Here is a 144,179-nt window from a genome sequence, read left to right on the forward strand (position 1 = left end):
CACGTTTATTAATGGTGGATTGCTTGCTTTATCCTATACTAAAATAACCCCACGGCACATCATCTGCTTACTTCTGCAGCCAAGATGAGAGCAAGCTTTTCTGAGCTCAATGCTAAGGATTTGAAATAGACTTCTATCTTCGTTGATATCTCAAAAGACTGTTTAGTTCTCTGTAGAGTTCAACTTAGGAAAAATGTGATTCATGTGTTTAGAGTGATCATTAAAGCCTACTTAATAATTTTCTTCCCAGCTGGCATCAATCATTTGGACTGCATTTTAAAATACACATAGATCATGTTCAGATATTTGAAATGATACTGAAGATTTGCTTAAACAAATTGTAACTTTTAAAAAAAATAATTGTGGCGTTATTTGTGTGTTATTGTCACTGTCTCCATTTATATACTATATTTAATTATTTTTTAAAATCAATACTTCAAAGATAGCTCCAACTAGCTATTATGACAGTTTAGTCCCAGTAAATATCAGAGAGTTGGCTGCATTTTATATAAAAATGTCACAACAAAAGTAGGATAATAAATATATTAGCCTTCCTAATTTTGGCTTGGGGCAGTATGCAAAATAATTTGATGATTTCTTACAAGGCAAAATTTCTGGTTGGATTCCTTCTCCTCTCTCCCTCCCCCCCAAATGTATCATTAAGGAACAAAATTTATTAGCAACTTTAGATGCATGGCTGGACACATAAGCACAAACCTATCCCAGTGAGATTCCCTTCACTTGAATGGTGTTTAATATGGCATCTTGAATGTATAACTGTTATCCCCCTCCTATTAAATGAAGATATATTATCTGTATTTGTCTTAAGCATTCTGTTTTAACACTCTGCATATATATTCATTAGCACCTGGAATAAGAGTAGGTTAGCACTTTTACAATTGCTGCTTTTCCCTTATTTCCCAGGGCTGGCCTAGATACAAGAGTTCCATGTTCCTTCTCCTTTGCAATTTCAGTGTCTGTCATTCACATGTAGAAAACTCAGCTCTCTATTTAACACATTGCTGGTGAGAGATAGACGTTTACAGGGCCCCTCTGCCCTTGAGCTGTTCCATTAGTGCATGGAAAGCACCTTGCAGTCTGTGACAAGCGCAGCAGATCGGCACTAAATCAAAAATCAGTGCCAGCCAGGGATCTAAGCCACCATGAAGGTCACAGACATCAACCGCATGCCATCTCAATCCAAACAAAACACACTGGATACAGAGGGATTTTCGCAACTCACAATAGGAGGCAAACATGTCATGTTAGAATAATCCCCTCTAGTAGCGAAAAGGGTAAACTGACCTTTTTTATATAAGCACTTTGGCATCTTTAATCAAACTTTGAAAGGGAATGGTAGTAATTTGGGGGTGATTTTTTTAATGCTGCAATTGAAGCCCTGGCTATTGAGCTGCCTTTAGGATGAAGAAGTTATCTTTTTTATAAGATGGTGATCTAATATTATTATTTAGTCTTTTTTTTTTTAAAAAAAAGATCTAATATAAAAAGTGGTGCTCATATTTGATGGTCATCGACTAATATTACTAACTATCCTGTCATTTTTATAATGTTTAATTGTTAATGATTTGTGCAGTTATAGAAAATGATAATGATGATGTTAGAGAGGCAAACTAATGCATAAGCCATTCAGAAATGTGGATAGAAACTATCCTGTCTCTGGGCCCATAAAGAAGGGAACTAGGTGTGCATTTTATGAGCTCTAGGAAGTTTTGCTGGAATGCAAGAGACTGAACAGCAGGACTCCCTGGTTTTCTTGCCTTTGCATGATTCCATGCATGCACCTCCCCAAAACCCAGTGCTTTTTTGTAAGAAAAAAAGGTGCCAGAACTCACACATGTCATACAATCCGCCTTGCCTACCCTACAAGGTTCCATCCAAAAAAGGTGCCGGAACTCCGTTTTGGGTGTTCTATGACAAAAAAAGCCCTGCCAAAACCTATAGAGGCCACAGGAATATTTTCTTTGCAGGGTCTTTTCAAAAGGTATGTGCTTCTTTCCCAATGAATCAAACAGCAGAGGCTCCTTCCATGTAACAGAGGGAACCGATTTGCTTCAGTGAGCCGAGGGTGTATGGGGAAGAATAGGGGAACGTGTTCGCTTGGTGCACTAAGGGCTATTTTTAATTTTTAACCATTAGTTCCAGAGATGGAGACATCCTTTGGTTCCTCATACCAGAAGCAAAATAAAAAGACTAGCAGAAATTTGCAAGATTGTGGACAATGCAGAGAAAGAAAATTGCTCTGATTATAAACAGGTAACCAAATAAACTTCTTCCTCCTATAGGCTGCATTTTACCTCTGCTCAGAAATGTTTTTAGAGCAAAAGCAGCTTAACAACTTGCTTTTTCTTTGCGTTGCTCTTGAGGAGGTGAGCATTTCTCCTAGGAATAGCTTTCAGACATTTCTTGGATCCTCCACTTCTTTTGATCCTGCACACTGTTTTCAACAGCCAGTTTATTATTGGACAAGGGATCTGTTTCAAAATTGTGCCTAGAATTCCAAGCAGCCTCCCTAAACATGATTCTCCTCTGATGAGCTGGTGCTAAAACTTGCAGAATTTTAAGCCACCATGACCAAGGCATGACCAGGCCCAACATAGATTTTGTCTTTTGGTGGTTCAGACTGTTGCCTTTTCATTTGGATTGGACCACATCCTGGAAGGAGTTGAACGAGAATAGTTAGCATAAAGCAGCAGTTCCCCAACCTTTTTGGCAAGGGGTAGGTTTTGTGGAAGACAATTTTTCAATTTTTTTTTGGGGGGGGGAATTGTTACAATTTTGCTTGCTCGCTTACCTACCACTCACCTCAGCAGTGTGACCTGGTTTCTAACAGGTATGATATGTGACTTCTTTCTTTTTTATTCTTCATAATGCCCATAAAGAAAGAACAGACCTTCAACTGTGTTGTTGCAGATCCCATCTTGATTGTTTTGATGCTTTCCCCATGCAGATGTTCCTCAGCCCAGAATCCTATATCTTTCATAACTTTCCCAGCAAATAATTGAATTGGATAGATTCACTTGCATAGCTAAGGAAGCTTAAATATTTCATTCTCTGTGAATTTCATTGCATATTTAATCTGTATAGGTAATCCCTGTTAAGCAACTGCCTTATTTAGCAATTATCTGCAATTACAATGAAGATGAAAAAGTAACTTTATGACCTGTCTTGGGATTTGTGATCTTTGCAGGTCTGTAAAGCAAAGGAAAATTGAATTAAGATTGTAGGCAGAGTTGCAGTTTCATTTTGCAATTGCTTCACTTAACAATCAAGTGGCTGATCCCAATGTTGGTCATTAAACGAGGACAACCTGCATTCTCTGGTGAATATATAAATTAAACAAGACTGTACAGGTAGTCCTTGATTTATGACCACAATTGAGCCCAAAAATTATGTTGCTAAATGAGAAATTTGTTAAATGAGTTTTTGCCCCATTTTACGACTTTTTTTTGTCACATTTGTTAACTGAATCACTGCAATTGTTAAGTTAGTAACACGGTTGTTAAATGAATCTGGTTTCCCCATTGACTTTGTTTGTCAGAAAGTCACAAAAGGTTATCAAATGACCCCAGGACATTGCAACCGTGATAAATATGAACCAGTTGTCAAGCATCTGAATGTAAATCACAGGACCATGGAGATGCTGCAATGGTCATAATTGTGAAAAATGGTAAGTCACTTTTCTCAGTGCCGTTGTAACTTCAAATGGTCACTAAATGAACTGTTGTAAGTTGAGGACTACCTATACAGTGTGGATTTTGCACTTCTGTAAATTTTGCATTGAAGTTTTCAACTCTAAAACACGTATTAAAAAGCCTTTAAAATTTAACTTTGGGGAAAAATATAAAGCAAAACCTCTATTTTAATGGACCAGCTAGAGGGAGGGAGTGTCCATTATTCCTGATTGTCCATTAAATCGGAAATTATGTCATCAACAGCAATGTTATTATGCAAATAATATTTGTGTCATTTCATGTCAATTGCATAATGACACAAATTGATGCAAATGATATAATTATGCAAATGACCTAAATGATGTAAATACCACAAGAATTCATCTGTTGCATCCAAAATTCATTGCCTTTAGGTCTGCTAAATTGAGATTGCACTGCATTTGTAATGTCCCGCATTGGAATAAAATACATTCAGTCATGTATTGTGAGAAAATATGTATTTATCTGTATATGTATTTCTTTATTGAGATTACAATCTTTACATGCCTGTGGACAATCCATTGTTTTGTAAAACATTCCAAGTAGCAAAGCAGAATAAGCAGGATATCGTATGAAAAGAAGAAAAATCCTGTATGCCAGTACTTTGTCTTTCAGAAACATCAAGAGTGTTAAAGCAATTTTCCACAGTCTAATGCTATGAGAAATGTAGTCAAAGAAGTAAGAAGACACTGGGGCTGCCTTAAAGACCAAAAGTGACACAGCTTAAATTGTTCAGCACCCAAATATTCTGACTTAGATTGTGTTGACTTTGTAGTGCAGCTCAAAAACAAGGGAGTATCACTTTTAAGCCACCATGCCATTGGACTAATGACAGCCAGCTCTTAATGGATAAATTTAAACTGATTTAAGTTTAATCCAAATGAAGAAATAGCCATTCTGAATGCAAACTCACAGCAACTGGCATATTGGCCTTAAGTATTTATTGGGATGGAGAGCTGCATCTTCCTGATGACTCCATGAATTTAGGCCCATTCACACAAAAGCTAGAGCTAAACATCCGAGAATGGAAAGAGCTTCCTGTTCAGCTGCTGCTCCTTTTAAAAAAAATTGATCTCATTTAACAAAGACTGTGGTTAGGGATGCGGTGGCTCAGTGGGTTAGGATGCTGAGCTTGTCGATCAGTTTGGCGGGTCAAATCCCGAGTGCCGCGTAACAGAGTGAGCACCTGTTACTCGTCCCAGCTTCTGCCAACCTAGCAGTTCGAAAGCACATAAAAATGCAAGTAGAAAATTAGGGACCACTACGGTGGGAAGGTAACAGCGTTCCATGTACCTTTGGCGTCTAGTCCTGCCGGCCACATGACCACGGAGACGTCCTCGGAGCACCGGCCCCTAGAGTTGGAAACGACTAGCACACATGTGCGGGGGAACCTTTACCTTTACCTAACAAAGACTGTAAGTATTCTTGTAAGATTTTAATGCTCTGAATTATACTTTTTGTGGTCAGAGGCCTTACAGGCAGGAAGGCAAGATATATACAATGTAAATATATACTGAAATAAGAATAATTGAGTTTATCTGCCTCCCTGTCGACTCTTAAGAGGTCACGTATATGTCAGGATGCCATAATAACCCTAACTGCAATGTGGTATAATGTGTTCTGTAAACATAAGGTAAAGGTAAAGGTTCCCCCGCACATGCGTGCTAGTCGTTTCCGACTCTAGGGGCTGGTGCTCATCTCCGTTTCAAAGCCGAAGAGCCAGCGCTTGTCCGAGGACGTCTCCGTGGTCATGTAGCCGGCATGACTAGACGCCAAAGGCGCACGGAACGCTGTTACCTTCCCACCGTAGTGGTCCCTATTTTTCTACTTGCATTTTTACGTGCTTTCGAACTGCTAGGTTGGCAGAAGCTGGGACGAGTAACAGGCGCTCACTCTGTTACGCGGCACTCGGGATTCGACCCGCCAAACTGCCGACCTTCTGATCAACAAGCTCAGCATCCGACCTAACCCACTGAGCCACCGCGTCCCTTTATCTAATTTCCTTAAAAGATTAAATGTTATTGATCATGTTAGTTTATTTTTTATTTCATTATTTCATTTCTTGGATTAGTTCTGCCTCTTATATGTTTTTCTACATATTATAATCTTAGATGCTCACATTATATGGGGCAAAACCTGGTCCTGTAAAGTTGAACTACATGTTTTAAGAAGATATACCTATCAGGACACATCTCAAGAGGATTTAGCTCTGAGGGTTTAATCGCTGATATGCATCAGGCATCCTTCTACTGAACTTAAAATATGGTATGGTCCTTCTCCTTGACTGGCCAAGCAGGTTGCAGAACCTGCATATAGGATCTTAATGGCAACGCCCTTGGAGGATGCAGAGCTGAAATGGGCAAATTTGTTCAACCACGCAAGCTGAATACATATGCAATAAATACATGTGTGCAGTGCTTTTTTTGTAAAAGAAAAAGATGCTGAAACTCACACATGTCATACAACCCGCCTTGCCTACCCTACAAGGTTCCATCCAAAAAAGGTGCTGGAACTCCGTTCTGAGCATTCTATGAGAAAAAAAGCCCTGCATGTATGTCAGTCAGATTCAGTGGCTCCATTATGATGAAATGAGACATGCAAATAGGTGATGGATGCCACTTATCTGAATTTACAGTTAGCATGTTGTATGAATATACCCACAGGCAAGAAGAAAGAAAATAAGAGGCTTTTTTGTGAACTCCTTCTCCAAAAGACTGGAAACAAAACATATCATCTCAGCCCCCGCCCCCACTCCAGATGTGCTAAATCTCAATTCAAATCTAGATTCAAAATCTATCTGGCTACTTATCATCTGACAAGCTTGTGGGTGGTGCATGGAAGACCTTGGCCCATGATACAGTTTTCTTAGTACTGTAGAAATATCCACCATGCTGCCATAGAGACATAGTTGATTATAATGGCAGAGTTCCTCAGGCTATGATGCTATGCTGGTATAGTTAGTTAGCTGTATCCTGACTGCCAATTCGGACAAAATAATATGAGTCTTAAGGTATTTACCTTAAGGATACAAACATATCCTGGAAACAACTTTTTTTCTGCCAAGTGTCTGTGACAATGCCTTCCTCTCCTCCCCAGCAAGAGAGCTTCAAGCCATCCTGAACTGAACTGGTGTTAAAATTGTGTTTTCTTCCTCAGGCTCAACAGCCAGAAGCTATGTCAACTCTGTTGCTCTTTACTCCATCTGCAGCAAAAATCAGATGATTAGCAGTGGGTGGGATCAATAGGCACATATTGTCTGTACTAGGCTGGTGAGGCCATTTTCCATTTCTTGGACAACTTCATTTGCTGCCCTTCTTCTCTTCTTTAATTCTTAGTCCTTAGCAGTTTAGCACAAGACTAGATTGACAGATGAATTTCATTTCAAACTTCCTTGGAGATAGCATCCTACGTTGTACTGATCTACAGGCCTCAGGAGAGTTTGTGCAGTGTAACACATAGCAGCCCACAGTAAATCTGCCACAACATGCTTCTGCCTTGGCTAAATATCTCCTATACCTGCCCTCATTTCTCCTGCACCATTCTGTCTAAATTCACATATGTTAATCTGTAATCTGTGGCATGTTTGGTTTTGGTGTGCCATGTGAATACAACCGTGTATCTTCAGAATTTAGCTTTAGCTCAAGGAAATAAAGACATTCTTCAACAATCTACAGTTCTTAGATATATTGTTAATTCCTCGGAACAAAAATCGTGGAAAACAGTAATCACTGCAACGTTTGGACATTTTTGTAATTATAGATAGTCTAGAAATGTTTTATCCCTGTGGTAAAAAGTAAAAGCAATATAGCTTAAGAGACAACAGTTATGTTGGCATAACATGCTCACTCATGGTTAACTTATCCATATTTACTTCATTAATTTGATGTTCTGGATGTATACAACACAGAGAATGATTAAATAATTATTTTTGCTTCAATAGCCAAATACACTATTAAATAAACTATTAAATAGCAAATATTAATATTTACAATATGCAGTCTGGCTCACCTAATTTGTATTTCAGTTTGTTGTGCAAAACAGCTAGCAATAGAAAATTCTGCTTTGTGGGGCGGGGTGGTGTGTGCTGAAGGAAGAACTCAAATCTTGGGGCTTAGAAGGCTCTGTAAGTGTAGCTCCTAGTCTTATTTCCCTTCCTGAAGTAAATAATGGTCTCAGATAAAAAGGCTAATTAAGGGGAAGGATTGAGGATTAATTTCCTAAGTGAAAATACTGCTGATTCATATGGGATCCTATAAAAAGAAGGTATGTGTTCAGGATATACATTGGAATATCTAGCATAAATATTTACTTAGAATCCCACTACAGATGCCTACAATATTTCTGTGCTTTGACTGTCTAGTGTACTTTTGACCATTCATTTATTACAAAGAGATTCCATATTGTCATAGTTTGAAGCATTGATAGACCACTTCTTTCAGAGAGCTAAACAGCTCTGTCTGAGAAAAATGTAGTGAGGATGAGGGATTGTTTCTCTCATTTCACAGTTTATTTAATAAATTTATATGGTTGTCCATCTCTGGGTGGCTAACAACACATTAAAGCAACAAAAGTTAGTTTTCATTCCCCCACTTCCAACAATGACAAATATAGCAAATATTCATTGTCCTATGCCACCTGCTATGGAGAAATAAAACACACCCTTATTCTCACTTCAAACAAAATGGAATAAATTGTCTGTACATCCTTATTTCTACCCTTACCTTATTTTATGTACATTTGCTTAACTACATGCCAACTGATCCAATTCCTCCACCTTTCTCCTTGAAAGGCTTACTTGGTTGCTGAAACTTAGTAGACAGGGGTCAGGTTGCATATGGATGGCTATGCAAGCATTTATATTAATAGGAAAATGTACCTCATCTGAGTCCAATGGAGCTCTAGCTTTTTTGTGCTACTTCTTTTTCAAATATGCCACAATTAAGTTAGAAAGAGACTCAGTTCTTAAACATAGCAGACACTGTGAGATCCAGAGCTACTTCCAAATTGTAGGACAAGAAGCAATGGATGGAAACTAGTCAAGGAGAGAAGCAACCTAGAACTAAGGAGAAACTTCCTGACAGTTAGAACAATTAACCAGTGGAACAACCTGCCTCCAGAAGCTGTGAATGCTCCAACACTGGAAGTTTTTAAAAAGAGACTGGACAGCCATTTGTCTGAAATGGTATAGGGTTTCCTGCCTGAGCAAGAGGTTGCACTAGATGACCTCCAAGGTCCCTTCCAACTTTACTATTATGATTATGATTATGTGCCCTAAGTAAGTTTTCAATAGACCAAGTGAGAACTTGGCCTTTAATGGGGCTAAAAGATCTAAGGGTATATTTCACTGAGGGAAGGCAAGATCTATTATGGAAGAAGCAGAATGGCAACTTCTGGAGGGCTTAGCAACTATTCAACCTTCACCACAGAGGATGACCTCTCAAGAAAGCTGGTCCCAAGTTGTTTACGGATTTGCAATGAATCTTCCTTGATAGTTCCTTGACATCCAGCCACAGCAGTAGAAAAGGGAAAGGATTCCTGATTAAAAACTGTCTTCCAATTGCACCAGTCAATGCTTTTTTTTTCCTTCCTAAAATGGGTTGCTGAAAAAAGAAAGCTTGGGGAAATTTCTGAGTGGAATTTTCTGTGGAAAGTTTTGAGCTTGATTCTTGTTCTAGTCACAAACTCCTAAGTGGGCATATGCTCAGAAGCAGTTGTGTCTATGTTCACACAACTTCTTCAGCCAAAAAATTCCAATAACCTCTCAGCAAGCACATTCTTACTTCAAACTTCCACCCAAAGGCTAAATGTGGAGCGGTCACCATCTTAGATTTATCAGTCTGATTTCCAGGAATTTAAAATGCAGATGTTTCTGGCCTCAGACAACACAGTCAGTTTAAGATTTTGGATAAAGAGGTGTATGTTAATGGATTATGGTGGTAATGTACATTCATTAGTTATTCCTTTTAGTTTCCGGCATGTTGTATAAATCTAGACTTTATGTTCATCTTTTGCACCTCTTGATTGTCACTGAAAAATAAAAATGTATCAGGAAGTCTGAAATGTGTTCGTGCATCTTTGAAACACCAGCTCGTGATATTGTGTTCAACTGTTATAGGAAAAGTTCCAAATGATATATAGACAATGTTATGTGAAGAAAAGCAGCGAGGGCTTTTATCTGAATTTCTATGGATTTGAGACAAAAGAACAGAAGAGAATCGAGTAGCTTGTAATGCACTGCCATCTAGTGACCAATCTCCATAAAGGAGAAAACTTAAGAGAAAAACGGCGGAGACCAAAAGTTTGTCATACTTTTTTTATTCCCGCCCTCCCCCTCTTCCATTTTCCTGATTCTTCTGCTACCGGTACGTTCTGCTTCTGCTGTCAGAATTTTGTCACTTATCCATGCTGCAGCTTTTATTAAAGTGAAGCACACCTTTGAGTTACATTATTCATTTAAAATTAACTGTATTACCAGCTTCACCGAACCATTAGCGGTGAAAGCTTTTGCAAAAGAAAGGCGCGCGCCACGTGACTCTCCCTGCCTCCCCCGTCAATTAACAAACTTTTTCTGTTCATCACTCATCAATCGTCAACCAGCGAGTCTGTTCTATTTAAATACGCAGTCTTTTTTTTTCACTTAATGCATCCCATCTGTTTCTGAAATAAATTGCAATAATCCGTGTTTAATGTTAATCAATGTATTACTAAATATGCAAATTATATTAAAAGACGTGGTTTGAAAAAGCTTTCATTTGTAAATATGGGAGCTCAAAAGAAGAAGCATATCTAAAAGGCATTTAGCTACAGTAGCCTAACTTTAACACTGTGGCAGATTTATAAAGCGGTTTGCGAGTTGATCTTTTCCCCACAAGGGGATATGTAAAACTATTGCATATCAGATGTTGTTAACATCTTATGGGCTAACAGAGTAGGAGCATAGTTTTGGAGGCATCTCTTTTTATATTTAAATTAATCCTAGTCTATCTTTTACATTTTTGTTTGTTTATTATGGAAGTTCATCTCAACATCAGGATGTTCTTCAAGAGTTGATGAACCAGAATGAAAGTTGCAATTTGAGGCAAAATAATATAAGGCCATCAAAGTCTAGATTAAGATATTCTTTCAGGCAGTGGCACCATAGAAATAAGACTAAAAGAGCAGATCTCTAGGGCTCCACTCCACAGAATAATCAGAATCGGCCTGAAAGTAACTGCTTAGCTTTCGAGATTCTACAGTATTCCGGTTGAAATTGCTATCCACCAATCTTTGAATCAGCAGAAAACAATATGCATATAAAGTTTCTGTCCCCATTGCTGATCCCACTCATGTCTTCATTTCCAGAAACTGTTGGAAAGAGATTTGCTTGAGGAGAATCCCTAGTAGATTTTGGCACATCTTGAAACAATTGCCCTTTTGCAATGTTGGAATTTGGGCGAAAGCCTTACTTTAAAACTGCTATAGCTAAGGACAGCTGAAACCAAGATTAAAGCAAAGTCATGGGGATGTGGCAAAGGCTACTGCCAATGGTTACACAAAACCCTAAGTTAAAGCAATATAGACACATAGAGATAAGCCACATTTATACACAATTCAAAAAAGACAATGAAAACCTAAGAAGGAAACAAATTAACACAACTCTTCCAGTAGCCCACATTCAGATAAGCAGGGATCAACACCAGACAAACAAGTAGAAAACAATACACTAATCAAGGAGAAAATCATACCCCCATCAACACTGGCAGGGTAACCAACTGCACATCTACAGACAACAAACCCCATATTGATTTCTACTCAGTGGCGTAGCGTGGGGGGTGCAGGGGGGGCCGGCCGCACCGGGCGCAACATCTGGGGGGGCGCGCTCGCACTCGCAGCTCTCTGCCCCTGCCTGGCTCACTCTCTCTCACTGCAGTGCTGGCTGTGCGAATCCGATCCGAGCCGCCGGGTCGCCGCCCACTGTGGAGGGGGTGTGTGCCAGGCGTGCGGTGCGCTGCGGTGCGGAGAGAGAGTGAGGGACTATCAATACATGTGCTTAGGGGGTAAGGGTTTCTTTAACTAATCTAGTGGAAGAGACTCGAGTGGTAAAATCCACGGGTTAGGGGGCGCAAATTACTTGCCTTGCCCCGGGTGCTGACAACCCACGCTACGCCACTGTTTCTACTGATGATGTTATCTACTCGGTTAAAGATCAGATAACACCAAAGATTCTATAGTTCTACCCAAGTCTGCAGATATTTTCTATTGGAAGTAATGTAATTTGCCATCCAAAAAAGAGAAACACTAAGAATGCTTCTCTGTTGTCAAGTTAAGGCGCTATCCACCTGTCCTTGTAACAGCAGAAAGCGATACAGTAGTAACATAAAACATATTGTGCTCGCTACTGATTACTATCCTGCTACAGGTTAAGTACTACTTTAGTTATAATGTACAGAGCATATTAAGGGCAGAGATTTGTGGATTCCCCTGGGTTTTCTTTTGTTCAGCTTACCAAATGATCACCAGCTGACAGGAAAACATCCATTAACAAAACTGCTATATGTACCTCCAGCTGTTGCCTTGTGTTATGGGGAAGAGGAGTGGTGGTTATGAAGTATCAAGTCCCCAAACTGATCCATCCATCTGCATATAATCAATTCTTGAGTCTGTGGGCAAGTTTATCAGGAGAACAAAATACAGGAGATGGCTTTTATTAACTGAAAAAAGGGGATTTGAACTGGGCTTTTCTATATAGTTCTGTTGTATTGTTTTGGTTAAATGGTAAATTAAATCAGACTTTCAGCACATAGGGGATATATTTTCAATAACAACTTAAATATTTTTCCTGATTTTATTCATCACATTTATCTTTCTCATTCACTTTTCAAATGTCTAGGATAGACAACCTAGAGTTCTCCCAAAAAAATAATACAATTCACACAATTGATCTTTTTTCTTAGAAATAATCACTCTATTTCTCCAGAGACATAAAACTATTTTTTCTCCCTCTCCCACCAGAACAAGAAACATACAATTCTAAAAGATTTATTTAATTGGCCCTGCACAATATAACACACAAGATCAAGGAATATATTTTGATTTTCAGTCTTCAATAATGGATATTCATGGGAGCCAACAAGAATGGAAGGAGCCACTTATTTTTAAATGTATAGAAGGCATATTTATTGTTAACTAGCAAATAACCTGTTTGATTTGGTTTGTTTTCTCTAGTTACAGTGTATTTCTTTGGTGTAATACTTGATAATTACTCTTGCCATTACTCATCTTTCACATGGATACCTTTACCTGACTTTTTTTTCTAATAGAACTATGTGACACAGAGAACCCACTGCCTATGTAAGAAGAAAAATGATGAAAATGAAATGCATTTTATGTCATGACTTTCTGATGCTGTTGAGGCATTTGTCTAGGAAATTAGATAATCTCGTAAGATATAAACAAAATTAAAACTTTTTCTTTAAAAAAGGAAAAGAAAAAAAGTATTGCAAAGCTTCCAGCGTTGGGAAAGATAAAAACAGAAAGGTGTGGAAAAACATAGGCAGATGGAAAATGCAAAAACAATAAATTCTGAACAGAACATAAGTTTATATTAATCTGTAATTTAAGATAACCTGAATAGAGAAAATGCACATTTGAGATCATAAAGCTTAACTATACTCATTCCCAAAATAAAAATATTAAGCAATGTTTATAGTTCAGATTGGTTACCTATTTCTTAGAGACAAACAGATCACAGTAAAAAACTTACCTGGATCTTTGCAGGGTCTAACAGCCTTTAATTAGAGACTCCAGAGAAACATACCTTAATTTCATTCACTTGCTTTTCTCCTGGATTGTTTTATATGACAAAAGCTCCTTATCTACTGAACAGGACACATTGGGAAAATCTACTTTTATAGGTAGTTCTCTTTTAGCACCTGCCTTGTACAGCAACTTTTCAAAGTTGTGATAGTGATGAAAAAGTAACTTTATGATCCATCCTTGCATTTACGACCTTTGCAGGTCTATAAATCAAAGTAAAGCTAAAGTAAGATCATAAGTACAATTGCAGTTTAATGAACAAGTTGCTGCTCCTTTATGTTCACTAAAGAAGGATTACCTAAGGAAGTATTCTGAAGATGTTGATTGAGCCTCTGAGCATCCTTCACCCAAATATAGAAGCATCTCACCAATCTTGGTTGATCTTGAAGAAAGGCAGAACCAACATTTTCCATGACAATATGAACTGCCATAATAAAATTGCTAGATAACTGAGGCCTTCAACAATAGGAAATAATCTTATCCAGATTTCATTATATATATAGCATCACTTTAGTATTTGTGCAATAAAATTGTGCAATAAAGCTTTAGTGAATTTACATGTTTCTCATAAAATGTAAATAATCTTTAAAATCAGAGTGGAGCTTTTTACTGAAGAGTGGCTGCCAGATTTCATTGTGCTATAGGCATTAATATGCTGAATGCATTAAGAATATGATTTCTGCTCTCATGGATGGTGGAATCTTTAAAAGTAAACAGAAGAAAATATTACTCTACTACAGGGGTCTTCAAACTTGGCCCTTTTATGACTTGTGGACTTCAACTCCTAGAATTCATCAGCCAGCTTTGCGGAATTCTGGGAGAAATTATTTGAGGAATTCTGGGAGTTGAAATCCACAAGTCATAAAAGGGCCAAGCTTGAAGACCCCTGCTCTACTACTTTTGATCAAATCTGTCATGAGGAATTGGAAAGGGGAAAAAAATATGCCTAAATCAAAGTAAAAGTCCTTCAGTACAAAAACAAAAGCATAATAAACGAAGGCTCTAATGCCATCTGGGGGTTCATAGTCATATCACAGCAGCTCTGTTCTGGCAACGTGACATGTGAAGTCCTGATCCAACAACATCCCTGACAACTGAAGTGATCTGCTGTGAACTCCATTTATCAAGTGGTGTATGAATATGCAAACAGTCTCCTATTATTAATCATTGTTTTACAAGGAGCATGATGAGAAAATAAAATGGCAATCTGTTTAATTTCTCATAGCTGACTATGCGCAGTTACACCAATAAACCATTTACTAAAAAGCCCGTCTTGGAATGAGGCACTATGGATAATAGGCAAAATATTTGTGTCATCACCAAAACACTCATTAGAAATTCTGTAACGATAAATGAAAAGCTACAGCATGTCTCTTGGTTCCCATTAAGCAATCTACAACTGCTCCTTAGAATATAAACATGATGACAAAAAAGGAAACATTCAATGAACTCACAAAGACTTGTACTAGTAAAAGCTCCTTATATAGCTAGTTTGCATTAAGGGCTCTCCTAACAGTAGTGATTTTCTTTAAACACAGGGGATGTTTTAGTTCCTTATGTTGCTTTGTACAACAATGATTGTACTTGATTGTGCCTTAGCAATTGATGCGTTGCTAAGGGATGTCTACTACAAGATATCAATATTAAAAATGTAAAAGATCAAGACAGAGTACCTCTGATCATATGCCAACTTCCAAAATAAATCCCCAATGGGAGGGTGTGGGCAAGGGCAGCATGACTGTAGAACACATGCAGAGAAATCTAGCACATCAATACTAAATGTCAACTGCCCACTTCCAATTCTACCCTCTAGTCCAGATAATAAACTCTTGCTAAATTTGTTTTGAAGATAACATAAGCAGATGTGGAATATGGATAAATTCTATAAGTTTTTTTCTAAAAGCAAATCATCAACTAGCATCTGACCCTTCCTTCAAAAATTAATGCCATTGCAGAATGTATTAATAGAACTTGGAGAAGGGGATTGGGAAAAATTGAATTGTTATAAGAAGGGACTATTAATAGATGGAGAATCTTTGAGAATAATCCTTTCTTTGAAACAAAAGTTATGTTCCCTTTTATGAAATGTATTATTTTAAAAAAGTTTAAAATAGCATCCAAGAACATTTACAGATTTCATTTCTTTTGTGAAGGAAATGCATCTTAAATCACTTGTAGGAATCTGATATTTTGTCATCACCTTGCTTGCATACTGAAGTAGTGATCACTTCCTACAGATACAGATAGATGAGAGGCAATCCTATTGACTACATAGAATTTAGGAATAAAAGACATTGGTCAATGCTTATCTTTACTACTTTTCCATTTTAACTTTTGAAATCTTGACAACCCCTTTGAGATGGTAAAAAGAAAATCTGAAGAGAGAACAAATTCTGTGACTAAATGAATTGAAGATCAAGATTTCCAGAAGCAAACAGAAGGAGTGTACAAAGTAATTTGTTTGACTAAGGTTAAAGTTAGCTGTTTTATAAAACTCTGGGATTTCTTATCGACTTTTTGCTGACAGTAAGACTGAAATATTAACAACATATGAATTTGCACGAGTAAAGGATGGGTTATAAGAAGAAGAGATATTTGCACATAACAGTATAGGGGATGAAGAATTATTAAGCTTGTTTGTATCTATTGTAATGAAGATCAGAAACAAGAATTGTTTCTTTTCTGTTTAAATTTTTTCCTCTTTCTCTTTTCCCTTTTCTTTTTGCACTTTCTATTCTTGCTTTGGTTTTTTTTTGAATTTACTTTGTATTGTATTTTATTATCTTTTTTAAATAGATCAATAAAATTATTATAAAAACATTGCAATAAAATGACAGACTGTTCTGAAAGACTCAAGACAACTGCTTTGAAAACTTTCACTGGTTCTCTATGCCTTTGTATTTATCCACAGCTGCTTTGCAGATGTTTCCGGTGGAAGTGCTTGTGAACAGCTAACAGGTGACTCAAATGAGAGGCATGTGCCATTATGGCAGACATGATAGGACATCTCCAGAAGACATAGCTGGCATTCTTGCTATGTAAATGCACTCCAGGTAAACCCAGACTACAAACTTTAGTAACATTTTTTCTGGCCTTTTGATTAAAACAATAATTATTATGTATTAGGGTTACATCCCAACCTTTATTTTTACAACTTGAGGCAGCATCCATAATGGTCCATCCTATTTTTCCCACAACAACAACCCGGTGAGGTGGGTTGACCTAAGAGAGAATGATTGGCTCAAAATCATCCAGCTGGGTTCCATGACTAAGGAACGATTAGAATCATGGTCTCCCAGTTTTTAGTTCAGCACCTGAGCCACTACATGAAAGGAGCTCTCAGTTGTTTGGCTATCTTAATAAATATTATTTAATAAATACATAAAGAAGATGTTTTGTTTGGAATACTTATTTCCACAAAACAGTGAGCAAGAGTTAAAATAACATATATGGAATTCTCTTGTAGCAATAAAATAGGCAGAATCACTATTCTGTAGGCTTTCTGCTAGGTAGGACTTCTATAGCTTTTGATGCAATACCATAAACTTTTCCTGGTTCAGATTTGAAAACTGTTAAGTAGCACCTAAATAATTTAATACTGGTCTATAAACCTCACAAGGTCTATTTGTTATGCAAGTAACATGTTTAATGCAATGTCTACAGCAGGGGTGTCAAACTCAATTTCATTGAGGGCCGCATCAGCATTGCGGTTGCCCTCAGGAGGCCGGGTGGGTATGGCCAGGGTGGGCGTGGCTAGAGTGGGTATGGCCTACTGGGTGGGCGTGGCCAGCTCTACATCGTTCGCCTCAAGGGGGCCTATGGGGGCCTGGGCAGGAGTGGGACAGATCTGAGGGTCTCTGGCAGGAGGGTCTCTGGGCGAGGGCCAAGGCAGTGGGGGCCGTTCCTTCACTGTTTCCAGGATGGCTTCGTGGGCCACATGAAACCACTTTGCAGGCCGGATCCGGCCCCCGGGCCTTGTGTTTGACATGTCTGGTCTAGAGCATGAGTGTCAAACTCGTGATGTCATGTGATGTGTTGTGAGATATTATGACTTTTTTCCCATTGCCAGCAATGGGGTGGGTGCAGTTTTGGCGTGATGCATCCGGCCTGTGGGCCAACAGTTTGACACCCCTGGTCTAGAGGGAAAATTCTGTATTTCACTTGTCACTACAGAATGATCTTTCTCCATGATAACTACCTAGGATAATTACATATTTAACTATCTATGATAGGGAGCCAGAACAATTTCCATAGATTTATTAATTTTTTTACCTGCTGTATTTGTTAACAGCTCAATCTTATGACTCTGCACAATATACAATTGTAAAAACAGTTTTAAAACTGTTGTAAAAACAGAATATTATAATACAATAATATTCAATTAAAGATTAAACAAAAATATACATGCTTCAAGGAATACTCATGGACTAATTATATGGAGCAGAAAGTTAATTTTAACACCTGCTTAAATGCAAGAAAGGTAACTTGTGACACTTTCTGACATTTGAACCATGCCTGGAAATAATCTAGTTATTAGTGCATCGATGTGTGTAGACATGCAAAACAGAACCCTTCGAAGGACCACACTCCACCCTACGAATCTGGTTACTCTAAGGACAACCCTAAAGTGTTGGGATTCTTATGATTAATGGCACAAGATGAGGATGTACTAATTCTTAAACTGGACAACCCATGATCTTATCAGACTTTTCAGAATAATAAGGGCTATTCTCCATTCAATATGTGTTTGGTTCTGTAATAACCAATATAATATTATTTAATTTTAATATTATACAACCTTCATCTTTATTTTAAAAAACTGGAGACTGAACTTAGAATGGCTACCTGTTTAAGAAAAAAAGAGATGGTATTATAGTAGGCACTTGTCCAAATTTTGTGCTAGATTACAACTCCAAATAGTTGACTCTTTCCGATGTTGAGTTGGAATCCAAAAACTGCTTATCGCAGCTTCAAAATACCACATAAGTAGGACATAAATACTTGGCTGTATTCCCATTTATAGGTGAGGAGAAAACCTGCTCCTGTTGATTTTCTGCCTGTCATGCAATTGTTGAATACTGAGTGTTTTTTTAAAAAATCCCATTTATATCCCGCCCTTCTCCAAAGACTCAGGGCGGCTTACAATTTAAAGCACAAATCAATGTGCTTAGCAATAGCCTTCATTCTATGTATATGCCTGCTTATTGGGGCTTTCGCCCCCCCCAGTGGCATTATTACAAAGTCAGCTTATTGCCCCCAACAATCTGGGTCCTCATAAAAGCATTCAACCTCCCATAACTTGTGGATATTTTAACTTCAAACCTCCTGGCTCATGAATTAAGATCGACAGGATGCCAATTTGGCACGTTTAAAGAAACAGATCGATCACTCGATGTACCCATAGTACATAGAATCCCCCTGCTCAAGGCAGGAGATTAATGCATCCTGGTCAAATGGTTGTCCATTTGTCGAATCTAGTTTGGTTTAGTTTCTAGGTTGGACTAGAACAGGGGTGTCAAACTCAACTTCATTGAGGGCCGCATCAACATTGCAGTTGCCCTCAAGGGGCGGGGTGGGCATGGCCTACTGGGTGGGCGTGGCTAGAGTGCGTATGGCCTACTGGGTGGGCATGGCCAGCTCTACATCTTTCGCATCAAGGGTGCCTATGGGGGCCTGGGCAGGAGTGGGACAGATCTGAGGGTCTCTGGCAGGAGGAGGGTCTCTGGGCCAGGGCCAAGGCAGTGGGGGCCGTTCCCTCCGTTTCCAGGATGGCTTCGCGGGCCGCATGAAACCACTTCGCGGGCCGGATCTGGCCCCCGGGCCTTGTGTTTGACATGTCTGGACTAGAAGACCTCCAAGGTCCCTTCCAACTGTTATTCTGATATAACCAGTCAGGATCTAGCTTAGCATCTAGTCCAGACATGTCAAACACAAGGCCTGGGGGCCGGATCCGGCCCGCGAAGTGGTTTCATGCGGCCCGCGAAGCCATCCTGGAAACAGTGAGGGAATGGCCCCCACTGCCTTGGCCCTGGCCCAGAGACCCTCCTTCTGCCAGAGACCCTCAGATCTATCCCACTCCTGCTCAGGCCCCCATAGGCACCCTTGAGGCGAAGATGTAGAGCTGGCCACGCCCACCCAGTAGGTCATACGCACTCTGGCGACGCCCACCCAATAGGCCACACCCACCCGGCCCCCTGAGGGCAACCGCAATGCTGATGCGGCCCTCAATGAAATTGAGTTTGACACCCCTGATCTAGTCGGATCTAGTTTAGCATTCAGGAAACCTGAAGGAGTTCGGGGAAACCTTCTGATGGAAGATTCAGGACCGATTAGCCGCGGAAATATTTCCTGAACTTCCTCACGCGACTGTTGCAATTTACGTCTAACTTCACTACCAGCGGCTCCGTCGCCGACTCCCCCCCCCGCCCCTCCTTTGCAAGTACGGCGAGAGGCGAGGGACAAGCCTTCCGCGTTAAGACAGGGACGCAAGCTGCGCCTGGAAAAACTGCCGGCATTTCAACCGGAGACGCGAAGGCCGTCATCCCAGGCGCCCGGACTCCGCCTCTCGCAATGCTGCGGTGGCTGATAGGAGGGGGGCGCGAGCCGCAAGGGTTGGCCGAGGTAAAAGCCCGCGATGGGTGGTAAGGGACGTTGGTAAAGAGAGGTGCGAAACCCTTCGCTTTCCCTGGCGTGGCAAAGGGAGGCGGCGTATTTTGTTTGTTTCATTTACGTCTGGTGGACGCGGTGCTTGTATCTGTCTTTGAGGAAATCGGAGCAATGTCGAGGGCTTTTTTCCCCCCTTATGCATAGAGCAGTTACACACCCTTGAGCAGGGGTCTTTAAACTTGGCCTTTTTATGACTTGTGGACTTCAACTCCCAGAATTCCTCAGCCAGCATGCGTGGCTGAGGAATTCTGGGGGTTGAAGTCCACAAGTCATAAAAGGGCCAAGTTTGAAGACCTCTGCCCTTGAGTCTTGGCAGATGGTAGTTTTCCCCCAAGCCTTCCAAAGATGCGGCCCTTTCCAATTCCCAGAGTTCCCACCCTGCTGGGAATTAGGGAAGCTGTGTGGTTTTTTTTTTAAAGAGATCTCCATGTTGCCAAAGACGTCCGACCCCTTGGTAATTACAGAAGAACCATTATCACTGCAGCTGGTTTGCTCAAAGTAGAAGAACCGCCTCTAATTTTAATTTTTCACACCGAGTTCCTGCTTCTTTTGTGCGTTTGTCTTAGTGAATATGAAACTGAACTGCGGAGCTACTCTTTCTTCCTCTTTTAAAAGAAAGGAATAAATAAAGGAAACGGAGGTAAAAAAACAGGAAACATGGAGAGAAATGGTTGAAAGTGAATTGGGAAGAAACATGGATTTAATATGGGAAATGGATGAGTTTCAGCTTCATAGACTAAATGAACCCCCCCCCCCCTTTTCAATTGAAACGATATGAGTTTAACAGCCACTCAGAAGACTAGTTTTCTGGGCTTAGTTCAGGACCTGGTTTACTAGTTTTCCTGTCACTTAGATTACAAACGTTTTGTCAATTTCACTCTGGCTCCCAAATTGTCTAATTAGTACAGTGCTGGCAGTGCTTGGCTACAATCTGCAGGATCTGGAAGTATATAAAATGTAGAATGATATCACCTTCTCAAGAATAGGAGATTCGTGCAAAACTCACCTGTGACATAAATAGCAGAATTTTTTAAATGATTCATTTGAGACTGAACCAGCAAGCTCGCTCTCAGGTTAAATGTAATTCCCCCTTTTGTTACAGACAGCAGTGTATAGGCCAGTGATGGCGAACCTTTTAGAGACTGAGTGCCCAAACTGCAACCCCAAACCCACTTATGTATCATGGGGTGCCAGGTGGGCGTGGCCACTTGGGTGGGCATGGCTGCAGTGGTAACGGCAGACTGGGTGGGACTAAAAAGTTCAATCAATTCCAACTTTGTGAGAACATTTTTTTCCCCGCGAGAAGTTGAAATTGATTGACTGAACCTTTTTTTTTGTACATGGCGGTGGAGGCCTAAAGCGAAAAGGTTTTATAAAACCCAGCTGAAGGCCTAGGACTGGGGCGACGGCACACATGCCCACAGAGAGGGCTCTGCGTGCCACCTGTGGCACCACTGCCATTGGTTCGCTACCATGGGTATAGGCTGTTAAACAAATCAGTAGGTAGAGAGCAAGTGAGGAAGAAGTGGGTGGGAAGTCACATACAGTCTTCCTACTTCATTGTGCCTACTTTCTTTGCCAACTATCAGCAGGGCTATTTTTGGATATACAGGTAGTCCGTGACATACAAATGGTCGTTTAAGGATCATGACCATTCAAAATTCCAATGGGCTCAGAAAAGGTGCTTTCTGGTCTGTTCATCAGTTCAGCTATTTGTACTACTCAAATACCAAGGAAAATTGGTACAAAATGTATTTATTTAAAATTATTGGCTGCCTACTTTCAGTCGGCTCTGGGTGTAATACAAAACTAGCAAAAAAAGAAAGAGAAGTTAAAAGTGTAAAATCATAGAGACAGCCCAGACTGAAATAATCTGATAAACAAATGAAGACAAGCAGTGTCTCAGATACCACAGATTTTTTTAAATGCTGTATAGATGGTATACAACTCCATCAATAATATCTGAAATAAATCAGACTAATGTTGGAAATGTCACAAAACAGAACATTTTACCACATGTGGTGACATGTAAAACAACTCAAAAGTACTGGAAAGACATTCACAGTATAATGCAGAAAATTGTGATTTGAAATGAAATCATAATTTTTCCTAGTAGTAAATCTCAGGGAAAAAATCAAGAAAGATAATTTAATGAGATACATGATTATAGCAGCAAAAATAAACTAGACTCAATATTGAAAGGAAAAATACAATCCTAGCAATATCTGACTGGGAACTTAAATTTAGAAAATATGCAGCTATGCTGAAACTTAACAGGATACTTACACAATAGAAGTTTAATTAAATTTAAGAAGAATTGTTCTCATATATACAATATATTACTCAGCATGGTAAATATATTTGCTTATGGTCTGGCTTGTAAGGGGGCCTGAATGTACAAATATTGTATATTAAATAATTCAGTAGTTAGGATCAAAAGGAATAAAAATGGGCATAATCTATTGATTGAAAAATATTAAGACTAAATTGTGTGATCCTCAGTTTTATTTTTCTAGAAATCTATACAGACTATTGGTGAAGAACAAGCTCAGAATCCATATACTGAGCTTCTTGTGCTGAAAGGTCACCATGATATAGTGCGTTTTTTAGTGGCAATTGATGACTACAGGTGAGACATTACTTCTATATTCCTCATTTCACTGTAAGGATGATTTCATTTTTTTTTTTAAAAAAAGAATGTTAATATTTTGCTTTCCCAAATTGAAACCTATATGATGGACAGCTTAGTTCTTATATATAAATTGATACAAGAAATCCCTTAATTAATCCCAATTAAAAAACATCTGTTGAAGATTTTGACAGCAAGTTATGTGATTTTAATTGCCATTAGCTTTCCCCACTTTACTGAAAACAGATGTTTTAGAATGCATTATTTCACAATAACTATATACATTTTATACATTGTTTTCTTATCAGCAAACATTGGAAAGAAAGCATTTTACTCAAAACAAAAGATACCTTACTATGATTTGGGGAAATCACAGAACAGATAGAATGAACTGTACAAATTATATCAATTATATCTCTCAGACATATGACACTTTATTCCATACTTTTGAAGAGCAGGTTCTGCTAATTTGTAAGAATATTAAGCCCATGGATTCAAGTTTATTTAACTGAATAGCTAAATTTACCCATTGAAATGTAGTAGAAAGTTTTAAAGCAAATTTGACATACTAAACTAAAATCCCTTTTTGGATAATATTTATTTAAAGAGGAATAATTTATACACAAGAATATTACATCTTCCTTTAATTATAATACAATTTTATTTTCATTGTCCCTTATTCAATCATTAGACAATGTTTAACTAAAACATTATCTTATTAATTCCTTCCAAAAACATTAGCATTGTTACTTGGTTTCTGAAACAATTTTATTTAGTTTTCATAGTTCTTTGATTGCATTTTTGTCAACTGTTGTAAGCCAGGTTTCATGCTTCAGTTCTCTAGATAATTTCATCTTATTGAGAATTTTGCAGAGGGATTTTCTTGTTTTCTCTGTGGCTCAGCTAAAACCAGTGAGTGGAAAATTTTCTCAGATTGGTTTCTGAAGATACTAAATAAATCCTGTATCAACCTAACAGGCAGCTGCTTTTCACTTCTTTTCTTTTATGTTTTTGAACATGAAGAGAAGGTCATATTGATTGCAAGATCACTAAAGAAGGCTAAGCTTTAGCAAGCATCTTTCAAAAAATGGAATGAAATAAAATTGCAAGTAATACTCTAGCATTTGACATATTAAACTGGACTGAATTCGTAACACACTTTAAAAATTGCTTGTTTGACCATTTGGTGCTCCTCCAGGAAATAGACAAGATTATAGAGGATGGTGATCATGACTGGAAAAGAATCAGATGACCCATGAAACACCAACTTGGTGAAAAGAAATCCATTTGCAATATCAGATTGATCTGGCAGGAGAGAGTCGCATGAAAACCTGAGTTTCATACTTTAATTTTTTTTTAAAAAAAATCTAAAGCATTGTACTTATTGAGATCGTTATTCTTTCTAGAAGATTTTAAAAAGTATATTTGTGCTACATAATGTGATAGTAGTAATTCAATATGTAGTTTTGAAATTAAATTCAGCTTTAGAGGGTTAGTATTTCTTATCTGGATTCAGCCATTATTTTTTTAAATAACGAATACCAAAAGTGTTTTAGGTGACTATTCTGACCCTGTGATAATAAATGAATACAGAGATGCTAGAAATGGAAACCTGATTATATAAAAATGTAATACACATTTTTTATTCAATAATAAAACATCTTGTTTTGAAGATTTAGTATAGTTTCTAAGGTTCAACTAAACTTTCATCTCTCTTTGTATATAATGTACCGGTAATTACAAATGTCTTCAATATGGTGTTTTTTTCATTACTAGGTTTGCATCCGCTGGTGATGATGGAATTGTATGTCTCTGGAATGTCCAGGTTTGTTTAGGAAATTCTAAAAAATGTTTATAAAAATATCTATAGATGCAGACTGAGTGATGTTTAAATTCATGACCTGCTGGAATATAAAATTAGCTATTATTTATAATTTGTATTCCAAAGATTTCTAACAGAAGCATTATTGCAGAAGCAGAAATATAAATTTAAAAATGCATTCTGTAGGTCATAATAAAGAACCCTGGGTTTGTGAATTTACAATTGAAAAGGTGAAGATGAAACAGGCATTTAGATTATCAATATAAATATCTTTGTATATCTGTAGTGTTAGAATATTGTGCAGAAATGGCTTAATTACATGTTTTGTAATACTGTTAACAAATCAGTGGACTATTTTTTAATTTTATATGACCAGACATTTATGCAATACAGGTAGTCTTTGAGTTATGACGGCAGTAAGGACTAGGATTGAGATAGCTCAGCTATGCGATCAAAAAGCGTGACATCATGTGACTGCATTGCTTAGCAATGACAATCCATGCAGTCCCATTTGTTAACTCCAAGATCTTGGGTTGTTTACCAGGAACCAGAGAGAGTCCCAGGTATAGGCTGCTGGGGTACTGGGGGGAGGTATTGGAGGAGATTGGGGAAGGCCCTGAAAGGTCTGGCACAGGTACACACAAGTTGTGGGAGAGAGTGCAATGAGTCAATAATTGCTTATTGATAATCTGACCATAACTGTGTTTATTACTTGTGTTTCAACTTTCCTTCCTTCCCCCCCCACCATTTTGAACATTCAGCCAGGTGTTGGGATAATTAGCAAGAAAGGGGTTATTGTTTGTATTTACATTCATTAGAGAGGAAGAGATTGCAAGAGAGTAAGTAGACACAGAATAGGAAATACACATAAAAAGAAATGTGCTAGCACCAACTGTTTGCCTAGCTTGTGCATGGCTCTCTGCTCTGTGCCAGGCAAACAGCTGCTGCTAACAAATGTGTGTTCCTCACTGTGTGTCTGCTTACTCTGCCATTTCTTTCTCTCCAGTCTCTCTGTTCTGTGAGGGAGGGGGGATAAAAACAGTGGGTCAGGTACACCAGAACTTGTCTAAAAATATCGCTTAAGGCTTAAGCCATCACTCCACACTGCAAGAGGGGGGGGGGAGAAATAAAAAAACCATCAGGCACAAGACAATGTGTACTAACTGTAATAGCAAATTTGTGGCTGAGAGAGACATATGCTGCAAAGGTCCTAATGTCTTGGCCTGGGTCACAAACTTACTTTTTCAGCATCATATTTTTCAGCACCTTGGAAGTGGTTGCTGCACCAAATCTACTGTAGTACTAGATGGCGGAGTAGGTTGAAACAGATCCTTCAGCTGTTCCCTTTATGGCTGATGTCAGTTTTTACCTTGCCTTGCTGTTTATTTTGGAAGGCTGTCTGGGCTGCCTATCAGTGGCTGTTGATCCTCGGATATAATAAATATGGAGTTTTTTTTCCTACTTTTGCACACATAAATGTGCTGCTAGCTATTTCAAAAACAGAAGCATTTTTAAAGTTGATACATGGCTTAATGTAGGTTGTATTGGGTAGAATGAAAGGCATTTGACCATAGAATCAAGCTTCTTTAGAATGTTGGTTTTCTTTTTTTTCTTTTTCTTTTTAAAAAGTATTTAAAGTCTAAAGTAGAAAAAATAAATGTTGAATTCTGTCCAACTAAATTTAAGAAATCAGCAAAAAATTTAGTTGACCTCTGGGTTCTACGTATCTCTTCATTCTTTCCCATAACTAGCATAAATACAATAAACCATTTTAGTTAATATAAATACAATAAATCAAATACAATAAATAATCATTTTTTAAAAAATACCTATTTTGTATTACTAACAGAATTCAACTTTCTAGCATAAGAACTCTGATACATTTTTAGAAAAGGCAAAACGCACTTCATTATTGGACATTGAAACATGCATGGTGAAATATACAAATATTTTTCAGATTTTGCTGTAAAATAGTTACAAAGGAATTGAAAGTCATCATTCTGGGGTAGATTTTCATTCATTCATTCATTCACTTTGTATTGCTACTCATCTCACATTTATGAATCCATACAATATGGTATTGCTGAAAAAAAATCCTGCCTGAAATTTTGAGAGTTCTACCACATAATGATGATTAACCTTCCTCAGCCTACTCTTATCCAGACATGTTTTCCATCTCTTAATGTAATCTTCAGCTAGCAGGGTGAACAGATTTATAGGAATTGGCTGGGTTTTCTGGCAAATAACAGCAGGTGAGGGAAGGTTAAGCTAGATGGACCAGTTATTTGCACTGTATAGTATCGGTTCTCATTTTAAAATGAATAATATTTGAGTATTCTGATTACTTGTTTGTTTCTTCAGTTCATTTAGCACTGTTATTATGACATCAAATTTGTTTTTGTTTTCAGACTGGAGAAAAGTTATTTGAGTTACATGCACATACACAAAAAATAACAGCTCTTGCAGCTTTTCCTTTGTCAGATACCTGTGAAGAAAAATGCCATATGATTTTGACAGCAAGTGCTGACAGAACTGTAGTTGTATCCTTTACTTCTTGACCACAGAAATGCACAATTGTTCTGTGTTGCATAATAAATGGTGCTTACGGCTCAGTGTTATTACATCAAAGTTTGGGGTTTTAATGAGCAAACTGTTATAAAAGCAATAGACTCATCATTTCCATGACAAATTGATATGTGGCTAACGAGGACATTGATAAGATGCAGTTGTGAAAACCTGATTTACTCTGCACAAATCCTCATTGCATGCACAAAAAAGGCTGTTGGTCATAATAATCTTCAGGTTGAACAATAAAACTCTCAGGAAAAGATTTTGCATATTTGCACACCAGGTGTTTTGTCTTCTCTTACAGTAAGGAAATAAGTTCTACAAACGTCTTCATCATTTGTGTGGCTCAAGGAAACACTTTTTCATAGGAAATAGTTGTGGGAAATAGAATCATATCTAACTGACTCCTCCATTTTATGCCTCAATTTTTTTATTATAGATATATCAGATATTTCAGCTGCTATTCTTAGTCCTTAATGATTGAAACCAGGTTTGGGATTGTGACAATGGCAGACAAATTCACAGGGTATCTTGTTTTCATTCCACCGTAAAAGTAAGTAAAACTGAATGTGATTTTTTGTATTTAATTTTTTTAGATTTTAATCCTATGCTGTCAGTCTTAAAGCTGCAGTTGTATCAGCTACATATTTGTTACCTACCATAGTACCCAATTACAGCTAACAAATTTGCAGATTTTGGTGTTTGCCTGTGTCTAATCTTAGATATTTTGGGTTCCTTTTTAGATAGCTTGAGAGATCAGTGAACCATATATTTTCAATCTTCTTAATTAAAGCCATTGCACATTACAATAGGATGGATTCCATCACTTTGTCCATTTACAAGAATATTAATCAGTACTATAAGTAGCTTCGTATATAATCTTGGAAGCCTATGGATCTCAACCAATGTATTCTTGATTACTTCTCAAATTATATCTTTGAGATTATAGTGGAAGAGTCCTTTAAATGAACAAATACATGTTTCTATAATTTATTAGACAATTGCACAAAATGTTCACTTAACAACCACAATTGAGACCAGGATCTTGATTGTTGAATGAAGCAGTCATTAACAAGATGCTCATGTCAAGTTTCCGACGTATGGGCTTTTCAAGTGACTCTTGAGGCATTGTTTACCTTAAAAGTCCTTTATTAGCCTAATACACTGGCAAATGCTTGCTCAAAGGAAGCTGGAATCTGAAATCTCCGCCCCTTGCACAATATATTAAAACACAATTCTCCACCTTTCTAATTTTGTCATTAATCATATTCTCCAATTAATTTAAAGAATCAGTTTCCTTTCCGTTAGAAAACCCGCCAAGGTCTTCTCTAGTTAGAGATGGCCTTGAAAGGTGTAATCCTACTCGTCCCCCCTCCCAACCTTAAACTACCGTATTTTTTGGACCATAAGACGCACTTTTATCCCCCAAAAGTGGGGAAAACGAGGGTGCGTCTTATGGTCCGAAGGTGATCTGTATGGCCAGCCCCAACCTCTGCAAGTGGAAAGCAATGGAGATTGCCAGGAGCACGAATCGGCACGTGCTGAGAAACGCCGATCTCACGCTCCTGCAATCTGCCTCGCTCGGTTTCAGCTTCCCTTTCTACAAGAGAAAGCAGGCTGAAACGGAGTGAGGGAGATTGCCAGGAATGCGAATCGGCTGATCTCGTGCTGCTGCAATCTCCCTCGTTTCAGCCTGCTTTCTCTTGTAGCAAGGGAAGCTGAAACCGAGCGAGGGAGTTTGCAGGAGCGCGAGATCGGCCGATTCGCATTTCTGGCAATCTCCCTCGCTCCGTTTCAGCTTGCTTTCTGCAAGAGAAAGCCGGGCCGCCTCCGCGGGTACTGCTCTAATGAAGAGAGGGAAGAACAAAGAGGGAGGGAAGGAAGGAAGGAAGGAAGGAAGGAAGGAAGGAAGGAAGGAAGGAAGGAAGGAAGAATGGGAGAGGGAGGGAGAGAAAGAGAGAGAGAGAAGGAGAAAGAAATAGGGAGGGAGAGAAAGAGGGAGAGAGAGGAGAAAGAAAGAGAGAAATAGAGGGAGAGGGAAAGAGAGGGAGAGAAAGAAAGGGAGAGAGAAGGGAGAGAGAGAGAAGGAGAAAGAAAGAGGGAGGGAAATAGAGGGAGAGAGAGAAAGGGAGAAATAGAGGGAAAGAGAAAAATAGAGAGGGAGAGAAAGGGAGAGAGAAGGAGAAAGAAAGGGAGGGAAATAGAGGGAGAGAGAGAAAGGGAGAGATAGAGGGAAAGAGAAAAATAGGGAGAGAAAGGGAGATGGAGAGAAAGGGAGAGAGAGAGAGGAGAGAGAAAGAAAGGGAGGGGGAGAGAGGGAGAGAAAGAGAAGGAGAGAGAGAAATTAAATTAGTAACATGATTGTTAAGTGAATCTGGTTTCCCCACTAACTTTGCTTCTCAGAAGGTTGCAAAAGGCGATCACATGACCCTGGAACAATGTGACCATCATAAATATGAATCGATTGCCAAGCATCCGAATGTAAATCACATGACCCTGGGGATGCCGCAACAGTCATAAGTGTGAAAAATGGTCATAAGTCACTTTTTTCAGTGCCGTCGTAACTTTGAACAGTCACTAAGTGAATCATTGTAAGTCAAGGACTACCTGTACTTTATCATTTTTTTTCCTTTTTTGGTGGGGGGGGTCAAGTTTTTGACACCTTGCTGGGCGACTGGTGGTACTCGGACATTGCCTTGTCCTAAAAGTGGTACAATGGATGAAAAGGTTGAAAAGCCCTGTTTTAGTATACTGGTACTATTTGGTTCAGAATTTTTTTTTCTTGTTTGCCTGCTCTAAAAACTGGGTGCGTCTTATGGTCAGGTGCGTCTTATGGTCCGAAAAATACGGTAAATCTCTTAAAGCAATACACAAGTTTAACATATGAAATGGCTACTGCTTCATCTCTTGTCAAGCAACAACATTCGATGTTAGCAGCGTTGACATCTCACATGCCTGCTTTGTTTAACAACTACACCCCAGCACTACCAGTTGCAGTTGTTAAGTGATCTCCTGGATCTTTTGGATGGGTCAAAAGAGCTGGGAATTTCCTTGGACAACACTGGCTCCCTCAGCTAAGAAATGGACAAGAGCATTGTGCCCTAACATTGCCCCCTAGACAGGGGAAACCTTTACCTTTCAGAAGACACATATTCAACTGCATTTATAATTCAACATGAACTTGAAATGTTAGAGCTTCCTTCCCCCCCCTTTTTTTTCTTTTCTACTTCATAAACTGCATAAAAGACTATAAATGATTATAAATGTTACTAGGAAATTGAATGTTTTAGTTTGTAAACCTGATAATTTTATTTGAAAACATACTTGCAATTTGTAGTGTTTGACTGTTCTTCAAAGAATGGATATATGGCTTTCTGGAGGAAGTGATTTGTGTGTTTGGAACCGAAAATTAGACCTCTTGTGTAAAACAAGTCAACTAATTGATGCAGGTAAACAAATTTAAATAGATTATTAAACAGTAGAATGAAACTGTATAATGTTATAACGTTGTTGTTGTTGTTGTTGTTGTTAGCTGCGAAGTCGTGTCCGACCCATCGCGACCCCATGGACAACATTCCTTCGGGCCTTCCTGTGCTCTACCACTTTCTGGAGTCCATTTAGGCTCACGCCTACTGCTTCAGAGACTCCATCCAGCCACCTCATTCTCTGTCGTCCCCTTCTTCTCTTGCCCTCAACCTTTCCCAGCATTAGGCTCTTCTCCAGTGAGTCCTTCCTTCTCATTAGGTGGCCAAAGTATTTGAGTTTCAACTTCAGGATCTGGCCTTCTAAAGAGCAGTCAGGGTTGATCTCCTCTAGGACTGACCGGTTTGATAGCCTTGCAGTCCAAGGGACTCGCAGGAGTCTTCTCCAGCACCATAGTTCAAAGGCTTCAATTCTTTGGTGCTCAGCCTTTTTTATGGTCCAACTTTCACAGCCAGACATTGCAACTGGGAAGACCATATCCTTGACTATACGCACTTTTGTTGGCAGGGTGATGTCTCTGCTTTTTAGTGTGCTGTCTAGATTTGCCATGGCTTTCCTCCCCAGTAGCAAGTGTCTTTTAATTTCTTGGCTGCAGTCACCGTCTGCGCTGATCTTGGAGCCCAGGAAAATAAAATCTGTCACTACCTTCATTTCTTCCCCATCTATTTGCCAGGAGTTAGAACATTAATTTGGCAAAATCTCATTGATTCTAAAGATAACATATATTAAAGCTTAATGAAGGTTAAAATGGTTACTAGTAACATTTTATATGGGATATTTACATGTTGATAGATAGAGATATAGAGATAGAGATATAAACACACACACACACACACACACACACACACACACACACAATTTTAGGTTATTTAGGTTATTCAAGTTTTGAAATTTATAGTTTTTAATTTTCTCATTATTTTTATAGAATGAATTAAATATGGATCATACTGGTCTTGCCTCTCCTTCAGTATAAATTAATTTGAAAAGTGGAAATTGACAAATTATATATCTGTTTTTCATAAATTGAGAAATTTGTTTGTTTGTTTATATTTCTTGTTTCTAGAGTGCCCATCTCCTCAAATTTCAAAATTTGGAGATATAATTTAACAAGTAATTGACATATTTGATCCTTAGCTTTCGACAAGCATTTGATTTACTAGTGTATACGGAACTACAAATACACCTACTCATATCAAATTTATTGATTTCAAATAATTAACTTTAGTTTCTAAAATACAGGTAAAAAGGAACACAGCATGTTAATACCTGTTAGAATCTATTTTCTTACTGGACACATTTAGGACTTTTAAATATAACAGCAACAAAATTTTACTTGCATTTCCCATTGTTTCCCATCATTTTGTTTCTTTTCATAACCCAGTCCATTTTGCTTATCATCCTTGATTGAGACATTGTTTCTTCTTTAATTATTCTTTGAATAGCTTATTGTTTGTTTCTTTATTGTTCCTGTTTATCTGACACTGATACCTATTTACCTGGTTGTTTATTAGATATGTGATGAGATCTGACACATCAGATAGAGCTTTCCTTGACTTTGCTTGTTTGTAATTGGGAGATTTTCTCAGTGCATTTGCTAATGGCTGACTTGTTGGTATGCCCAGCATCTAGGAATTAGTTTGCATTCTTGGATCTGGCTCGGTCTAAAATTGCTACTATGTAGAAGAAACAGGTAGGAGATTGGTTGAACATATCCATAAATGTGAATTAACAGAAGACATGATGAAAATTCTTTTTAATTTCACAATGTACTGACAATTTCAAACATGGTTTGATTTGGAAACTGGACATTTTGACCATGCCATATGTAAACATGCAGCAGATTCCTACAGACTAGCACTGGGCTAAGCCTGACATACATGTCTGGACTGAGACATGTATGCTTTGGTCTGGACATGGACTACAATACAAATGTTCCAAGAATAAGTGTTTTTATATGGGAGAACAAGAAAAATCCAAGGTCGTTGGTAGTATGCAGTAGCAAAGATAAGCAGGGAAAATAAAATCCTGGGAATATTGGGAGATGGATGGACCCAATGGGATATCCACTGCCAATGCCCTTAACTTCCAGTTCGGCATGTCCAAACTGCCTTCTCATTTCCCCAGTTTTCCAAGTGCTTACCTTTCTGTACCTCCCTTTATTCTGGTGTCCTTGATTTCAAGTGCAACATAAGAAAAGTTAGGGAATGAAAGGCATTTGGCTAATTAGTACATGGACCAGCCCACAGACCATTCAAGGAAAGATAGAAGAGATGGAGAAAACAAACCAGTCTTATCTTACTATGCTTATGTGATTATTCTGGATTTTCTTTCAACTGAAGCACAAACCCACCATTTTTTTGGGGGGGTGGGGAGGGTTTGGTTTTGCTGAACCACACTATATCCAGCATAATTTGGCAGAACTGTTCAACGTAGCAATAGCAGTTAAACTTATATACCACTTCACAGTGCTTTACACCCCTCTCTAAGTGGTTTACAGAGTCAGCATATTGCCCCCAACTATCTGGGTCCTCATTTTACCCATCTCAGAAGGATGAAAGGCTGAGTCAACCTTGAGCTGGTGAGACTTGAAATGCCGAACTGCTGGCAGCCGGCAGTCAGCAGAAGTAGCCTACAGTACTGCATTCTAACCACTGTGCCACCACAGCTCTTAAATATAGTATTTGTTTCAAGTTTGAACACATTTTCTGCTTCATGCACACCTCTAGCTATATCCAGTAAGCCCTTTCAACACTAGCCATTGTCTGAAAATCTGTGGATAAAAAATCGGAACATCTTTCATGGGGTGTCTTTGTGTTTTATCTTCTACAGAAGAGCAAAACACTGGAAATCATATATCAGCTGATTTAAGTAGTCTTCTGAGAGTAGCACATACTTTTTTTGAAATAAATAAGCTAGATACTAATTTCCTATTTGTTCTACTTTCCCCCTTCTTAATAAAGATATCACTGCTATGATTGAATTGCCGAAAAATTGTGTGGCAGCAGCTATTGGCAAAGAATTGAGTAAGTATTACTTTAAATCAGAGGAATGCCAACTCTTCTGGGCTGAGCACCGCATTTGATCTTTGAATGGCTTGAGCTGAAATCCACATTTCACGTTTCAAACAGTTGATGGAGCCAGGATAAGAAATGGAGTTTAACTTAATTAAAATTTATTATAATTAAACATAGGTAAATACAGGTAAATTGATAGTTCACGAGAATGGAATAATTTTTCTTTTCTACCATTCAGATTTACATATGGTTGTACACTCCTGCTAAAAAAAAAAGTATAGAGAGTAAGGAAGATGACCTTGATGAAGATAGGAAAGCTCCAATAAGCCGTGTCCAGATAATATTCAGAAGCAGCTTGAACAGATTCCTCCTTATAAGAGGAATAGAAAGTACAACCTATTCAGACGAAGAGTGTGCTACTATAGCCAGTCTTAATAAAAATAATTTTAGCGTTCCTGTGGAGTTGATTTCTTGGTCTGGTCTAACTAGTGGGACTGACATCAATCTTGCAAGCCACTTCCAAACATCTTGATGTTCTCGACTTAAGTGTTTTACCCTGGTTAGCTTGGCAGTGTAGCTTGTATAGCTTCATGAAGTTATCTTCTTTACTCTCTACAGTCGGGAAAATCTTATTCAGCGTTTTATATGTTAAAATGTGTTTATCAATATTAGAATGATGATAGTCTTTTGTTGTACATGTAGTCCTCGAATTACAACAGTTCATTTAGTGACTGAAGTTACAATGTCACTGAAAAAAGTGACTTATGAGCGTTTTTCACGTTTATGATCGTTGCAGGATCCCCATAGTCACATAATCAAAATTCAGATGCTTGACAACTGACTCATATTTATGATCGTTGCAGTGTCCCAGGATCATGTGATCACCTTTGGCGACCTTCTGATAAGCAAAGTCAATGGGGAAGCCAGATCCACTTAACCATGTTATTAATTTAATAACTGCATTGACTCCTTAAGTGTGGCAAGGTCATAAAATGCACTTAACAAATTTCTTGCTTAGCAACAGAAATTTTGACCTCAGTTGTCATACGTTGAGGACTACTGTAGCTAACTATAGTTATGAATTATGATACAAGTGTTTAGATACCTAATTCTTTCACTGAAATCAAGGAAAGAAGCCTAGATGATTTTTGGTTTTTTAATAAATAGTGCTATTCTCCACAAGAAGTATGGCACATTGTGGTAGTTATAAGATAAGATAAATAATGTTATTAAAAAGCTATTGAATTAGAAGTTTTAATGCTTTTATTGTTTTAATGTTTTTATTGTTTTAATGGTTTTTACTCTTTTCATTGTTTTAAAATATTTTTCAGATTTTAATTGTAATAATATGTTTTTGAATTGTGAGCCACCCAGAGCTTTTTTGCTGAGATGGGTGGCTATAAAAATCAAATAAATAAATAAATCTGTGCAACATACACATAGCTTAGATTTAAAATTTCAAAATACTTTATTTTCAATTTTAAGCAAATTCTGGAGATATATTTTTGATAGTAATTACTCAACCTGGCCGTTGAAATAACTGCCTGTCTTTTTGGTATTTTTTACTTTTTTTTTAAAAAAATTCCATTTATATCCTGCCCTTCTCCGAAGACTCAGGGCGGCTTACAATCTAAGAAGCACAAATCAATGTGCTTAGCAATAATTATAGATTGCATGCATATAGTTCATTTTTATTATCCCCAAGCATCTTTGAATCAGATCTGCAGCATACTGTACCGGTAGATAATTTTGTAGCATCTCTATCATATATAATAACAGAAAACATTGTACTTTCAAACATTAAAAGGGATTCTTTCATCCCTTTCATCATCCCCAAATACTTCCTAACAATCATCCTGAGTAGACACAGAAAACAAGGGGTGGTAATGGAATGGTATATCCTGGAAAAGAGCATTATGGGCTAAAGTACAACAAACGTGTTGCTGATAGGAAGTAAAGAACAGTATTTCAGATAATATAGTTTCATATGCTTTAATAAGGTTTTTTTAACATGAATTTTGTCTTCCAAGTAATTCTAAGATTGAAAGCTTCCAGAGATGGAACCGAATGGGATGTGTCTGAAATAAAACGACTTATTGATCACCAGGATAATATTGTATCATTGGTCAGTGTCAGTGGTAAGCTTGTTTCCAGTTTTGTTATTTGTAATGATTGGTACAACGCTCATTACACATTACATATTTTCATAACTATCTTCTACTTTGCCAACTGGAGTTTACATACCTCTAATAAAGTTAGAATTTTTTGTTTTTAAATGGTCCAAATGTCTATACTAGAAATATGGGGAGGGGGCCAGGAAGGAGTAAGATGGCACATTCTTGTAGGCTGACTTGGGAAAGAAACAGAATCTTTATATTGTATAAAGATGAGTCTTTTGTGATACACTAAGAGACAACATAGAATTAGAATAACAGAGTTGGAAGGGACCTTGTAGATCATCTAGTCCAACCCCCCTCCCAAGCAGGAGACCCTACACCATTTCCGACAGATGACAGTCCAGTCTCTTCTTGAAAGCTTCCAGTGATGAAGCTCCCACAACCTCTGAAGGCAAGTTTTTCTTTTAGTTAATTGTTCTCACTGTCAGAAAATTTCTCCTTATAGTTCCACCTAGTAGAAAGTTATGATTCCCATTTTAGAGAGATGAAGGTAACAGCAAAGTAAAATATTTTAATCGTTGGTTTCAGCAGGCCATGGTTAGTTTAAATTTCATCAGTTGCCAGTCAGTAGCCTGCAGTTATTGAACATTTTACTATGTTCTCTATGACTTTACTAAAGCCCCCTTTTTGGACAGGAATATACCCTTTACAAACATTTCTCTTTATAAAACATAATATTGCCCATTTTTATCCAAGACTTTGAATAAAGAATAGATTTCTATTTATCAATATCTTTACTATATTGATATCTAGATTTGATGTTTGCGACTGGCTCTCATGCTGGTGAAATGATTGTGTGGGATTCATTGGATTGGACAATGCGAGCATATGAATGCAGTTGGGATGCATCTCTTCATGTGAACCCCCAGCAAGAAATAAAATTATCACAAAGTCAAAGTGAAATGTCAATTCAAGATTTAACTTCTGATGATGAGGTAAAAATAATTGTATAAAAGTTATGTAAATTTCATTTTTCCTTGTTAATAAATGATACCTTATTACATAATTGGATTATTTTTCAGTTGTAAATTATCCTCAACCCAACTAGAAATACTGTTAATCAGTCCTAAGCAAAGGGTCTGTGGATAAAGTAGTCTTAAGCTTGAAAATTTCCTTTTGCCATTGTAGATGAAAATCATTCATACATAAGACCATTAAATGCAGATGGATGATTTAATTTCAAAACTGAAATAGAACATACTTTAATGTATGTGGTACAATATTAGTAGTAATGAGGTACATAGGAATATGAAAAATATAATTTGTGAGTGAAATCCATATTATTGAAATGAATTCTCATTCAGAAAAAGTCAAATTCTGGGTGCTGTCTGACATTTCTGTTTAACACTTCCAGGGTTAAAATAAAGCGTTGAACATAAACGTCAGACTGCACCCAGAATTTAACTTTTTCTGAATGAGAATGAGTCAGAGGATATATGATGCAATTAGGAATACTATGCATGTTGTTTTAAATTCCACGAAGGAAGGGGAAATGTACATGCACTAAATACGTAAAAAATGATAACTTCCTTCCCAATTAGGTAAATTTTTGTATAATTCAGGGACCGCCTTGGGTGCACATGAGGAGCAAATTACTTTTTTAAAAGCCTCAAATGCTATAACACCCAGAAAATCAGCTCTACTTTGACTTGGTGCAAATCCTGCATGTGATGCTGAATACTGAATTTGAGATAATTGAATTTGCTCCATCTCCAATTCACATGTTTATGGTGGTCTGCCTTTAATATAGCTAGTCCTTGACTTACGACCACAATTGAGCCCAAAATTTCTGGGGCTAAGGAAGACATTTGTTAAGTGAGTTTTGCCCCATTTTACAACCTTCCTTGCCCCAGTTGTTAAGTAAATCACTGCACATGTTAAATTAGTAACATGGTTGTTAAGTAAATCTGGCTTCCTCAATGACTTTGCTTGTCAGAAAGTCACAAAAGGTGATTCTGTGACTCTGGGACTCTGCCACCATCATAAATATGAGTCAGTTGCCAAGTGTCTGAATTTTGATCACATGACCATGGGTATGCTGCAGTGGTCGTAAGTGTGCAAAATGGTCATAAGCCACTTTATTCAGTGCTATTGCAACTTTGAACAGTCACAAAATGAACTGTTGTAAATCGAGGATTATCTGTATATAGAACACAAAATGCTGGAAATACCAGGAGTTTTGTCTGCAATCCAAAAGAAGATTTTTTTAAAAAGAAATAGTTCTGTTTGGTTTTTAGTAGGGAGGAAGAACATTAGATTCAGAGACTATCAATTCTGTTCTTAAAGTGTGTATAGCCAAGGCTATGGTTTTCCCAGTTGCAGTGTAGGGCTGTGAAAGTTGGACCATAAGAAAAGCTGAGTGCCAAAGAATTGAAGCCTTTGAATTATGGTGTTGGAGAAGACTCCTGCAAGTCCCTTGGACTGCAAGGCGATCAAACTGGTCAGTCCTAGAGGAGATCAACCCTGACTGCTCTTTAGAAGGCCAGATCCTGAAGCTGAAACTCAAATACTTTGGCCACCTAATGAGAAGGAAGGACTCACTGGAGAAGAGCCTAATGCTGGGAAAGATTGAGGGCAATAGAAGAAGGGGACGACAGAGAATGAGGTGGTTGGATGGAGTCACTGAAGCAGTAGGCGTGAGCTTAAATGGACTCCAGAAGATGGTAGAGGACAGGAAGGCCTGGAGGAACGTTGTCCATGGGGTTGCGATGGGTTGGACACGACTTCGCAACTAACAACTGCAATTATTCATTACTTTTTATTAACTTTTATTTTGTAAATATTTTTCATTTGCAGTATTTTCTTCCTGTCTTTTGCCTTGTAAGCACGTCTTTCTACCACAACAGCAGCCATTTCTAAAACCCTTTCCCAGCATAATTTCATTGAGAGTCCTTCTTCCTATGCTCTCACCTTTGTCATGACACTGTGTAATATACTAACACTCATAAATTTACCAGCAGACACAAAATAAGACTAGGACTGGTGGCTGCTGTTGTCAGAAGACCTGGGAAACTGAAAACTTCTACACTGATTTTAATAGTCTAAATTATGCCATTTTGAGAAGACCTGTCTCTGAGTGACCGTCTGTCTGTCTGTCTCTCTGTGTGTCTGTGTGTCTAGAGAGAGAGAGAGAGAGAGAATTTGGCAGGCTTTGTCCCCCCAAAATAGCGTAACTTCCCTGCACATTTATCCCATTCTGATTAAAATACAAGCATTATAGGCACTGTTAGAAATGTATTTATTTCCTTTCATCAGTAATGGGAGGGTAGATCTTCACTTACCTGAATAAATAGCAGAATTGGGAATTAATCAAGATGAAATTTCTTCCAAAAACCCGTAAGGTAATATCTGGCTGCAGTGGTGGTTGTTTGCTCTTTGAACAGCCTGTTAGATATGACTGCTAGTTTAAGAGGTGGGACTGGCAGGACAGAATCTTAAGGTAAATAAGAAGGTATTTGCTAGTAGAAAAGGAGGGATTGGGATTAAGGGGATGTGTATGTCATAAAATTTATGAACTCATTTCTTATTTGGGAGTATTTCAAAAAGAAGGAAACAAAATAGGATACATTTTTTCTGATCTTTCCACACTCTCCCAAAGTTCAGGTATATATGTAATACTTGTGTTTGGGTCTGGCACCCTCAAAATGGATTCCTTTACTGCTAAAGCCATAGAAAATGGCCCTTTATTAAAACATACAATTTACCGTTCCAGCCTAATAAAGTTACGGTAACTCATATCTGGCATGATTCTGTAGCCTTATGTAGAATTAAAGATCTACTGCTTGACCCTTTTAGTATTTAAAGGATGTTGGTAGGTGGGAAGTAAATAAGATGCTATTTGTTCACTTGCAGATTCTTTCTACTCTTCTGTGTATCTTGAGCAAAGGGTTTGGCCTCTTTTCCAGATCAGCAGAACCTCTAATACCAGCAAACTACTTCATGCAAAACATGGCTCAAATGGGAACTTACATTGCACATCCTCTTGTATAATTGAAAATCTGAAAAATATTACAATGATTTCCATGAATGCTTCAGTTTCTCATAATGGTTTAGCATTTTTAGAGGTATTTTTATTTGTAGGTGTATTTCTGCCATGAGAATCTGGGAAAGAAAACTCATTAAATTGCAGTGAATCGTATATTTAAATAATATATTTAATAAAATAGAGTCAGTAATAAGTGTGGGTGCTCCATCACTGGAGGCTTTTAAGAAGAGATTAGACAGCCATTTGTCCAGAATAATATAGGGTCTTCTACTTGTGCACAGGTTGGACTAGAAGACCTCCAAGGTCCCTTCCAACTCTGTTATTCTGGCAAAGACCTAATAAAATAGCTTTTGTTGTTTTGAGTCCTTTGAAATTTGGTGCCCAATAAATTTCAACAATAGTAATTACAATACCTGAAAAAACTGTTTTTATGTTTCCTATTAGATGTAATTAATAGTTTTGATTATTCTATTAATATAAACTGAAGGCTAATATATTTTAATAAATATAGTAGTTATAAATCGGGGTGGTGCATCGTTCTTTCCTTCTTACATATTTGACTTAATTAGAATAATTAGAAACTTTTTACACAAAATATGTGTCTTTTGTTAAGACGTTTTACTATTTTTTCCCAGTGTGTTTTTGCTGCTGTTGGTAAAGGTATATATGTATATAACCTTCAGATGAAACGTGTGATTGCCTTCCAGAAGACTGCTCATGATTCCACTGTCCTGCATATTACCAACATTCCCAAAAGGTGCAGTTTACATTACGTATTTCATACATTTTTTACTTTCATAAAGATGATCAAGGACATGCTTAATATTTATGCATTTTCTCCCTTAAACTTTCCTTACATCGAATTCTATCATAGTCTGTGTGCAGGCAACCTAATCTTTAGCCCAAACGACCTCTTTTTAAATTTTAAGATATTTTTTTTAAAAAAATACTAACAAAGCAACAAAACTGTTGGATCTGTGAGAATCCCTAGTTTTTATCCTTTGAGTTAGCATAGCTCCACACAGGACAAGCAAAACCTTTCACAGACTTGTTTTTCCCTCCTCCATTCTGGTTTAAATTGGATTATCCTATTTGTGATGAAACCACTCGTTTTGGCCTTAATGATGTGTGTGTGTGTGTGTTTTAAAACTTGAATGGTTATAAGCTGCCTAGACCTGTTGATGAAATAGCACATTATGTAGGTAAATCAATAAAAGCAATTCTAGAGGTTTCATTACTTTTTTAAAAAGTACTGTCAGCTGATTTTGCACAGTTGTGCAAATATGCTTCTTCACAATTATTTGACTTACTCTTATAGGAAATTAATATCTTGTTCAGAAGATGGTAGTGTTCGTATGTGGGAATTACATGAAAAACAACATCTTACAGCTGAACCTGTTCCATCAGGTCTGTATACAAAAAAATAGAATTAATTGCATAAAAATGGGTTTGATTATAATTATCTACTTCAGAGTCCCATTTATAATGGTAAAATGTTCTTCTGTCCTTTTATTATTAGTATTTGTGAAAATTTTGGAAGCAAAGCAGATCCTTTTTAATTTGAATCTAGCCAATATTTTGTTTTCATTTTAGAAAAAAAAGTAAAAAGTATACATTGCTTTTAGCAGAAAAGTACACATGCTCTCTAAATGGAGCAATATCTGCCTATCCCAGGTCCTTGGTAAGGACTCAATAGGTAGACAAAAATGCCAAATCCAGTCTGAACATCTGGCTAACTGTGCAATGATCAATAAGAATAATGGCAAATATCAGGTTGTTTTAACAGAAGCTAGGTTAAATGCCTTTTCCTTACTGGCTGAAACATAAGATTTGAGGAGAATACCTTTTGCAAGAGGACTTTGCATTTGCAACAGCAATGTGGTGGAGTTAGTGAAAATTAATCTAGCCTTTACAAAAAAACCAAGTCAGGTTTTATATGATAAATCAAGGTTTATATAAAAACCAAGGTTGATATAACTATGATTACCTCAGGCTTTTGTCCTGAAGTTATGACACAACTCTTTGGAAGGCTCTGCCAGTGGCTGTTGAACTAAGGACACAGGGAGTAAATTAAAGTAGAATGGACGGATTATTTTAGCTACATTTTTATCCATTTATTGTGGCTGCATATCTTATAGCTCAAAAATGTATATTGTTTAATGTAAATAGCTGGTATTATTTATAACTGATTTCATTCAATGTTGGGTCTGTTGTTCACAATAACTGTTAGCATTTAATTATTTAGCTTATTCCAAACTATGTGATCTGAATTAGATATTTTTGTTCTTGCATATAACATAATTATGATTACATAATATTTTGAAGTGAAATTTAGTCTTCAGTCACTGTGACTGACAGCTCACCCTCTATACCAGGGGTGTCAAACTCAATTTCATTGAGGGCCGCATAAGCATTGTGGTTGCCCTAAGGGGGCCGGGTGGGTAAGGCCAGGGTGGGCGTGGCCTACTGGGTGGGCGTGGCTAGAGTGTGTGTGGCCTACTGGGTAGGCGTGGCCAGCTCTACATCGTTCGCATCAAGGGTGCCTATGGGGGCACGGGCAGAGGTGGGACAGATCTGAGGGTCTCTGGCAGAAAGGAGGGTCTCTGGGCCAGGGCCAAGGCAGTGGGGGCCGTTCCCTCACTGTTTCCAGGATGGCTTCGTGGGCCACATGAAACCACTTCGCGGGCCGGATCTGGCCCCCGGGCCTTGTGTTTGACATGTGTGCTCTATACGTAGGCAATTACAAGAATGGATGCAAATGGATGCCAAGGTATTCAACAAAGTTTTTGATTATCAGATTTTGGGTTTGAAAGAACAGAAAATGTTTGGTGGCTAGACATACAATTCCTTTTTTAAAAAACACCTTTTCTTTGTATTCCAGGTTTTTTCAATATCTGGGGATTTAGTAGGACGAACAAACAAGCAAATCACACAGCTAAAAAGGCACCAGAGAGTGCCACTATTTTTTCGCTTGACCTTACTGGGGATCTGATTGGACACTCTGCAGCTGTGCAGGTTTGTTGGATCTAGAATAGCAGATAACAGAAGTTGTTTTTGTATGGTGGCTACTTTTTAAGATAAAAAAATATCTTGGCTTTGGTGTCTCATCCTTGGGGATATTTTTTTGGCCTGAGATCATTTTATAGTTGATCCTATTCCTGCATTGGTGTGTAGGAAAAATGTAGCAAATGTTCAATAGCTGTGTATGAAATCACATATTTTGTTTTGCCATGATCGTGTTTAAAAAGTTCCATAAAAACTGTGATGGTGAAATATGCCTGCACAGTCATTTCTGTCTATGAAGATTTATTTATGAAGTGACTCTTTAAAAATAAATTCTCAAGAATTTATTTTATTTAGTGGGAATACAGGTAGTTGTCAATTTACGACCACAATTGCCAAGTGCCCAAATTGTGCAGGAGTGGTGTGATAGTCATAACTTCAAGAATAGGTCATAAATCACTTTTTCCAAGGCTGTTGTAACTTTAAACTATCTTTAAATAAATAGTTTTAATAGTCCAGAACTATAGTCAAGAACTATCTGTAAAGCGGTAGTCCTCGACTTACGATCACAATTGAGCCCAGAATTTCTGTTGTTAAGTGGGACATTTGTTAAGTGAGTTTTGCCCCATTTTACGACCTTTCTTGCCACAGTTGTTAAGTGAATTAAGTGAATCACTGCAATTGATAAGTTAGTAACCCGGTTGTTAAGTGAATCTGGCTTCCCCATTGACTTTGCTTGTCAGGTGGCAAAGGGTGATCACATGTCTCTGGGACACAGTGACAGTCATAAATATGAACCAGCTGCCAAGCATCTGAATTTTGATCACTTGATCTTGGGGAATGCTGCAAAGGTCGTAACTCTGAAAAATGGTCATAAATCATATTTTTCAGTGCTGTTATAACTTTGAATGTTCACTAAATGAACTGTTGTAAGTCGAGGACTACCTGTATATCATTTTTTTTAAATCACCTATTTAAGTCCACAGTTTCATTTTGCGGATTGATACCAATCTGTCTTCAGCTATTTGTTTATAGAGTTATACTGAAATTTGCTATATGTTTAATTCATTTGATATTCTGCTTGCCCAGAATTCTCAGATATTAATTATTACCATTTTTTGCATTTTAGTTAACTTTTGTTAAATGACTCTTTTATCACGCAGATGTAGTAGTATATTTAAAACTAAAAAAACCATACAGATTTAATCAAACTTGAAACAATAGTTTCACACAATCCTATTTACATAACATTAATATACCAAAGATAGAATAAGTATATATCGTTGTCTTTTTCACATAAAGATGTGGGCGTGCTGTTCTAATTTGATTGCATTTTGGTAATTTGGCAGTTACTTCATACGACATTTTGGATTTATTTCATAAAAAATGTGAAGGCCTATTATGATATGGGAATGTTTGTACAGTGTCTTGTACAATGAGGCTACAAACCTCATGCAATGTAATCAAGCCTTTTACTATATTTCAAATATTTTTTTAGATCTTGACCTTTATGTTTACTTTTGGAATTATCATTTTATTATTTATAGTTTGGCTGGATGTTCTGAAGATAAATCTTGAATGTGTTCATTACTATTCATTACTTCACTACTATTGCAATGAACATTTACAATTTTGTGAAAGTACTTGTTTGACTAGTTTTATTTATTAGGAATGTTTCTGACATCTGATAGTTGAGTACATTTTTTTTGATGATTTTTTAAATTGCAGATGTTCCTTTACTTTGGTGAGCATGGCCTAGCAACATGTTCTGCGGATCACCTTATTATTCTATGGAAAGATGGAGAACGACAGTCAAGTCTGCGCAGCTTAATATTATTTCATAAGTTGGAACAAATTGAAGATTTGCACTTAAGGTGTGAGATGAAGTAATGTATAAAATACAAACAGGCTGTTTATATTAAACATTTAAAATAACTGTGGGTATAATTTTATGGTTGTTTTAAAAATGTGTTTAAGGGGTGTTTTTCTTTACTGAATTCGTCAGTAAGAATTCGAGGAACCAGCACCAAATTTTGGTACACAGACCATTCTATTTAGCCCACAATGCCATAATCAGGAACATTGCCGAATGTTGGATTTTTCACTAGATAAATACACCAAGGTTCTGATGGTGCCTTGAAGCAGTTCCTTACATTTCCCTAAAGACAGCTGAAACAAAGGACCCAGCAAATATATAGTTTGCGTTCTGTCACTAGTTACTAGGTACTGATCTGCCCTTTGCCAGATCCCAGGAAAAGCAAAATTTCATTTAAGGAATAGCAGGCAGCTGGAATATGAGTATCTAATGTCCCAAAAACCTTTTTTTGACAAAATTCAGATTGTTGTACAGCCCTATTAGACACTAGATGTTAGAATAGCATATTTTCTTGCCAAGAAATAGCATTTAAGGAGAGATAATAGAAGCAATCAACTGGTATTTCATTTTGAAGACCTTGCTTTGCTCTAATTTAACATTTAACAAATACACTTATTGTGATTTTATGCCAAATGTTGAGATTCTAGCCAAGACAAGTCTTCAGTGAATTTATGATTTGTGAGTTTGAAGGATCCTCTCTGTCAGGAAGTAACAGTTTAAGATCTATGGATTTTCAAGCTATTCTTTCCCTATATGTGATCAGGGTTAAATTGAATATTAAGGCAGATTTCTATAGAGAATTGATTAGAGCTTTAGAAATATGGCAGATTTGTACAAAATAAATCTTTTAGGCAAAGAATTTTGTTGATTTGCCAGCTCAAATATTTTGAGAAAATAATGCGACCTATATTTGTTTTTCAAAGTCTATATTATTTAGGACAGTGTGTGAGCAAAAGCGTTATTGTGCAAATCAGTAGAAAAATGCTGAAATATACAGGTTCAAAGCCAGCTTTGATGAGGAATTCTGCATGTCAAAATTCTTTGCTAACAAAGAACTGCAATTAAAACAGAGTAGTGTAGGATTCTCGAAACTCAAGGTTTTTGTTATATGTGGCATATTTGCATTATTCTAGTCTTCTTTGCTTATTATTTTGTTATTGAAAAACAATCATGTAAATGCGTGAAAATAAAATTGGGCATGTATGTAAAGATTTGAATTCAATTTTTATTTCATAAGTGAGAGTAGCTCTTCAGCAGAGTTAATACAGAACACTCCCAGTGAAAGCAAAATGTGATCTTCAATTCCCCCCCCCCCCGAGAAAAAGAGCCTTTATTTCTTTTAACACGTTTCACTGTTTTGGACAATATTCCCTGTCATTTTTTTCTGAAGCAATTGGAAAAGGGAAGGATCAAACCCATTCCAAAGAATATGGCAACTAAGGCTTTATGAATAAAAGTTAATTAAAATTTAGTCAGATATAGTCTTTGATATAAATACATAATAGTGATGATGAATTCTGCAGGAAATACAAAATTTTTAAACACAGTGTAGCACTTTAATACATAGCAACCAAAGTTAGGTCCTATTACAGTTTTAACAAAAATATAGCTTTTGTACACTTCTCAGCATGGGAATTATGAGAATATACAATTTTACATAACTTAATACAAAACATTGAAAAATGTTGGCACATTCTTTAAGCTACAATCATTGTCATTTTTTCAGTTCACTTAATTTTCTCTGTACAGAAGAGAACCAGAGTCCTTTTTGATGGACAGTATACTGCTCTATATTAAATGTCAATTTTTCAAGAGCTTCTTATAAAGCACAATATAAAATATTACCGTAGTTAAGTAGAATAATGTTTGAGTAATAGCCAAGATAAGTGAAGATTGTCTAAGCTCATGAGCTTATTTAAAGAATGCTTCTATTTTAATGAAAACTAGAAATCACAGTATTGAAATAAAAACCCTCAATTTGTTAGGAATAGCTCCTATGTGATCTCAATTTAAATGAATGGCAGTTGTTTAAAAGCAGACTTATCATTCATTGTCCAGTGCAAGCCCATCACGTTTTCCACTATGTTTAAAATGAATGTAAAAATATTTGTGCTTTGGCATCTAATGTAAAAACTTCATACTTGAATGAGAAATTTACATTCAGTACATGAATCACATCATTAGGGCTACATTATTTTAGTTTTTTAAGTACATATTTTTAATATTAGAGGTTTCTGCATTTAGCATATAAGTGGCTCATGTTCTTAACACTAAGGTCTTTAGAGTAATTGTTATGGCTGCAATCCAGGACATCAAGGCACTGGGGTTTCATAGAGGGATGAGCATCCACTTCCCTTCTCTAAGAAAGAGGGTTGGAGGCCTTTGCATGGGTGTCAGTTCTGGAGATTTTCTATTAATATGGCTCATATATTACCTAATATATAAGCAGGATTTATTTTATTTACGACTCGTGTATAAAGCATCTGTCACTTTCTGCTCATAGGATCTGTCCCAGCAATTCCTCTTCTAAGCATATAGATGAAATCTGGAACTGTACAACATCATAGAGCATGACATACTGTTGCAGATGCAAATAAATGTTTTAAGATGGAGTCCTAGTTGTTCATTTTACTACCTGTCTAGACTTTCATATATGGCTGATGTTACCTATTAAAAGGCAAAGAAAAGTATGGGTTTGTTTAATTTGTGAATTTGTATCAACTACAGTTTTCTAAAAGATTAGTTAACAAGCAAAACACATACAAGGATTTCTTGTGTGTAAAAATCACAGTGTGCAGCAAGTCCTCACTGTAACAAAAGGCCAGTGATGGAGCTATCTCTGTGCATACAAACTTGCTCCTGATAATGAAATCTGCTGGGAAGCCTACATAGGGAGGAGAGTTCCACACATAGGCAGTCTTGAATCACAGTAATTATAAATGTATAAATGAGAACAAAGTCCGACAGATCAGCAATTACATTAAGAAAATTTATTCTCATTCGGCGGGTCAACACGTATGCTTTTTTGCTCTACTAATTGAAAGCAAGCAAGCAAATGGATCCTTGTAAGACTGACTAGCTATCTGAAGGTAGAACTCTGGCTCCCATGGCTGGCAGGAGGAAACCCAGAGATCCTGCAGTAGATCTTGAAAGTAGATACAATGGGAAATGAGATATCGCCATGTTTGAGACATTAGGATCTCTTTGGGTGAAGAATTCAAATGGGTTGCTCTCAGGGTCAACAAAGTGACCAGTATATAATGTAATGCATACTTGCTATGAACAAGGCTTTTGTAAAATAAACTTTAAATTAAATATTGTTTATATTTTTTTTTCAAAGAAACTACTTTTTCTTGCCTGATATTTTATGTATATAATTGATTTTGGCTAATAAATATAATTGGACAAATTATAACCCTTTTATAAAACTACCCTTAAAAGGATCTATTATTCCACAAAAAACAGGATAGCTTTTATAAACCAGTTCTTGTCTTTAAATTATCTCCTTTATTAAAAAAGCCCATAGTTTTATAGAATTTTGAACAATTTAAAATTGAGAAACAATATTTTTCTCCACATTTCCCAGTTGGTTACTTCATTGTGAAGGAAATTCTACCCTTCTTGGGTCCATACAAGTATATGGTTCACAGTGTACGTGGTAGGCTATGATCTTTCTTTTGTTCTCTTCAGCTTCCAAGATTATTCTCTGAAGGGAGACGAAGGCTCCTACACTTTGATTCGTCTAATTTTTTCCAGTGTTTGTAGTTATTTGCTAGGTGTTGCATCAGACCAGGTAGATATGCAAATGCTGAGAGATACAGAGGGATGGGGTGGGGGAAGCAATGCCATACTTATTTTAAAAGCATGAATAATTTCTGCAGTCTTTCAGCCTTTGTATGTTTAGGATCAACTGTTAGCATTATACAAAGAATAATTTTATATGCCAAGCAGTAGCACAGCCAGGTAACTTAACGCTTCTCTTCAAAGTTTTTCCTCCCCCAAGTGTACCTTACAACAGAACGTGGGATATCATTTCCAGCTTTAACTTTTTTGCACATGTTCATTAAATTTATTCCATCATGCCTCTTGACATAAATTCATTTTTAAAAGTACATGAAAATTCATATTTAAACATTTGTGAAATTTTGAGAATTCTGATTCATATAATTACATTCCAATTCATTTATGGGAAATGCAAATCCACTGAGTTAATTTCAGATTCCTCCAGCAATGAACTCTTGCTGTACATCACAGCTTTCCACATTGTCCTTGCCAATTATCAGCCTTCTCTGGCCATTGAGTATGGCCAATCCTCATTGAACTGGTTTTCACCTCGCACCTATATTATTTGGGAAACCATGCAATTCTTCCTATTTGATAGTTTCATTTTGCCTTTACAATAACTCAGTGTTTCTGCCAGATTTAAAAACAAACAGCTGTAGAGTTAAGAGTTGTAGAATTGTTAAATCCCATACAGCTGTCACTTAAATATAATCTCTCTCCAGGCTAGCCTTTTAAAAATAGTGTTAGAATAACTTTAACCAGCATGAAACTCTAAGCTTTTTTTTTCAGAAGGCCACACAATCAGTGGGAAGAATTCCCCGCTTCCCCCATATTCTCTTGCCAGAACAACTGTGTCTGGTTAGAAAACATCCTAGTCAGGCTCTAAATAGCAGAAAGGTCAAGGATATTGTTTAATGCATAAGACCTACTGGACTGCTTGGCAAAATAATAAAAAAATGCATTGCTCAAAAGGGAAGAGGAAAAATGGAAATTCTTACCATCCCAAGCATCAAACATGTCCATTATAAAGTAATCAATGAAGGATATCTGAGACTTGGGGATGCTGCAGGTATTTCGATCAAATATGGGCATCACAACGGGTAGGCCCTGCTTCTTTTCTTCATCAGTCTGTGGGGGGAATTTTTCAACTTTACAACCAGGATGAAAATTACAAAAGTAGATCAACGGTCCATTTTATAATTAATTATTGGACTAAAACTGATTTAGCAAAGAAAACGTATATAACTCAATGAACAAAACTGAGTTTGTTGGCAACTGAAAATGTAATCCTAAATGAAACTAGATCTATTGTCTTATAAGGGAAAATAATGTGGGATTGTTAAATCATTGCTTTAACCAGACAAGATAAAGATGAGATAAACACACATGTAACAGTATGTGTGCATGAAAAATGGCATTTCACTTCTTACTCTGCCTTTCTTACACACAATTCATATCTCAAGATTAAGACTAGAATTTGTTTTCTCAGCATTTAACATGTTAGGAGCTGATGCTATTGCTCTGGCATTAGAGTCTACTCTTATAAGATGATTGAGAAACAGATTGTCCATTTTAACATGATGTTAATCACCCAAAGTAAAATATGTAAGCAGGGCACCATACAAATAAGAATAAATTAAAAGCTATTGGGGAATAAGAAATAGTTGCTCAGTAACACGAATAAAATTATTACATTAAGCTTTTCATGTTAATCAGATTACTTCAGAAGCATTAGCTTTTAGAATGATAAACTAAAATGTTTTTTTTTTATTTTCTAACAATAGTAAATTCATACCTGGGCAAAATATTCTTCAGAAATTCTCCCAGCCCATTCAATACACAATTCTAGTGGACGACATGGATTTGCAACATCTGCACATTTTATCATCATGCGCTTGATCAGAATTTGGTTATCTGGAAAGTTCTTGAGACTGTTTGTGTATTCGCAATCACTACCATCATTCTGGAAAATGGATATTCATAGTATTGGTTGGCATTACTGCTCATTGTCACTATATAATATTACCATAATAGTCTGTAAATATGCAGTATAAGGAAAACTACATAGTCACTTGGTGGTTTTGGAGAATTGAACCAGTGAAGAAGTTGCTTTCTTACTTAAACTTATCAGAAGGTACAATACTTTTTTAACTGAAATAGTGTACTGCGTTTATGATTTTTCATTGCTTTGTGGGGCAATGAAATGTGTATGTTTTGTACAATCCTCAGGAAACTGATTATTGGGTAGTGTCAGAATTCAGTCTAATGAATTCAAATATTGTAAACCTCAATTTATTATGGTGACAATGAATCAACCAAAACAATGATGAGGGATTCTTGTTCAGATGTGGGTTTCTTTGGCCACTGATTTATTCTATATCTTTTTTTTTACTATACTATGAATACATCTGTGTCAAAGGTCACAACATCTTGAAGTATTTTTAATAATAAAATATTAGCTGCATACTCTACACTTATTTCATTGAACCAATTTATTTTTATATATGCATTGGCTCATAGCTGTTAAATGCTCAACAACTATAGAAAAATAAAAAATCCTATTTGAAGTTACACTGTATAAAGCTCCAAAATATAACACAATTTGCTTTGGTGATGCCTGAGCACAGTATCCCTTCAGAGCTTCATTTTGAGAGAAACTAGCCTCCATACTAGTAATTGTGAAGTGAAGAAGGCAAGTTCCTTCGTTTCACCTTACTTAAGTCTTTGACTAATTCCTATGTGCTAAAAAACCCCTCCACCATTGTTGTAACTGGTGATAAAGGTTTCAATTATACAAAGAGCAAAGTATTATAAAAACAATGTAGTAATATATTTTATAATATAATCAAAATAAAAGTATAAAAAGCCATAGATTTTCATTATACTGTATAGCAAAGCAATAGCATTTAGACTTACATACCGCCCCATAGTGCTTTACAGCATTCTTTAGACAGTTTACAAGTAAGCATTATTTGCATGTTGCCCCCAACAATCTGGGTCCTCATTTTACCAACCTTGGAAGGATGGAAGACTGAATCACCTTCAAGCCCCATCAGGATCAAACTCTAGGCTGTGGGCAGAGTTTGTCTACAATACTGCACTTTGACCACAGCCCTACCAGAACTCTTGTATTTGTACCCTTTTGGCATCTAATGCATAATAAGAACTATGCTGGCTCAGGAGTTCTGGAGTTGAAATTCACAGAACTTAAACTGGTGTAGATATAGGTGACTCCAATATGAAAAATATTGTAAAACGTATTTATTGCAAATTTTCCTCTAGCTCTTTGTATATTTTTAGAAATCTTTCCACCTGGATATTTATATTAATACAGGTATGAAAGTAACTCAAATCCATAGGAACATAAAACTATCATTTTACATGTAAATCCATGTAATGCCTTCATGACTATATGTGAACAGGTGCATACAGTATTTGAAAGAATGTAGTGTTGAAATTATTCTAAATAAAATCTTAGATCTATACACACTGCTAAATTCATACAAATTCCAATCTTCAATTAAGAGTGCTTATATTTACATATTGAGTGATGGCAGTATTCATAGAAAAGAAAGGACCAGCATAATCAAAACTCTGGTTTGCAAAAGAACTAAAAAAACATTAGGCTGAGCAATTTCAGCATTCAATGAATGCTATCTGACTGCAGAAAACTTTAAAAACCAAAGGTCAGGTTTTGCTTTGATTTTTCAATGGGGATTGGCAAGGATGGAATGGGTGAAGTGGTTGTAGACCAACTTTGATCCATTGCACAATGCAACATTTTATTGCAGCAGCTTATTTCTTAGACCAAAATGTAAACTCCTTATGTAGCAACACCTCACTGAAAACTCTTAAGAACCACAGTCAGTCAGAAAGAGATAAAAACTGCTTGGGTGAACCAATCTTCCAATTTATCCTGAGTTAAACTATTTTGTATGATCTCATGTATGGTTCGCAAAGCCTTGAAATATTATTATTAATAATTTCCACGTTACTCAGTCTTTCCATTTTAATAAACCCTTTAAATTATGAAGAAGCATGCATTACATTAATAATTCAAACTACGAACATTAAAATAACATAAAAATAAAGAAGAATATACTCAGACAAAATTATGGGCACTTATGGTTGAAAATGAAATGCAAATCACCCTTGTTCCCATTAGAAAATTGCTGTCATATGAATGAAAGATGACCAAAATTGAAAAAAGACATCTGACTGAAATGCTTTGGTTTATTCACAAAGTCTGCTGCTTACATTGGAGTTGCTTTCATCTGAGGACATGGGCTTGATGATGCTGTTCACAAACTTGTTCACGTGCTCAAAGTGCTTTGTCATTTCTGTTGCCAAGACCATGTCAATAATTGCTTGACGAAGAGCTCGATAATGATTTCTGAAAAGAGAAAGAGCAATCTGAATGGATATTGGTAAAACTGACTCCTTTTCTGATTTCCCACGTATATCGGTATCACATTGGCAAATCCATTTTTGATTATATAGGTATCTCCTTGAAGTAGAGCAGTTATGTGTTAGTATAACACGCAGTTTGACTGCACTACAAGTGGGCTTTAGCTTTTGAGCCCCATGAAAGCAGGTATGGCCAAAGCCAGCAGGCATTTGAGGTAGTCACAAACTCAAGAGTAGGCTTCCTTTGGGGTAAGGAGTAGAGGTACAGCTGCTTCATTCCACTCCCTTTTCCCATCTTGTCTTTGTCTTCCTTTTATGGGCAAACAGGCTCCTTTCTCGGTTGCCATTCTTAGTTGCGGTCCCTATTCAACTTGGTCCTAAGTCTGTCTTGTAAAATACAAGTTGTCCATTCATTTACATTCATGATTTTATTTTTAATAAAATTTATATCCTATTGGATTTTAAACGTTGCTTACTTCACAATTCTGTCAACCTACATTATATACAGGGAATATTCATACAACATTGGACTGAGTATTTGCATTTCTTTGGGTATTATGATGTTGGCATTTGGTGTTATTTTAGTTGCTTCATACAGGTAGTCCTTGACTTAAAGCTATTTCCTGTGACTATTTGAAATTACGATAGCCCTGAAGGAAAGTGACCTATGATTGTTTGTCACACCTGTGACCGTTGCAGCATCCCCATGGCCATAGGATCAAAATTCAGATGCATGGCAACTGGTTTGTATTTTTGACTGCTGCCATGTCCCAGGGTCATGTGGTGACCTTCTCTGATCCTATGACAAGCAAAGCCAATGGGGAAGCCAGACTCACTTAGCAAACATGTTACTAGCTTAACAACTGGAGTGAATCACACAACAACTGTGGCCAGAAAGATCATAAAATGGGGAAAACTCACTTAACAACTGTCTTTCTTAGCAATGGAACTTTTGGGCTCAATTGTGGTCATAAGTCGAGGACTACCTGTAAAGTAAAAATAAATTCACCATATTAATTTTCTGGAACCATAGTGCTATTGTGTTGCCTAAGTCAAAATAATAAATTATATAGGTAGTCCTTGACTTACAACAGTTCATTTAGTGACTGTACAATGTTACAATGGCACTGTGAAGTGACCTATGACCATTTTTCACACTTATGACCATTGCAGCATCCCCAGGATCACGTGATTTACATTTGGATGCTTGACATTTGACACATATTTATGACAATTGCCGTGTCCCAGGGTCATGTGATCCCTTTTGCGACCTTCTGACAAGCAAAGTCAATAGGGAAGCCAGATTCATTTAACAACTATGTTATTAATTTAACAACTGCAGTGATTCACTTAACAAATGTGGCAAGAAAAGTCATAAAATGGGGCAAAACTCATTTAACAAATTTCTCACTTAGCAACATAAATTCTGGGCTCAGTTGTGGTCGTAAGTCAAGGACTATCTGTATCCAGATAGTTCTTGACTTACAACGATTTGTTTAAAGGTAATTTAAAGTTACGACAGCCTTGGAAAAAGTGATTTATGACCTATCCTTGAAGTTAATGCTATCACACCACTCCCACACAATTTAAGCACTTGGCAACCAGCTCACACTTAGAACTGGTTGCACCATCCTGCAGTCATCCTGCAGATTATAATTTGTGACCTTCCCCGGCAGTCTCCACTGAGCAGCATCAATTGGGAAGGCCAGATTCACTTAAGGATCATGTGATTCACTTAATTATAGTGATTTCCTTAATGACTGTGGTAAAATGGTCATAAAATCAGGGTCTGGTCATGTGATGACTTGCTTAATGACCAAAATTCCAATCCGAATTGTGATTGTAAATTGAGAACTAGTATCTTTCCACAGTAGTTCGAAATATATTTTCATATTAGCACATTACATTGCAACATATTTAATGCACACTTTATGCAAACTTACAATATATTTCCAAAATGAAAAGAATCCTCATACAGATATAAATGTGAATTTCTTTTAGAATCATATTTTTCAGATTTGGATATTCTTGTGAACTGATATTCATGAATGTCAGCTATATTACATATACCAAATATTGAAAGAGACTAATTTCACACACTATGCACAGATGAAAACTATTCCCAGGCTCAAATCCAAGAAAATTTGAAGAAACTAACCTGTTAAGATTTTTAAAAATGTTGCACTTGTTGTCTTTTGTTGTCAGCTGGAAGGCCAGAGCTGTGTGATGGCTTTCTAAGACAGCAGTGTCATTGTAGAGAACAGCCAATTCACTGCCTGCGTTGCACAAAAAAGAGTTGGTCCGTCCTGGGTGATCTACGTCATGTATTGTTGCCGCTATTAATGCAGCTACTTGGTCTAAATTATCAAGGCTTCCCTAGAAGGAAAAATTAAGTCTTGTGTCAATCATCAATAGATCTGCATTCATATTTGGATTAATGTAGGCAATATATTGCTCTTCAGTAACATTTCCCTGTGGTGCTTCAATAGTTTATTTATTCTTTTTTTAAAACAAGTTTTATTGATTTTTAATATTTACTTGTACATGTATTTGTGAAACAATATGGTGGTTGGGTAATTAAAATAAGAAATAGCCATTTGTAAATAGGTCAGGTTACATCAACAGAGATGCCCTCTCTAATTCCCTTAGTGATTACACAGTCAAAATAAGCCAGTTAGTATATTTCTAGTTATAACCTAGTCAATCAACAAAATTCAAAATATATTTTCACTAATACATATCAATATCCTGTTTTTAAATTTTATCTAATTGAAATAGGATATTCTAGAATAGCCTATAGTATATAGAAAAAAGCTTAATTTTGGGTGGCCAACAATTCCCTATTGCAATAAAGAATAATTCTTTTGTCTACAAAACTTACATTGTTCATTACAAAACATTTTTATGTTTTACCATTAAAGTCTAATTTTCATCTTAGCAAATCACCAATTATTAGAAATATATATTTTTGCCTTAGCCATTCAACAATTATTAAAATGCTATCTTTTATATAAAATTCTAGATTCTATACTATAGTTCAAAAATAGCCACTGAATATTCTATAAGGCATCTTAACCATACATCAATTATTAAAATACCATCTTTTGATAAGTCATTCCAAATTCTATAATATAGTTCGGAGTTATATTTCCTTTACAAATCTAAAAATTAAATGTAAAATCAGTGATATTTTTTAGAGATTCCCCTTAATCCATAAAAAGATATTTTTATAGTCTATTTTTAGGAATCCCCAAAAAGAAACAAGTTCAGTCTTTTAAATCTAACTCTTGCCTTCCTTTTGTGCCAATCATACTTTGCTCTTGGTATCTTTAAATTCTCAAATGTATCTTCCTTTCTTCCTAGACCCCTTATTTGAATCCAGGGAGCGTATCAAAATGTCAGTTTTGCAAGGAAAATGTCCCCTTTGTAACCGTTGTATTTTTGTTTGGTAGTTCGGTTTTTGGTGGTTGATATAATATAATTGTCATTAAATCAGTCAAATCTTTTTGTTCTTCTAATTCTGTCTGGGTTAGGTAGAAAGAAGTAGCTGGTATTATGTTTGACATTTGATTAATTGAATTCTCAATATAGTGTATTTGAAGGCCTTTAGTGTCTTCACTCTTGGTGTTGCTTTCTTCAAGTGCTGTTACTTTTTGGCTTGTAAGTTTTGTAGTTGCTATTAAAGTTTGGACTTTAAGGTTTTCTGTAGGTTGCTTTTGTTGTTCTTTGAAATCTCCTATTTTAGTGTTAGTTTCCACTTCTTATATTTGGTTTTGGGTTATCTTTTCCTCATTTACAGTCAGAGTTTGATTTGGTGGCTTTAAATTGTCAGATTTTTCTTGCAGCTTGGCTTTAATTTTCTCTGTCATTGCCAAGATCGTATCCAGTATTAGTTTATAATCAAGTGGCGGGATGTATTCATCCATTTTGTTGTTGTTTACAGTTAAATCTTCCATGGAGGCTGTTTTAATAATAGTCAAAGATTTTCCACTTTCTGAAGAGTTGTATTCAGCGCCAGATGTTCCCACACTTATCTTCAAGAACAGCTCTATTATTCATTCAGCTCTCACAACAGAAAAAGGAAATTTACTTGCTGTACCAGGTTTCGCCACAAGATGTCATCAATAACATATAACATGCAATGTAAGAGGTTTTTCTTTTTCTTTTTCCAAATTAATATAGAACTTTTGTAGGATTAGTCCAATTTTTTTTCTTTAATTCACAGTTTAAAGACAGAATAGGATAGTGAGTCCCCAGCAACAAATAGAAGCTTTTTAGTAAATACAGCTGAAATTGCTTAAATTCTTTGCTGCTTTAATTGGATTTCTTTTGTGACTTTGAGGCTTTAAGATTTGTTCCCAAAGTAGATATTCGCCGTTTTCTAAAAAAATGGGGAAGGAGATTTTCAGGAAAGTCCCACAGGAAGATGATTAAGGGAATAGGAAAGGTAAAAGCTCACCCAGGTCCTCCATATTGCTTCTTAGTGCTAGGTAGTACTTTTGGCTTTCGGCAGGGAGGGGCTAAGTGATCAGCCATCTTTATGGCCGGTCTCTTCTTCGGGCCAAAGGAGATGATCCTGGATTCTAGAGGAGGGCTGTCACCCTTCTGCGATCACAGGGAAGTCCTCCTCTCGGTAATCGCCCCTCCAGGGCGATTTTTGACCCCTTTCAGGGTCCTCCAAACATTAAAGAAACAGACGGCAGGAGACAGACTGTCCCTACACATCCAGAAGCGCCGCGCGCGCAAACCGGAAGCCAATAGTTTATTTATTCTTGTAAATGCAATAGTTAAGAAAACCAGACTCAACTATATAGAATGCAGAATCGCATTCCAGAAGTATTTGGAGGGCATGGCTACAAAAAATCAAGAGGGTAGACAAAATGGTACAAATGAAGCTCCACTTCTTTTATATGTGCATCACAGAAACCTTTGGCTACAGAGCTGCCTTACTGTATCCCTAGTTGTGTTGAAAGTGCTGAACAAGATTGGATTTCCTTGTTATGCCATCTCATAGTGATTTTCTTTGTGCTTATTCAATGAAAGATTCTGAATTTATAATTTGGAAAAGGCTTCCAGTTAAGGTACTTATAGGCAAGCCTTTTATTGTGTCGTTGTGCAATCCAATTCTCAAACTTTGATTGTGGCAGGGAAAGGTCCAGTATCATTGTTCATTTGTAAGTTCCTCTTACTTTTCTCTAACTTCCATCTTTTTTTTTACCAAAGGAAATCTGTAAGGAAAGGAAAGATGGATGCCTTTTCCTCAGCATTTAACCTAAACTTAACTTCCCTTTGGTTTTCAAACCACTGCTTCTTAACTAATCTTTCTCCTTTTTTATAAAATGAATGTGTTAATAATACTTGGAACAGGAACAGATAATTATCAGCACAAGCTGTACCTTAACTCTTTCTTTGCCCAGAAAAAATGCTGTAGCATGCAAAACATCTGCTGCGTGAGTGGAGTTATGGTAAGAATTGGAAGAGTGGTAGTTCGCTTCAATCACTTGGAACCAGGCGCGCAGTGTGGCTTCTGAACAGTTTAAGAATTCACAGATGCCGAAACGGGAAAAAATTTTCAAGCCCAGGTAAACTAATGGTCTGGAACATAACAAGAAAGGAATGAAGAAACAAGGTCACTCATCACTAAACTTCTTATATTTATAGACTTTGGTTACTGATAGTAGCTATATTAGATAAATTACAGGTAGGTCTCGACTTACAACAGTTTGTTTAGTGACCATTCGAAGTTACAATGGCACTGAAAGAAGTGACTTATGACTGCTTTTCACATTTAGACAGTTGCAGCATTCCCTTGGTCACATGGTCACAATTCGGATGCTTTGGCAACTTACTCATATTTATGATCACTGCAGTGTCCCAGGGTTTTGTGATCACCTTTTGCGATCTTCTGACAAGCAAAGTTAGTAAGGAAGCCTGATTCATTTAACAACTAACTGTTATTAACTTAACAACTGCAGTGATTCACTTAACAACTGTAAAATGGACCAAACCTCACTTAACAACTGTCTAGCTATATAAATTTTGGGCTCAATTGTGGTTGTAAGTCGAGGACTACCTGTGTACCACCACTCTTGCTTCATTATAAATTGAGGTACAGGGTCCCATTCCCCCAAAGATAACCAACTAAATGACAGCTGAAGGAAATTAGAGAAGGGAGACTAAAGGAAAGAAATAAAGGCCCAAATTGCACATTATCTGAAATGTATGTTGGGTGTGTCCAATTCTTTTTCGTATGCTAGGAGTTATCCTCACAACTGCAACCATCATCTCAGCTGAAGGCTCCAGGAGCAGTTTTCATTCTGTGCCAATTTGCATCTGACAGGAAAGGAATCTTTGGAATTTCAGATGAGAGATTAGAAAAACAGCAGGTACCATATTAGCAACATACATTATTGTAATTGAAAGTACCCAAAATTCATCTTTAATGATATGTGGCTTAAAGAGAGAAGGGCAGTAAAGAAATATTCTTAAATATTTTGCAGCTAATTTCAGTTGGGAAAGAGCAGTTACAATTTCTTCATAAAATGAGAGAATATTGAGGTACAATTTAGCAAAAATAAATATGTGATTCTGTGTAGTTCCATCCCTAAAAGTCACAAGTGATAGAAACATGATATATCTTGGTTTAATTTATACATTTCAAAGAAATTGACCGTGATTAAGCACAGCAACATTGAACAGTCTGCTTAGCAGTTATTCTATCCTTTCTGATAAAAAAAAATCCATCTAAAAGGTTTATGATGAATATGACATGTTTATTATGAAACTTCTTGAAACTTACATATGAAAGGAAATAGTTATATTTTTAAAAGTACAATATAAAAAATTGAATTAAAAAGACTGGATCTGGGGAACTAAGATAGCATTAAAGGAATTTATTTTTAAGCAATTTATTTATTTGAAAATACATAGTATCAACACAGTATTTTAGGGAAGATTTCATTAAAAAAACTTCTGTATTTTAGGAAAGTTGTGAATAACAATAAATGCTATTTTGCACCACCCTAAAGTACTGTCAGCCCGGAATATCACACTGCTAACCAGACAATAAAATATTTTAACAATGATATATACATTTCTATAAAATAATAAAATGATCAGATGGAATTAAAAAGGCTATTTTTAATATATTTAAAATTTACAAACCACTTGGATCTAAATGAAGCATAGAAAAAAAAGCACATCATTTACAGGTCTTATTCTGTTGATATTTGTAATCCTGCCAGGGCTAGGTGTCTGTCATGACCCTGTCAGACCCCGTTTTGGAGGAAGAGGAGGAGGAGTTGAAACTGGTACATCTCCTGTGGAACGTCCGGCTGTTCCAGGCCCTCCAGCAGTGGGGGAAGTGATCGACTGGATGGGGAGCAGCCTGCCTTCACAAATGTGGGGAAGGATCACCTACAGACAGGCAGCAGCGATGAGGGACAACAGATCCTCTCTGACAAGGAAAAGTTGCCTCCCCCACCTGATGCATGGTCCATGGAGAGTGGAGCAGAGGGAAACTCAGAGAAGGTCTGTGAGGCTGCTCATGAGGAGGTTGCCCTGCCCGTCCTCACAGGGAACACCTGACTCACAGTGATTTAACCAGAGGCCGGGGGAGGATGTGTTCATTGGGAACAACCATTTGTCTTGACATGCATTCCCCTGAGTTTTGAAAACCTTGACTCATGGACTTTGACTCGTGTTTCAGCCTTTGGATTTGCAGACACTGACTAGTTTATGGACCTTATTTTGCAAACTCTGCACCTGGTTTGTGGACTTCGACTTTATTCCTGTTTGGGGGCTTCGTTCTGGTGACTAGTGGACCCAGCTGGTGGAACTGGGTTACATTGACTGTTGATGGTTGTTTTGTTGGAAAAAGTGAAGTGGAGGTTTATCAACACCCCTGGAGGGCCTTCTGTTGTGGTTTAGTGGTGCAATAAAAGACTTTATTGATGCCTGCATCTGCCTATGCGACCTGGGTCAGAACAGTGATGCAGCCAAAACAATTATAAATAAGCCACACAAATTTCATTTATGACAAAACTGCGACTGCCTGAAACTTCTATTTTTATCTATCTAATGAGCACAGATGTAAAGCTTGCCTTTTATTTGTAACAGCTTCCAGCTCAAAAATGTTGAAGTCCCAGCTCTCTTCATCATCCAATAAGTGTCCAATGCAGGGCGGAGCATCACTGATGATGATTGGCACTGATTGGCTCTGATTCATATCTGTACAAATGGGGAACAGGCAGGTTATGATTCTGTCAACATGTGCCCAATTGTAGAGCCATTAATAAAAAGAGAGTCTCAAGGCTAAGCTAGAGATGTTAGGAAGCTTAAACATGGAGAAGCTCCATGCCTTTGGAAAGACATGGAACACATGGATGTAAAATGGGGCTGCTGGAAAGGAGTGCCTTGCCTTCTTATATTGTTATATTCAATGTTGCATCATCTTAGCCATTTGCTGATGAAAAGAAGGTACTCTGAAAAGACACCAGGGTGAGATACGTTCTAGGCTTGGGGAGGTTCTTACACTGACCTTGCCTAATGCAATTTTGCCCTCCTTTCTTCTCCATCTTATGGAGTGGCTGAGGCCTATCAGTACTGAACACTTCAGTGCTATTATATTTCGTAAGTCATCTCAAAAGTTAGATTATGAACTTGGAAGTGTGTTTCAACATGTGAAAATATAAAATACACAGCCTCTTTGATACTTGTTCAGTGCTGCTGATACTGTTCCCAGTGTTGCTTTAGCAACAGCCAGCTAGGTACAAGTAATAACTTGTAGTTCTGGAATAGGGAATCTAAGGCCATCAGAAGATGCAAGCAGTCTATTTAATAAAACAGTAATAAAGTTTGCACATTATGATGCAAACACAGTATTTGTAGGAATATTCAGTTTTGTATACATAGGAAGTGACTTAAATATATACACGACTACACCTTTACTGGATTAAAGCTGAGAGTAGATTCTACATCATGGAAATATATGTAATAGAGAATCTGCTGGTGGGGTACAGAACTCTGAGACAGGGGCCTTTAGCTTCTTCTACATTCCTGTGTGCTTTATTCTTCCCTTTCCTAGTTCTATACATTCTTCCCAGTTCTCTTCGTCTTTGGCTTGGTGCTCCCCACTGCCCCCAAGCAAGAGTATTGTTCTCTGTTCTTGCTAAACTTGATCTTTAATGATCTATCACAAATTTGGTTTCTTCTCTATCTACATTTCAATCTTTAGTTATGTCCATTATTTTTTCTGCTCTCTATGCATGTTAAAAATAGAGTCAGAAGAGAGAGGGCAAAAAAGCTAAGATAGCAGCCAAAAGTACACAGTCAAAGTCCCACTTTTGGTTTGCTTATTTATTTGGTTTAGCAGGTGAGGGAAAAATGGCAGATTAATATACCTCTGTGAACAGATGAAATAATGCTGCAGCAAAGACCAGCAACATGACATTAAGCCCTAATCAATGGCACTTCTCCAGATAAGGAGAAGTTGGGAGATTGCCCACGTATGCTGTCAAAGTCTGCTCCTTATGAGTAGATCTACAAGTTCTGAAAAGGTTCTGCAGGCTTATTGTGAGTCTGAAGGTCAAGGGCTGCAGAAAAGACAACAAGCTCACAGCAGCAGCGAAGCCTGCAAAAACCCTCCCTTTCTTAAACACATACAAAAGACAATTATTTCAAAGTTAAAGAGGGATAGTTGATGCAGAAGAGCAATCAAGCCACCTAGTCAGTGATTCTCCATCCCAGATCAAAGATAAGACTAAAGGAACAATTTAGGATTAAAATAGAATAGAATGGAATAGAATAGAATTCTTTATTGGCCAAGTGTGATTGGACACACAAGGAATTTGTCTCTGGTGAGTAAGCTCACAGTGTATATGAAAGCAACAAATGATAACCATGATCATAATCATAAGTCATAAGATACATCACTCAGTGATAGTCATAGGATACTAAATAAAAGCAATTAACACAATCATTATAGGATACTAATAAAAGCAATCAACATAAATCATAAGGTACAAACAACAAAGTTATAGTCATATGATACTAAGGAATAGGTAATAGGAAAGATGAGAAGGATAATAGTAATACGGCCCTACTACATGGTTTGACATCCCAGGGCACAGGTCTGCAACCCGCGGCTCCGGAGCCGCATGCGGCTCTTTCAGCTGTCTCCTGCGGCTCCCAGTCCTCTGCCATGTGCAGTCCAAAAAACAAAAAAGTGGGACTAAAAAAGTTCAACCAATCAATTCAAATATGCAGGGTAGGTGCATATCTCGCCTTGTCTCCACTCTTCAGTCAAACCCTGTTCTGCACATGCACCCATGTACACGCATGCGCACGCATTTTTTGCGGCTCCCAGTTTTTCCTTTTGTGAGGGAACCGGTTCTGAGTGGCTCTTTCACTGTTTCAGGTTGCTGACCCCTGTCCCAGGGCATAGAGAGTGTTGTGGGAATTAGCTGTTTAGCAGAATGATGGCATGGGGGGGAAACTCTCCTTGTGTCTAGTTGTTCTGGTGTGCAATGCCCTATAGTGTCATTTTGAGGGAAGAAGTTGAAACAGTTTATGTCCAGGATGTGAGGGGTCTGTGGATACTTTCACAGCCCTCTTTCTTGCTCATGCAGTATACAGGTCCTCAATGGAGGGCAGGCTGGTAGCAATTTTTTTTTTTGCTGTCCTAACTATCCGTTGAAGCTTGGGCCTGTCCTGTTTGGTTGCAGTGCCAAACCAGACAGTTATAGAGGTGCAAATGACAGACTCAATAATTTCTTTGCAGAACTGTATCAGCAGCTCCTTGGGCAATCTGAGCTTTTTGAGTAGGCACAAGAAGAACCTTCTGTGTTGTGTTTTTTTGATGACATTTTTGATGGTAGGTATTCATTTTAGGTTTTGAGATATTATACAACCTGGAAACTTCAAGGTCTCTATTGTTAACACTGTATTGTCTAGTATTGTAAGAGGTGGTAGAATAGGAGGGCTTCTCCTAAAATCTACTATCATCTCTACAGTTTTGAGTGTGTTCTGTTCAAGATTGTTCCAGTTGCACCACAAGGCCAGTTGTTCAACTCCCCATCTATATGCGGGCAAATAGGAAATTATCCCATCTATAATTAAAGCCAAAAAGCTTGCCAACAGTTTAAATTAAGAAGGTTTAAAATGAACTTGTTTTGATTAAATGCTGCAAGGGTTCTTTTTTTTGAGAGAGAGGGAGAGGTGGGGGGCGGGAATCTGAAAACTTGAGACTCTGGAAGGAGAGCAGAGAAGAGCAACAAAGATGATTAGGGGCTGGAGATAAAACACATTAGGAATGGTTGCAGGAATTGGGTATACCTAATTGGTAAAAAGAAGGACTGGAGTGATACGATAGCAGTCTTTCAATATTTGAGGGGCTGCCACAAAGAAAAGGTCAATCTATTTTCCAAAGTACCAGTAGGGAGAACAAGAAGCAATGGATGGAAACTAATCAAGGAGAGAACCAATCTAGAAGTAAGGAAAAATTTCCTGACAATGAGAACAATTAACCAGTGGAAAGGCTTGCCTTCAGAAGTTGTGAATGTTCCTTCGCTGGAGGTTTTTAAGAAGAAATTGGACAGCCATTCATCCAGAATGGTATAGGAGCAGGGGGTTGGACTAGAAAACTTCCACGGTCCCTTCCAATTCTATTATTCTGTTATTTCTTGTATTACAGCAAAACAAGTTTAATGAATGTTTTCTGTTTACTGCACTGCAAATAGTTTGGGGTAATAAAAAGGGATAAACTTATCTTTCCAAATGTTGTGTGAAAACCTATCACATCTAAACTGCTTATGTGCCAAATTCAATGGACAATTAATGAAACAAATTAAGATATCAGAGTTTTGTATTTCTGATTTTTTAGTCAAAAAATTTTTTTTGCAATATTGATATGAATGAACAGAAAAAGAGAGTTTAACATACAAACTTACTTTTAGAAAATAAATACTCATTTCCTGACAGTTTTTTCAAGCCATCCTGAAATAATGAAGAAAAGAAAAGGTTTCCATACACCAAGAGAAAAAAAAGATGAAATTACATTTCAATAAATGCAATTTATTATACATATTATTGTTAAACAGCAGGATAACATTGCTAATAAATCTATAGGAATATAAATGTTAAAAATAATCATAAAAGTGGCTATATGTCTATATTAATATTCTACATAATCTGCAAAAAGATCATTGAAAATGCAGTCCTATCCAATATCTAATATGTACTGTTTTATTTCTTCAAGGTCTATCAAAGAAGGCACCGAGTTTTCAATTAAAAATGAGAAGATAACAACAAATGTCTTCTACCACACTTTCCAGCATTCATAAAAGTAAGATATGGGTTTATAGAATTTTCATCACAAATCAGCTTATGGGTTTCATGAAATGCTATTCTTACAATCAGTCCAAAAGAGGTCTCTCATGACATTCTCTTCTCCTTATGGCCAAGAATCTAGAACTGTTTCTTCTGCAATGACCACAGCTGCTTGCTTTTATAAATTTCTTTTTAGCATGTTTTCAATGGTAGACATGTACAGCAAATGAATCCTTGATGATGACAACCTGTTCATGTGAGCCTGGATACCAGCCATTGATTTTACTAGTGAAACTGATGATGTGATTTATGTCTCTTTACTCACAGTCATCAGACCTCCAACAAGATTGCTAGTATGAGGGTCATCATCTTTGTTTCCTAGCTGTGGAGAATAAAGTTCTGTTGTTCGTAAGATTTCCAACACTCTATCCAAGGCATCTGCTACAGTCACAGGACTATTCTCTTGAGCTGAATTGATTATATTAATAACCTGTAGGATTACAAATGGAAAAGAAATAATAAAGCCATTATTGCTTTCAATCCAGTGTATTTATAAAATCTGTATGCAATATTGAGTTATCATGTAAAAGAACTATGAACCGAATAAAGCAGTTGGCCTTAAAATGATTAATTCTTCAATCAATTAAATTAAAATATAATTGCTTATTTTAAAAATTCACTATACTGACTTTGTGCAAAACAACCATCCATTCATAAACAGAAACTCATAATTATACTAAATCCCAACATTTCTGTGTGACATGAATTGATATTTCAATAAATACAATAAGAATAGACGTGCTTTTTTTGTAAAGGATTATTGATGTATAAAATGACATCAGAAAGTCTTTGCCTCCTACCTTTGTAATTGGAGCTTCTATTGTCATGGAATGGATTCTTGCTATAGATGAATATTGATGATTCTGTAAACTTGGTGCTGCATTAAACAGAAAAGAATTAGGCTTTTTAAAAAGGCTATTTGAAAACCTTAAAAAGGCTCTTCTCTTATACACTGTATTATTTGAAATTAGATTGTTCCAAATAGTATGTTCTTATGTTTATATTGCATATACAGATAGTCCTCACCTATTGACTGCTGGTTCAGTGACTGTTCAAAGTTATGACAGTGTTGAAAAAAGAGATTTATGAGTGCTTCTTGAAGATGTGGCTGTTGCAGCATCCCTTTGGTCATATGATTGCAATATGGGCAACCAACACATGTTTATGATAGTTACAGCATCCTGTGGTCATGTGATTGTCATTTGCAACCTTCACTGCCAGCTTCCCAGAAGCAAAGTCAGTGAAGTCAGCAAGAATTTGCAAGTCATGGTCATGTGATAACTTGCCTTATGACCATGGGTGATTAATTTAAGAACAACAGCTGAATGTCATAGATCAGGCATGGTAACATGACATTTCACTTTGTATCTCTATTGCTCAGCAACAGAATTGTGAGCCCTAATTGTGCCTATTTTTTCCATTGTTCAAACTTATACTGCCTCTTTCTGCTATTCAACAGCCCAGTTGAGAAAAGATTATACTAAAATATTAAATTAAATGCCAATCACTTAAATCATCAATTGCATTTGCTTTTAACATAGGGCTCTGAATAATATCTCCTGCATATTTCATTTCTTACCATCACTACTTTGAGAAGTTATTGATTTAACATCAATGGATTCTTTCCTTCTGTTCTTGCATCTGAAGGACTGAGAGTCTATAAATGTTAAAGGAAAGGATTTAATAAGGAGTAGGATTTATTTTCACAGCCACTTTTTCTCCCTATATTAAAATACTGACTTTTTAAATTGCCTCCCAACTACAGATCAGAAATTTAAAAATGAACCCTTCCTCAATTAAATAGGGAAGGATAACAGAAAACAAAGAAACCAACTTCTTTAATTTCGTAGTTTCAAAGCCAATTTTTATTACTGCCTTATTATATGTTAAACTTGATTTGATTTAAAGATAATATGTTGTTAAAAAAAACCTATTAGAGAATAACCAGGAATACATTAAACTCATGAGTTTATTATTTTATAGTATCTTCTTTCCAAATAAGTGGTATTTAGCCATAATATCTATGTATATATGTATGTATGTATGCATTTATAGCATTCTTATTGTCATCCATTTCATACAAGTGATTTTACACAATTTATAGGATTAAAAACAAAAATCCGCCCCCCCATCATCACCTCCTTGACATCCAATAAACAATCAACAATAAAACATCCATACTAGCAGAGCTCATCTGCTCCCTGGCCCAATCTGAATGGCTAAAAAGATTGGGGTCATCCAAATCTTGGGGGTGAGGGAGATGCTGTTCCACAGAGCAGGTACAGCCAATGAGAAGGCATGATTCCAGTGTCCAGTGAGATGGCATAGAGGACACCCAGCACATGCCCTCTGAACTAGATCCAGAGAGGCTGGCAGAAACAACAAGAGAAGGTTTTCCTCCAAATAGCCTGGGCCTATGCCATAGAAGCATAATCTATAAATGTCAATCTCTTAATTCTATATTCTATTTTCTTGCAATATTATGTCACAATTTATTTTAATGAAACATTCTTCCACTTTTTTGCATATGTTGAAAATAATATTTTTAGTCTACTCAAACATACATGCACTGAAAAGACTAATTAGCTTAATAGAATATATAGTAGAATTTACACTAGTGGCCAAAATTGTAGAAACCTTTTGGGGAAAGTGTACAGTAGATTTTTTTTTTATTTCATTTATATCCCGCCCTTCTCCGAAGACTCAGGGCGGCTTACAAGCTTAGCAGTAGCCTTCATCCTATGTATATGCCTGCTTATTAGGGTTTTCACATACACACCCCAAGCGGCATTATTACAAAGTCAGCTTAATTGCCCCCAACAATCTGGGTCCTCATTTTACCTACCTCGGAAGGATGGAAGGCTGAGTCAACCTTGAGCCTGGTGGGATGCGAACCTGCAATAATTGCAGGCAGCTGGTGTTACTTAAGGAGGCATTAACCCACTGCTCCACCAAGGCTCAATGCCACCTTTGGTTAAGTTTCCACCATTTTTTCTTCTAATTTCTTTATAACTGTAGCCTTGTTCGCTTAATAATACTATTTTACATCGCTTTCCGGGCAACCTGTCAACTCTTTGCACCATTACTTTAATTTTATTACGTTTTACAAGCTCACTAAACAAAAGGGAAAAAAACCAACCAACTTGATAGCGATCACATAACACACTGACAAATGTCCTCCTCTCAGCTTCAGTACATGACATCAATAACTGAATCCTACTGTGATCTGATTGGCTCATTGCCAAAACAGGATGACACGTGATTGGCTCTCTAAACACTCATGCTCATTGGCTACAATCAGATGAAGGAAAGCTACCTGATATCAACCTAAGCAAGTTGTGCTTCCTTTTTCTGGTTATTTGGCTATAACTTTTCATAGAATACAGTACAGATAATTGAACAAAGTATGTTGCATTACATTCTTGATTAAACTATCTTTCCATTGATATATAATTTTATGATACTACTCCCCCAAAAAAGTGGTGCTATTAGCCATCAAACCTCAAAATTACACTTTTCCCAAAAGGTTTCCACAATTTTGGCCACTACTGTATAATAGAAGCAGTCTGCTAAAGAGTAATAGCTCCTAATATGCTATGTGAAGAGTTTAAACTACTTCCAGATTTCACGGACAAAAGTTCCACTCCAGAATCAACTGCCTCTACATAAGTGCCATAATTTATAAAGCATCCTTCAGCCTAATAGTAAGACTGGTTCTGATTCTTCAAATAATAGAAAGCTATTTTCTAACCTGATTGAAACTGGTCTCCTGCACACTTTTCATCATGATGTGTCCTGTAAGTCTTGTGTTATATGAAAAAGGAAACACAAAAGAGACATATAACCTTCCATCCTAAGAGCCAGATACAGACCTACCATACATTATTATCACCACACAAAGCTTGATTAGCAGTAAATATCCCTTAACTTTCTTAATCAGAAACAGTTGAAGGCCACCAAAAATAATTTTTCAGACAGCTGCAACTTGGAGGTGCTCAGGGAATTGACTGTCTTGTGCCAGCTTTCTTGCTGGGATGTCAAAGAGAAAGTTAAATTATTGTTGGAGGCTAAAAGTTTCCCATATCTACTGTATAGTTTGCTTATGCTTACATCATATACCATCTGTTAGAAACTTTACAAGGCTGTTATCTCTGTATAGCTACCTCCTCATTACATTGTATCTGAATGACTATAACAGTATATTTTGAAATACCATAAATTTCCATTAAAATTTTTTGTTCAAAACAGAGAAATTTGAATATCCTTATTAGCTGATAAATTTAAATATCCTCATTAGCTGATAAGACATAGGAGAGGCCTCTAAAATAAATGCATATCATCTTATCAAGCACCAAAAGTTGACTGTCACAAGATACATTTTATGATAATGTGATTTGACATTTATATTTTAAATGATATATACTTTAAGACTTTGGAAACATCCAGTTGTTAATAAGAAGGTGACAAACAATTGCACAAAGGGAAAATCCTACCTGTTTGTTGCTACTGATATCATTGCTGCAACACAGTTTTTTGATAGACACAAAATGTCGAATTTTTCTATGAATATAAAAATAAGCCACTATTATTAAATGCAGTGTTTATTGGTGACTAATTACTTGCTCTTTACTATAAAGCAAAAAATTCTAGATCCAGTTAGTTTATTTCAATGCTGTATTTATTATTTATGAGGTCATTCTATAAAATACTCATAAATTATAATTGGCACACACTAATATTGGTGTGAGGAAAAAAGGGATCAAAAACACAAGACGATCTTCCAGCAGAATCCTGTACATGTAGATCAACTAATATTAACAAAACTCTGTGTAAGGCTGCAACAGCAATTTCCATCACCTCAGTGAATGAGATAAATGGTATTTAATTTGTATAAAGTGTGTAACATGCCTGAGATAATCAAATCCTTAACTTCCAACCATCATTTTAATTTAACAAAAGGTATTGGACATTCCAGTGACGGAATTCTTTTACGTTGTCAAGTTTAATCTTTTGTAAATTCATAGATGAGCAGGGACTAGAATTCACAGTTATCATATTTCACCAGAGTACCTGGATACTTTAAATATTTAAGTTAAGTATTAAGCATTTAGAGGGACGTGGTGGCTCAGTGGGTTAGGACGCTGAGCTTGTCGATCAGAAGGTTGGCAGTTTGGCAGGTCGAATCCTGAGTGCCGCGTAACAGACTGAGCACCTGTTACTCATCCCAGCTTCTGCCAACCTAGCAGTTTGAAAGCATGTAAAAATGCAAGTAGAAAAATAGGGACCACTACGGTGGGAAGGTCACAGCGTTCTATGTTCCTTTGGCGTCTAGACATGCCGGCCACATGACCATGGAGACGTCCTCAGACAAGCACTGGCTCTTTAGCTTGAAATGGAGATGAGTACCGGCCCCTAGAGTTGGAAACGACTAGCATGCATGTGCGGGGGAACCTTTACCTTTATTAAGCATTTACTTTAATTTAAGTATTAAGTATTCTTAAGAGCAACATTTAATTTTCTTTTTACAGGAAACAAGAGAAAACTAACAAGCTACATCATGGATGGCAATATTTGTTATCTGAGTTCTGCTACTTAGACTCTAGGTCTTTTGAAGTGTCAGAGACCACCTAGCAAGATGTGAAACAGAAGAACAGAGTTAAATTATTTCAACCCCTTCATTGCAGGGTTTTAAGGGTAGAGAAAGTGATAGGAGCCCCCTACTGGACATCTACTCTGATTTCCACCTTAAATGAATGTGTGAGTGAGTGACTGAATGAAAATCCAAAGATAATATTACTCAGATTTAGTTATTTTGCCAACTTAAAAGTGCAGAAATGCAACCTATAGGATAGGGTGCTACTTAACCCTGGTTGGATTTGGAAAAAAAAGAGAAACCGTGTCAACAGACTGTGTGTAGAGACAATCTTATCACCTACAAATATGATAAATAAACAAATTTGATACACATTACTTATGGTCAATGCACTTTTTCATTAACATACTTACCCTCCTTGGCCTGTCACAGGAGTTATCTTAACATGCTGTTGGATATTATCGCCTGATTTTCTTCGCGCGTAATAAACGCCTTGCCATTCCTAAACAAGTCAAGTGAAGCCATAGTCAAAAAAGTACTCGATCTGCCTTACTAAAAGTAATAAAGTCTGTTGCAGTCCTTCTCTATATGAAACCCTCAAAGTTGCCATCTAGTCTTTCCCAGTCAGGTGGCCTTCTGATGCTTTCATGCAGCATGTCATATTCATACTCTACCACACATACAGAGAATCATAGAGATAAAAGGGGCCATGGACAGCACCAAGAACAATCTTGTGATCTGAGCTAAAGCATCCATGGCAAATAACTACCCAGTCTCTGCCTAATATTATCCAGTAAAGGAGAATCACATCACAGTGATTTTTCATATTCAGATTGTAATTAAAAAATTCTATTAAAGAATGCAAAAAGCATAGGGTAATTATTACCCACTTTTCCTCTTTTGATGCAGGTGTTGATTGTATCCAACAGATCCGCATGGTTTTTGTCACATTTTGGAAGCTCTGCAAGTTCTTTCCCTATTAACTCTCCCTTCTGATAGCCCATCATCTGTTCAAACGCTGGGTTAACATACTGTTAAAAAAATGAAATGAAGTTTATAAGCAAGTACAGAAAGCTTAAAATCAAATTTTGATAAATTTCATATTCTGTTTGCACAATCCCAAGTGTAGGAAAACCTCCTAGCAAATACCTAAACAGAGAGGCTTTGCTTTGTATTCACTCAGTGCAAATGCACCAATAGAAAAGGGTTCCAAAATAAAATACAGAAAACTTTGCATGTTACCTCCTTAGACAAATAGTATCTAAACAGAATTGCTACCTATGTGCATATATTACAGACAATGGTCATTCTTTCCTTTATTAGTTTAAAGTGACACAGATAACCACATTTTCTAAAGAGAGTTGTGCTTTTTTCCATACCTGAATGATATGATCTTCACTAGTTATTTCTATTGCTTCATGACAGTGCTCTAGTGCAGTGAATACCGAATTACAAGCCCTATAATTAATCAATAAATAGAGATTGTTAGAATGTACGACTGAATAATTCAAGATGCTATAACTGATTAATTCCTATGCATTCATGGAAATGCATCACCTTCCTCTAAAAATATACTTTTCAGAATATACTAGTTTCCTATTAAACTATGCAACATTAATGTCAATATATGAATTATATACTATTACTATTACAGAAATATAAATAGATCCCACTTCCCAAATAAATTTATAACTTTTATTTGGGGGAGGAAAGAAATCAGAAAGACATGGACTCAACACAATTTTTCCCAGATGTTTCCTCAGACATATTAAATATGCACGTTTTTATTTATTTCACAATTTGCAACTTGCATGAGAGTGAAGATTCGGTGTTCAATCTTCCTTTGCAACCTAACCCAAAGTGGCATTTGTGAGGAAAATGTTCTGATTAGGGATGTTTAGAGGGCCACATAGTAAAGCAGGAGAAGGCAACCCACAACATACAAGTTGCAGATAGTCGAAATATCTTTATGTGTCTTCCTGAGATTGTACCAACTGGCATTTGGTGCTGCTCTCAGACGCAAATATTTCTACTGATTTTTCAAATAAATACATTTACAAAAATAGGCAAATCTCTGTATAGGCTTAACACCTAAAACCATAAATTAAATACAATCCATTAAACAGCATAAAAAACATTGAGTCCCAGCCATTCTCTGCAACATTAATCTGGTGTCTACTGAGTTGTTGGTTATTTTTAAAGGGTAGTTCTAGCCATTAAGAAATTGCTTGATCTGCAGATAAAGAGGATGCATGGGCACGGAAGTACCATAGTATAGATCAGGGGTCCCCAAACCCCGGGCCGCAGCTGTGGCCTATTCAGAACTGGGTGAGAGGTGGGCCAGTGCACAAGTGGCACCCCAAAGGTTCTCTTCCCTCTTGTGTGAGTGGAGCTGTGAGTGCACGCATGTGCACTGGCACACCACTGGCGCGGCCTGGTTCCCCTCTTCCCCCCTCCCCCAGTCAGGCTGCCAAGCCGCTTGCTCCAAAAGTGGAGTGGTGAGAGCAAAGGCTGAGTGGGATGAGCATGCCCTGCTCAACTTCGCTGACTCACTGAGTCAGGACACCTGATCTGCTTTTGCAACGTCAGGCAGCCTTGGTGAGTCAGAAGGAACACAAGACGGCGTCCCCAAAGGCTTCTCTTCTCCACACCAAAAACTTTTGCAAAGGGACAAAAGGCTTCAGAGGAGTGATTTTACTCTGCTTCAGGCCTTCCGTCTCTTTGCAAAAGCTTTTGGTGCAGAGAAGCCTGAAGAAGTGCAAAACTGTGCCCCAAAGGTTTTTCTTTTCTCATGTGAGTGGAGCTGTGTGTGTGTGTGTGTGTGTGTGTGCCAGCCCACCACTCACATGGCCTGGTTCCCCTCTCTCTCTCCCCAGTGGGGCCACCAAGCTGCAAAGGTTGGGAACTGCTGGTATAGATGAGTCCTGAGAGACTCTTGGATAAAGAAAAAATCCTCATGCAAAATCTATCTGGTAAATTATTCCTGAAATACAGGCAATTAGATATTTGAGCATCAGTGGTAATAATAGAATAAGAGAGTTTGAAGGGACCTTGGAGGTCTTTTAGTTCAACTCCCTACACCATTTCAGACAAATGATTGTCCAATCTCTTCTTAACAGACTGCAGTGTTGGAGCATCCACAACTTTTGGAGGCAAGTCATTGCATTAATTGCTTGTTTGAACTTGGTTCTAGGTTGATTCTCTCCTTGATTAGTTTCCATCCTTCTTGTTCTGCCAAACCTCTGGACAGATTTATTTCAATATGATACTAGGAGTCTGCTTCTTCTACTAACCCAGGAGATGAATGGTAACAAATATGCTTACATACCGTAATTTGAACTGTGATCGCACCTCACCATGTTCTATTTGAATCAGTTCATTGTAACAAGCAATGATGCTGTTATTCTCCAAAAATCTCTGGGAAATACAAAAACAAAAAGTAGATGTCACTGCTTATAATAATTTACTTCTACAATACACTGTCTACTGATGAGTTGAACAACTTTTTGCTTGCAAAGCACTAAACTCAAGGGAATGCAATTCTAAAATGCAAACAATATCGGGAAAGTATCTAGACGTGTGTGTGTGTGTGTGTGTATTGTTTAAATGTTGGGGCAAATAGTGTGGGAAATCACATTAATGCCCATTGACATCATGTTACCTCCTTGTGCTTTAATAAGAGAGGCCAGGATCCTGTTACTAACTACATATATTGATTTTAAAACTCTTAGAATTACAATCTTTGATGCTGGCTTGCAGTTCTAGAAGTAATGCTTCTATTTGGGTGAGGTGATTATCAGACTGAGAAAGCTATACGAGGGTATAACTTCTCTCAATATAGTACAAAATACTAATAAAGATTCTGCGGCATTAGAAACTTGAATTGGAATTATTGTATATATGCAATTTTTTTGCTTATAAAATAATAAGTTGCCAGTGCAAGGTGAATGTATGCATGTGTGCCTCCAAGTTCTCTTCTGGCAACTATCTGGACAAGTCTTTACACTTTTCTTCGCAGGATTTTGGAAGTGGTTTTTCACTGCCTCCTTCCTAGGGCTAAGAAACAGGGACTGGACCAAAGTCACCCAGTTGGCTTCATGCCTAAGATGGGACTAGGACTCATGATGTTCCAGTTTCTAGCCTGGCACCTTAACTTTTATACAAAACTGTCTCTAAGGTATAACAATTTAATTGGACAAAAGTAGGATTGCATTTCCTAATAGAAATTACTAAGCACTTAACATAGATGTTTACTAATACAGAATATTTATCCATGGCACAACTCAATTGACAGGAAATGTCAAACAAGCACTGTTTTGATTAATGCATGAAATAAGAAAAGAATGCTATGTTGCTAATCTCAGGCATACAGTAGTGTATGAAAACTATAGTTTTAAGAAACTTCAAATATCATTGGCATTCCTATGTAATAAGGAAAGTAAAGACAAAAAATCATAGCCAAAATAATTATGGTTTCCTGTTATTACCGAGATTCCATTTTGGACCCATTGATGATGACGGATTTTGCCAGTGAAACTGCTTATTATAGCAATATACAATGGGAAAACCCTTCATGGATTACTGCCTTGTCGTGGCGAAGGGGCTTGCGTAATTCAATGAAGCTATGAGCTATGCCGTGCAGGGCCACCCAAGACGGACAGGTCATAGCAGAGAGTTCTGACAAAACGTGATCCACTGGAGAAGGAAATGGCAACCCAATCCAGTATCTTTGCCATGAAAACCCTATGTTGTTGTTGTTGTTGTTAGCTGCGAAGTCGTGTCCAACCCATCGCGACCCTATGGACAACATTCCTCCAGGCCTTTCTGTCCTCTACCATCTTCTGGAGTCCATTTAAGCTCACGCCTACTGCTTCAGTGACTCCATCCAGCCACCTCATTCTCTGTCGTCCCCTTCTTCTATTGCCCTCGATCTTTCCCAGCATTAGGCTTTTCTCCAGTGAGTCCTTCCTTCTCATTAGGTGGCCAAAGTATTTGAGTTTTAGCTTCAGGATCTGGCCTTCTAAAGAGCAGTCAGGATTGATCTCCTCTAGGACTGACCGGTTTGATCGCCTTGCAGTCCAAGGGACTCGCAGGAGTCTTCTCCAGCACCATAGTTCAAAGGCCTCAATTCTTTGGCGCTCAGCCTTTCTTATGGTCCAACTTTCACTGCCATACATTGCAACTGGGAAGACCATAGCCTTGACTATACGCACTTTTGTTGACAGGGTGATGTCTCTGCTTTTTAGTGTGCTGTCTAAATTTGTCATGGCTTTCCTCCCCAGGAGCAAGCGTCTTTTAATTTCTTGGCTACAGTCCCCATCTGCAGTGATCTTGGAGCCCAGGAAAATAAAATCTGTCACTACCTCCATTTCTTCCCCATCTATTTGCCAGGAATTGAGAGGGTCAGATGCCATGATCTTGGTTTTCTTAATGTTAAGTTTCAACCCAAGTTTTGCACTCTCCTTCTTCACCCGCAACAAGAGGCTCTTTAGTTCTTCTTCACTTTCTGCCATTAGAGTGGTATCATCTGCGTATCTTAGGTTGTTGATATTTCTTCCGGCAATCTTAATTCCAACTTTTGATTCATCTAGCCCTGCCTTTCTCATGATGTGCTCTGCATATAAGTTAAATAGGCAGGGCGACAGTATACAGCCTTGCCGGACTCCTTTCCCAATTTTGAACCAATCAGTGGTTCCATGTCCAGTTCTCACTGTTGCTTCTTGACCCGCATATAGGTTTCTCAAGAGACAAATAAGATGGTCTGGTACTCCCATCTCTTTAAGAACTTGCCACAGTTTGTTATGATCCACACAATCAAAGGCTTTAGCATAGTCAATGAAGCAGAAGTAGATGTTTTTCTGGAACTCCCTAGCTTTCTCCATGATCCAGCGTATGTTGGCAATTTGATCTCTAGTTCCTCTGCCTCTTCGAAATCCTGCCTGTACTTCAGTAAGTTCTCGATCCACATACTGCTGAAGTCTAGCTTGTAGGATTTTAAGCATGACTTTACTAGCATGAGAAATGAGTGCAATGGTGTGATAGTTTGAACATTCTTTGGCACTGCCTTTCTTTGGAATTGGAATGTAAACTGATCTTTTCCAATCCTGTGGCCACTGTTGAGTTTTCCAAATTTGCTGGCAAATTGAGTGTAGCACTTTTACTGCACTGTCTTTTAAGATTTTGAATAGCTCAGCTGGAATACTGTCACCTCCACTAGCTTTGTTGTTGCTCAGCTTTTCTAAGGCCCACTTCACTTCACATTCTAGGATGTCTGGCTCGAGGTCAGTGACCACCTCATTGTGATTATCAGGGACATTAAGCTCATTCTTGTATAGTTCTTCTGTGTAATTTTGCCACCTCTTCTTAATCTCTTCTGCCTCTGTTAGGTCCCTGCCATTTTGGTCCTTTATCATGCCCATTTTTGCATGAAACGTTCCTTTCATCTCTCCAATTTTCTTGAAAAGATCTCTGGTCCTCCCTATTCTATTGTTTTCTTCTATTTCTTTGCACTGTTCATTTAAGAAGGCATTCTTATCTCTTCTAGCTATTCTCTGGAATTCTGCATTCAATTGGGCATATCTATGTTTTTCTCCCTTGCCTTTCGCTTCCCTCCTTTCCTTAGCTATTTGCAAAGCTTCCTCAGACAGCCATTTTGCTTTCTTGCATTTCTTTTTCTTTGGGATGGTTTTGGTTGCTACCTGTTGTACAATGTCGCGAACCTCTGTCCATAGTTCTTCAGGCACTCTGTCTATCAGATCTAATTCCTTAAATCTATTTGTCACCTCTACTGTATATTCAACAGGGATATGATTTAATTCATACCTGAGTGGCCTAGTGCTTTTCCCTACTTTCTTCAGTTTAAGCTTAAACTTTGCAAGGAGAAGCTCATGGTCTGAGCCACAGTCAGCTCCTGGTCTTGTTTTTACTGACTGTATAGAGCTTCTCCATCTTTGGCTGCAGAGCATATAGTCAATCTGATTTCTGTGATGACCGTCTGGTGATGTCCATGTGTAAAGCCGTCTCTTGGGTTGTTGGAAAAGAGTGTTTGCTATGACCATCGTATTCTCTTGACAAAATTCTATCAGCCTGTGCCCTGCTTCATTTTGTACTCCAAGGCCAAACTTGCCTGTTATTCCGGTTATCTTTTGGCTTCCTACTTTAGCATTCCAATCCCCCATGATGATAAGGACATCATTTTTGGGTGTTAGTTCTATAAGGTGCTGTAGGGCTTCATAGAACCGGTCAATTTCATCCTCTTCAGCACTGGTGGTTGGGGCATAGACTTGGACTACTGTGATATTGAATGGTTTGCCTTGGATTCGAACTGAGATCATTCTGTCATTTTGGGGATTGTATCCCAGTATTGCTTTTCCTATTTTTTTATTGACTATGAAGGCTACTCCATTTCTTCTGAGGGATTCTTGCCCACAGTAGTATACCTGATGGTCATCTGAATTAAATTCACCCATTCCTGTCCATTTTAGTTCGCTGATACCTAAGATGTCGATGTTCAGTCTTGTCATCTCTTGTTTGACCACGTCCAGCTTTCCTTGATTCATGGATCTTACATTCCAGGTTCCTATGGAGAAAAAATCTTTACAGCATCGGACTTTCCTTTCACCACCAGACACATCCACAGCTGAGCGTCCTTTCGGCTTTGGCCCAGTCGCTTCATTCTTTCTGGCGCTACTAGTACTAGCCCTCTGCTCTTCCCCAGTAGCATATTGGACGCCTTCCGACCTGAGGGGCTCATCTTCCAGCGTCATATCGTTTTGCCTTTTGGTACTGTCCATAGGGTTTTCATGGCAAAGATACTGGAGTGGGTTGCCATTTCCTTCTCCAGTGGATCACGTTTTGTCAGAACTCTCGGCTATGACCTGTCCGTCTTGGGTGGCCCTGCACGGCATAGCTCATAGCTTCATTGAATTACGCAAGCCCCTTCGCCACGACAAGGCAGTAATCCATGAAGGGGGAAAACCCTATGGACAGTACCAAAAGGCAAAACGATATGACGCTGGAAGATGAGCCCCTCAGGTTGGAAGGCGTCCAATATGCTACTGGGGAAGAGCAGAGGGCTAGTACTAGTAGCACCAGAAAGAATGAAGCGACTGGGCCAAAGCCGAAAGGACGCTCAGCTGTGGATATGTCTGGTGGTGAAAGGAAAGTCCGATGCTGTAAAGATTTTTTCTCCATAGGAACCTGGAATGTAAGATCCATGAATCAAGGAAAGCTGGACGTGGTCAAACAAGAGATGACAAGACTGAACATCGACATCTTAGGTATCAGCGAACTAAAATGGACAGGAATGGGTGAATTTAATTCAGATGACCATCAGGTATACTACTGTGGGCAAGAATCCCTCAGAAGAAATGGAGTAGCCTTCATAGTCAATAAAAAAATAGGAAAAGCAATACTGGGATACAATCCCCAAAATGACAGAATGATCTCAGTTCGAATCCAAGGCAAACCATTCAATATCACAGTAGTCCAAGTCTATGCCCCAACCACCGGTGCTGAAGAGGATGAAATTGACCGGTTCTATGAAGCCCTACAGCACCTTATAGAACTAACACCCAGAAATGATGTCCTTATCATCATGGGGGATTGGAATGCTAAAGTAGGAAGCCAAAAGATAACTGGAATAACAGGCAAGTTTGGCCTTGGAGTACAAAATGAAGCAGGGCACAGGCTGATAGAATTTTGTCAAGAGAATACGATGGTCATAGCAAACACTCTTTTCCAACAACCCAAGAGACGGCTTTACACATGGACATCACCAGATGGTCAACACAGAAATCAGATTGACTATATGCTCTGCAGCCAAAGATGGAGAAGCTCTATACAGTCAGTAAAAACAAGACCAGGAGCTGACTGTGGCTCAGACCATGAGCTTCTTGTTGCAAAGTTTAGGCTTAAACTGAAGAAAGTAGGGAAAAGCGCTAGGCCAGTCAGGTATGAATTAAATCATATCCCTGTTGAATATACAGTAGAGGTGACAAATAGATTTAAGGAATTAGATCTGATAGACAGAGTGCCTGAAGAACTATGGACAGAGGTTTGCAACACTGTACAAGAGGTAGCAACCAAAACCATCCCAAAGAAAAAGAAATGCAAGAAAGCAAAATGGCTGTCTGAGGAAGCTTTGCAAATAGCTGAGGAAAGGAGGGAAGTGAAAGGCAAGGGAGAAAAAGAAAGATATGCCCAATTAAATGCAGAATTCCAAAGAATAGCTAGAAGAGATAAGAATGCCTTCTTAAATGAACAATGCAAAGAAATAGAAGAAAACAATAGAATAGGGAGGACCAGAGATCTTTTCAAGAAAATTGGAGAGATGAAAGGAACGTTTCATGCAAAAATGGGCATGATAAAGGACCAAAATGGCAGGGACCTAACAGAGGCAGAAGAGATTAAGAAGAGGTGGCAAAATTACACAGAAGAACTATACAAGAATGAGCTTAACGTCCCTGATAATCACAATGAGGTGGTCACTGACCTCGAGCCAGACATCCTAGAATGTGAAGTGAAGTGGGCCTTAGAAAAGCTGAGCAACAACAAAGCTAGTGGAGGTGACAGTATCCCAGCTGAGCTATTCAAAATCTTAAAAGACGATGCAGTAAAAGTGCTACACTCAATTTGCCAGCAAATTTGGAAAACTCAACAGTGGCCACAGGATTGGAAAAGATCAGTTTACATTCCAATTCCAAAGAAAGGCAGTGCCAAAGAATGTTCAAACTATCGCACCATTGCACTCATTTCTCATGCTAGTAAAGTTATGCTTAAAATTCTACAAGCTAGACTCCAGCAGTATGTGGATCGAGAACTACCAGAAGTACAGGCAGGATTTCGAAGAGGCAGAGGAACCAGAGATCAAATTGCCAACATACGCTGGATCATGGAGAAAGCTAGAGAGTTCCAGAAAAACATCTACTTCTGCTTCATTGACTATGCTAAAGCCTTTGATTGTGTGGATCATAACAAACTCTTGCAAGTCCTTAAAGAGATGGGTGTACCAGACCATCTTATTTGTCTCTTGAGAAATCTATATCCGGGCCAAGAAGCAACAGTGAGAACTGGACACAGAACCCCTGATTGGTTCAAAATTGGGAAAGGAGTCTGGCAAGGCTGTATACTGTCGCCTTGCCTATTTAACTTATATGCAGAGCACATCATGAGAAAGGCAGGGCTAGATGAATCAAAAGTTGGAATTAAGATTGCCGGAAGAAACATCAACAACCTAAGATATGCAGATGATACCACTCTAATGGCAGAAAGTGAAGAAGAACTAAAGAGCCTCTTGTTGCGTGTGAAGAAGGAGAGTGCAAAACTTGGGTTGAAACTAAACATTAAGAAAACCAAGATCATGGCATCTGGCCCTCTCAATTCCTGGCAAATAGATGGGGAAGAAATGGAGGTAGTGACAGATTTTATTTTCCTGGGCTCCAAGATCACTACAGATGGGGACTGTAGCCAAGAAATTAAAAGACGCTTGTTCCTTGGGAGGAAAGCCATGGCAAATCTAGACAGCACACTAAAAAGCAGAGATATCACCCTGTCAACAAAAGTGCGTATAGTCAAGGCTATGGTCTTCCCAGTTGCAATGTATGGCAGTGAAAGCTGGACCATAAGAAAGGCTGAGCGCCAAAGAATTGAAGCCTTTGAACTCTGGTGCTGGAGAAGACTCCTGCGAGTTCCTTGGACTGCAAGGCGATCAAACCGGTCAGTCCTAGAGGAGATCAACCCTGACTGCTCTTTAGAAGGCCAGATCCTGAAGCTAAAACTCAAATACTTTGGCCACCTAATGAGAAGGAAGGACTCACTGGAGAAGAGCCTAATGCTGGGAAAGATTGAGGGCAATAGAAGAAGGGGACGACAGAGAATGAGGTGGCTGGATGGAGTCACTGAAGCAGTAGGCGTGAGCTTAGATGGACTCCAGAAGATGGTAGAGGACAGGAAGGCCTGGAGGAACATTGTCCATAGGGTCGCGATGGGTCGGACACGACTTCGCAACTAACAACAACAACAACAATGGGAAAAAAGGCTTCTTTTAAGAGGACACATAACTTTGATGGCAATCTCAATGAATAATACTATTTCTGATGTGACTTGCCCTAAATAAGAACAAACAGTCACAGAGTCAATATACAAACCTTTGAAGAAATTTCAGAGGAACACAATGAAAGAAATGTAACATTAAAAGTGTATCACATATTCTTTATTTCTGTTTTGACTTGAAAAATATCTATGTTCATGTCATAACTGTAGCCTCCACCAACCACTCTATATAATACTCTCCCCTTTCGACGAGAGGAGCGGCACTTAAATCTAATAAAAAAATAAAATAGGCATGCACAAATGATAGCTGCACCTCAGGAACAGTATTGTTTAAAAGTAAGCAATGTCATAATTAATAGAAATAATATCTATATAAATAGGATTTGAAGCTGTTGGATTTGCAACAATTGTTCATGCCTTTGTGGCATCACAACTTGAGTATTGTAATACGCTCTTGATAAAGATACTCTTGAAATATGTCTGGAAAATGGCTGCTGCAAATTATGGCAGTTAGGCTACTAACCATGTCCAATACTAAGTAAGCTATGCCCATGATGAAAAGCCTACACGGACTGCAATTATTTCCAGGCATAATTTCAGGATTTGTGTTAACTTTAAATGCTCAGTACACCTTGCAATGTGTGATCATCTGAAGGACTGTATCTCTTAGCACAGATGCCAAAATCTTCAGGAGATGCATTTGAAATGCTTTTAGCCACCAAATTGACAGGTACAGTACGCCCGAAAGGACATCCTAATGAGAATGGGCAAGGTTTTATTAGTCCAAAGAAAAGAGACATTGCAACAAAAGACAGGGGAGAATGCAGTCTAACTATATATAGAATCTCCATTTATCAAGTCCACCAGCAATTTCCCTTCCTAAAATATAAGTGGATAAATGATACATGAAAAGAAACTCAAGATCCTGCAGGTCAGGTGAAATTATAATCCATCCTTCCACTCTGTGAAAGAGGAGAAGAAATAGATATAAGAATACTGCAAGTGAAAGATTCGCTCTGCAAATGGTATCAATGGAAGATATTTTCTTTCTGGCATATGGCGTGAGTTATCCAGGTGATGAGTTTGCTGGCATGAAATGGGTTGCATTTCATAAGGACAGATAAATATGTGTTTGCCAGAACAAGCTCAAAGCTTGATTAGAGTTGAAACAAAATCCTGAAATAAGGACCTTGGATGAACATTTGTATATTGTAGAATGTGGGAGTGTTTGTGAAACTAAGCTTTTAAAACCATTTTGTGGAAGAAGCCAGAAAGAACATTGACCTACAAAGTTCATTGGCCCATACAGTGCATAACCTCTATGAGTATGAGTTCATTTTGTTTATTTCCCATACTCTGATCTAAAAATCAGAGTATGGAAAATAAACAAGATGAGCTTGAGTTCTCCATTCAGAAATTCACGTGTGATTCATTAGGTATAACAGAAATCTAATGGCATAATTCCGATTGTTAAAATATAGCAACCAAAGGATGCAATTCGTTGAAAAGTAAAATTAGAAAACATTATGTTGTATGTTAAACAGTATCTATTTTTGCTTAGAAATCCAAACTAATGGACTTAGTAATGTTGTAGAGATCAGCTTAGCTTGGTAAATATAAATGAAGGAACAAATAAAACACTGTCTTTGGTGTCTACTATACCCAACATTAAGAAACTAAACATTAAGAAAACCAAGATCATGGCATACGGCCCTCTCAATTCCTGGCAAATAGATGGGGAAGAAGTGGAGGTAGTGACAGATTTTATTTTCCTGGGCTCCAAGTTCACTGCAGATGGGGACTGTAGCCAAGAAATTAAAAGACGCTTGTTCCTTGGGAGGAAAGCCATGGCAAATCTAGACAGCACACTAAAAAGCAGAGACATCACCCTGTCAACAAAAGTGCGTATATTCAAGGCTATGGTCTTCCCAGTTGCAATGTATGGCAGTGAAAGCTGGACCATAAAAAAGGCTGAGCGCCAAAGAATTGAAGCCTTTGAACTCTGGTGCTGGAGAAGACTCCTGCGAGTCCCTTGGACTGCAAGGCGATCAAACCGGTCAGTCCTAGAAGAGATCAGCCCTGACTGCTCTTTAGAAGGCCAGATACTGAAGCTTAAACTCAAATACTTTGGCCACCTAATGAGAAGGAAGGACTCACTGGAGAAGAGCCTAATGCTGGGAAAGATTGAGGGCAACAGAAGAAGGGCACGACAGAGAATGAGGTGGCTGGATGGAGTCACTGAAGCAGTAGGCGTGAGCTTAAATGGACTCCAGAAGATGGTAGAGGACAGGAAGGCCTGGAGGAACGTTGTCCATAGGGTCACGATGGGTCGGACACGACTTCGCAACTAACAAATACCCAACACATTCAAGCAAAAGATGAACATTTATTAATTTATTGACCATATGCAAAAAAGGTAAAGAATTACAGATTGCAGAATTAGATAACAAAAATACTGTTATGTTTTATTAATTGATAAGTGTGATATTTTTAATTTACTTTTCTATTTATGATATGAACATTACTTATAAAGTATTATGTTTAGAAGGAAAGAAGGATATTTATCAGATAGGGAAGGAGGGAGTCTCAGTTTCTTTCCTCCTTGACAAACAACAGTTCAGGTTAATCACTGAGGCGTAATTCAATAATTATGTTAACGTCCATTCTTCGTTATGCTTATCTTTTTTCCTGCTGCTTATGAAATATACTGCACAGGCAAATGATGGCAGGGGACTTTGTCTGAACAAGTTGGTTATCCTTGTTGCTACTCTGATGACAAGTGTACAAACATGCAAGGAAGATAAGAAAGAAATTTCAGTTGGTAGGGAACAGCGTATATGATTCATGCCAGTGGAGGATGAGATGGTTCTCAGCAGGGGTAAGCAACCTTGTGGGTTCAGTGGACAGACATAGAATGTTAGAGCCTATACACATTTTCATCAAATGTTTAGGTGGGATGGCCAGCCACAAAATATCAGTTTGCTACATGCAATTGTTTCTTCACCCTACATTTTAGTTAACTGAGTACATTGACCCTTCCTATCGGATCCAAAAGCATTGGGTGCTAGAGATTCGGGGGAGGGGGTTTCTTTTACACCAGGCACTTTCCCTTTTTGAGGAAATAAAAGTCAGTTTTATATTACTTTTTACTTAGAGTCATTTGGGATTCCAGTAGATAATGTGTTGTCTACCCCTGATTTCATACGAGTTTACCTCTATACAGTGCTTTTTTTGTAAAAGAAAAAGGTGCCGGAACTCACACATGTCATACAACCTGTCTTGCCTACCCTACAAGGTTCCATCCAAAAAAGGTGCCAGAACTCCGTTCTGGGTGTTCTATGACAAAAAAGCCCTGCCTCTATACTATAGCATTGTGTTACAGAGTTTTAGTAGCTCCCACAGCGAGGGTCTTCTCAGGGTACCGCCGGTTAAAGATTGCCGGTGGACAACACCCAGGGATAGGGCCTTCTCAGTGGGTGCGCCTGCCCTTTGGAACCAGCTGCCAGTGGAGCTGAGGACTGCCCCCGACCTCCGTTCATTCCGCCGGGACCTGAAGACCTGGCTCTTCGAGCTCTCTGGCCCAGGCTGAGAATTTTAATTTTAATTTTAATTTTAATTTTAACTGGGGTTTTATTTGTTCAGGGATGGATATAATTTTTTAAACTGTTTTTAACTTTTGTATTTTTTGTTTTAATCACCCTGTAAACCGCCCTGAGTCCTTCGGGAAAGGGCGGTATATAAATATAATAAATAAATAAATAAATAAATAAATAAATAAATAAATAAATAAATAAATAATGATCCCATTCAGAGTAAAAGCCCCTCAACACACACACACACACACACACACACACACACACACAGACACACACACCGTCACAATTCCTTTTTTTTTTCTTCTCTCTCTCCCTTAGGTTGTCCTATAGGCTTTCACAACACCTCCTGATGCTCTCTTCAGTTATCTTGAGCTGAAGTTTCTTCACTTCTTCTTATCCTACTGGGAAATTTCCTAAGTCTTAGTTTCTTTTCTATTTCCCTTTCACTATATTAGCTCTTTTCCAGATAGCTCGTAAATGTGTCTGATGAATAATGATGGCTGGTGGCTGGAGAGAATGTTTCCTGCTGAAGCATTCTCAGAAAAAAAAATCCAATTCAGAGAGAAAAATAGTGGTGTATGTAATAAGACATAAATGTCATCAGAGTAGTTTGTACACATAAGTATGTGAGGGGAGAGGTCAACAAATATATCAGTAAGTATAGTTTTAAATTACATCATATGGAGCCAATAAATCCAATATTTTTGCAGGACCATATGGTATACTACAAAAACAGGAAGATACATATGCTAAAAAGATGGAACTAAAAGTTAGAACGGAGACTGATTTTTAAAAGTAACATCAATTGCTTAAAGGCTAGCTAAAGCTTTGTTGTTTCAGAAAAAAAAACAGAATGTAAGCTTAACGGAACAAACCTCACCTATCAAGATGTTCCAAAAACAGATAACTAAGTAAAATAGTACATTTTCAAGAATGAAATTGAGCAAGATATCTGAGGTTTAAATCATTTAGTGGTAATCCTCAACTTACAACCATTATTTTAGCTACTATTCCAAGTTACAATACTGATTTTTTAAAAAGTGACTTATGATTTGTCCTCTCCCATTTACAACTGTTGCAGCATCCCTAAGGTCACATGATCAAAATTTGGATGCTTGGCAACTAGCATGTATTTATGATAGTGGCAGCATCCCAGGGACATGTCATTGCCATTTGCAACCCTCCCAGCAGTGTTCTAACAAACTAAGTCAAGCCAGATTTGCTTAATGACCATGTGATTCACTTAAAACACCAGTGATTCATTTAATAACCATGGCAAAAAGGTAATAAAATTGGGCACAAGTCACTTAATAACTGCCTTGTTTAGTAACAGAAGCTGTGATGCTAAATCAATGATTCCTCATGTGGCATATTTTTTAAAAATATTCTTTTTTTAAAAAAATTCCCCAAAAACTGCCTCTTTTACACAGTCCAACAAACTGCTAGGAAAGATATGATCCTCCTTCTTAACCCTACCACCCAGCCTTGTTTTCTCTTTACATAGTGATTGTGAAGGCAAAATGCCAAACAATTCCTTGGTTTCTTTTCCAATCAGCAATCAGTGGCTTTTCTTGGTCTCTTTTACAGGAAATCATGCCCAGGCTTGTAGAATTGTATTTGTCAGTATCTTTTCACCTCCTTACATCTAGCCAGCAATAATACATCTATAACTTAGCTGTTTATTTATGAACTAAAATGTGGAGGAGCTGAAGGAGCCACAGTTGTCACATGCAACAAATGCTTGCATGGCAACATGAGTGTCATGTTGACATGAAGGTTGATAAACCAATTGTTATTAGCCTAAGCAATCTACAATAACTTTAACATACCCTATTAAATCCTGCATGGAGAAGTGGGAGAACAGAAGCTTCTTCCTGACCTGCAGATCTACAGAAATACAAAATATATTATCAGTCAATAGAGTCAATGTATATGGTTGCTAAGAGTTGACACCAACTTGATGGCACAGTATCAATCGTTCAAGGGACTGAAAAATCCTTTTTGTGGCTGTATTTTTTTTGGGGGGGTTAAGGTCTCTATGGACTACAGAAGGAATAACAGAACTGTAGTAACATCATCAGAGAGAACAAGATTGAAATGTTTGTTTTTTCTTTCCTTGATATTTTTAAAAAAATCAGAATAGGTGTGTCAGGCCTTTGTTGTTGTTTTTTTAACCCTACATTTGCTGCCAAATTTTGCAAAAATCATTCTGAGAAGCTCTGGAGGCCGCAGGAAAAAACATGGGACATGGAGAGACACCTTTCCTTATTGCCAAAGAAACAGTCATGTTGAACTCACAAATAATAAATCATGATGGATGTATTTACTATTGTTCTTTCAGCTTCCCAACTATTGTGAATTTTATAGAATTTGGTCTTTTTATGTGTTACTAAAAATTCAATGAAGCTGTAGTTTGCATGGTGTTTGATGGTAAAACTCGATGGTGCAGTGGTTAGAATGTAGTACTGCAGGCTACTTCTGCTGACTGCCAGCTGCCAGCAGTTCAGCAGCTTGAGTCTCACTGGCTCAAGGTTGACTTAGCCTTTCATCCTTCCAGGGTTAGTAAAATAAGGACCCAGATTGTTGGGGGCAATATGCTGACTCTGTGAACTGCTTAGGGCTATAAAGCACTGTGAAGTGGTATATAAGTCTAAGTGCTATTGCTATTGCTAAAAGATTTTAACTCATCTCTTACTGTCAGAAACTTTGCTGCAAGAGTGAGCTTTAGCTTCATTTGCTCTGATCTCAGTTCATGTGCAAGTCTCCTTCCAGGAGCAATCATGACACGTCCTACTTGTTTCTGAATGAAATTTCAGTCATGTAAAGATTTATATGTTAAAAGAATCTTCTGATGGTGCGGATCATTTTCTAGGCTAAGAAAAAATTGAATTTCAATGACACATTGAGAATGGCAGTCCAGAAAGTATTACCTTTGGCTAGAACAAAGCTAGGTTTTATTATATTTACATTTAATTAAAATCAAATTTAATTATATTTGAGAGCTACATCTTCTTCTGTCTCATTAACCACTGCAATATTGGTGGTCTTCAGTGGACACCATAGGTTTTACAGAGCTGTATGCAGCTGTGAGGCCTCAGCTGAGCCTCTGACATTTACTAAAATGTTCATGACAAACTGCTACTTATTCCTTTCAATATAGCATTTTATTATAATGTTCTACTAAAACTGTCTATTGTGAAAATGGGAGCTTAAATCAATCACAAAACGCTACACCTTAGTCCACAATACCATGAATTTGGATGCAAAGATACTTTATTCACTATATAACTATAACCATTAAAAAAGTATATAAATAAGCATACGTCCCCAAATACTTACATTTGCAAGGTAACAGCTATTATCACAGTATGTTCAGCAGGTTTTGTAGCACGAATTGACCTGGAATGAAGAAATTTCAGGCCATATTTGATTAAACAATTTTATTAACAAAAATTTACCAACCACATATTAAGATGGGATGCATAATTATTTGAATGTCATTCTCTCTCTCTCCCTCTCTCTTTACACAGTGTAAAGAGAGCAAGCAAATCAGATGTTATTTTACCTGTCTCATTGTTCTATTTTATGAAAGGCCAGACCTAGGTTGCTAAAAAAAAAAGCCAGATGAAAATAAATTTTCTGCTAAATTGAAACAAATTCTTGACAAACAAGATTGGATCACATAGAACCAATATACTAAAAGCATGTCTGCAGTTATACAGGCTAATAAGAAGAGAGTCCTTATTAAACTTATATTTTGAATTCTAAATAAATGATATTGGCTGAAACTCTCCCTTATTAGAACTTTAGAAGGATATTGTCTCAGAAGTAATTGAACTAAAACATTATATGGACCTTATGGATGGTGGTCAGCAGTCAGAGAGCGAATATGCAGTTTTGGTTTCTACAAAGCTGGCAAGATCAAGGTTCTACCACAGCTCATGCTGACTGATTATTCATTTATCCCACTCAGCTTATAATAACAAAACAGTGATTTTTGTGACAAGATCCTAAATATGGACCACGTGTCCTTTCCCAAGAAAAGCAATATCAGCCTCATTTTCATCATTCTTCTGCTGTACCCTGAAAAGCTTGAGTGTCAAGATTTTTTACACATGTACCTAATGCTGAAGATACGAGTTTTAGATAGAGCTTAGACACAGTGTTAAAGCAAAACATCTATTGTATCTTTTGCAGTATATGAAGTGGAACAACAAATTACATGTTTGTGCATACTTCAGAATCTATTTTCTAAATTAGAATCTGGAAAAATAGTTAATTGTGCTCCTCTATGCCAGTCCAGCTGACTGTTGCCAATCAGAGTCCCAAAGCATTTTTCCTAGCCAGATTTGACATATTACCTTCAGTTATTAAATATTATAAGATCCACTGTTTTGAACTTTTTTGCCACTATGGTTCTCGTGCAACAGAGGATGTAGGCACTGTCTTATTTTGCAATTTTTACAGAGATGTATGAACCATATATTGAGCTTAGATGGACTCCAGAAGATGGTAGAGGACAGGAAGGCCTGGAGGAACATTGTCCATAGGGTCGCGATGGGTCGGACACGACTTCGCAACTAACAACAACAACATGAACCATATTAAACATGGACCTTCTAAAAGACTTTTCTGGCATAGACGATGAAATATAGATCTCATTCCTCTTATCCCATTGTCAGATCAATATTACATATTTCACAGACGAATTGTGTTTAGCAGTCATGAAAATACACTGTTGGATTTGCCATAGCATAGCAGAATAACTACCAAATATTTGAAACTATTCAGATTACTAATGATGCCAGTGCTATAAATAACATGTGTGGAGATCCAGGGTCCAGAGATAAAAACCTGAATCCCCTTATCTTTTATCAACAGATTAATGTAATTTTTCTCTCTCCCCATAAGTGAATTATTTCTGGTTTTGATTTTACTCTCATGTTTAATTTTCTATGTTACTTTTGTTGCATTTGCATATGTTTCATCCATCTGGTCAGCGATCATCAATAAAATGTACTTTTCTTGTTTATATAGGAATTGAATTTCATAAATGCCTTAATGGATGGATTTTGGAGCATCAGATCATTGACTGCATTGCTGTGTAACTATCTGCAATATAGATACATCTGACCCAACCATCACTAAAAATGGTCAGAGCAACCCAGTTTAGTCATCATAATCTTTACTTTCTCAGCAGGACTCCTGATTTTATTTTTGGTTTATAGACAGCCATCTCTCAGGCATGTGTTTTATTCCACTTTATGCATGTCATTGGAAAAAGAATAAGGAAGAAATGCCATAGTTCCATAGGATTCTGACATATGAAAACATCTTCCTAGGACCTTCACAGAGTGGAAAGTTGCCATGACTCCTGCTGCTTCTTCATATATGTTGCACATGTGACACATGTAAAAAGGGTGCAGCATTTTAATTGTGTAATCACAGCTATCACCTTGATTTTTTTTACCTCTTTCTCACGAATGCCCTATGCAGAGAATTGATAAATCCTTCTCCTTAAAATCTAACTTTTTATATTCCAGAGATTTCACACACTGATTTCATATGAAAGAACATCTCATCATATGACAGTCCTGCTCAATTGTCCAGAAACAGTTTTGCCACTGAAGTTAGGAAGTGAATATAGAAATTGCATAATAGTATTTTCCTATTCTGCCGGGGTCATATGACATACAAGAATAAGTAATTACCTACAGATGGCTTCTGCATCAAAGTGCCTGGGGTTTCGATAATCTATGACAATTATTTCATGATGTTTATCAAGAAAGCATTCAAATGCTGATTCTGGTGTCCGAGCAATGTTACACCTATACCCAGCTTTATTACAAGCCCACCAGAATCCATCACTCTGTTTGTCTTCTTTTGCAAAGATTAACAATACCTATAAAATACAGAGGATAGTTTAAAATTACTATGGATTTAAAACAATAATAATAAAATAAAAATACAATTAAACTAATTTCTTTCACTGTATAGTTTACCCAGTAATGTTTAGTATTAAAAATATATATATTTTAAAAAAATATCCTCAGAGCCCCCAGGGACACATTCACTTTTCAAAAGCAAGAAATAAAAAAACTGTTTTAAACATATTTGAATGTTATTTTTGCTTTTAAATACATAAGCTTTATATTGTTGAAGGGATGTGCATGGGCTTATGAATGTATCTGTAAAGTTTCTATTCTTAACTATGTCCATTTCACTTCTATTAATATCATTATTGGTCCAGAAGATAATGATGCCAGTACCTCCCCCTTTCAGTTCAGTGAATAAAATTATGCTACATCTAGGCTTTCTATCAGTAGACTTCCTTCAACTTCCAGGAGATACCTCCCAAGTATCTTTAAAGGATTCTGTTTGATTCAAAGTAAAAAAGCTCCCTACAAAACACTTTTTTGGAAATGCAGCACTTAATATTTATTGGTAAAGTAAGACAGATAGATTTTTTATTGCCAAATAAGAGAAGTCCTACCTGAATAGGATCTTGTGTCAATCTCATAGGTCCAATTTCTGTCTCAATAGTTGAAGCCTGCTTAAAAAAAAGCAATATGTAAGAATTTGTTTTGTCCCATTGTGAGTCTACAATATTAATGGCATTTCATTGCAATGATCAAACTAATGCATAAAAAAATAATTATTTTCTCTATAGTCCTGGTTTCAAACAGAGCACTGTCATATAAGGTTTTTTTGTGTTAAGCCAGAAGAATGACACTCAGGTCTACTGGATTATTCTTCCCTATTTGCATAGACTTCAGAATTCTGGACTTTCCTGCTAGGGAGCAAAAACTATCAGCCTAGAAAAATTTATCAATGGCTTATTCATTGAGAATTCTGAAACAGGAACTCTTCCTGTTATTCTTAGAACAATTCAGTCAAAATAACATTTTGCTCTTGTAACAAATCAGATTAACTGTTCTTCTGGCAGGAAAAGACTATGGAAGTGATTGGGGCTTGTGATTTCATAAACATATTCTGTCAGAACAGTCTTGCTTATTGTTCCATTCACACAATTTAAATGTCAGGTACAACACTTCAAGTGTAACCTAACAGGCCCTTTCTCTATATAGAAAACTAGTTGTCAGTGTTCAAAGAGATTTTTATTCCAAAGATATGAAGCACCACTATAGTACATCATTTTGATTCTAGATCAGGCATGTCAAACTCATGATGTCACGTGATGTCACGCAACATTTCAGAACTTTTTCCCCATTGCCAGCAATGGGGTGGGTGCAGTTTTAGTGTGACACATCTGGCCCGCGGGCCGGCAGTTTGACATGCCTGCTTCAGATGATTAAAGGAGCCACATCCTTTGGAAAGTTCATACAGCTGCTTCAAAAGCTTCTTGGAATTATTTGCACATTTGTGTATTTAGACAGACAACATTTTTGTTATCACTGCCAATGAAGTGAGGTTACTAGGCACAGACAGTTACCGTATATGAGCTTTAGATGAGCTTGCCCTGCCACAGACATCATACCTGATAGGTTCTTTATTGCCAAGTAATGAAGAACTGCCTGAAGAAACAGTTGCTAGGAGTCATTTATATAGGGATTTATAGGATAACCAGAACTTTTAATTGCAATCAGAAACTTTAATGAAATCTTTAATGAAAAGAAAGACTAGCAGTGACATGACAACAGTGTTCCAATATCTAAGGGGCTGCCACAAAGAAGAGGGGGCCAACCTATTCTTCAAAGCATCTGAAGGCAGGACAAGAAGCAATGGATGGAAACTAATCAAGGAGAGAATCAACCTAGAACTAAGGAGAAATTTCTTGACAATTAGAACAATTAATCCGTGGAACAACCTGCCTCCAGAAGTTTTGGGTGCTCCAATGCTGGAGGTTCTTAAGAAAAGATTGGACAACCATTTGTCTGAAATGGTATAGGGTTTCTTGATTGAGCAGGGGATTGAACTAGAAGATCTCCAAGGTCCCTTCCAACTTTATTATTCTGTTGAACTTACTAGAAAGTGGGGCAACATCTACAAAAGTGTTGTGATGTGACTGTAGCAGCTGTCACTGGCCATGAACTGGGTGGACCAATTTTAGTTTCCAAGTGGTCTTCATGACAGCCCCAAGTAAAGCACACAACATTAGACAATGCTCTATGATAAGGGCATGAATCACTGTTGCAAGGACACGGATTCACCTGATCCATCCTTCAGTATGAATCTAGTTCACCTGAGCTATTTTGGTTGCCGAAAAAATAAAATAATTTTAGTGAAGAGAATTTGAAAAATGCTTTTATGACTGTTTTTTTTATTGAAAAGTTTTTCAATACATTTTATCTTTAACAACCCCTTCCCACCCACCCCTTTCCCCAATTTGATTCCTATAAAAAAATAAACATATAAGCATGCTAATTAAGTAGTCCCTCTTTTTTTTAAAAAAAAGCCCACATTTTAATATCTAATTCCAACTTATGTCTCGGCATGGGGGTTCTTTTATGCCTTCAAGTCAGTGTTGACATCTGGTGACTACAATTTTCTTGGAAAGGTTTTTGTATGTGGTTTGCTGTTGTTTCCTTCCTAGGAGTGAGAGAAAGCGTCTGGCCCAAGGTCACCCAACTGACTTTGTGCCTAAGAAGGGACTAGAACTCCATGTCACCAGGTTTCTGGCCTTAATCACTGCACCAACCTAGCTCTCTATTATTTCATTTAGAATTAGCAGCTCTGGGGTGGTAAAAATCTGGACAAGCATTAAATAGAAATCTGGTAGCCCTAATCTAGTTAACCTTTAAATAAGCATTGATTTGTTTTTGGGATTTGTACTTTGATCTTTTTTTGTTTCTTTCACACACCTCAGAATGATGAAACAAGCATCATGTTGTGATGAAAGCATCATCCCTTGTACATGTTTGTACAATGCCACCACATCTGAAAAGAAGGACAGAACTTGTATTGTACGGCCATGATAGTTGTTTTGTCATCTACCTCATTCCGGCCACCCCTGCAAGCAACCATGCAAGGTACATGTTACGTGAGCACAAAATCTCAAATTCCTGCCATTTTCCAGGACGAAAAACTCCTCCCTGGCATCCTAGAAAGATGCTGCCCATCACTACTGATGATGGTGGAATAGAAATCTGACCTCAGAGTCAGGCAATTCTAAATTTTCTACTTAGATATCCAATTATCTGTTCCTAAGATATAGCCAAATAGTATCATGACGTCCCTTACTCTCCGAGTGTATGCCTCAATCCATGCTACTGATTCATCCATTCCTGCTAAAGAATTTAGAACAAAGAATTGTGAAAGCATTTAGAAGCTAATGACACACAGTGAATAACAAACTGTTTCATTTTCATAATTGATTTAAGAGTTTTGATGTCTTTTCTGTGCAGAGACTTCAAAATATTACACAAATAGCTTCTTATGGCTGGCAGAATCATTTCCAAAACAATTGTTCTTACTGATTTGTTGGAAGCTCTATTTTTTTTTGTTCAACACTACAATTTTCTGGACACTAGAACTACAGTACAGTACCAGGGAAACTAGACATCATGCTCTAATGTAATTGCGGCATTGAATAGTGCTGCATGACTTGTCAGAAGTACATAGCCTATATTATTCGTGACAGAACTAGTAATGAGATTCACCAATATTTCTCCTTCATTGCCATGCCATTGTGCAAACTTCTAAGAGACAAACTAGATATGACAGTGGATGCTATATAATGCTCGAATGACGTACCAAATTTAATAATGAAAGGGGTATGTTGGTAAAGAGCAGCTTTACATCATCACTGACAGCACAAGGCCATTCTCCAAAGCTGAGGGCAATGGTGGTATTAAAGACACTTCTATATTTGCTGCCTGAGGAAGCTCTTTTTATTCTCCCTAAAGGCTGTCAGGGATACCCTGATAGGAACAAAAAGACTTTGAATGACGTCAGCAGGAGTTAAAAGCTCAGTTAACCTCTGGGGTACTGAGGTATCATTTCAGCTGACAGATTCTGGGACCACGTACTGCATGCCTGCAGAATATTTATCCTTGAGCTCTGTATTCTATTTTTGGCACTAACATTATGCTCTCCTGGAGGATTTCTCTTCTGAGAGAGAAGAAAAGCAAGGAATTCAGCCCAAGATACATCTGCAGATCTACAACTTCCAGTGGAATAAGTGCTTTAATTATTCAAAAGGAGGTGGTTCATACAGTCATTGAATTTGTGGTTTTTCCAAGGCTCTGCATGGCTTTAGTATGTGCTATTGTTCTAGATCAGGGCTTTTCAACCAGTGGTACGGGTACCACCTGTGGTACATTGGCACCTGGCAGGTGGTACACAACTATCCTAGAAAAGTGGTAGCGGGGGAGGGGAATGAGCTGAACCAGTGGCAGCACTGCACAAGCCTGAGCAAGAGATGGTTGGAACTGCAGGGCTGTCAGGGCTCAGCGGAAGTGCCAGGATCAGCACCAGGCTCCAGCTGGAGCTCGGTGCTGATCCAGGCACTTCTGCTGAGCCCAGAAGAAGCGCCAATCAGCTGGAATGTTGCAGCATCTCCAGGGTCTTGTGATTTACATTCAGATGCTTGGCAACTGATTCATATTTATGACGGTCACAGTATCCCAGGGTCATGTGAAGTGACCAAAACCTGCTGCAACCACCCAGCAGATGGTTGGGGGAAAAACTGAACACCCCCCCACCCCACCCCCACTACCAGTCCTCAACAGAAATGCTCACAACAATGAAAACCTCGGACAGGAGGAACAGCACCGCCAGGTGGGCAGGCAGGTGTCTTGCTCGGCTGTGGCTTGGGGGGCACTTTTTTCAGTGCCATTGTAACTTCAAACAGTCACTAAGCGAACTGTTGTAAGTTGAGGACTACTGTACTTCATTACTTTTTTCCTTTTTTTTTTGGTCATCAAGTTTTTGACACCTTGCTAGGCGACTGGTGGTACTCGGATGTTGCCATATCCTAAAAGTGGTACAATGGGTGAAAAGGTTGAAAAGCCCTGATCTAGACAGGCAATTAGCTTGAATTAGCATAAGATAGTTTCCAATGTTCCTAGCCACACATTGTAATCTTCACATTACTAAAATGAAATATGTTCACAGAATAGTTTCACTACAATGTGGTTTTATATAAAGAGCTTTTGGCTTGTTGCTTGATTATTAATCCATTCTAATTGGAAGGGGGGCAGGGAAGAGAATACAGCAGAGCAGGAGCAACACATATATCCCAGCATTTAATGAAGATTTCATTTGTCTTGCTATTATTGAAAGAACACTGTATGTTATCCCATTTCTTTATGCTGAAGCCTCTGTCCACAATTCGAAAGCATCCTTAGAAACAGGCAAAGAACACTGGCACAAAATTATCATCAATTTTCAATCAGAAACCTCAGCTGTAGAGATGGTCAATAGTACTAAAGTATCTGGGAGTGCAGATAACTAACAATCTGAATTGGTCTCTCCACACTTCATCCTTAGTGAAGCATGCAAACCAGCGTCTGCATTTCCTGCGTCGGATGAGGAGAGCACATTTTTCTCCTTCTGTCCTGACCACTTTTTACAGAGGCATGATTGAAAGTATTTTAACAAACTGCATCTGGTTTGGTGGCAGCAGTGCTTCAGATAGAAAGTCCATACAGAGAATGGTAAGGACAGCTGAGAAGATCATAGGAAGCTCGCTTCCTGGTATTCAGGATGCTGCTTATAAGCGCTATGTGCTTAGAGCTCATTGTTAGAGACCCCACACGCCCACTTTATGGTCTTTCTGTTGCTCCCCTCTGGGAGGAGGTTTCAAAGCATTTCTAGCAGGACTACCCAATTCTGTAACAGCTTTGTTCCTATGCCATCCATTTGGTAAACTCGCAAAATTTCTTTTTCTCGCCATGTGCATGTATACATAACTCAAACTACTAGACTGTTGTTTCTCTGTGTCATGTAATATTTGTGGGTATGTGCACAATTCTGTATTTATTTATTTTTGTCATATTTATGTAGTGTGTATTGGAGGTGGTGATCCTTTCAGAGCTGTATGCAATGAAATTTCATTTTAATGTATGCCGATTAGTGTACATTCAAAGTGACAATAAAGTTATTATTCTATTCTATTATTCTAGCTATATGCTAATGAAATAAAGTGGTCCCTGTGGAATTTTGCTTGATTAGTCATTGCTGACTTTAGGGTGTGTGTGTGTGTGTGTGTGTGTGTGCTAATCTCCATTTCAAGGCCACTGAGCCAGTGTCAGAAGACATTTCCATGGTCATGTAGCCAGCATGACATCACGGGGCACTGTTACCTTCCCACTGAAGTGGTTACTGTTTATCTACTCACATTTGCATATGCTAGGTTGGCAGGACTTGGAGTGAGGATAGGAGCTCACTCTGTTGCGTAGCACTCGGGTCTCAAACCTGGGCTGGCAGTTTTCCATCTGACAAGCCCAGGGTCTCAACCACTGAGCACCGCACCGCCCACTAGTGAAATAAAAGGGAGTTTAAAATGCATTTTTTTCTTCCATTCAGTTGTGTGTGATTCTTGGAGAGTCCCTGCGTGAGTCCCTGCAGTTTCCTTGGCAAGGTTCTTCAGAAGTGATTTGCCATTGCCTGCTTTCTAGGGCTGAGAGAAAATGACTCGCAGAAAATTACCTAGCTGGTTTTAAGCCCAGGAAGAAAGGACTAGAATTCATGGTCTTCTAGTTTCTAACCTGATGTCTTAACCGCTACATCAAACCAACTCTCTTAAAGTGTTTAACTTTGCTTAGTTTATAGCCTATTGATATTTATTTATTCTATTTCTATAGCTGTATAACTCAACCAGAGCAGCTTACAATTCTAAATTATAAAACAATTAAAAACATTAAAACAGTAACAACATCTACAAAAATAAATAAATACAAACAGCAGCCATGATGATTAATCAGCTAATAGTAAAGCCAGGAACTGGCCCCTTAACACATTGCCAGCCCCAGGCCTGGATATATAGCCAGGTTTTTATTTATTTTATTTATTTTATTTTATTAGATTTATATACCGCCCCTCTCCAAGTACTCGGGGCAGTGTACAGGGCAATTAAAACGCTAACAACACACAAAGTATAAAAATTAAAATAAGATTAAATCAATAGCCCTAAGTAATAAATACATTCTAAAATTTAAAATTTTTAAAATTTAAACTCTAAAATCCAATCCCTCAGTCCAGGCCGGCAAGTTCAAATAGCCAGGTCTTCAGGTCGCAGCGAAATGAGCGAAGGTCGGGAGCCATCCGGAGCTCAACCGGAAGCTGATTCCAGAGGGCAGGTGCGCCCACAGAGAATGCTCTCCCCCTGGGGGCCACCAGTCGACATTCCTTGACCGATGGCACCCTGAGGAGGCCCTCTCTGTGGGAGCACACAGGACGATGGGAGGTTAACGCGGGCAAAAGGTGCTCCCGTAAATAACCCGGACCCATGCCATTTAGGGCTTTATAGGTCATCACCAGCACCTTGAATCTCACTTTATTATGCAATATAAGAAACAGATATAATCTGTATTTCACTCATAGATCTCTAATAATGATCAGTTTGTTATTACTAGTTGCTGCAGTAGTGCATTTTCCCTTAATTTGTATTAATATTAGGATTGTATTCCTACAACTCCAATCTTCATATTTTAGACATAATGTCAGAATATGATAAAAATTAGCAGTTTACATGATAGCACATGCATTAGGAAAGAAAATGTAATGAAAATCAAGGGGCACAGAGAAAAATGGGATTAAAATTAAATATAAAGAAAACAAAATTAATAACAACTGGGATACCAACCACAAGTGACAATGAAGATACTGATGTAGTAGATAGCTTTTGCCTTTTAAGCACGTAAAAATGCGAGTAGAAAAATAGGGACCACTACGGTGGGAAGGTAACAGCGTTCTGTGCGCCTTTGGCGTCTAGTCATGCCGGCCACATGACCACGGAGACGTCCTCAGACAAACGCTGGCTCTTCGGCTTTGAAACAGAGATGAGCACCGGCCCCTAGAGTTGGAAACGACTAGCACGCATATGCGGGGGAACCTTTACCTTTATCAATAGTAAAGACACAGAAATGTACCACAGATTAGCACTTTGTAGAGCCTTAAGGAAGGCCACAGAAAAGACGTTCAGAGATCATGATGTGCCTGTGCATGCAAAGAGCAGAACTGTGCAGCCAATACAGGTAGCCCTTGTAAATTCTTGGCTTACAACCATTTGTTTAATGATCATTCAAAGTTGCAGCAGTACTGAAAAAAGTGACTTCTGACCAGTTTTCACATTTATGACTGTTGCAGCTTCCCCACAGTCATGTGATCACAATTTGGGCTCTTAGCTGCATTGTCCGAGGGTTATGAGATTACCATTTGTAACCTTCCCAGCTGGCTTCCAACAAGCAAAGTCAATGGGGGAGGCAGGATTTGGTTAAGACTGCATAGTTCACTTAATGACTGCAGTGAATCACTTAACAACTGTGGCAAAAAAAAGATCATAAAGATGATAAAATGGGGGGCAAGTCACTTAACTCTTAGTCAAGGACACAGGTGAATTTCTAGCTGTCAGTGAAACTATTGAATAGTTCAAGGCTACAGAATCTCAATAATTCCATTCCTCTTTTGGAGAATACTCTAGTGGTATCGTCCAAAGTACAATAACTTTGTCCTCAGAAATTTGCCTGTAGTGAAAGGATTGTGCACAACAGGAACATTGCTATTGCACAGAAACACTTACTGTATTTTCTGGCGTATAAGACGACTGGGCGTATAAGACGACCCCCCAACTTTTGAGATGATTTTCATGGATTAAAAAGTCGTCTTATACGCCGGAAAATACGGTAGCTCTTCCAAAAACCCTTAATTATAATTATGGAGAGAAAGTGCCCAGTAGCCAGTATTAAATAATCCAGGCTAACTTTGCAAAGAAGATGATGTTTGATTGCTCTTCAGAAGTGGTTTCAAAAAATTGGCACATCATCCAGAACATGAGTGCAATTTGTAAGTTTAATTTTATAACAAATCTTGGACCTGGATTTCAAATACTCCATGTGCTCATTTTGGATTGTTATAATGCACTGAACAAGCATATTCAGACTGCTGAATGTTTAATGTATTTTTCTTCTCCTTTCAGCTGTCATTTGCAAAGTATCATTTTAAGCTCTCTTCAATATTAAAAAGAAACCTTTATTCCACAAAGTAAGAAGTATTAGCCAAACTTAGAAATCCTTTAAGAAATTTCTTTTGCGGTGATCAAATTATCTCATTTTAGTTGTGATGTTATTATAGAAGAGAATGCATTAGCATAAAATGGCATGTTCTTCTTAGCTCATCTTAGATTACAATAAAACAGGGCCAATTTTCAGACTGTTCTTTGCCCAACATTGTTGTTATATAAATGACTTTAATATAAGAACAGAAGGGGGAAAATTGTTCCCCTTTCTCCTTAAAAAAGTACATTCCTAATTTAAGTTATATAACTAATAGCTGAATATATTCACAATGAAAATAACTGACAGCTCCAAAATTCTACTAGAAGCCTTATTTATGGAAGTTTCACAGAAAGCCTTCTCCATTATCTTGAAAGCAAAATGGGATGAGCAAAGCAGTGATTTGTAATCTTCAGTATCCCAAATCTCTTCTCTTTTTTGAGGTCTCCAGAGTTCTGAGACTATTGTTAGAAATCAGTGGTATGACCTTCCCACAGGTGATTCTCCAAAATTTGTGGAAGAGAACACAATAAGGACATATATAACACAGTACATTTTGCTTCATTGCTCTGTCTACTGCTGCCCTCTTATTCTTAGTACACTTGACCACAGAATAGTTTATAAAAAGTTTATCCAGTAACTCAATGGAACTAGCTAGTAGAATCCCATCAGTTGTTGAGGGTTATGCATGCATTTAGCCCAATACTAATGTGTTCTGTCTATAAAAGATGAATTTATATTAAACCTGTGTTGCTTAAAGCTGCTGGCATAGCTATGATTGACAGGTCTGTATCCAGATAGTACCATGTTTCAACGTAATTATGGACTGACTTGAAGGAACCGCACAGAAGACAGATGGCCGTGAACTTGCAAATATAAACTATGAGATTACTGGTTCTTTACAAAGTGACCCACGCGAGAAAAAATAAAAAATATGAAAGGGAGGTGTTTGCATTGTTGTCACTCTTCTTTTAAAAGATGCAATGCTCTCTTTCAACTTTCAACTTGCAGAATGTAGAAGTTGAGGGGAAAAACTTAACAAATTATGTCAACAGAATATAGCAAGTTGCAACCTGACATTTCCATTTTGCAAAGCATTTGAATTTGCATCAGTCTAATCAATGGTTTTATGCTTAGTTGAACTATTATGGAATATATATGCTCTCATATTTATTTGTAGTAGAATACAAGAGGTTCTTACCAATGATGGGTCATATGCTTTTGTCCGCTTACTTGCACAGTGGGAAAATAAGTAGATACAGTTCTGTGCAGCAAGTTGCAACATTTTAACTAGATTTAGATGTTTCCATTTATGTGTTTATATACCGACTATATTTCTTACCCTTCCTCCTTGCCAAGGTATTTATTTATTCATTCATACATGTTATGAATCATTCTTTCTTCTGAAAGAATTGATATAATTTAGCACACAAAAGGAAAAGAGATTATGTAACCAAATAAATAATACAAATGAACAACACATCCATAAAACCACAAATCAATGTTTAAGCAAACCTAAGAGTAAATCAGTTGAAATAAGTCAAATCTAGAACATAAATACAACTTAACTACTATTACATAGCATGTATATTAATAACAAGAACTGTGAGCTAAAAGAATATATATATATATATATATATATATATATATATATATATATATATATATATATATATATATATATATATATATATATATATATATATATATATATATATATATATATATATATATATATATATATATATATATATATATATATATATATATATATATATATATATATATATATATATATATATATATATATATATATATATATATATATATTGTATTGTATATATCTATCTTGTAAAAAATAAACAGATGGGACCAACCTTCCCTTGCCTGGGAAAGAATTCTATAGGGAATCAGAACAAAAAAATTCCAATAGGCAACTTTTTGATATCTGAGAATCCCACTATTCCCTCCCCCACCGTAACTAAGTGCAGGTCATTATTTTATGTGGTCACTAAACAGTCAGGACTAGAATTATCTGTGCATATTCTTTTCTAGGAAGAAGGGAATGGAATGTTTCTGCTTATCCAAAACTTATCAGATGAGCTATTTACCCATGCTGCCATTATTTGACAATTTATTGCCAAATTTTAGTGCTTCATGACCAGTGGAGTTTAGGGCTGCAAAAGATCTGGAGATCACATGTAATCTATGAGCTCACCAGTTGCTCTCCCAATCAGGAGCTGCCCTTAGCCTGAGCCTTAGCCCTTTGCCAGCCTTAGCTAGCCTTTGACTAAGCAATCTTTGTCTTACCTCATAGAAATTATATTTGTTGCTTATACACTCAATTCCTGCACATTGAGATTAATGTATAAGAATAAACAGTATAGTAAGTCTGTTCAGAAAAGGTATCAAAATACTGTAGAAAAGAAGTTCTGAGCACCTCCAAATTTACATCCCTATGTTCATTTTTTATTTAGCCCATATGTATGTCCATGGGTCAGGTATAGATGGTCCTTGACTTACAGCCATTTGTTGAGTGACTGTTCAAAATTACAATGGCACTGGAAAAAATGACTTACGACTGGTTCTTGCACTTACAACTGTTGCAACATCACTATGGTTATTTATTCAAAATGCAGATGCTTGGCAACCAGAATGTATTTATGACAAATGCTGTGTCCCATTCATGTGATCGTCATTCCCGATCAGCTTCTGATAAGCAAAATCACTGGGGAAAGCTGGATTTGCTTAATGACTGCACGATTCATTTAACAACTGCAGTGATTTGCTTAACAATCAAAGCAAAAAAGGGTTGTAAAATAGGATACAACTCACATAACAACCACCTTGCTTAGGAAGAGAAACTCTGGTCCTAGTTGTGGTTGTAAAGCAAAGACTACCTGTAATTTATTTCAGTCCTCCATATACCTTTTAAGAACCATCTAGTGAATGCTAATTCCCCATGCTGGCTTTCTAAGAGACGTGGTGGCACAATGGTTAGAGTGCAGTATTGCATGCTAATTCTGCTGACTGCCCACAGTTCGATTCTCACTGGGACCAGATTGTTGAGGGCAGTTTGCTGACTCTGTAAACTGCATAGAGACGCCTCTAAAGCATTATGAAGCTGTATATAAGTGCTATTGCTATTTTGTTAGCCTCTTCTTTCCTTTCTTTCAGTTCTACTCCAATATGTATTACAAAATATCCAATATATATTTTTTTAAAAAAATATTTTTTATGAAAATGAATGGCTAGAAATTCCAAACAAGCATATAAATGACTGACTTCTGCCCTTATTTCTTAAAATTCCACCAAGAGTTCCAAGAAATGAACAAGTTATCCTCATTTAAACATCAGAATAGAAGAAAGATGGGGTTAGAGTCAATAACTATTTCAGGTAAAATTACATGAAGAAGCAGCGGGCCTATGTCAAGTTCTATATTCTAACCAAGAAAGAGGCAACCAAGTCCAAATGTTTTGAATCCGACTCCAGTTGGTGCCAGCCAACATGGCTAAGAGCACAAGTTTCCCAAACTCTTCTATGATCACTGTAGCAATCCTGTCAAACCCTCTGGGTTCCCACCGTTTAAGTATTCTTTGAGCACTGACTACTCACATCTGACAGTTTTCCAGGAACACTGAAAGCCTGGAGGAATTAGACAAGTATTATCCTTCATCCCTGCACCATCTTAAATGAATTTATGTATTTTCTATTCTTGTTAAGAAAATAAATGGATCAATAATTCGCCTCCCTCTCTCAAGGAATATTTCATTTATTTCTTGCTTTCATAAGGTGGTTGTGTTTTAACTTATGTTCTGCGGTAGTATATGTATGTTTAGATAAAAATGCATTTGGGATACATTCTGGCAGATAAAGCACATGGATTGATAAAGGTAAAGACAACGAAGTTCCCAAAATGTACAGAACTTTAACCCTGAATTTCAACATGATTCCCACCAGCCAATGTACAGGAGAGGACATTGGCCAATGGGCTTGTACCTGACCAGACAGGAAAAACCTGGAGAAGAAGGCATTGGGATGCCATGGCAACCACTGCACCCCATGTGCCTCTGCTGCAGCCTTTCTGGTTGCCAACCTCATGTTTCCTCCCTTATCCCCTTCTGCAGAGCATGCGAGGTTCTGCCCTGACAGCCAAAGCAATATCAGGTAGGAGACTAAGCACGCTGCATTTTCTTTAGTCCCCTGGTCTCCTTGTGGTTTTCATCCCTCATCTCCTGGGAAACAGATCAAAAGACTTCACTAAAGAGCCGCAAAGACTGTTTTGGGTCAAGTGGCTCAAGGCACTTCATTTGCTCCTTTTTAGGATTCAAGCAGCTTTAAAATCAGCCTTTTTCCCCAGCTGAAGCCAGGTGCGTGGGAACTTGAGACTATGCCAAAAACAAAAGCTGCAACTGAACCCAATGAGAGGATCTTAGATGGGAGGAAGCTGGACTAAATCATGAAAGTGGGTGTGAGATAAACTTGGCTGAAGAATTCAGGAGTGACTCTCTAGTTTGGCTGGTTATTTCAAATGACTGACCCCTAACTGGGAGTTAAGGAGTACTGGAGAGGAAATGTGGGGAAAAGGTTTGACCAAGTAAAGTTCTTCTGGGGAATATTGATAGTCCCACTAATTACTATTTTGACCATAGGGCCAGGTCTTGGTTAGAAATCTCTGTTACTGTAACTTCCTCAGAATGTCTCTGTTATCTGAAAGGGCGATTTCTGGTGGTGGTGGTGGTAGGGCAGAGCAACTCTTCCATTTCTTCATCATGAGGCTCTTCCTCTTCAACCCAAGCTCATGCCCGTCTGACTTTCCCCTCCAGGTGCTCTCCTAATGTGTCGGACTACAGCTTCCATTATCCTCATGCCAGTCCCAGACCTAACACCCCTTCAGATTAGGGAAGGATAATGACAGCTATAGAGAGTCTGGTCCTAACATCTGGAGGGAACCAGGTTGAGGAAGGCTGCTCCGTCTTCCAGCCGCTGGAAGAAATCTGGAGAGCGCCCAGCAGGTGCAGCCCTTACCTTGACGCTACTCTGGCTGATCTGGGTCTCCGCCTCGACGCCACAGCTGGGGTGGCCCCCGCTCCTGCCCAGCTCCCTGCGCGGGTAGGCCGGACAGTTCGGCGGCGGCTGGCGACTCTGGTAGGCGAGCACCGAAGGGATCGAGTCAGCCGCGTCAGTCTTGATGAAGAGCCCGTGCAAGGTGGCGGCCGTTCCCTGCGAGACGGCGGTGGTCTGATGCGGCGAATTGGACTCGTCCGAGTCGCGGCAGTAGATCACGCCGCTCTGCGAGACGTGGATGCTGGGGGCGCAGCCCATCCCTCTGCCGCGCTGCCGCCTCGCCGCCCTCGCCCCGACCGAACAAGCCGGCGGGACCACACCGAGCCTCCCTCGCAGCTCTCGAGCTCTGCGGAACGCCGAGCCCAGCGGACCGGACCGGAGCCGGCCGCTCAGCCCAGAGCGGGAACATCGGCCGTCTGCCTTGGGAGGAGGAGGAGGCGGCGGCGATTGAGACTCGCCATCCCCTCCTCTCCGTCGGCGGAGGCTACGCGCTGCCCGACTCAGGGCGCGGGCAGCAGCTCTCGGGCGAGCCCCGCCGGTCCCCGCAGTGCTGCTTCCCTGCGGCGAGGGGGCCGCGTCCTTCCCCGCCGCCAGGCAGAGACGGGCAGCGCGAGTCCGCCGCGCTCCATGGTGAGGGCATCCCTCGCAGCCGGCGTCAGGGAGGAGGCGGGGGCTGCCCTCCTACGGAAATCTCGGAGCACGGCGGCCAGGCGCCCGGCGCTGCGCAGCCCAACCCAGCCCGGCAGCCGCCGCCGCTCCCCGCTCCCTCAGTTCGCCTTCCGGAATCGGTCGGCATCCTCCCGAGCTGCGCTTCGGCTTCCTCCTCACGACCTGGACCCCTTTATCCCAAGTCCCGGGCGCCCAGCCGCCGTCCCTCCTATACGGGTGGTCAAAGTTACAATAGCACTGAAAAAAGTGACTTATGACCATTTTCCACACTTATGACTTGTTATGGTATCTCCGTGGTCATGAGATCAAAATTCATATGCTTGGCAACTGACTCATATTTATAACGACTGCAGCGTCCCAGGTCATGGATCAACTTTCGCACTTTCTGACAAGCAAAGTCAATGGGGGAACCTGATATATTTTACAACCATGTTACTAACTCAATAACTGCAGTAATTCTCTTACTTACTGAATGAAAAACTTAATGAAAAACTCCTTCATTTACTGCTTGTAGGAGCCTATTCTGAAAAGTGGACACAGTTTAAGGATGTCATCATGTAAACTACAAGAACTCTACTTGGATTGAAAACTTGGTCACAGCCTGGTTTAACGAAAATCATAGGACAATTTCAACAACCTTCCAGGCCAAGAACAAGGCCTATGCAGACTGACAGAATGATCCATCATCTGTCTCAAAGAAAGAGAAGTTTAAACACTTGCAGTCCAAAGTACAGGCAGAACTTCAAGAAATGCAGAACAAGTTATAGCAGAGAAAAGCTAAGCGGTTGGAGCTATGCAGACATGCGTGTCACCAGAGAGTTACTCAGTGCCATAAAGCAGTTTATGGTCCTTCTAAATCAGGATGTTCCTCTTTGCTGTCATCTGATGAGCCAAGCCTCATCCAAGACCAGGAAAGACTGAAAAACTGCTGGGCTGAACACTTTTCTAACCTACTCAGTAGACTATCCACAGTTGATCCTGACATCTTAACAGCAGATTCCTCAGCAGCCAATCTTTTTTATTGATTTTTTAATACAGTTCAAAAGTACTGTGAGAAGTCAGCCCCCCCCCCAGAGAAGGAAATATTAAAAGGGCAGAAAAATATATTTCCTCAAAGGATCTTAAAGAGGCAGAAAAGCATGCCCAGTCTTTTCTTAATAGCCCCAAGTCTGCTTCCCCCAAGCAGAAACCAGCTCTGTAGAAATGCAGATGCAGACCATTCAGGAAAGTTGAAGCTAGAAGATTAAGGAGACAAAGACACCTAAAATCTACATACCCCACCCAAAGTCTAAGACAGGACATAATAGGATTAACCCACAGATGCCAAAGGGGCACACTCAGACACAGGAAATACAAAGCCTCAAACAGGAACAGGAAACAACCTCAAGAGCCTCAAAGGGTATAAAACCCCGCTCCCTACATGTGCTCTCTCTCTCTCTCTCTCTCTTTTCTTCCAGAGCCATCTTTCTGTCTGGCTCTCCTCTTCAATAAACTGCAACCTTCTTTCTAAAGCAGTCGCCATGTTGTTTATTCCCGGCTTGAACTGAACCATGATGAAGACTTTTCCTTCAACAGTACTTATTCAACAAGTGTGTTGTCTGAGTTTATCATTCACTAATACAAATTAAATTCCTAATCCCTTGCTCGTTTCTGCAGTCATTGATAGAATAAGTCCCAAGTTTGAAAATATTCTGTCTCTTCTTTTTATTTCAACCTCAACGTAAGTCTGTCCATTTCCGCACAATCTAATTTTTTAAATTATTTCTTCCTCTGGTGGTATTTCTTCCTTTTTTCAGTGTTGTGTGAATATGATTCTTGCCGCTATTGTCACATGTAACATTAAGTATATACTTTGTTTGTCAAGCTTTTCTGGCATTATACCTAATAAAAAAAGTTCAGGTTTAAAATCTACATGTTTTCCCAAAATCCTTTCTAGCCAAGTATGTATTTTTGTCCAATATCTCTTTGCTTTAACACATGTCCACCATACATGATAATAAGTACCTGATTTGTGATTATATTTCCAACATCTATCTCACATATTTTTGCTACTCTTGCTGGTGGCAAGTGCCATCTATAAAACATTTTATATAAGTTTTCTTTATAAGAGGTTGACATTGTCAATTTATAATTCCCCCCCCACAAGCCTTGCCATTTCTCTAAATCTTTATTGTATCCAAAATTCTTTGCCCATATTATCATTGTTTCTTTTACTTGTTCATCTTCCATTTTCAAATTCAATATGAAGTTACACATTTTCTAAATTAGTTTTTCAACAGAGGTTCATAATATCTGATCAAACAAGATCTGCTCTCTGTAAAATCCATACAATTTAACATCTTTATCATATCTTGCATTTGTAAATATGACCACCCTGATAGATCAATACCCTGATTTTTCCATCTCTTGTTTAGATTTTAAGTTCCCTTCAGAATTTAAAATATCTCTGTATGTCCATATTTTCTCAAGACTGACTAAATTTGGATGTACAAATGTATCCATTGTTGAAAGCCATCCTGGAATTTTCAAGTATATTTTACATTTTATTTTTCCCCATGTTAGTAGTAATGCATTTCTAATATAGTGGTTTTGAAAATATTTATGAATTGTATTTTCCCCATACCATAAGAAAGTGTGCCAACCGAGTTGTAAGTCATGTTCCTCCAACTACGATAATCTTTTATTTCTGAGAATTATCCTTTCTTTTGCCCATGTTAATACTGATGCTTGATAATATAAAACCCACTCTGGCAAGCCAAAACCTCCATTTCTGTTAGCTTCTTGTAACATTTTCAATTTAATTCTAGCTTTCTTTCCTTGCCAAATAAATTTTAAAATTAGGGAATTTAAATCTTCAAAGAATTTTTTCTCCAGTTTATAGGTAATATATTTTTTCGGTAATATGTTCATTTTCACTGTAGCAATTCTTCCTAACATCAACAGTTGCAGATTTTTCTATTTTTCCAAAGTCAAGTTTTATTTGGTCCAGTAATTTTATATAGTTACTGTATCTTCTTTTATTGTTGAACATGTTGCTGTCAAATATATTCCCAAGTATTTAACTTTTTTAACTATTTGTAATTCTATTTTTTTCTGACATTTGTTTTGTTTATCTGTTAGATTTTTAACTATCACTTTGGTTTTTTCTCTGTTAGTCCTGCTTTCTCTCCAAACTGTTCTATCTTTTCCAATAATTTAGGAATCATCTCTAAAGGTTCCTCTAGGGTAAATACCAAGTCATCTGCAAATGCTTGTAATTTATAAGTTTCACCTTTTATTTCCAGCCCTTTAATTTCAAAATCTTGTCTAATATTTCTATTTAAAACTTCCAAAATTAAAATAAATAACAGTGGAGATAGTGGACATCCTTGTCTTGTGCCTTTTCTTATGTTGAAATTCTCTCTATAGTCTCCATTTACAATCACTTTTGCTGTTTGTTTATGATATATTGTCTTAGTCATATTTATAAAATTTTGTCCAAACTCCATTGTTTTTAGTTGTTGAATCATAAATTGCCAGGAAACATTATCAAATGCCTTTTGGACGTCTAAGAATACTAGTGCCAATTGTTTCTCTGGATGCACCTCATAATATTCCAAGTTATTTTTTATTTGTCTCTTTGGTAGAAATCCATTTTGATCTGAATGTATAAATTCAGTCAGAAATCTTTTCAGTCTCTCAGCCATTATTGAAGTAAAGATTTTATAGTCCACATTTAGTAATGATATCGATCTGCAATTTTTTATCTGTGTCAAATTTATCACATTGTGTCTGTGTATATGGTGCAGATTAATACCTACTGAGCACACAGTGAAATAAAATGCACATTCCACTTTGACTCTGAAAGTCCTCCACAATTACAGTTTGATACTTTGATATTTGGGGAAACCCATCTTCGAATTCATTCCCTCTTGGGATCTTTAACAGAGATCTTTCTTTTAGGTGTCCTCAGCTAAGAAATGGCTGGTCAGTACAGGTGAAGAAATAATGTTGGTTATAGAATATTCTTAGCAGAACTGACTCCTCTGGAACCCATTTATGTGTTTTTTCAGTTGTTGTTGTTGTTAGTTGCGAAGTCATGTCTGACCCATCGCGACCCCATGGACAATGTTCCTCCAGGTCTCCCTGTCCTCTACCATCTTCTGGAGTCCATTTAAGCTCACGCCTACTGCTTCAGTGACTCCATGCAGCCACCTCATTCTCTGTCGTCCCCTTCTTCTCTTGCCCTCAACCTTTCCCAGCATTAGGCTCTTCTCCAGTGAGTCCTTCCTTCTCATTAGGTGGCCAAAAAGTATTTGAGTTTCAATTTTTTTCAGTAGCAAAGTCTTTTTCATTCTCCCAGGTCTTTCATACAATTTTGTAGTCTTTAACATGCTTGTTGATTTTCTTTGCTTTGCTTTAACATTTCTGCTATAACAACTGAATCCAGAATAAAACCTAAAGATCCAAAGGGAGGGGAAGGGAGGGAGTACCCAGCATCTGCAAGGGACTACTATATTGTCAACCAAATCAGTGACTGAAATACTATTTGTTGGTATTAAAAGTCAATACAGGTAGTCCTCAATTTATGACCATAGTTGAGATCAATATTTCCATTGCCAAGCAAGACGTAAATTGCATCCCATTTTATGATCTTTTTTATTATAGTTGTTAAGCAAATCACTGCAGTTGTTAAGTGAATCCAGCTTCACCCATTAACTTTGCTTGTCAGAAACCAACTGGGAAGGTCACAAATGGTGATCACATGACCCCGGGACAGTACAACTGTTATAAATACAAGTACCTTAATATTAATCATGTGACCCTGGGGATGCTACAATGGTCGTAAGTGAAGAAACCAGTCATAAGTCAGTATTTTCAATGCCGTTGTAACTTTGAATGGTCATAAGTTGAGGACTACCTGTAAATCAGTCTAGGTACCTTTTTGTATGTTGAAAATAATTCAGCTCTGAAGTTCTTGGTCTGGCAACCACCGTTAGATATTCCAAAACATTTAACAAACATTGGTTTAGTATTTCAATGTGTGCCTTTTTTGGATGGTTTTAAAAAACATTCCAGAAACATTATTTTGTGCCATCAGGCAATATAATTTCCCAAGCCTATAAAATTTCTAGCAGTATCTAGAGAGCACCAGGTTGGAGAAGGGTATTGTATCTTATGACTGTTACTGACATTAAATCATTACTTACCAACCATGGCTTATTCTAAAAGAGCTAAACAGGGCTGGACTAGTCAATATTTTAATGGAAGACTACTTGGAAATCCCATTAAGTCCCCAGGGCTATTGGATAAACATGGAAAAAGGCAAACGCAAACTACTGGTATATTTTTACCAAGAAAAATCCAATCTTGGTTTGAAGGAGGTATAAACTATTCTTGTTTTGTTTTGTCTTGTAACCTTTCATGTGATCCAGGCTAGATATTTCATACATTTGTCCTGCTCTTGACATTAGAATTGGGAAAATAAGAATATAACAGAACAGAACAGAACAGAACAGAACAGAACAGAATAGAATAGAAAGAATAGAATAGAACAGAATTCTTTATTGGCCAAGTGTGCTTGGACACACAAGGAATTTGTCTCTGGTGTGTAAGCTCTCAGTGTACAGACAAACAACAACAAAGTGATAAGCCATAGATCATAAATCATAAGATATGAACAACAATTGATAAATCATAATAAACCAATAGGAGAAGGCAGTAGGAAAGATGACAGGTGAGAAAGATGAGAAGATGGAAAAGATAAGAAGATGACAAGGATAATAGCAATACAGCCTACTACATGGGTAAATATCTTTAGGCATAAGACATTGCTGTGGAAATTAGGTGTTTAGCAGAGTGATGGCATGGGGGAAGAAACTATCTTTGTGTCTAATTGTTTTGGCATGCAATGTCTATAGAAGCATCTTGAGGGAAAAAGTTGAAACAATTTATGTCCAGGATGTGAGGGGTCTGTAGATATTTTCTCAGCCCTCTTTCTGGTTTGTGCAGTGTACAAGTCCTCAATGGAAGGCAGGATGGTTGCAATTGTTTTTTCTGCAGTCTTAACTATCCATTGGAGTCTGTACTTGTCCTGTTTGTTTGCTGTGCCAAATCCAACAGTTATAGAGGTACACATGATAGACTCAATAATTCCTCTATAGAACTGTATCAGATGTGGTTCTGTGACATCAACTTTGTGGATACGGTGTTTAGTGAGTAGGAAGTGCGTGGTTTGTTTAGCCAAGTTCTATGTCAATCAAGGTGAAGTGTGTGGTGACATTGAAGGAGACCATGATTTCTTCCTTGTTGATCTTGATGTGCTTGAGGCATTGGGGAAATTGTTCTGGGGAGTTTATTGAGTGGGTTGAGTCATTGTCTAGGTGTCTGAGTTTCCTCTGTGGGGTTTTTGCTGCACTATTGATACTGTGTTGTCTAACATTGTAAGAGGTGGTAGAATAGTAGAGCTTCTCTGCTTTAACATGGCCTAAATTCAATTCATCTTTGTTGGAAAAAGAATTCTCTTACAGATTGTTTAGTACTGTACTTATATTACAGTAGGTTTTGAAGGAGATTAGCAGCCAAAATAGCCCTGTTAGAACTGATGTAAAAGAGTTGCCCTAGAACAGCGTTCCCCAACCTTTCCGGGTTGGTAGCCCAGCGTAGGGGGGCAGGGGATAGTTTTGTGTCAGAGGCAGGCACGTGCATGCAAGCGTGCACACAGCTTCAATTGTGCTTGCGCAAGTGGGGCTGTGAGTGCCAGTGCCTGCCACACGCTCACTGGCCCACCAGTCATGTGACCTGGTTGCAAATAGGCCACAGCCTAGTAGTGGGCCATGGCCCACAGTTTGGGGACCCCCACCCTAGAATACAAGTGAACAATTGTTTTTCAGATGGAGACATATTTTTCTCCATTTTTTCCTTTGAATCTTCTTAGAGGCATGATAGTGACTTTTTTCAGATAGAGTCAAATTTTAAGCTCCATTTCTTTTTTCCTTTTATGAGTTGCGGAGATCTTTTTTTAACAAACTACATAAAGTAAAACTTGATGAAGATTTAACACACTTACTTTACCTTTCCTTTTAAAAGGAAAATTGTGCAAGCAAATTCTGATGGTTTGCTGCCAAATTTCAGCCGAGAAACTTGAGTCTGTAAAGTGACCTACAGATGCTATGACAATTTTAGCATGTAACAGAGCTTTGAAATGGTTGTCAAGGACAGTTATTCCATATTATAAATCACAAATGCCTCCTCAACCTGGAGGTTAGTAGAGTACAGCATGAATTCTTGTAACTTGGCTATCTTTATTCAGCTACTGAATCTTAAAAGTAATAGCAAACTCAATCCCCTCTCCATTTTAAATATTCTTGATCCATCAGCACCTGAACATAACTTTGTGCAAGGCATTCTCAAAATAAAATTTATTGGGAAACTTTGCCATATATTCTTTAATGCTGTTGGAATTATCCCCATGAACACAAAGCCAAACAAGAATGAATGGCCAGAAAATAAAACAAAGGAAGCTCATGAAGAACAATACTTGGCCCCTAAAGCAATACAGGTGCTCAGCAAGCTGAGATCATTTGAGAAGTGCCAGCTGGTGACAGGATAACATGACAATTGATGTAAACATCAATGAACAACAATCAAGACCAAAAACAGAAGCTAAGGTCCAAGCACTGCCCTGTGGCTTCCAGATGCTCAAAGGACAGGCGCTAAGGTTTTTGCAAATAACAAAACCTATAATTGGAAACTGCAGAACATTGCAAAATCTATTTCTCCCATACAGTATATTATAACAGTAAAAGATTGTTGCCTGATGGAATGAAAAAAAAATAACCACAATAGTACAATTTGACTGTTCACAAGTCCCTGTCCAAATATTGCAGGATAAAGTTGGAGTCAACTCAACTTATCAGCACATGGCTTCCTTAAGACCTACAGGAAGTATAATGATGTTTCAGAGGACACAGCTGGGTGTATCCATACATGCAGTGAAGTATAGTCAGCTTTCAGTCTTACCAGTTTTTGTACAAAGAATGGAGCAAAAACAGGTAACAGTTTGATCACACCATCACAGTTGCCTTCTTGACTGTTTTTTAATCTCATCTTTTGGACCCTCTGGACAGCAAATTATTGTAGGTCAAACCTACTTAGTTTTGCCTTCGCATTTTTTTGAGTGCTTTCAGATCTCTGAAATTAAAGCTTCTGTATTTTATGAAGACCTGTTTTTTCATGGCACACCAGGCCCCCTTCTCTTCTCATTTGATGGCCAAAATATTTCAGCTTCAGTTTCAATATCTGTCCTTCCAAAGAACAGTCAGGGTTACTTTTCTTTAGGAAACCATGCAGCTACAAGGCTACAATAGGTGTGTTCATAATTCTTGCTGTTTTCAAGAATTGAAACGTATTTCAAAACAAGCATATTGGCCTATAGCATTTAACAGGCTGCAGCAGTGGGGAAAAGTAAAAACCAAGAACACAAAGAGACATAAAAGCGGAAGGATCAAAGTGTCTCGTAGCACCTTTTCAGACTAACAAATGTTATTAAATGGCCAAAATAAAATTTGTTAGTATGAAAAAGTGCTGTCAGATATTTTATGATTTTGGCTGCCATAGATTAACATGGCATTCCTGGAGAGCGAAAGTAGAAAGGAATTGGAATATTATCAAAGTAGTTAAATTATTAACTGCTTTTTAAAAAAATAATAATTTCACAGCAAGTTATCTCTTGCTTTGCACCTAAGTATGCTTAGAAAATAAAGAAACTGGATTGATCTGGACAAAAGTACAAAACAATATGCAAGATGCTAAAGTTGGAGTAATGTATTTAATTGCAAAATACTGAAGAAATTGTGTCAATGTTTTTCAGTGGTTCATCCTTGTGATAGCTTTATAGGTAGATGTAATACACACAGTCATGCAAATTATGTTTCCTTGTATTAGATATAATGGTTTTTTTTTAATTAGGCAGTGTCTTTAAAAGAGGACAGATCTTATGTTAAATAATTTCATTCTCTTTCTTAATTTCTTTAGCCACAATATAAGTGTATCTATTTGTTTTACCTATATTTATTTGAGATATCAGAGTGTCATTTTTACATTAAAAGAGCTAAATTCAAAGAATTGAGATACAATAAAAGATGAGTATATTCATAAAATATAATGAAATTCCAGAAAAATAGCAGCAGTTAAAAATCAGGAAACCATGACAAAAAATATCTGTTTGTGTATATGTATATGTATAATAGAAGTGTGCATATGTGCATGTGTCAGAGAGAATGTGAGAGTGAGTGTGTATGCACACACACACACATACACACTCACTCCTATTCCTCCCACTCGCACAATGGTCTGAGGCCTTCACCAAAAAACAATCTCTCTCCTGATAGTAAATACAATTAATGAGCAAGGAAAGATAGCAGCTATGCCAAGCAATTTCAGAGATTCTACCACATTGTTGTGCACTGAGCTGTGAAAAGGTAGGCTTTGATCAATAACAGAAAATAAATATTTTAGTCTCCAAACACACTGAAGTAAATAAATATTCTCACTTGATTTCCATTCAATATAACCACAAAGGGACAACATAGTTAAATCATTTCAGGGGTCAATTTCAGAGACTTTCTACTTTGAACACTAAAACAACAGAAAACAGGGATAATATCTCTGAGTTGATCTGAACATATCACGTTCCAGGCATTTGCTGTAGCTCTCTTTCAGTATATAACAAGCTACCAATTTTGTTTTAGGCCATGTACAAAGAGGTATAGAAAGCAAGAGGTACCAAAACCTACTGTTCATTTCAAGAGGAACTGCATTTGACCTTTTTGTTGTTGTTAGTTGTGAAGTCGTGTCTGACCCATCGCGATCCCATGGACAACGTTCCTCCAGGCCTTCTTGTCCTCTACCATCTTCTGGAGTCCTTTTAAGCTCATGCCTACTGCTTCAGTGACTCCATCCAGCCACCTCATTCTCTGTCGTCCCCTTCTTCTCTTGCCCTCAATCTTTCCTAGCATTAGGCTCTTCTCCAGTGAGTCCTTCCTTCTCATTAGGTGGCCAAAAAGTATTTGAGTTTCAATTTCAGGATCTGGCCTTCTAAAGAGCAGTCAGGGTTGATCTCCTCTAGGAATGACTGGTTTGAACGCCCTGCAGTCCAAGGGACTCACAGGAGTCTTCTCCAGCACCATAGTTCAAAGGCCTCAATTCTTTGGCGCTCAGCCTTTGTTATGGTCCAACTTTCACTGCCATACATTGCAGCTGGGAAAACCATGGCCTTGACTAGTCACACTTTTGTTGGCAGGGTGATGTCTCTGCTTTTTAGTATGCTGTCTAGATTTGCCATGGCTTTCCTCCCCAGGAGCAAGTGTCTTTTAATTTCTTGGCTGCAGTCCCCATCTGCAATGATCTTGGAGCCCAGGAAAATAAAATCTGTCACTACCTCCATTTCTTCCCCATCTATTTGCCAGGAATTGAGAGGGCCGTATGCCATGATCTTGGTTTTCTTAATGTTAAGTTTCAATCCAACTTTTCAGTTATATCTAAAAAACAGTAGTAGGGGTGCAATCTCTATTTAGTTTGTCAAGTTTATTTTGTCATTATAGCCTAATTCATTAATTCTGTATAGCTACTTAAATATGTGAAAGATGCATATATCCAATAGTGAATTTGCTAAAAAAATTTAAGGCCTGTATATTCCATTGACATTCCTTAATTCCAGATAAATATAATTTACAGCCAATATGTTCAGGAAGATTCAAAACCATACTGAATGTGAGTCATGATTACGTGACCTTATTTTCTTGGAAAAAATAAAGGACAAGCCTGATGCCTGGAGGAAGAAATGATGGAATGAAGACACCTCTTTGAATTGCTCCAAATCAAGGAGAGGACCAGAGATCAGCCACAAGGGCTCCAGAGCGTTGCTCTTTGGAAGGAGACCACAAGACAGTCTCTGGTGGAATTTGAGCACTAGAAGACAAGGAAACAGTCATTTTGCTCATACCATGGTCAATACCTTTGAAAACACACTAACTTTGCATACTTCTTTTTCTAATCATTTTTGAAAATTTCTTATTAACTACTTTTCAGGAGCTATTATACATTTTTTGATCCAACAAGTTTGAAAACATCAGGTGAGTCTGCCTTCAATTCTTAATGAAAGAAAATTTTAATTACAGAGTTAAAAACTTTTTAAAAAAAGTTTTTGAAATAAATGCAAAATGTTGATAAAAACTTTGATTTTATAAAGCTACAAATAACTAAGGAACCAGATAAATTTGAAATAAGATTTTGGAATTAATTATAAAAACCCTTCTATTGGGAAAATACTTTTGTTTCTATTTTTTAAAAAAATCATAATAAGAAAAGATTTTAAAGATCGGACACTAGAGGAAACTAGTGATTTCAATTAAAGGAGAAGAATGCATAAATGTGACCAACAGTTACAGAATGGTGCAAAATATTCTAACATGAAATATTGAAAGATACTTCCAAAAACAGTGTCAGAAATTGATGTTAACAATGTCAAGAGCAATAGCTCTCTTTACAGATAAAGATGTAATGAAAGAGGAACAAAGCAGAGACTAAGTTAAAAGTGGAGTTATAAATGAGAGGCTACAGGAATGACATGGAAAAATATGTTCTATTGGACATATAAAAGAAATTACCCGATGTTTTAATAATTAAGCAGAGCATACAAACAATAAGTCAACAGAGGAAATGAGATACCAGCTCAGTTTAGTTAGAATCTGTGACCTCTGACTGAAAGTTCTCTTCTTTAATCCCAGATGTATGAGCACTAGTCACGGGTGCTCATAACTAAAAAAGGAGGTGATCTTGACATACATAAATTCAAATATACATATGTATTTGCCATGTACTTAAATGCACCCATATGTCACTAGTTGTAAATTCAGGTGCAATTTAAGGTACCAGTTGTCAAAACTGGAAAAAATCTTCATGGCGTTGAGGCACCACTTTGTCTGCAGTTATTTCTGTTTATTCAATAAGCTATTTCTGCCTATCCAATGAAAGACACTAGGGATGATCCAGGTGCCCTCATTTAAACAATACCACCTAGTATCATCCAGAGGCATACCTTCTCTGCCAATGGTCTGCCCTCTGGCACAGCATCTCCGCAGAGGCTTGCATGGCTCTGACCCTACAAGGTTCTATAAGTCTTCGATAAGGTTCCTTTGCTCCAGGCCTGAGGTTGTTGGTTTTTTGAGCAATGTGGTTTTTTGCAATGGGTAATGTTATTCAGGCATACATGGTTTTTTTCTTTTTTCTTTCTTTTTTTACTTCTTTGAACTATGTAAGCTGCCCACAGTTCGTTGGGAGCTGGGTGGCCTTTCCAAATCTACATAAATATGTTCATTTTTTTCAACTTCAGGCTACTGCTGAGTATAAAACTGGCAGCTGAACACCTATGGAAACAGGAGATGAAGTGGGGCAAATTTTCACCTACAAGCTCTGCAAATTTCATGTAAACACATCAGTAAATCACTTTTGTTACAATTTTGGATGTAATGGGTTAGAACATTTTTAAAATTTTAGTAATAGGCTCATATCTTGGACATGACCAACACTGTCATATTGGCCAAGATCTCTTATGGGAATGTTCTAGAAGGCATTCCTGGAAGAAATTCCATATTTCAAAACTCTGACCTTAATCCAAATGAAATGCTGTGGCATGATCTATAGTTTTTGTAAGACAGATCCAAATAAATTATTCTCTGTGGACAAGTCAACTTGTACAGGATATGTTTGGTTGCTGCTAGAGGAAGGGCCATCAGTTGCAGTTCCAAAGCTTCATGTATAGGTAGTTTTCCTCTAATGATGGTAATTGTACCAGAATTTCCTTTGCTAAAAAATAACTACCAGGATTTTTAATTACTGTTATTCCTTTCACACTTATTCTTTACAGCTCACCCAAGAATGCTGATTGATTTTCATATAGCTATGGCGGCCTCTAGTGGCCAAAAGGGACAATTGGAACAAAAATCTACATATCCAGCGAGTTTAACACTACAGGTAGTCCTTAATTAAAGATGGTAATCGGGACTGGAATTTTCATTACTAAGCAACGCAGTCATAAAGCATGCTGTCATATGATCCCGCCACTTAGTGACAGCAGTTTCAGCATTTCTGGCTGGCGTCATTAAGGGAATCCCCACGGTTGTTAAATGCAAAATCATGCGGTTGCCACATGTAATTCTGAGCTGGTTGCTGAGTACTTGGATCGTGATCATGCAACTAGGGAGACACTGCAAAGGCCACATCTTCAAGGATTGGTTATAAGTTCTACTTGTTCAGCACAATTATATATTCTAATAGTCACTGAAGGAGTAGTTATTAAGCAAGAATTATTTGTACTTCTCCCAGCAAAGAGGGCAAATGTAGTACACAGTCTGTTGTGCTTATTTAACCAGTATTTCTTTAATAATAAAACTTAGGTGAAACTCAGATCACATTCTGGGTCACCGAACCACAGGCTAAGGAACAGTCTTCTCTCCCTTAATGTCCAGTCTGACTGGCAAAACAATCTGCTGCTAAACCTTTTCTAAAGATTTGTCTTCATCCTGTGGGAGTCTAAAAAATAAATGGAATTTTCTGGCAGAGAAGTGCAAACACCATTTTGGCTTTGGCTGTTCAGCACTACTGTGGGGTGTTAACGTATCTTTAATTCTGGGAGTTTACAAGATATAAAATATGAGATATAAAGAGATATGGTGGCACGTTTATATGATTAAATTAAATAGGAGAGTCAGTTTGGTATAATAGTTAAGGCACCAGAAACCAAGAGACTGTGAGCAGTGTTTTTCAAACTTGGCAACTTTAAGATGTGTGGACTCCAACCCCCAGAATCCTTCACCCAGTTAAAGACTTGTCAGTTGAAATGCAGAAAACAGCACGGAAAAAATTGCGCACGGGTTCTTTAAGGCAAAGCACGTGATGATCCGGGCCTCAAAAGCGGAAGACGATGGGGAAAATTGGGTAATTGGTGATACTTTCTCTCTTGTGTTTTAAAAGGACAGCGATTGTTTTTCGTAAGGCTATTGTTGTCGGGAGCATTCTATAAAAGTCAGGACTTATTGAAAATGAATGAGTTGGGTGGATTAAAACTGCTTATAATTTGGAACATCTTGCCGGGAAGGGTAAGTAGTTGGAAAGACAATCCAAATTAAATCCAAGCAAAATGAGCGGGAATAGAAACGTTAAATTCCGAAATCGTTTGGTATATCTCTTTGGCTGGATTTGTACTTTGATCTAAAAGTAGACAAAAGGCAGCATGGCGTAGCTTGTTTGAAGCCTGCTGCAGATTTTTTTTGATAGCCTAGTTTAACGATGCTTGCTATTAAAAAAAGGTGGGAATTTTTACTCTCCCATCTTTTAAGCAGAAAAAGAGAAAGCTTACAAGCACAAATTGATTCCTAGTTTAATTAAAGCAAGGGGAGGTCTTAGGAAATGCGCACACATCTTCAGGACAAACAAGATTTTACATTCTTTTCAAGGTTAAACTGTACTACTAGAGCACGTGGAGCAAAACCCACACACAATTGCGCTTTTTAAACATTGCCAGCAGCAAGAAAAATCTGGGATGAATGAATGAACGAACCTTTATTGTCAAAGTACAACTATGTATACATTGAGATTGGCTGAGCCTCTCTTCGTGCCCCCACCCCCAACTCACAGTGACAACAGACCCTTATTTAGTAGATTATTACAGCAGTGATGCTTAAAATTGTATGCTGAGACAATGAGACAAACTCGATATACTGTGTAGTTTATTTGCCTGTACTCTAAACGTGAAGATCACAAAACTGACATTCTTAAACTACTTTCATTTTCAATTCCTATATATTTTCAGCATGTCTCTAGAATTGTTCTTTGTATTTGGGGGCGAGTGGGGTAGAATAGGAAGATACATTTATTATATCACAATGAAAATAATAAGCTTAATAAAATTTATTTCGTGGTTGGGCAAAAGCAAACTCTTGATTGTTGTGCAAGTTCTCTGCCTGTAGTGGCACTTTCCCAGGTATCACATATGTCCATGAAATCTTTAGGTGTAAGTAATACCATTACCTCTTGTGCAATTAATAAGTGACCTATGAAGGAGGTCTGAGAAAATAATGCAGTTCTAAGTACTGCATTTATTGGTTACAACCTCCAAAATCAAATTGTGCAAAAGCAAGTCATGTTCCTTTAACTTACTGGATATAGGAATACTATTGCTACTTGCACATATTTTTCCTCAAACGTCATAGCAGTTTAAAGCAGCTTTTCTATTATTAATGATTAAATAGTATTATTTTTGTAAATCATGTTGGATCTTGGAACATATATAAAAATTTGATCATTTGATTTGTAAATCTTCTATAGCACACAAAGTTGCATACCTGATTTAGAAGTAGATGAATTATATAGTAAATATTAATTCAAACCTTTTTCTTCCAATAGGATGATAAAAAAACTGAAAAACAGATCTTGCTACAGTGGGTATCTTATAAACATCAAACAAGATACTTAAGAAGGTACTTTCAACATGTCCTTTACAGAGCAGTGTTTTAAATAAAGTCCAGAATCACCAATCTTGCTAAACCAAGGTTATAAAACCTTTTCATATTATAGTTGATGAACTACCACACATATTTAACATTTTTCACTTGTTATTGTATTATTGGAACAATAATATCAAAGAATCTAGGGCCTCTGTTTTGTATATCTAAACCAAAATCAAACAAATGCCTTTATATTTTGATTTATGAACCCAGCATATTCAAATACACTTCCACTTTCCAGACTTATGTGAACCTATTTAAACATTCTCAATTAAAATATATTGTAATCAAATAATACATGGTGCTTTGGTCCTAATTCCATTAATACTTAAAAACATGCTGGCTAGCTTTAAGAATTGTCTTGTTTTTCTAGGAAACTGTTCAGTTTCACTTCTAAAACATTGTAATTTAAATGATCATGACTGTCATTTTGTTCTTTTCTTAGGCCAGGGGTGTCAAACTCAATTTCATTGAGGGCCGCATCAGCATTGCAGTTGCCCTCAGGGGGCCGGGTGGGTATGGCCTGGGTGGGTGTGGCCTACTGGGTGGGCGTGGCTAGAGTGCGTATGGCCTACTGGGTGGGCCTGGCCAGCTCTACATCGTTCGCATCAAGGGTGCCTATGGGGGCCTGAGCAGGAGTGGGACAGATCTGAGGGTCTCTGGCAGAAGGAGGGTCTCTGGGCCAGGGCCAAGGCAGCGGGGGCCGTTCCCTCACTGTTTCCAGGATGGCTTCGCGGGCTGCATGAAACCACTTCGTGGGCCGGATCTGGCCCCCGGGCCTTGTGTTTGACATGTCTGTCTTAGGCAGAATACAATTGAAAAAGTTTGCATAAAAACATGTCTGTTCCTGAAACATTACTGTTTGAGGATGATATAATTATGTGGATGCTTGATATAAGCATTATTTACAAGTATTTCAAGTGTACAATTTACAAGTATACAAGTATATTTACAAGTATACATTTTTTTATTATTAGTTGTCTAGAGCTAAGGAAGAAGACATGATTGAGCTGTAATAGGTGCCATTTAAAGAACTGAAGGCATTTTTGATTAGTTAAAAATGAACATGCCACCTCAAGCTGCTATTTCCAGTAATTTAATCTTCTGAAAGATTAAATAGTTTTAAAATTATGGTTATCAGTTTCATCCCTAGAAGTTTAAATTGTGATAATTCCAGCATCTGAAAAAAAAAACAAAAATAAAACCAAGGATTGATCTACTAAGCACTTTTAGCCATTGTTCAATTACCCACAATGCAGATTATTCTATCTATAATTACAAAACACAAATACAAATGAAATTTGATCCATTTTTCTCGTTTATCTTTTTTGTGAGTTAAAAATTCACAGCACATCTTTTGAAAGCGTGTTTATTAACATTTCAATAAATAAATGTTCAGTCTCTACCTTGAAGAAAAATGGGAGGAAAAAATAGAATCCAGCCTAAATTCCATTGCCAGCAATGGACAAAAGTTAATAAATAATGCTTGTCTATTAAAAATCTTAAGGTGTATGGCAGTACAGACTGAAGATAAAGAGGCTAATAGGGCTAATCTATACTTCAGGACTAGTTTATGGTACCAAAGTCCTAGACTCTGCCACTTCCAAATCTATGATTGCATTTTCTATCTCGGAACTCCCTGCATATTGAAAAAGCTAAACTGGAGAGAAACATCCTTGCATGTCATCAAAAACAATCATTGAATCCAGGAAGATTCTGGATTTTATAATAGCTCAGCCCTTGAACTGTGTAATTCTGAATTCTAAAATGTACAGAAGAGCAGACTATAGTATCATTTTCTAAACATGCTACCTGAATGGAATACTAGAAGCTTAATGTACAACCCTTAGAATTCTTCACAGAAGAAAGTACGGCCTTCTATATGGCCTTTTGTATATTATTTCCTCACCAAAAAATAGTGATATTGCATTTAGAACAGAATTGTTGTCTAATTTTAGAAAATCTATCGATTTCATTTTATGAAAGTGAGATGCATCAGTATTGCTTTCCTTTTGGCTCTTGTTTCTTGCTTTCTGTTGCATCAGGCCACAGACTCCTTTGAGGTCCGTTTGGAATCAAAAGTGACAGAAATTATTTCAACAAAGTGGTGGAATAAAAAAAAAATCCTGAATTACCCTCATACTCACTTCCAAAACTCTTCAAAAAGAGCTGGGCCACTTCAAGCCATGCACATCTTACGATTAAAATTGGTATCAAAGAAACAAATCAACACGTAAAATGACAATGCTTTACAATTAAGTGAGCTTATATAGCAGTCTAATATACAAATAAACTTCCACCTTTAAGGGGAAAAAATAATGACATAAACAAACTAACAAATTATGAATTTAATTCTGCTGCTCTTCTAATTCGGGTTAGATTCTTCGTTGCATTTTTTCAGTGCTTTAGAATCCTGGAACTTTTCTGCAAATCTTTCTCTTGCTTTTTGCCAGTTCCTTTTGTTCTTGGTACCAATGATCTGAATCTCTTCAGCAGAAATAGGCATACTTGCACCTAAGCCTGCATGCTTCCTGTGTAACTGAAGTTTTATCTGTTAAAGATTAAATTTTTATAAATTAAATTCAATAAACATGCATTCTATAGTTTTAATTATTTTTTTTAGACTTGGAAAAACACAGTTGTGTGCAGAACCTGGAAATAATAGCATTACTTTGCTAAAATATTATTACGGTACTGTTGATGTGTATTCATGCTTTGCATATACAACTCCATCAGTCCTTTGGGGCGGGCACTAAGACTCCCAAAATGGCCACTGGGAAAATATAACAACATAGAAACATATAGCCTGATATACTTTGTTCTTCTGGCTACAGTACACCTTCAAAATATATTCAGGCTATATAGAGAGAGGAAGATGGGGAAGTTGCACTGCATAGCACGCTTTGATTTTACCAAATATATTACAAGATCAGATATTAATCAAAAAATTCCTATCTTTAAGACCAATTTGTTCTAACAAAACAAGTAAATATGCCATGTCAAATTTCAAGTGTATGTTTCAATCAAGTGGATTACTAGTTCACCATTTAATTTTATCATACATGGAAAACTTTTCAATTTTCTTAGACAACTTAATTAAGCCTAACATGAGTTTAGCAGTCACCCTTCAGACATGAAGTTTAATTCTGTTTTCCTCATAATCACACCTGAAAAACCAAATTTATCACTTCAGACAAAAGCTTTTTGAAAGACTTTTTTAAATTTAATCATCCTTGTGTCTTATTGCTGTTTCAGACCAGATTTCTTAATTTCTTAACCCTGTTGCATATCATGTTAGCATGACAGCCATGCGTATCATGCGTGCATATCATGTTTCGTAGGCTTGTTAGTAACCAGTAAAAATGAAAAGATCACTGAGAAATTTGAATTTGTTTGCTTTATCAGTTCCAGTAAATGTAATACAGTGCAAAAACTGTATCCTTGCAAATATAATTTCATATGACATCTGTGCACAGAAACCTTTGCTTTTAAAGCAAAACTTTGCATTTGGTCAAAAATGGCAGTTATTCCAACTCCATTGTTCATATGCCTGTGTGTAAAGGTAAAGGTAAAGGTTCCCCCGCACAAGTGTGCTAGTCGTTTCTGACTCTAGGGGCCGGTGCTCATCTCCGTTTCATAGCCGAAGAGCCAGCGCTTGTCCGAGGACATCTCCGTGGTCATGTGGCCGGCATGACTAGACGCCAAAGGCGCACGGAACGCTGTTACCTTCCCACCGTAGTGGTCCCTATTTTTCTACTTGCATTTTTACATGCCTTCGAACTGCTAGGTTGGCAGAAGCTGGGACGAGTAACAGGCGCTCACTCTGCTACGCGGCACTCGGGATTCGACCCGCCAAACTGCCGACCTTCCGATCGACAAGCTCAGCGTCCTAACCCACTGAGCCACCGCGTCCCTTATGCCTGTGTGTAGAATTGTGCAAAACATTTGAAAGAGTTATTTTGCAAAGCAAGCAATCATGAATAAAATACATTTTTCAGTTATTGAAACACCATTTTAAAAGGTTCACACAGATGCCTCTGCACGTATACAAACACACAGCTACTTTACTACAATTGTTCCCAGACTGTTGGGAGATAGCTGCACCAACCTTACAAAAGATGCAGCTTTTGCGTTAATGATTGAAGACATACTTTGCTATTGTTCTGCACATTGTAAAAGCATCTCATTGGAATGGTTTATGGTCAGTTCCCAATCACAGATATTTTTAATGCTGAGTAATAGTAGGAATTACAAAATGTTGCATGTATGGAACAAGCATTAATTGTCCAAAGCACGTGTGTTATGTTCAGGCAGAGACTGGAATACACATTCCAGAGAAAATGCAAAACCATCAATATTTGCACACAGCAGCAGTAAAGTGCATGTAATGAAGAATAAGGTCATGAAAAGATAGGGATGGAGGGCAAGTGGGCAAAGATTGGATGTGCCGTACACAGTAGCACTGGCAGGGAAATAAGGGAAGAAAAGGCACTGGACAAGTGAGGGGGGCAGATGGGCTGTGGCAGGAGACTGGTAGCTACAAGTGAAGGAGGGTACTGGGAACTCATGAAGAGGGGTGGAGGGTAGCCAGGTCTCTTGCTCTTCAATTCACATGTAGCAGCAGAAATGAGATAAGCCGAGCACATGGGCACAGGGAACAAGATGGGCAAGACATCATATTCTACTTGCTCGTAAGACCCTTGAAGATTTTTCCACGATGAAACCAGAAACAATTAAAATGTTTATTAGAGTTTCAGTCTGGATAAATCATAACCCGCACAGAATTGGCCAGCTGAATTTCTGAAGTTCTTGTTGGCAGGTATAGAGGCTTAGCAGTATCTGAATAAGCAGCAGCAAATCTTAGGCTCTTCTCCAAGGGAATTTTGATAGCAGAAAATATATGCCTCTGATAACCCTAGGTAACTAACTAGAGGGTTGTGCGCCCAAGGTTCTTTGGGGCTAAAATCTAGTTTGCATTATGCCCTAAGTGGTTATAAGCGCCCTTATTTAACAACCCTAACTGGGACCAGCAATTCCACAGTTAAACAAAGTGATGTATAAATGGGAAATCACATGGCTGCAACTGTTTTCTGTCTGGAAAGAGACGAAACTAGTCAGTTTCGCACTTTCAGCTTTTGTTTGTCTCCCACCGGCTCCTCTGCTCTTTGGAAAGGACAATTTCCACTTACTGTCTTGTACCCATTGAAAACAACACAATGGTGCCAGCAGCCCGGGCTGGGAGCTGCAGGCTTGCTACACAAACAACTTATAGTACTCTTTAAATCCCTTTTCCAGTGTCTCAGTTCTATGAGGTGATGGAGGGGGGGGGAAAGCAATTTCTGAAGGCAGCGCTTTCCCTGAATGTTTCCCACTTGTAAAAGTGGAGGGATTTCAAGAGGGTACTGTAAGCTATTTCCATAATGCACCTGTAGCTTTCAACCTCAGGCTGCTGGTGGGATTGCTTTGCTTTCCCTGGATAGAAGAATAAATTGCTTACTCTCTTGCAGTCCCTTTCTGTCTAATCTTTCTGCACTGCAGGGAGCTAAAAAATAAAAATAAAAAACCCCTACAGGTCCAGTATAGGATACTGACTATAATGGTGATCATGTGACTGAGGGACTCTGTAAAAGTTGTAAATAGTCTTAAATTAGCCATAAAGTTATTTTTTCAGCACCACTGTAACTTCAAATGGTCACTGAGAGAGTGGTCAGTAAGTGGTGACGACTTGTACTGACTTTCTTTTTTAGGTAATTCAAAAATTCATTATGATTAAAATTTGGTGGAATATGCAAAAAATATTCAAGAAAAGGATTAAGTTTTGTCCGCAATTGTTTTTACTGGGCATTATCACAGATACTACCGTTGTGGACACTAAGCTGATGTTGAATTTAATTACGGCAGCGAGACTTTTAGTAGCGCAATATTGGAAGAAGGAAGAACTGCCGACTATAGAAGAATGGACTTTAAAAGTTTCCAATTTGGCGGAAATGGCAAAGATTTCAGCGTATTTGAAAGACCAATCGCAACAGAGATATATTGTGGAGTGGAGAAGATGGATTGATTATATCCAGAATAAATATGGGACTAAAAGGTTTCACTTAGCATTTGAATAAGTAGTGGATTTATATGATGTATAACTAGCTTGTAGTTATTTTATTAAGAGTTAAAGTGTGATAGAATTTAATATTTTATTGTTGTTTGCATATTTTAGATTATGTTTGTATTTTTATACCCTGTATTTAGCTCTGGGAAGTCGGGGAGGGGGGGAGGGGAGGGGAGAGTTGGGGAGGTTTGGGGAGAGGGGAGGGGGAGGGAGGGGTTTTGTATTTAAAAATGTACTGTAAAACTTTTCAATAAAAAAAATTCATTATGATAAGATTTATCGATCAGATTATATATCTGTTAACTGCTAAACAATTGATTGTGTTTTGATTGAAGAAGAAAAACCTGGAAGGATACATGATTGTTATCTTGAAGTATCTAAAGGAGTGTCACATAGAAGGCAAGGCAGAATTATTCAGACTTCTCCAGAAAACAGCATAAAAAAACCAGGTTAAATGACAGGGAGGTAGATTTAATTGGATACCAAGAAAAAGCCCTAATGGTAAGAATTAGACAATGGAACAGCCTGCCTCAGGAGATGATGAACTGTCCTTTGCTGGAGCTTCGCCATGTGCTGTTTGGAATAAGATAGTCCTGGTTTCTTGCACTTGGGAGGGGGTTGGATGGAGTGATCTCCAAGATCCTTTCCAACTCATGATATCCACCTTTTCTGGCACTGCCATTTTCAGACCTACTATGTGTTCTCAGAAATCCCATATGGTAAATCTGCAGAGGTTTGCAAGACGAGTGCATTCTACAGCACAAGTATACTTAAAAAAATAAGTTCTACTGATTTTAACAGGGTTCTTTCTTTTATAAATAAAACAGAATTAAGAAGATATTATTTCTATGGGATTGTTCACCAAAACAACAACAACAAAAAACCTACCGGATCTTTTATTCCACCACCACTCTTTCCAAGTCCTTCTCCTTTCTTCCATCCCATCTTCTCCAATATTTTGTGTCCTCTGTTACTCTCAGTAATTTCCCTTCAAAAGTAAAACAAACGTGGAAAGGGGAAGTTGGAACAACAATAGTTTAATTTTTTATTCTTCAGTTTCAATCATGGAAAATACCGTGGTTATATTTTAATACTTATTTTGAAAATATATTTATATATATAAAATATACCTGCTTACGCAAGGAAATATCTCAAAATGCCAGAACTAACATACAATTGCAACCAAAACACGTCACCAGCAAACAATATCCAGATGAGCAGAGATTAACACCAAATAACATTAAAATAACAAGAAGCAATACCCCAACCAAGGAACTGTTGAACAAGCTAACAGCAAACCGCCCTACCAAATAATCACCAAGACCACTCCCACCAACACTGACAGGGCAATCCACTAGAATATAAAATGAGAGCAATTCCCTACCATTCCCTACAGCATTGATGAAGTTATCTAGTTTGGGTAATAAAAACAAGAAAACAACTAAGCTCAGAGAGCACTAAGAATCCTTCATGCAACTATAATATTTTACAGTGCCTATTATTCTGATCATATTATACCAATCCTGACTTCCAATTAATGCAGATATCAAATTCTTATCAGACACAATTTAAAGTGCTTGTCTCTAACATACTTTTAATGTATATTAAAATATTAAAACAAAACAAACTTAAACTTCACTATGACTGCAACATGGTTTGTTTTGTTTTAATATTTGTAACGTGCCAATTTATTTTAGATTTTTTTAAGAGAATTGAATCTTAAGCAGTGTTGTATATTACTGTAACACCTAATTATGTAAAATAAAAAAACCAACCAACTTACACATGTATAGAGGCTGGGGCATCATCTCTATAAAAGTTCCCTTCACTTCCAACTGTTTCACGGCGCTTTCCTGCTCTGTCTTTGTAATTCGGATTTTTCACAACTTTATCAACTTCATATTCTGTATTCTTTTAAAAACAAAAATAAACCTCATAAATTAAGTGTACTTTTAAAATCTTAGTTTTATATATATTGTTACAGGAAATTGCGGTAAAAATACTAGGGCATGAAAAATCGTTAAAAAAGAATTATTTATATACTTTTAATTTAGAAATGACTAGGAGGGATAGAAAATGCCGCTTGGGGTGTGTGTGAAAGCCCTAATAAGCAGGCATATACATAGAATGAAGGCTACTGCTAAGCTTGTAAGCCGCCCTGAGTCTTCGGAGAAGGGCGGGATATAAATGGAATTAAAATAAAAATAAATAAAAATAAATAATAAAGGGGAAGCAGAAGCATATTTTTTTCCTTTTTATTTCAGATTTGCTTTGTAGTCCTTGACTTACAACCACAACAGATCTCAAAATTTTTGTTGCTAAGCAAGACAGTTAAGTGAGTTGTGCCCCATTTTATGACCTTTTTTGCCCCAGGTGTCGGGTAAATCCCTGCAGCTGTTAATAGAATCATGTGGCCATTAAGTGAATCTGGCTTCCCCCATTGACTTTGCTTGTCGGAAGCCATCTAGGAAGGTTAGAAATGATGATCACATGACCCTGGAACAGTGCACCTGTCACAAATACATGCCGATTGTCAGGTGCACCAATTCTGATCATATGACCATGGTGATGCTGCTATAGATGTTAAGTGTGAAAACCAGTCATAAGTCACTTTTTTTTAGTGCTGTTGTAACTTCCAATGAATTGGAAGTCACTAAATGAATTGTTGTAAGTCAAGAACTACCTGTATACCCACATACTGTAGTTTTTGCCTTTAAGCCTTATTTCTGGGGTTTGAGGAGCTGATTATCTGCAATAGAAAGCTAGGTACTGGACTAGAAAGGTCTCTGGTTTTACTCAGTAGCTCTGCTTTTACATTCTTAAGTTACTATTAAAAGGGCAATACTGTGTTTACAATGATGCTGTAGACACTGTCGGGGCCTTTGTCTGTGGTCTAATCAGGCAAGAAACACTTCTGTAAATTTGTGTTAAACACTCACATAATCGCGAATGCTTAGGTGAGCGAGAATGACTAACTCAAAATTATTAAATGAGCTCCATGATTAAATAAGGACTTGAACTGATATCTCCACTGTTTCAGTCTAGTATGGTATCCTGATTCTTATTTGTAGTACATCTCATTCTGTATTACAGACTTGATAACTATCATAATTGAGGCATATCAGAATATACAAAGAGTTCAAATGCTTTTTTAAAAGTTCCAAAATGCATTATCAATTAAGAATACATTTAAAAATCTACCTGTAAGCCATATTTTACACGTATTTGTTTTAATTCTTTTCTTCTAACTAATTCCTTTTCTTCTTTTGACAATGTAGGGACAACTGAAATACAAAGTAATTCATCAAATAACAAAATCAGTAACTTACTGCATGTAGATAGGAATCAAATTAGCCGTGTTAGACTTACACCTATACTAATGTATTAATCTACCTGATAGTACTAACCAACATTAGTGCATCATCATTTATGAGCAGGTGCTCACTCCTTCAGATGTTTAGAATGGGAAGGATTTTAATTTGAGAGGAAGAGGTTGAGTATTACCTTATCAATTAGCAAATGAAAAGGATAAGAATGTATTATTTGCTAAACATACTCACTGTATTGAAAGTCCTATAAGAACAAGCCATTCTATGCATCTGATGAACTGTTGCTCACAAAGGCTTAAGCCCTAATGAAATTAGTTAGCTTTGAAAACACTTCCAGATTCAACTAACACAATCTTCCCCCCTCCATTATAAAACCTGTGAAGGAGCGTAAGTTATTTACTATTTCTTTCTTTATTTCTGACTGATGAAGGTCTAAGCTTTTATGTTCAATTGCTTTGAGATGAAAAGGATACAAGTGTATATTTTAATTGTCAGGTGGCTATCTACACATTAGGACAACATCTAACACTTGATACCTTTTAGCTTCACTTATAACTGAAGATGGTAATAAAGGAGTAATAAGCTCACTATAGGGAATACTGATTATCTAAATTCAGCTTCTTGTCCTTATATTACTGTGTAGTAACTACTTTGTTGGATAGACTGGTCGATGAACTCCTATATACTTTCTTTTACAGATCACAGAACATCAGAAATCATGCTATCAAAATTTAGCAGCAAACTGATAGAAAAACAGACATTATTTCTAGCCAATTTTTATCATCAAACAAAATATAAAATGTCTGAGAATAATACTAATAATAAGGAACCATCTCTCGCTTGCAAAAAACACACATGTAAAATTCCAAAATCCAATACTACGGTACCCATAACCTCCTGCATTATTACCCAGATTGCGGTGGCTCCTAGTCACCCACACACAAATGTAGCCCTCCCCCCAATGCAGAAATAAATATTGTCTTGCGCTACCTGTAAAATGTAGCTTGGTGGATCTTATGCTAAACTGATCACTGAGAGTGATGAACCCAACTAGAAAGGAGGCAAAGAATTGTGTTTTCCTCTAATATATCTAGGATGAGATTAGATGCAGTGTAACAGCTGTCAATTGACTAAAAAATATAAATATATGCCTATATATTCCGCATCCTGAGAGACAATTTGAGAGGTTAAAAAAATCTTGAATGTTTCCTATCATTGGATGATCCTCATATCTATGTCTAAGAGTTTCTGAGGTTGATCAATTTAGTGAATTTTTTGGTGAGCTATGTTAAACTTAACTATACAATATTATTTTCAACATAATATTTTGTTTTAACTTTTCTTTAGAAGTTAACCATAATATTTCATTACTTACTAGAAGATTCATTTTTCTTATCAAGGCGAAGATGGGCTCTGACTTGCCCTGGTTCACATCCATCACAGGTTTCACTACCAGGGTGAATATGAAAAGATAGTACAGTTTCTCCAATCTTCACTTCATCACCGTGTTCCAGAACATGAGGCTCACTTTTTGTTTTAGGCTGTAAATAAATGAACACAGGAACTAGAAAGCAGACAATTAAGTGCTAACAAAAGAGCCAGGGACCATTACTTCAAAGAGAAAGGTATAGGGAGTGTGGTATGTGACCCAGCAAAAACATGAATTTAACAGGGTCACAGCTGAGCAGAAAGGATAGAGAAGTGGCCATTTCAAGTGGTGGGCAAAGGTAGGGGTCAACAAAACCAGCCAGGAACATATCTCATTATTATACTCACCTGCAGAATTTGGTTTCCATTAACCACAGTACCATTCTGACTGCCTTGATCCACAAGAACATAACTTTGCAACTCATGATCAAAGTATACTTCCACATGGAACTAACAGAAAAATCAAATATTTTGATAGCAAGTACATAAATATTCCAAAGCATTTAAAATGTAATAAATCATTTTTCTGCTGTTATCTTCTCTCCAGTTACATAAAAATCCTTGAAGAATTGATTACCTTGCTGACAGAGGCCTCTGGAATCTGCAGGGTATGTTCCATCCCCTTTTCTCTGTAAAAGAAATAATTGTTAAAAGTCTGGGGATGGCACGCAAATTCACTCAGAAGCAAGGCTAGCCTCAGAGGCACACCCAAGTTCATTGGCAGAATCCCTCACTAGCGATTATGTCAGCATTGCTTTAATTGCCTGCTGGAAGCCTTTGGGTTACCGGAGGCATACTTTTTAAAAATTACCTTCTGAGAGCTGTAAGTGCATTAGACATATACAGTAGCGGCCAAAATTGTGAAAATCTTTTGGGAAAAGTGTACAGTAGAAATGCCACCCTTGGTTAAGTTTCCACCAATTTTTCTTCTAATTTCTTTATAACTGTAGCCGTGTTCACTTAATAATACTATTTTACATCACTTTCCGGGCAACCTGTCAACTCTTTGTACCATTAATTTAATTTTATTACGTTTTACAAGCTCATTAAACGAAAGAAAAAAAAACCCCAACCAGCTTGATAGGGATCATATAACAGACTGACACATGTCCTCCTCTCAGCTTCAATACATGACATCAATAACTGAATCCTACTGTGATCTGATTGGCTCATTGCCAAAACAGGATGACACGTGATTGGCTCTCTAAACACTCATGCTCATTGCCTACAATCAGATGAAGGAAAGCTTCCTGATATCAACCTAAGCAAGTTGTGCTTTCTTTTTCTGGTTATTTGGCTATAACTTTTCATAGAATACAGTACAGATAATTGAACAAAGTATGTTGCATTACATTTTTGATAACATTATCTTTCCATTGATATATAATTTTATGGTACTGCTCCAAAAAAAGTGGTGCTATTAGCCATCAAACTTCAAAAATACACTTTTCCCAAAAGATTTCCACAATTTTGACCACTACTGTAACTCTTTGAATTTTGAGGTTAAAATTATTTTTAGTAAAATAATTAGAAAAGTTGAATGCTGATCTTTTAGTGCTTTATTTGGTTAAATAATGAATACTATGTCCTGGTTCCATCAAAATGGGCTTAGAGAAGGCCTTCTAAAGTTTGCCCATCTCCAGGTACAAATTGATTCTTTCCCCCCCCAGTTCATTGCGGAGCATTAGAATCTAGTTATTTTCATAACTTTCTACATAACCCTAGTGTAAAGTTGAATTAAACAGTAATTTCATCCAGCACTGTTTGAAATACCCATCGGGACACAGTTATTGCCAATATTGTCCAGAGACATCCGATAAATCCATCAGTGGACTTAGAAGGAATTATTATTAGAAGGGAGTAGGATTTAGATAGTCACCTATAAACACACACACACAAACATGGGATTTTATCATAGCTGGCAAACCAGATTCAGGAGTCCATCAAAATGCCTTAAACTGAGATGATAAATTAAGAGAAAAACCCCAATGCATCCAAATGGATGCAAATGCCTTTGATGCAAGGATATGAGTCTCTACCTAAGCAGCAGTAAGGAAAGAAAAAAGAAACATAGACATAACTTGAGGACGTTTTTTCCCCCAACTGTATCTCCTGAGTGCACTTCCTACATATACATTTATGTGTACGTGCATCTGTTTTTGTGTTTGTATTTTAATGAAAAAATCTAAATGATTGTTTTAAGAATAGTAAATCTATTCATTATAACCAATACTTATACAAGAAACCAGGTTAATTCAAAATGAACTCTTAATTAAAGATGATCATTACAATATTACAAATATGAATAAACAGGATGGAATTAACAAAAAAGAAATCTAGATATCTCATTAACAATTGTGTGGTGGTACCTTCCAATTGTGGCAGGTTTCACAGCTGTGATGATATACAAAGACCCCATCTGCAGTACTGGTGACCTAATTACAATCACTCTGATACAAGGTGGCCAGATCTTGTCTTCATCTAAATAAATAAATCAGTATCAAGCTAAGAAAGAGAAACTTTCCTGTATTATCCAATCTGTATCTCCCAAAAACACATTTGATTTTCAGCCATTATATATCTGGAAGCAATATACAAAATGTGTAACACCTATGTAAAAATTAAAATATGAATAATGCAACCATATCTACAAGGGAAATACTGACAAGCTTATTTTCCCAAGCTGCAGCCATTAAAGACCAGTGCTAATCAATATAACTCTAGAGAGATACATCTTGGTTACATGCATATATGGCAGGAGTGTCAAACTGCCAGCCCACGGGCCGGATGCATCATGCAGAAGCCGCGCCCACTCCATTGCCGGCAATGGCAAAACTGTCCTGATATGTAACATGTCACGTGACGTCGTGAGTTTGACATGTCTGATATATGGGACAAGAACATAGCAGTTAAAATAATCTTAGAGTAACCAAAGCAATGGAGAGAACTTTCGTCATTTCAATGTGCTAATCCTAAAGTGATGCAATCACAACTTTGCTAGATGAAATGAAAGGAGCAATGAAGAGAGCTGCTGTATTTGAGAGGAAAAATGGGGAATGCATTTGTAGATGTTACACTTATTGTTAATCGGAACATTCAGCTACATGCTCAATATATTTTCTATCATTTTTCCTAACAGTACAGAGTTGTCCAGAACTATGAGATGGGCAGCGTATAACAGACAGACAATGTCTCGCAACAACAGTTGCTCGAGAACATGAATGAGACAATGCCATTACATTCATATGGACTTCCCTTCAGCACCTTTAATTAGCCACTGAATGAATAGAATTCCTAATTACTCTATATTTGCTTCTTATTTAGTTAACAATGATAGTAATTGAAAGATGGATGATTCCTTAGGGTCTATATTTTAGAAGTCAAACCAAGAAAGGCTGCATAGGTAGTCTTCAACTTACATTAGTTCACTTAGTGACCATTCAAAGTGACCAGGCGCTGAAAAAAGTGACTTATGACTGTTTTTCACACAATCATTCTAGCATCCCCATGGTCATGTTGTCAAAATTCAGACGCTTGGCAACTGACTCATTTATCATGGTTGTAGCGTCCTGGGATCATGTGATCACCTTTTGCGACCTTCTGACAAGCGAAGTCAACGGGGAAGCCAGATTCACTTAACAACCATGTTACTAAACTGCAGTGATTCACTTAACAACTGTGGCAAGAAAGGTCATAAAACAGGCCAAAATTCACAACTGTCTCACTTAGCAACAGAAATTTTGGGCTCAATTGTGGTTGTAAATCAAGGACTACCTGTATAGTTTATTTTCTGGAGCAGTCTGCAACAAAACAGAAATGATACTTTTTCTCAGCAGCAGACTAAATGTTATTGAACTATTTGTGAACTGTAAGTACTTTTTAAAGAGTATTATCATCTTAATAACTAATTTATATCAATAAACATTTTATATCCGCATGTAAAAATAGTTTTTCTGAAGATATGTTTTCAAATCCATATTTACTTTTTTCTATCAATATCCATATAAACAGCAATATGCACAGTAAGCTTTTACTTGATATATTTTTCTAATTATGGATCATATTTAATTGCAATATTCATAAGCAAGACATTGGGTTATTTTATATACTTCGCTGAAGAACCTGATTTTAACAGTTTTGCATTCAAATGTGTATAATTCAATTTTCTGACAATTATTTTTTATCATTCCCAATCTGCAAGTATTATTCCTAAATATCCTTCATAAAAACCTTTAATTCACCTTCACTGTCCACATCTTCTGAATTTACAGTCTCTTCACTTGTCACTTCATTTTCACTGCTGTATTCCTCCTGTTCAGTGTCTGTGATTTCACCTTCTTCTGGTTCACTTTCTGTATCTGTTTTATTATCTTCTATAGTAGCAGTAAACTCTGCATTTACACTACTTCTGTTGGCAGTAACTGATTCCCTGGACTTTTGAGTGTTTCTTGTATCAATACCCACTTTAGCTTTTTTCACATCTGGAAATTCTTCCTCTCCTGGAGAACTTGGTTCATTAGTGGCAAAAAGGCAATTCAGATCGCTAGATGATTTTTGCTCTTCTGTGTTCAGATTCTGAAGATTTATAGAAAAAGGAAAACTTGAGGAATTTAGTTAAGTTTTAAAATTAGTGTCTATATATGCAGAAAATTAATCCTAATCTTAAAACAATCTTAAAATAAAAATTAATCCTAGTCTTACACACACACACACACAGAGTATATAGCTGATAAGAGAAATAACTTTGATCACTTTAACCATTATGGCAAAACATTCTTTTCACAGTATTTTAGCCTTTACATTCCATTACTACTCTCAACATTTTTTTTTCTTTTTTAACAAATTGTAACTTGCACTTTGGGGATGTCACTTTCCTCCTATCCTTTTGCCCCCAAACCATTTCCTATATTTTTCTTTAGTCCAGTAGTCTGTTAGAATAAAAACACCTGGCCAAATAAGCATCATTTCCAAATTCTGTCAGGAAACTCAGGAAAAACAGTTATAATTTGTCTTAATTTCTTTTCTTAGGAAAAAACATATACCTACTTGAAGCTCCAACTTGATTAAAGAGAAGGGCAGGGAAGACCAATTGTTTCTTTTACAGAAATGAGTCAATTATATTCTGGATAGAATTGTCAAGCTATTTTTTTGTGGGAGAAAGACTGTCAACCATTGTTCTGTTAATGCTTTCTGGTTATCTACCTATATACTACTAAAACTCTTGTTCCCATAACCTTTAACTGGACAACATGCTGCATTCTGTCAACAGTATTCAGCCAAGGTACCTCAAATGGGCTAACTTATAAATGTGTCCAAAATCCAGGACCTATAATTTCCAAAAGAAATTGTGCCTGTTTCAGTGCTGCTGGGCTGCTGCTAATTTATTTTATATTCACTTTTAAGGATACAAATTCTTATAATGAAGCCATAAGCAATTTAAGTTCCTTGTTTTATCTACCACTCATTTTACTTATTGTTAAGGTCAAAAATTACTTACCTCAAAGAGGAGGAGCAATGCATAATTTAGGACAAAGTGTAACATATAGAGAGACCATAAGTGTATTTTGCAAATTATACCAGCTGCCTGCAATTAGTGCAGGTTCGCATCCCACCAGGCTCAAGGTTGACTCAGCCTTCCATCCTTCCGAGGTAGGTAAAATGAGGACCCAGATTGTTGGGGGCAATAAGCTGACTTTGTAATAATGCCGCTTGGGGTGTGTGTGAAAGCCCTAATAAGCAGGCATATACATAGAATGAAGGCTACTGCTAAGCTTGTAAGCCGCCCTGAGTCTTCGGAGAAGGGCGGGATATAAATGGAATAAAAATAAAAATAAAATAATAAATAAATAAAATAAATGACCTGCCTTAATCTACCTAAAGACAAAAAAGCAAGTAATAAATCAAATTGCCTCCCAATGATCAGTATAAAATTTTTAAAATCATCAAAATAATTTTATTGGGTAGTATGGCTTATTGGGGGGCATAGTCCAACTCAGCATTCCAAAAGGAAGAAACTTTGTCAGTTCCAATTGGCCTTGAGATAATCAGAAGAAAAGTCACAAAATATGCTTCACTGAATTATCATGACATCAAATATACAGTAACGTGCCATAACTGCTCTTATTTCAAATTTTAATCACCATATTTTCCTGAAGACTTTTTTTCCTCAAATCATTACCTGTGGGAGGGCAAACTCAATTTAGTACACAGTACAATAACTATATATTAAGATCCACTGAATTCAGTGGCTCTTACTACATAACCTGGAATAAGAGCCACTGAATTCAGTGGATCTTATTATATAGTAAGCATAGGATTTCTTATATTTTCAGTTCAGAAGCAAGTCCTCTACTGATCCAGTTCAACTAAACAAGGACCCCAATTTTCACTCCCCCAAAATTAATGGGTATACACATCCACAGTCTGAACATAACAGCAATTTACACATACTCACCTAGCAAAAAGAGTCATAGAATAGCATTTACTAAACATGCATAGATTTATGCCTGCTGAGCACAAGTGTCTGTAATTTCTGTCAGAGCATGCATGCCTGTGTGAGTGATCAACACAATTGCTCAGGTGTATGTACGTACACAGGAGATCAATAAACAATACCAACAGGGAATATTATTTTACTGCATTTAATTATAATTTGGTTATTACTACTTTTCTCTCACAGCACATATTATTTTTCAAATTATTCATATTAGTTATGCATACCTTCTGATGAAAAAAGTTTGCAGGATGGTTTAAACACCAATTGGTATTGCTAATGTACCCAGGGCAGTTTATAGATTTTTTATCTTCACTTATAATCTAAGGGATTGCTTTAAATTGAGGGACGGCTTTCTTTTGGGTAAATATCTCTGTTCCTAACACTTATCCTGGTAATGATCACTTCCAGCTTATGTATTATACTACAATTTTACAGAAACATTTTATATTCTGAATCTTATGGGTTTAATAGCTACAGTAATTGTTTCAAACTGTTTCACCACCCTTATTCTCATTTGCAAAAGCCTCACATTTATTTACAGCGTAATCTACTGCCATACGAAATAATCTATAATTGCCAGTATTTCATATTTATTTATTTACTAGACACCAAAAAGAGGCTAATATGAAAAGAGGCTAATAGAAAGGCACCAAAGGTGCCTTTCTATTAACTAAAAATTGTTTGCTAAGTAAATACCTTGTGCTCATTTGTCCTAGAGCATTCTGCATCTCTTCGTTTCTTTTTGCCTTTTCTGTCTCTGCCGCTCTGAAGAGTTTCAGTTCCATAAGATTGTAGATCCACTCGAGAGTGGAACTGGTATCGGCCACTTTCAACATCACAGTAATAATATATTCCAGTGGTTGGATCATAATACAGCTGATTTTCCTTTAATAAAGTTAAATATGCATAACTTTACATCTGGTATTTTATACATGTTACTATGTAGTTTGACAGATTTATACTACAACAACACTTGGCAATTTGTTTGATAAAAACACTTTGCAAGATATATTTATTTTATTTTATTTATTTTATTGGATTTATATACCGCCCTTTCCCGAAGGACTCAGGGCGGTTTACAGGGTACTTAAAAACATTGATACAAAAAATTAAAAACAATTAAAAAGAATTAAATTTAATCCCTGAAAAAATATAAAAACCCCAATTAAAAACTCTCAGGCTGGGCCGGGGAGCTCGAAGAGCCAGGTCTTCAGGTCCCGGCGAAATGAACGAAGGTCGGGGGCGGTCCTAAGCTCCGCGGGCAGCTGGTTCCAGAGGGCAGGCGCACCCACAGAGAAGGCCCTCCCCCTGGGTGTTACCCACCGGCAATCTTTAACCGGCGGCACCCTGAGAAGGCCCTCCCTGTGGGAGCGCACTGGACGAAGGGAACATGATGCCAGCAGCAGGTGTTCCCTCAGATATCCCGGACCCAAGCCATTAAGGGCTTTATAGGTCATCACCAGCACCTTGAATCTCACCCGGAGAGCAACCAGAAGCCAATGCAGCTCGCGGAGTAGAGGTGTTAGAATTTTAGAAGGCCCCCAAGACCTAATTGGTATGGAATTGCTGGCATATAATACAGGGAGTGCAGAATTATTAGGCAAATGAGTATTTTGACCACATCATCCTCTTTATGCATGTTGTCTTACTCCAAGCTGTATAGGCTCGAAAGCCTACTACCAATTAAGCATATTAGGTGATGTGCATCTCTGTAATGAGAAGGGGTGTGGTCTAATGACATCAACACCCTGTATCAGGTGTGCATAATTATTAGGCAACTTCCTTTCCTTTGGCAAAATGGGTCAAAAGAAGGACTTGACAGGCTCAGAAAAGTCAAAAATAGTGAGATATCTTGCAGAGGGATGCAGCACTCTTAAAATTGCAAAGCTTCTGAAGCGTGATCATCGAACAATCAAGCGTTTCATTCAAAATAGTCAACAGGGTCGCAAGAAGCGTGTGGAGAAACCAAGGCGCAAAATAACTGCCCATGAACTGAGAAAAGTCAAGCGTGCAGCTGCCAAGATGCCACTTGCCACCAGTTTGGCCATATTTCAGAGCTGCAACATCACTGGAGTGCCCAAAAGCACAAGGTGTGCAATACTCAGAGACATGGCCAAGGTAAGGAAGGCTGAAAGACGACCACCACTGAACAAGACACACAAGCTGAAACGTCAAGACTGGGCCAAGAAATATCTCAAGACTGATTTTTCTAAGGTTTTATGGACTGATGAAATGAGAGTGAGTCTTGATGGGCCAGATGGATGGGCCCGTGGCTGGATTGGTAAAGGGCAGAGAGCTCCAGTCCGACTCAGACGCCAGCAAGGTGGAGGTGGAGTACTGGTTTGGGCTGGTATCATCAAAGATGAGCTTGTGGGGCCTTTTCAGGTTGAGGATGGAGTCAAGCTCAACTCCCAGTCCTACTGCCAGTTTCTGGAAGACACCTTCTTCAAGCAGTGGTACAGGAAGAAGTCTGCATCCTTCAAGAAAAACATGATTTTCATGCAGGACAATGCTCCATCACACGCGTCCAAGTACTCCACAGCGTGGCTGGCAAGAAAGGGTATAAAAGAAGGAAATCTAATGACATGGCCTCCTTGTTCACCTGATCTGAACCCCATTGAGAACCTGTGGTCCATCATCAAATGTGAGATTTACAAGGAGGGAAAACAGTACACCTCTCTGAACAGTGTCTGGGAGGCTGTGGTTGCTGCTGCACGCAATGTTGATGGTGAACAGATCAAAACACTGACAGAATCCATGGATGGCAGGCTTTTGAGTGTCCTTGCAAAGAAAGGTGGCTATATTGGTCACTGATTTGTTTTTGTTATGTTTTTGAATGTCAGAAATGTATATTTGTGAATGTTGAGATGTTATATTGGTTTCACTGGTAAAAATAAATAATTGAAATGGGTATATATTTGTTTTTTGTTACGTTGCCTAATAATTATGCACAGTAATAGTCACCTGCACACACAGATATCCCCCTAAAATAGCTATAACTAAAAACAAACTAAAAACTACTTCCAAAAATATTCAGCTTTGATATTAATGAGTTTTTTGGGTTCATTGAGAACATGGTTGTTGTTCAATAATAAAATTAATCCTCACAAATACAACTTGCCTAATAATTCTGCACTCCCTGTACAATCTTTCTTGCAGTTTTTTTTGTACTTTTTTACGTTGACTGTCATTCAAAGAAAAAAAATGTGAAGAGGAAAAGAAAGGAACAAACAGAAAAAAGATAGAAAAAACAATCTTTTTTCTAATGTCTTTTTTCTTCATCTCTTATTTTTTCTTCCCCCAATTTCTTTGAATATATTTCTAATTATATATAACGTACATATCTTTGTACACTTCTTGGAATCCTTCAAACTGGAAGTGGGTACATAATCTTTATAAATGAAGCTTTACTGTTAAAACAAGTCTGACTTTTATTGCCCTCTGTTCAATATTTTTGTACGCTAGATTTCTGTATTTTCCATATTTTTGTTATAATTGATTCAATGAAAATGATCAGTATCTTATTTTATCATTGTTAGGTTAGTCCTAAAAGGTTAGTCCTAAAATATAACTTTAAGAATGTTTACTTGATACTGTTAAAATAAACTCTTCTTCTGATTGCATCACTGATCCCAGAATATGATTATAATGGGATCACCCTACTATAATTATTTCCAAAAGCATTCCAATATGCCACTTTAAGGGGGACAGTTCATGAACTATACATTTGTAGATGCCCTTGAATATTCTCTAGCTGAAACAAATTTCAGAGGCATGTCACCTCATATGTATTCTCATATTACTTTTACAATCCCTTCTTTTCACAAACCAGTTTGAGACACACAAGCCTTGTTTTTAATCAAACTATTTGTTACTTAGAACTGCTGATGACTTTCAAAACAACTCACAAATATGTTTAATTTGATGATTTGCTACCAAATTCTAATAGTTAAAACTTATTCACAATAATATACTTTAGGTAAACAATGAAAACTTCAATATAAAAAAACTTTACCGAATTATAATAGAATCCAGTGCTATGGTCATAATATAATCCAGTATTTTCATCATATGTAAATCCTGTTTGTGATACAGCAGCTTCTGCAGCAGCTCTCAGACTTTCTGCTAATGTGCCTTCTGTTAATGAAACATCTTTTGATTTCTACGATTAAGAAATACAATATAATATGATAAATTATATTATGTAGTAATAATGCAATCTTTTATTTTGCAAGCTTTATTTTATAGTAACTTTATGAAGGATTCACCAAATCCCAAACTAAGTTTAGATTTCATTCCATGTGATAATTTCATTTTGTACGTTCATTCCAAAATATTATCTGCTAAATATATTAGCTTATAAGAGCAACCAATCCCACTTTTTATTATAAATTATTTGTGTGTGAATCTCTAGCATGATATAGTAACGTATGAATTGCATCTTATTTTTTAAAGATAAATATTCCATATAAATATTAAAAAATTATACTAACGAAAGAATTGTACAAACTTTGTAGAAAAGTACACTGTAAAAAAAGAAGATATGTTTATTATACAGAATAAAGTATTTTTAAAGTCCTCCAAGCTTTTTTTTTGTAATTCTTAGAAGTCTCCAGAATCATGTAAATAAAATTCAGTGGCAGATCCCCAAATATCTGCACCATAGTTTTCTGCTAGTTTCCAAAAGAATAGAAAGTAGTGACTGTTGCTAAAATTAACTCCATCCATTTATGAAATGCTCGGAGGTTATTGCTGTAGTCACTAAAAATAGAATTTTTAAAAATATTATTTAGTCTCT

At 37.5% G+C, this 144,179-nt stretch overlaps 3 protein-coding genes and 1 long non-coding RNA gene across 5 annotated transcripts in view; 2 read left to right on the forward strand and 2 right to left on the reverse strand.

Annotated features, from left to right (window-relative positions):
• The first annotated feature begins 19,989 nt into the window (after positions 1-19,989).
• On the forward strand, positions 19,990-48,114 carry WDR41 (WD repeat domain 41). The gene is made up of 14 exons (XM_081318726.1): positions 19,990-20,147; positions 22,709-22,821; positions 24,598-24,646; positions 27,052-27,183; positions 27,702-27,764; positions 30,549-30,660; positions 33,655-33,717; positions 35,739-35,846; positions 36,639-36,820; positions 40,506-40,627; positions 41,189-41,277; positions 42,752-42,885; positions 44,602-44,747; positions 47,253-48,114. Exons 1-14 carry the CDS (start codon positions 20,097-20,099, stop codon positions 47,314-47,316), a joined length of 1,428 nt encoding a protein of 475 aa, XP_081174852.1. The 5' UTR covers positions 19,990-20,096; the 3' UTR covers positions 47,317-48,114.
• Positions 48,115-48,255: 141 nt separating this feature from the next.
• PDE8B (phosphodiesterase 8B) lies at positions 48,256-92,090 on the reverse strand. The gene is made up of 17 exons (XM_081318727.1): positions 92,061-92,090; positions 91,279-91,469; positions 88,907-88,966; positions 87,397-87,454; positions 74,248-74,336; positions 72,256-72,377; positions 66,906-66,983; positions 66,127-66,203; positions 65,592-65,756; positions 64,888-64,933; positions 61,042-61,168; positions 58,336-58,534; positions 55,098-55,315; positions 52,805-52,925; positions 50,328-50,495; positions 49,531-49,660; positions 48,256-48,557 (listed from the first exon to the last, which is right to left on the reverse strand). The coding sequence occupies exons 1-17, from the start codon at positions 92,085-92,087 to the stop codon at positions 48,436-48,438; spliced, it is 1,998 nt and encodes a 665-aa protein (XP_081174853.1). The 5' UTR covers positions 92,088-92,090; the 3' UTR covers positions 48,256-48,435.
• Positions 58,444-71,254, forward strand: LOC308662653. The gene is made up of 4 exons (XR_014025255.1): positions 58,444-59,325; positions 60,184-60,469; positions 65,196-65,282; positions 70,855-71,254. It is a non-coding gene; the product is annotated as an uncharacterized lncRNA (long non-coding RNA).
• Positions 92,091-123,378: 31,288 nt separating the features above from the next.
• AGGF1 (angiogenic factor with G-patch and FHA domains 1) overlaps positions 123,379-144,179 on the reverse strand; it is a 24,164-nt gene continuing 3,363 nt past the window's right edge. For both annotated transcript variants that reach the window (XM_081319813.1, XM_081319814.1), the window contains exons 4-14: positions 143,397-143,543; positions 140,078-140,266; positions 137,127-137,460; positions 135,255-135,366; positions 133,463-133,514; positions 133,234-133,335; positions 132,833-132,998; positions 131,330-131,412; positions 129,912-130,039; positions 129,017-129,116; positions 123,379-124,576 (exon numbers count right to left, since the gene is read on the reverse strand). In XM_081319813.1, coding sequence (XP_081175939.1) covers positions 124,391-124,576; positions 129,017-129,116; positions 129,912-130,039; positions 131,330-131,412; positions 132,833-132,998; positions 133,234-133,335; positions 133,463-133,514; positions 135,255-135,366; positions 137,127-137,460; positions 140,078-140,266; positions 143,397-143,543 — 1,599 coding nt within the window. In that variant the 3' untranslated portion in view covers positions 123,379-124,390. The remainder of the gene's footprint in view (positions 124,577-129,016; positions 129,117-129,911; positions 130,040-131,329; positions 131,413-132,832; positions 132,999-133,233; positions 133,336-133,462; positions 133,515-135,254; positions 135,367-137,126; positions 137,461-140,077; positions 140,267-143,396; positions 143,544-144,179) is intronic.

Source organism: Vipera berus (assembly GCF_964194415.1).
Source record: "Vipera berus genome assembly, chromosome: 2".
Classification (NCBI taxonomy): domain Eukaryota; kingdom Metazoa; phylum Chordata; class Lepidosauria; order Squamata; family Viperidae; genus Vipera; species Vipera berus.

Coding starts and splice junctions, on each gene's coding strand:
- WDR41 (XM_081318726.1), top strand. CDS start 20,097: ATGCTGCGGTGGCTGATAGGAGGGGGGCGCGAGCCGCAAGGGTTGGCC. Junction 27,184..27,701: donor GTGCTGACAGAACTGTAGTT/GTATCCTTTACT, acceptor GATTGAAACCAG/GTTTGGGATTGTGACAATGG. Junction 30,661..33,654: donor AAGTCAACTAATTGATGCAG/GTAAACAAATTT, acceptor TTCTTAATAAAG/ATATCACTGCTATGATTGAA.
- PDE8B (XM_081318727.1), bottom strand. CDS start 92,087: ATGAGATTGACACAAGATCCTATTCAG. Junction 58,535..61,041: donor GAAGCTGTTACAAATAAAAG/GCAAGCTTTACA, acceptor GTTATGTTCCAG/ACCATTAGTTTACCTGGGCT. Junction 52,926..55,097: donor ATTTTTAAAAATCTTAACAG/GTTAGTTTCTTC, acceptor TTCTCTTTTCAG/AAATCATTATCGAGCTCTTC.